The sequence below is a fragment of the Tasmannia lanceolata genome, unplaced genomic scaffold (assembly GCF_043159265.1).
Source record: "Tasmannia lanceolata isolate RefF3 unplaced genomic scaffold, GAP_Taslan_0.1 ptg000037l, whole genome shotgun sequence".
Lineage (NCBI taxonomy): Eukaryota > Viridiplantae > Streptophyta > Magnoliopsida > Canellales > Winteraceae > Tasmannia > Tasmannia lanceolata.
In genome coordinates this window covers 20,494,406-20,638,584 of record NW_027518714.1, presented here as the reverse complement: position 1 = coordinate 20,638,584, position 144,179 = coordinate 20,494,406, and the positions used below count along the sequence as shown (strand labels likewise).

General features: G+C 41.6%; 1 protein-coding gene across 14 annotated transcripts; it reads left to right on the top strand.

Annotated features, from left to right (window-relative positions):
* Window positions 1-35,144: 35,144 nt before the first annotated feature.
* Window positions 35,145-140,480, top strand: LOC143861106 (protein VAC14 homolog). 14 transcript variants are annotated; one of them, XR_013239887.1, is made up of 13 exons: window positions 35,151-35,625; window positions 36,149-36,243; window positions 36,380-36,445; window positions 38,732-38,851; window positions 38,951-38,991; window positions 39,336-39,430; window positions 39,854-39,940; window positions 40,177-40,284; window positions 40,482-40,570; window positions 40,805-40,886; window positions 41,958-42,024; window positions 115,773-116,057; window positions 124,823-125,187. XR_013239887.1 is itself a non-coding variant. In XM_077372006.1 (12 exons), the coding sequence occupies exons 7-12, from the start codon at window positions 39,347-39,349 to the stop codon at window positions 42,180-42,182; spliced, it is 675 nt and encodes a 224-aa protein (XP_077228121.1). In that variant the 5' UTR covers window positions 35,145-35,625; window positions 36,149-36,243; window positions 36,380-36,445; window positions 38,732-38,851; window positions 38,963-38,991; window positions 39,097-39,238; window positions 39,336-39,346; the 3' UTR covers window positions 42,183-43,110. The 14 variants fall into 14 exon arrangements, 12 of the variants coding, with proteins under 12 accessions (XP_077228121.1, XP_077228119.1, XP_077228120.1 ...); XR_013239888.1 differs by lacking the exon at window positions 124,823-125,187 and adding an exon at window positions 124,768-124,808; XM_077372006.1 differs by lacking the exons at window positions 115,773-116,057; window positions 124,823-125,187 and adding an exon at window positions 39,097-39,238 and having other exon boundaries at window positions 35,145-35,625; window positions 38,963-38,991; window positions 41,958-43,110.
* Window positions 140,481-144,179: the final 3,699 nt, after the last annotated feature.

Here is a 144,179-nt window from a genome sequence, read left to right as displayed (position 1 = left end):
CTAAAACATATATTAGGTTATTGTTGGTTAAAGTAAAGCAAAATGTGGGTGTCTACAGATGCCCCTCTTTGGTAGAGACGACGTAGTCATCGAATACCAAAGTTAAAATGACAGAACCATTTTGCGTAACTTTAATCGACAAAGGAACCCCCTAAACACAATGCAACCTAATATAATGCAAGACCTTAGATGAAATCCTAGAATTGGAATGCAATAAAACAAACCCGCTGCGGTGCCGCTGGCAACGAGAGAAATGGGATACCATTTTCAAATGGATTTTCGGAGGGAAAGGAATATCGCTTTTGAACAGCTTCAGAGGAAATGAGACGTCATTTTCAAATGGTCTCAGAGAGAATAATGGATGACTTTTGAAAGATTCTTAATGAAAATGCAGCATCATTTTTGAATGGGCTTGGGCAAGATAAAATACCGTATTTATACGGATTCCAAGGAAATGAGACATCATAGTTGTATGATGTTCAAAGGGTATAAGAGATCATTGTTGTATGGACTTGAAGAGAATGAAATACCGTATTTGTACGGATTCCAAGGAAATGAGACATCATAGTTGTATGATGTTCAAAGGGGATAAGAGACCATAGTTGTATGGACTCGAAGAGAATGAAATACCGTATTTGTACGGATTCCAAGGAAATGAGACATCATAGTTGTATGATGTTCAAAGGGTATAAGAGACCATAGTTGTATGGACTCGAAGAGAATGAAATACCGTATTTGTACGGATTCCAAGGAAATGAGACATCATAGTTGTATGATGTTCAAAGGGTATAAGAGACCATAGTTGTATGGACTCGAAGAGAATGAAATACCGTATTTGTAAGGATTCCAAGGAAATGAGACATCATAGTTGTATGATGTTCAAAGGGGATAAGAGATCAAAGTTGTATGGACTCGAAGAGAATGAAATACCGTATTTGTACGGATTCCAAGGAAATGAGACATCATAGTTGTATGATGTTCAAAGAGGATAAGAGACCATAGTTGTATGGACTTGAAGAGAATGAAATACCGTATTTGTACGGATTCCAAGGAAATGAGACATCATAGTTGTATGATGTTCAAAGGGGATAAGAGACCATAGTTGTATGGACTCGAAGAGAATGAAATACCGTATTTGTACGGATTCCAAGGAAATGAGACATCATAGTTGTATGATGTTCAAAGGGTATAAGAGACCATAGTTGTATGGACTCGAAGAGAATGAAATACCGTATTTGTAAGGATTCCAAGGAAATGAGACATCATAGTTGTATGATGTTCAAAGGGGATAAGAGACCATAGTTGTATGGACTCGAAGAGAATGAAATACCGTATTTGTACGGATTCCAAGAAAATGAGACATCATAGATGTATGATGTTCAAAGGGGATAAGAGACCATAGTTGTATGGACTCGAAGAGAATGAAATACCGTATTTGTACGGATTCCAAGAAAATGAGACATCATAGATGTATGATGTTCAAAGAGGATAAGAGACCATAGTTGTATGGACTCGAAGAAAAGAGGCACCGTTCACAAACGGGCTCAAGGAGAAGACAAGACCATTCACAAATGGACTCGAGAAATGAGGCACCATTCACAAACGGGCTCAAGGAGGACGATACCATTCACAAATGGATTCGAGAAAAGAGGCGCCATTCACAAATGGGCTCAAGGATAAGACAAGACCATTCACAAATGGACTCGAGAAATGAGGCACCATTCACAAACGGGCTCAAGGAGAAGACGAGACCATTCACAAATGGATTCGAGAAATGAGGCACCGTTCACAAACGGGCTCAAGGAGAAGACAAGACCATTCACAAATGGACTCGAGAAATGAGGCACCGTTCACAAACGGGCTCAAAGAGGACACGAGACCATTCACAAATGGACTCAGAAAATGAGGCACCGTTCACAAACGGGCTCAAGGAGAAGATGAGACCATTCACAAATGGACTCAGAGAATGAGACACCGTTCACAAACGGGTTCAAGGAGAAGACGAGACCATTCACAAATGGACTTGAGAAATGAGGCCCCGTTCACAAACGGGCTCGAAGAATTTAGAGATTTTTTATGAACTTGAATTTGACGTAGGATTGGATTTTTTTTATTTTTTTTTTTAATTAAGGATTTGGATTTGATAAATTTTTTTATTTTTGGAAAATGAGGTACCGTCCGCAAACGGGCTCAAGGAGAAGATGAGACCATTCACAAATGGCCTCGAGAACAGAGGCACCGTTCACAAACGGGCTCAAAGAGGACATTAGAGCATTCACAAATGGACTCAGAGAATGAGAAACCTGTTCACAAACGGGTTCAAGGAGAAGACGAGACCATTCACAAATGGACTCGAGAAATGAGGCACCTTTCACAAAAGGGCTCAAAGAGGACATGAGATTTTTCATGAACTTGAATTTGACGTAAGATTGGATTTGTTTGAATCGGGGATTGGATTTGATGAATTTTGGATTTTTTTTTTTTTTTTTTTTTTTTGAACTCAATGAAATTGGGGACATTATAGATCGTGCCCAGTAAAGATATTGGAAACCAAGACTTTGACGAATGATGAGACGACCAACCTTATGAACGAAGAACCATTAGTAACAAGAATGGATTAGGAACACTTTTATGAAACTTCAACAAGATTTTTCTCAATGAGACTGTTGGTCTTGTCTTCTGGGGATTTTGATAACTGAAACCTTGAACAAGATACTTGAAATTGGTAATTTAGAACAACGGCTCTCTAACATGGAAAAGCGGGATCTGTTTTTTGACAGGTGCTTAGATGAACATTTCTTGACCAGGATAGTATTTAACTAACCGGAAGGAAATTCTGAATTTTAATGGTTCATCTTTCTGAGAAATTGGCTCAACCACCATTGCATCTGGGGCTCTTCCAAGCTTAAGGTGCCTTCCTGGGGTATGATCTTTTTACGGAAGCTGGGCTTTCTGATGTTTCTACTTCTGAACTCTTCTGAGTTGATCTTCTTTGAAATGTAGCTGTTTGACTAGATTCTCGAACCCTTTCAGGTATAATTGCAGGGAGCTGCCTAGGCCGGGCCTCCTTCACCAAGACAGTTACATCATTTGGACATAGGAACGACGATTGACTCTTTCTAAAGAGAAAACTTAGATGAAAGGCACTACTCAAAGGATTGAGCAGCCCTGAAGGAGTGAACTTAGAATAACAAAGATTGACTGACTATACTGACAAACACAGTGATGCTTCTGACTTAGTTAATATTTTGTTTGGTAAGTCTATCCTTTCGAGGAATAGTTTTTCAATTGGTAAACACTGGACTTTTTCCTTAAAACAGTAATGCCTCAAGGATTTAATTACGCCCCCTAAGATTGCTTAGCTTCAATGCCCCCAGTTTTGAGGATATCACTTGAATTTGCTTGAACTTCAGTTGATCTTCAGTCTTGATACCAGCTGTAGCCTTCTTATAATGATTCTCTTACCGTGACCAAGTCACCTCTTCGGGGTTTTTAACTTGGCGGACCGCGCTAGCCTTAACTTTTGCCTGAACCACCATTCTAGGTTTTCGATCCAGCAGGCTATCCCCTTAGCTTTTGCCTAAGCCGCCCTTTCGGGTTTTCAACTTAGCAGGGGAATGATCTTAAATTTTGCCTAGACCGCCCTTTCAGGTTTTCAGTCTAGCAGATCTTCAAACTCCGTTCGTTTTCTTATTCATCATTTTTTTTTATTGTGTCTCGGGACCTAGCTCATTAGTTCTGAACACCAGAAGGACTTTATAGGTAGGATAGGGCTTTTCAAAGAATGGCTTAAGGTTCAACAAAGATTTCGACCGAACCTGTGAACAGGTTGCCTACATATCCCAAGGTAGGAATCAGGTCGTGTGTAGGTCAAGGCGAATGCCCCTAGTTTGAAGATCAATTGTTTGAAGGTTAATTGATTTTTTTCCTTTTTTCTTTTCTTTCTGGAACAATTAACTTCTCTTCTTTTGGAACTTGTCCCTCTTTTTTTTCTGGAACGATTGATTTTTCTTTTTCTTTTTTTTTGAATCGACCGAACTCGGTTTAACCGAGCTGCCTACGTACCCCAGTGTAGGGATCAGGTCTCGCGTAGTTCGGGGCGGATGCCCCTAGTTTGATGGGTTTTCAAGAAAATTTGATTCAGGCTCGAAGGGTTTGCAAACCGGTATTCTTTTGACGTTGGGTTCTGATTTTGGGATTTATTCGGCCAAAGGAGGCCTTCCGATGTTCAAATTGGGAATCGATCTAGGTTACTAGGGTCCCTCTGGTACTGATTATTTATTTATTTTTTCTTTTCTTTTTTTTCACAGAATTTGACGGCATTTCCAGGTAAGAGATAATGGATCTTCTTCTTCCAAGATTCTAATACGTGCTTTTGACTTTCATAGAGCGAAACTTGTTCTTTGACATCCTCCATCTATGGATTCGTACTCTCGATATCTGATGATCACTTTTCATTGTTTGCTCTTGAACTTTTCATCTTGAATTTGTTGGCTTTTTGTTATGAATTTGAGAACCAAGGTCATTGATTGGAAATATGAAAGTTGTTTCCACTCTATGCCCCTTGTATAGCATATATCTTCTCACTTTCTTCATTTTCTTTGAGCTTTCCATCTATGTCTTGCCCCTGGTATCGGTTGTAGCTTTTCTAGACAATCTTCTTATTCTTGAAATAATTTTATCAATTCTTCACACTCTTTAGAGGGTAATGTATTTTCAATCGGCATTCACTGAATCAAAGTTTCAGTGCCAGTGTTTATCATTTCAATTTCATCTTTGAAAGGTTGGGATTGGCGCTCCTCCTCTCGTTCAAGTAATTGATGTGACTCAAGTGGAGTTTCGTCAATTTTGTCCTCATTTGAAGAGGGAGTCTTATTTTAAGATCAGAAGCACACTTAAGAACAGACACAAGTGAACTTTTTGGAACTGACTGAAATTTTATTTAAAGAAAAGCTATTACATCAGACGACCTATCCTGAACATGCTCAGGATTCGCAACTCTAAATAAGAAAGGGAAACAGAAGATAACTTGCCTGGACTAGGCATTGACCTTTAACTGTAAGACCGGACTCAACAATTATACTGACCATGATGACTGACTCAACATAAAATAGTAAGTGACTAAAACTTTAACTGCTGCAACTGTTTGGCGTTGAAGGCTCGGCGAAGGCTGGTTCGTTCTGAACATCATCATGGCTGATACTTTCAATTTTGGACAATGATGACTTATTCGCATAGGGAAATGCCCCTAGCTCAAGGATTCTGAGAGTGAACTCTGAAGGACTTAGCAAAATAATCTTGAAAAAGGTAGCCCCTAGAGGAGGAACAGACCAGGGGTACAAGCAAGATTGGATTATCTGGACCAGGCATGATCAGATCATGAGAACGCATAATCGAAAGATTGTGAGATTCTGCATCTGCCAGTTAGGGGATGGCATGAAGATACGATCGAATCGTATGACAGAAGAACGAAAGACGCACGATCAAAAGATTAGATGAGATAGCATAAGATTGCTTTCAACGGATAGATCATGAATGACTAATCCTATGAGATCTTTGGAAATGATGGGATTTATATCCTAACTCAAAGGGAATTTTTTTTTTTTTTTTTTTTTTTCACATTTTATCAGTGTTACCTGAAGGCATCAACCTTAATCCTAATCTATCGGAGTGGAGAGAGAATCTCGACTCATGACTTTGTTCGTGTATATAAGGACCGATCGTGACCATTGGAAGATGGACCACGGCCTAATCTAGATACCAATGGGTAGGATATCCTAAACTAGGCTCACACACGTGATGCACATGTGTTCGTATACTACATGCATGTGTGGGTTAATCTAGGGGTAAGGCCAAGAGTTCCCTTAGCGCGAATCCCTGCTCGATATACTGTACCAGTGTCCGGCGTATCAGTACGTGAACAAGAGATCCGTTTACGTACCATAAAGGTACCAGGCTAAGGGTGGAATGCTTCTCTAGCACAGAGGCACCAGGTGATGAAATCCCAGTCAACCATGCTAGATAACACTCCGGGTTCCTAAAATAGGACGTGTGTGCACGTGAGATGCAAGGGTTTAGATGCAAGTGATGTAAGTGTGTGCAATAAGTTCGCGCGATCTATGATGCCTTCAGGTTTTGTTAGATTAAGTTTGAGTAAAATGTGATGAGAAAATAAAACAAGACAAAATAATCTGACAAGTATACAAGAGATAGAGTTCTTATGAGCCAGTTAAATTAAATTCAAATGAATTATCTTTTGGAATTTTAATGAAGTTAGGTGGTCCCCAGCAGAGTCGCCAGACTGTGGTACCCTGATCCCGCGAGAGGGGTGTGGGGCGCGAGCCGCCGCTCTCTCTCTCTTGGTCTCTCGTATCCACGCGATTGGCGTGTGCATTTTATTATTGATTTGAATTAATCTTTCCTGTGAACTTGGGATCACTAAGGCAATCCGAATTCCACACGAAAGAGACTGACAGAGTCGCCACCTAGATGTGGGATCTAGGACCCGTAATTAACCAGAAATCTAGACTCGCTACCTGGTTACGAGAATGGAAGGTATGGGGAGTTATCCACCACATGCACCATTCTTGCCCGATAATCGGTCTTCGATTCCAAAAGCTAACTCTTTTAAATTTATTTTAAATGGCTCATTCAACTCTATGTTAATGTGCGAACTAAGTGACATGCATCCTATGATCTAATTTCAATGTGAATCCTAAATGTGTATCTTGATTTATTAATTTGTCTGGATTCAATCTAAGTGAAAGTTCTCCTAAAATTCTAATTTCATGGAAAGTCCTAAGTGATTTGATTAAGCATTTACAAGAAAATTAATATACAAAACACCACAATTTGTTTGTGGTGCCGACTCGCGGGTGGTATGCCATCAGACATCCAAGCTGCCTACGTACCCAAGCCTCACTGGGATCAGAGTCGACGTAGTTCGGTGCACCTAAGCTAAGTTACATATGCCTAACTCAACTAAGACACCGACCTAGACGGGATTGACTGTTTCAACAGTTTTAGGAGAAGTTATTTAATTCAAGTTGAAGATTTTATTATCTTAGGATTTCATCTAAGATGCTATATGATTCTCATCTAAATGCAAATGGTCCCTTAGACTAATGCAGGTTTGCCTTACATCCTAGTTTACTAGGCTTGTCCTAGGGAAAGATTGGGTGACTAGTGTAACTAGACCTATGGCACGGTTGCTATACATAGCAAGCGTCCGTGATGAGGCCGGACTCCTAACTCTAGGACTCCCTAAAACTTAGGACACGACACGACACCGGTGTTCCTAAATTGGGCTCTAAGGGTCCTTACGATGGAAACCGTGATCCAACGGTTCTGAAAGACACAAGACAAATCGATTTAAATTCTCGAGGTTAGTGAAAAAAGGGATGGAAGAGATGATGAAATAGTGTGAGGGAATGAGAAAGATAGAGAAAGGTGCGACTGAACTTGGGAGTGCCAAATTGCCTACGTACCCCGCGATGGGGATCAAGCCACACGTAGTTCCGCTGGGGAGGTTGCTTGGATTTTGGAAAACAGGATTGGTATTTGGATCAGGAATCGGGTTTGCATTTGAGCATTGGACTTGAGATTCAGAAACATTGATCTAGCAATGGGATTTTGGAATTGGGAATTTGCATCAAAGAATTGAGCATATAGGAATCATCAAGGGTTTGAATTTTCGGAATTCAAAGTGGGCGGGCTTATGAGATTCGGCCAAATGGATTCAGACATGCGACTCGGATTGTGTTGGGATATTACTTGGTTGGATTGGGTTAATGGTTAGGGTCAAGTGAGTCGGGTCTAAGTTAGGAGCAAACCCGAGACTAGCCATGGTCTAACTAGGAGGAAGCAGGGTACAAACCAGGGTGCGGACCAGGGTGCACCAGGGTGCGAACCAGCAGGGAACCAGGGTGCGAACCAGCAGGGGAACCAGGGTGCAACCAGCAGGGAACCTGGGTGCAACCAGCAGCGAACCTAGGTGCGAACCAGCAGGGAACCAGGGTGCGAACCAGCAGGGGAACCAGGGTGCAACCAGGAGGGAACCTGGGTGCAACCAGCAGCGAACCTGGGTGCAACCAGGGTCTAACCAGAGTGCGAACCAGCAGGGAACCAGGGTGCGAACCAATATCGAACCAGGGTGCGAACCAGTAGGGAACCAGGGTGCAACCAGCAGGGAACCAGGGTGCAACCAGTAGGGAACCAGGGTGCAACCAGTAGGGAACCAGGGTGCGAATCAGTAGGGAACCAGGGTGCAACCAGCATCGAACCTGGGTGCAACCAGCAGCGAACCTGGGTGCAACCAGGGTCTAACCAGAGGCTAACCAGGGGGAAAACGGACCCTACATGCTTCCTAACATGGTTTTTCTTTTAAAGTAAAAGATATGCATGAAAACAGACCCTACATAGAATTGAAATAAATGCCTACCTCTTTGGAAACCCACTTTGTGTTTGATTTTTCTTTGATGTTAATTCCTTGAAGATGATTCATTGCTTGATAATGACTGCTTTTGATATATATCACCCAACGTATAAAATCACCCGATCCGGCAAGGATGGCCGAACCCTTGAAGAGATGAGGGAGAGGGATGAATTTTCTAAGAGAGGGGTTCTTTTTTCTTCTTTTTCTTGGATGGTGGGATGAGAGGGTATTTATAGGAGAATGGGATAGGAGGTTAGGTGAGGTTAGGTGAGGTTAGGTAAGGTTAGGTGAGGTTAGGTGGTTAGGTGAGGTTAGGTGAGGTTAGGTGAGATTTGGATGGTTAGGATGAGAGGAGAGGTTAGGTGAGGTTAGGTGAGGTTTGGATGGTTAGGATGAGAGGAGAGGTTAGGGGGTTTTGGATGGTTAGACCCAGGTCAAGATCTGCCATTGATCTAACGATTTACGGAAATCGGGTCTCGGAATGGAATCAGGGTTCGGGCTATGAAGTGACCCTATCTTATTTTGTCCCGATTGATGATCCGTAAAGTCAGATCAAGATATTAATGACCTAAAACATATATTAGGTTATTGTTGGTTAAAGTAAAGCAAAATGTGGGTGTCTACAGAAAGCATTCAAGTAATTATATCTCACTCAAAGTTACTCAGAAGGTAATGCTATCCGGATTGTGTTCCAAGTATGGAACAATTTTATTTTTCACAAATCAAACGATCTTCTTTTCGCGTAAAATTTTGTACACTAATTTATTAGATCATATAAAAGTGTTTTATGATGTTTCTAATTAAAATCAGGATGGTTGTGTGTTAATCAAAATTAAATTAACCTGGTTTTTGTGCGAATTGATTGCTATTGGTGAAAGATGGCCAAAAAGGAGATTGGACTTCAATTCATGCACGAGATGCATGATCTTTCTATGGATGTTATGTTCTGATATTTTATATTATGATTTGTAATATTATAGTTTGCACTGTAATTTAATAATTTTAGCTTTTAAAGTATCCCTCTAGGCAGTTGAGCGGACGACTAGTTTCCCATGGAGATTGATGATGATGTATAGATTACCTCAGCTAGTGTAGGAAACTGGGGTAGTTTATTTTTATTTGTCCAACACCAATTGAGGGTGAGATCATTCTCTTGGATCTCAATCGATGGATCGTGGATACTGCAATATAGGAATGCTCTAGATTGACTGGTAGATGGAGACGAATTCAATCCAACAAAGAGGGAAGCACTTGCTTATGTGGCTGATGTTGTTATGCTTTATATAATGAGGCAAATTAGATTACACTATTTTGGAAATTCGCTTTGAGGTCAGAGAAGTTCCTCTTGTGCCGTTGCACAAAGTAGCCCATAATTCACCCTCAATTTGGCAATATGGTGTTGTAGGGATTCCCTTATTCAAGTAATGTTGGTGGGAGAATCCCTATGATCCAAGATGCCAAATTGGGTTTCATGGATAGTGTGTGTTTATTTCCGTGGTTTGTTTGTTTTCTTTTCAAGTGATGGATAGCATGGTTTGGTTTGCTATGTATGTTTTTCTTTTATGCAATGGATGCCTAATCAAACATACACAATGATAATTATTACTCCCACATTAAATAACCCTCTTAATAATATTAAGTTGATAAACAGGGTTAAGTCGAAAGGACAAGACCTCGTGACCTTCCATAGCATTCTAACCATTGGCTAATCTAGAAAATAGGACGGTTACATGCCAAAGCAGAAGCTGATCTTGTTTCTTGACTAGAGTAAACCGTTTGATTCCTACTAAGATAATGAGAATGTGCATGATACATTGGTCACATGCCAAAGCAGAAGCCATTGTAGATTGCATAGTTTTTTCAGGCGGTGGGTATAACTTAACCAAGCAGAGGGTATTGACGCCCAAAGGATATACATACTATAATGCTTGGAGGCCGAACATAAATCGGGTCTCGTAGGATTAGATGAATCCACATATTCAAAGTTGTTGAATAAGTTTCTGATGCCCATTGGAGAAATTATACATTTCTCTTGATTCACAAGGTTGAGGGGCCTGTGAATGAGACGTGCATTGGGTGGTTCCATAGTAGATCAAAATCCCAGAACCAATGGATATGTTATGAAATTAACTAAAATTGTAGTTTTGCTAATTATGCCTCTTTCCTTTGCGCGTAGATACAATAGTTTCATTCAACCCATTAGCTAAGATCCTAGATGAAAATAAGTTAACTAGTCCAAATTACCTCGACTGGAAAAGGAACCTAATGCTAGTGCTCACAGCCGCTAAACTTTATTTGGTTCTTACCACTGAGGAGCCTAACCTATATGGTCCTGATGCGCCTCAAGCAGACCACGATAGAAAGTCTAAGTGGCTTGAGGAGATGATGGGCTATCTTAACGAGCTCGACATCTTAGCAGCCATCATGGATGCAGAGACGCAGATCGACTTTGTCTTATCTTCCCTATGTGGGTCATTCAAAGAGTTTATTATGACCGACTACATGAACAAAATAACAATGTCCCTGACAAAGCTGATGAATCAACTTCAAATAACTGAGGATCTGCAAAAGAGAAATAAGAAAAATGCCTTCCTAGCAGAGGGTAATGTACTCTCAGCACCTAAGCCGAAAGGTAAATGAAAAGGAAGAGCAAAGGGCCAAGGCTCTAAGAAGAACATGCCAATGGTAAAGAACAAGAACTTTAAAAAGAAGAAGTCAACCAAAGGCAACGACGGTTGCTTCCATTGTTGAAAGACTGGACATTGGAAGCGGAACTGCAGGAACTATCTAGCTACCAAGCAGGGCAACAAGCCTACCTCAGGTATGTTGCAAGTGTTTGTTTCTGAAACCAATATGATTGCTCCTGTATTTTCCTGGTATGTAGACACATGTGCAACCTCACACATCAGCAATGTTCTGCAGGGGTTCAGGAAAATCAAAAGGTTGACTGAGGGTGAGCTCACCCTACAGGTTGGAGCTGAAGCAACAGTTGTTGTCCAAGCTTTAGGAGATTACGTTTCGACATTTTGAGGCGGTTATTTAATATTAAAGAATTGTCTCTATATACCTTCAATAAGGAGGAATTTAATTTCAGTTTCAAAATTATTTGATAATGGATATTCTACTAGTTTTAATAAAAATTCTGCTTTTATTAAAAAGGGAAATTCCTTAATTGTGGAATGTACAATAAGTCATGGCCCATACTTAATTAACGCCTTAGAGAACGTAAGCATGTAGACACCCCCATTTTGCTATACTTTAAAAAAGCAAAAGATTCGGTAGTTTGTCAAGTTTTAAGTCTGTATTCCACCTAGGATTAGGCATCTGTGCATTTTAGCTTAGATTTCGCCTCGTTGAAGGAATTCTGAAGTTCAATCAATATCCTAAAGGTTTCTAGGGTGTTCCAATGGTATCTAGAAGATGAAAATTCAAGTTTCCAAGCAAGTGAAAAAACCTGTTATTTTTAAAATTTTCGGGGTTTCCCTCATTTTTGCTCATTTTTACACTACAGGGGTATTTTGGTCATTCCCGATGTGTCTCGTCTGACCCCCGAGTTATATTTGAGAAATCTTGAGTGATTTTATAAATTTTGAAAAAACTGCTATTTTTAGAAACTCATTGGGCTTTCATATTTTCATCAGCTTATGTATATTTCAATCATTTCTCATATATCCAAAACCATCTTGAGGGTACGGCTGATGAATTAGGAGTAATTTCGTAAGATTTGGGAAACCTGTTAAATTTAGATCTCTTAAGGTTTTCTCTTAGTCTTGCACTTCGGGGGTATTTTAGACATTTCCAACATGTCATATTTGGTCCCTAAGTTGTGTCTAAGAAATCTTGAGTCCGTTCATAAATTTTTGAAAATCTACTATTTTGGAATTTCTCAGGGTTTTCCCTAGTCTCGCCAAATTTTTGCACCTCGGGATAATTTGGTCTTTTCCTATATAATTCTTTTGATCCCCGAAAGGTGTCTGGGAGATTATGAATGATTTTTTGAATTTTGAAAAACCTGATAAATTTAGAATTTCTCAGGGGTTTCGCTTAACTTGGAAATTCTGAGTGTTGAGGGCATTTTGGGTATTTTCAGGGGATACCAAATGATCATGTTTGATATTGCTCACCGAAAGGACCCAACTTTAAAATTTTATATCTTTGAAGTTTGACCACAAAGACTTTCAATTTTTTTATTTTTCCCTTTAGGGGTGAACCAATTTGAGGGTATTTTGGTTGCATTTGGATGTGTAATGGTCAAATAGGGGCATTTTGGTCTGAAAAGTTATTTTTCCAAAAAAAAGATGGTTCGATTACGTGTTAGGGGTGCACTATAAATATCATATGGGTTGGGTTCATCAATAAAAAATTTGAATTTAAAGGATTTTATTGAATTTTCATTAAAAAAAACCCAAAATACATGTCATAAGGCCTATTGGGCTAAAGCCAACAAGGTAAGGTCCATGTGGACCCACCCATGTGGGTCGGCCACATAAGTGGGCGCCCCACATGAGGAGGCCACATGCAAAAATGTCCAACAAGGGATGAGGTGGTTGGTGACATCATATTTGTTTTAGAAAAATAATAAAGAAATGAAGAGTTATAATTAGAAAGGGCTTGTATGGTCAGGTTACCAAAACTGCCATAATTTTTTACCTTTTCGTCTAAAAAATTTGTAATTATACTTGTTTCGAACGTCTCGAAAAGATTTACAACTTTCTAGTTTATAACGTTTCCTGAATCAGTCTCTAAATAGGTCAAAAATGAGCTCATAAAAGCTAGTTTCCTAAGTGAGAAGGCTTCTAGATTGATCTTGAAGGATCTCCATTGTTTAATTTAGCATTGCTTGGCTTGCAAGAAATCAATACTAGAAGTAAATACAATTTCGAAGGTAAGGGAAAAGCAATTCACAGGTGAGAATTAGAAACTAACTAAAAGTATGAGTCCTCACATTGGAAACTTCCAAATCCAATCTAACCCTAACTTTTTCTATAAAAAAAAGCATGCACAACCTTTGGCCTGGCTCTAGAAAATTCATCCCTCTTTCTCTTCCTCCTTGGAATTCATTACTCTCTTCAAGTGTGTTCGTCTGTCTCTCAAGTGTTCTTTACAAAAGGGGTTCTTGAACTTCTTCTTCTCCAAGGCATCATATAATCAAAGATTATCGAAGTGTTCTTTGGATCTTTTTGAGCGTATAAAATGGTTGGACAAAGTGAATATCTCGGATCACCAACCCTAGAGACAATGATCGCGATCAACGGTAAGGATCTCTCTTCTTTGCGAATTAGAACAAGCATGCTAGGGTTTTATTTTTAAAATATCAAATCAATGAGTTTTCTTTTGAAATTCCAGTATGTTACAGTATAGATTAAAGGCTTTCAAAATCCAAATTTTCAACAAAGAATTAGTTTTCCTCCATATAAATATTAATTTTCTTTCTTTATTCTTCAATATGAGTTTAAATTCAATTTTCAAGGCAAGTGTTTGAAAATAGAATCTTTTTCAAAAAATAAATTTTTTTTAGGTTAATAAAAATTTCAAAACTAATGGAAAGTAAAATCTTGGACCACGGTTTGACCGCCTCGATTTTTGTTTTATTTTTCAAAAGATGGCAAATGGTTATTTCTTGAAGAATAAAATGGAAAACAGATCAATTCAAGTCCAAATTTCATGAATTTTGGTTCCAAACCGTTTTTTGGATTTTCAGTTCACCATAAAAATTTTGGAATTTTTTGAGTTTTTCTAATCCGGTTTTAATCTATTTAAATTTTGGGTTATTTTAAATAAATATCAAACGATTTTAAAAATTGATGAAACTTTCCAGAACTCATATTTAATTATAAATTGAAGATTTCATGGAATAAAATTTTGAAAAAAATATTTTCTTTACTGTTTTCTAATCGATTCTTCGGTTTACGTGCCGTAATTCTTTTTCGTATTAAATTAGTAAATTTTTGAAAATTTTCTTACAAACCAGTAACGTAGGTTACTGGAATGTTAGAAAAAAAATTTCAATTGGTTTTGCAAAGTTTTAATATGGTTTTGTAATTTATTTTAATAAACGAATTTCAATTCCTAGGAAACAAATTCCCCTTTTCTATTTAAAATCGATTTTACAGCAGAGATTTAATTTTTAAGTTTTAAAATTTTGATAGAAAATTTTATAATCTATTATATATCTACTGAAAGTTTTTATTTGATTTTAGGATACAATTAGGTTTGCTTTTTAAATAATTTTTTGGTTTTATTTGATTTTTGTGTGAATTTCAATTGGCATCAAATCGCAATAAAAATCTATGAAAGTCATACCGTAGTTTAACCTCATGCTTATCTTTATACTGTAAGAGGTGAGTCAATTTGAAATTAATATGCTATAGGTTGCTGTGTTAATCTATAATCTGATTTGAATTTTAAAAAATCAGAAATTGATATCAAACCTTAATGATAATTCAGGAACATTTTCCAGTAAGCTATAATCATCTATATATTTATTCTATGAAAGTTTGGATTAATTTGAAATTGATATGCTATAAGTTGCTGTGTTAATCTATGAACTGATTTGAATTTTGAGAAATCAGAAATTGATATCAAATCTTATTGACAATTCATGAAATATTTTCAGTAAGCTATAATCATCTATATCTCTATTCACTGAAAGTTTGGATTAATTTAAAATTGATATGCTATAAGTTACTGTGTTAACCTATGAACTCATTTTGAATATAAAAAAATCGGAGATTGATATCAAATCTTAATAACAATTTATGAAAATTTTCTAGTAAGCCACAATCATCCATATCTTGTTACGGGAAAAATTGTAACTGATTTGGAGTTCGATTGATTAGGGTTTCTGTGTAATCCTAGCAATTTGGTCTGAATGTTAATAAATAATAATTTAATAGCAAATCAACACAAAAGTCAGTAAAAACCTCCAACAAATCTTAACTTTACATTATGAATTTAATCTCCAACTTGTTTGAAACAGAAACTTTATGGTTCATAGATCTCCCATGTAAATTCGTTATACCGCGATAGTCTAACTGCCGAGATCGCAACCACATTCGTATACTAATTGTGATTAATCCTGCATAATTGGAGTGCGTAAATTATAGTATGATATTGGCTCCGTGGTCCACTGTCCACGAAAATCCTGAGAAACATGCCAGGCAATAAGATACTATAACTTACATGCTAAATTATACAAGGGTTGAGAGCACGATTCCCATCCATGGTTGCGATTCGAGGCCGAAACTGGCAAACCATAAAACCTTTGATATCCATTAGATATTTAGGAATCGAAAATCCTTGAAAATAAAAAATCAGTCAAACCATAAGCCGTTGGATTGCGGTCTCCTATCGTAGGAACCTTTTAGGACCCCTTACGAACACTTACGTCATGTTGTGTCCTAGGTTTTAGGGAGTCTTAGAGTTAGGAGTCCAGCCTCATCACGGCCGTTTGCTATAGATAGCAACCGTGCCATATATCTAGTTACACTAGTCACCCTATTTTTGTGGAGAGCCAGGCCTCATTTCTAATAATGAATTGATCCGAACCCGAGAAATGATGGACATGCCTATAACAGTTTCTGGAATGGAAAAAAGGAACATAAGATGTAAGCTTGACGTTCAAGGAGTGCTCTCTACTTGACGACTGAAAGATGATTATGGGTTAAACAAGCAATTGAAATGACAGAATGAATCCTATAATGACTGGGACACGATGATGGCGACACGAATGCACTAGGGGATGCCCCTAGTTTAAAGGTCATGGGAATAGGCTATGAGGGGCTTATCGAAATAATCTTGTAGCAGGTTACCCCTAGAGTGAGAAGAGACCAACGATATAAACAAGATTGGATCATCTGGACCAGGTATGATCAGATCTTGAGATTGTATAATCGAGAGATCGTGAGACTCTGTTCTTGCCAGTTAGGGGATGGTGTGATGATACGATCGAATCGTATGATAGAAGAATGAAAGACACAAGATCAAAAGATTAGATGAGATTGCATAGGATTGTTTTCAACGGGTAAATCAAGAACAACTAATCCTATGAGATCTTTGGAAATGTGGGATCTATATCCTAATCCCAAAGAAAAAGTTTTTTAATATTTTTACATTTTAACAAGGGTTGCCTGAAGGCATCAACCCTAATCTTAATCTAGCGGAGTGGAGAAAGAATCTCCACTCTTGACTTTGTTTGTGTACCTAAGGACCAATCGTAGCCATTGGAAGGTGGACTACTGCCTAATCTAGACAGAAATAGGTAGGATATCCTAAGCTAGGCTCACACACGTGGTGCACGTGTGTTCGTATACTATATGCATGTGTGGGTTAATCTAGGGGTAAGGCCAAGAGTTCCCTTAGCGCGAATCCGTATTCGATATATTGTACTAGTGTCTGGCGTATCAGTACGTGAATCGATGAATCCATTTACGCACCATAAAGGTACTAGGCTAAGGGTGGAATGCTTCTCTAGCACAGAGGCACCAGGTGATGAAATCCCAGTCAATCATGCTAGATAACACTCCGGGTTCTTAAAAGGACGTGTGTGCATGTGAGATGCAGGAGTTTAGATACGAGTGATGTAAGTGTGTGCAATATGTTTGTGCAATCTATGATGCCTTCAGGTTTGCCTATTGACATTTAATCAATTAAAAATTAGCCTGAGTTATTATTTTTTCCAACAGTTATTTAAAACCTATCAACTGAACAAAAGTACTTATCATCCTAAATACAGGTATATAGAACCAACACAATTAACGACATGTCACAAACAAAACACAGGGAATCAATTCAGGGAGAGAAGATATATATTGATTTTCATGACCCCATGGGAGACTTGAATATGGTGTACAATTGAGTGAATGTGGTAATGCTTGATTTCAGTCTTACCTCAACCCATGTCATATAACAACAACTAGAGTATTTCAATTCTGACAAATAATAAAGGGTAAATCAAAATCGAAGAAGAAATTTCAGCCTCTGTTTCTACACTAATTGTTATGAATTAAAATCAGAAAGCTAATTATAGGATTTGATATGTATACATACATATATATACATAAATACATCTATGTACATATATCTATAATCTCTTTCAGAATTAAGGCAACTAACAGAATGATGTACTTATTTTTGTTGTTAATTATGAGTTAAATTTTCAGATTAAAAATCTCATACAAGTGCTGAAAATATGGTCCTTATACACTTGAATTTGTACATTCACAAAACTTTAACCAGAAAAAAAAATCCTTAATTCCAAACATAATACATACGAAAAGGGACAAGGCCCTGACCCATCTTTAAATTATTGTAAATATGTCTATGCTTCAAACGAATTCATTATGATGAGTAGAATAAAATTATTACACTATTCCAAGCATGACAAAGCTCAAAAACACCCAAAAGTAAAGATTAAAAGAACGAGATGGATTTAGAGAACAGTTCTTACTTCGTTTTGTATAGAACCTTGTAATTTCAAGCTAAAAAAATCATCCAAATCTCATAAAAAATTCACAAAAATTATGAACAATGAAAAGAGCAATTACACCCTAGATCAGATACATGATCCAAATATGCAGAAATTTTTTTTCTCTCTGCAACATTTACAATTTTTTTTAAAAAAAAAAAGACAATAACAACATGAGTCTGTTCAAAATCATGTTGTATTTACACTTTTAAACTCATTAAACCGATTAAATTTAACATAACAAATATACCATATGCTTTAACCCATTGTCTAACTAATAAGAAAATCTTTCATCCACACAATTTTTTCCCCCAAAACCTTAAAAACCTATAATATTTTGAAGCACAAGTTAACCTCTACCAACTATGATCCTACAAGCTTTACATAAGCTCTAGGGATAGACCGGGAACACCAGCTAAAAGCATACAAACGACTGCAATGAAATAAAAAAAAAACTAACTTCGTACCAAGACCAGGGCATTCCAATACCTTGTCTCAACCACAATATGAAGGATTCTTAAACAAACTTTGTACAAAAACTGCCTATATAATGCTGAAAGAAAGAATACACAAACAAATTCTACCCTGTGACCAAATCTATGTAGTTTAAAGAAAGAAAAACTAAGCAAAATTCATACTATGGCCAACAATGAGTTATTAAATGAATGAAACCACATAAACTTTATACCATGAATCATCACTATACTTGTTTTTTAAAAAAAAAAACTTCCAACAAAATTTATACAACAGACTTAAAAAAGAATTATACAATTTGAATAAATGAAACCCAAGCTTATGCTGTGACCATTCAAAATTCTCCAAATGAATGAATTCAATAAATGCCTCTTTCAAGACATTTTTAGCATGAGAAGACCTAACAAAGACCTCTTCTGAAAAAATATGGCAGCAAACTACATTTTGATATAGACACTCGTTATGATAGATCTTGAAAAGATGGAAACCCTATGGAATATGACCATTTCACATATTGACACATTCCCATAGAACATGGCAATTAACAATTCTACTAACCAAGACAAACTATGACTTCAATCGCAATTTTTTTTACAGGAGTAAAACCATCAAGTTAAAACCAAATATCGTTGCATTCCGAATCAAGATTATGAGAATAAAAACACATGTTTAAAACAGGATTATCAGGTTAGACTATACATTAGTTTATAGTAATATATTAAAGGTTAAAGCAATGATATCATAATAAAGCTACAGATCATTAAGCTCGAAACATAAGTCATCAGATCCAAATCAATCATTTTTAAAATTGAAATGCAATTTAATAATTCTAATCCTCACATCATCAAGATGGAAACACAATCAGTAGATCCAACCATGCATCAACAAAATGGAGTTCAAATTATGGAACCAAGCCCTATTTCTAAGAAATTTTTCATAACATCACATAGATCCATATAAGAACGTCACAAACATGCTAGAGAACAAATTTATAATACACAAATGATATTTATATAATTTATGACGAAAGTCTACTGATCTTTCTAAGAGCAAAAATCTATAATCAAATTAAGCAATTTCAGATACATATATTTCATTTTAAACATACGATTCAATAATACTCACAAATACTTTATGAGGATAATTACTTGAATCTGATGAAGGAGATCACCTGAAGGTAGAACAATTGTAGCTTGCAGATTTTACGGTACTAAAGATCCTTCCACGTTTTGGTGTCATACCGATATGCTATCCAGTGATAAGATAGATAGCTTCTGTGGACCCCAATCTGAGAGAGACGGCGGGAGAATGAGTCCCCGTCGGTCTTTGGATCATCCACATGAAGGGAGAGCTCTACCAACGAACTCTCGAAATGGGTGCCACCCACATAGTATAGCACGAGTGGCGATATAAATGAGATACCTCTTGATCCGGAGCCAGGGCTCGAAACCAACGTACCTAAAATAACTCAGAGTCGTCATCCATGGATAGGCGATGGAACCAAAAAAAATCCTCTGTGCAATGGATAACCAGAAATATATATGGGTCTGTGCCTGGTTACGGATGAGGAAGGTCCGAAGAGCATCTCAATCCGTCCGAGTGCGAGCACTTGGTCTCTTATGCCATTTATTATTAACTTTGAAGAGTTTTGGGCGAAATCATGTGAAATGAGAACAAATATCCCCGAAAAAAAAATGTCTACCTAAACATGCATGACCCGGGATAATAAGCGCACACAAAATAATAAGATAAGTGTCATCTAAGCATTGTTAGGTTATGAGTGTCATGCCTAATGGGTGTCAAAGTTCCGGTGAACAAACACATGCATGTTATAGCTAAAGGCATAAGGTCTGTACAGGAAAGTAAGAAAACACAACAAAACATACAACACGACTCAATACTACACACGACACAATACAACAAACCTTAAGACTCTAAATGTTTTCGCCCGATTCTTTGGATGGTCTGGTATTATCCAAAGCCGCCTACGTATCCTCGCCTCCACAAGAATCAAAGCAGTGTAGTTCTTCGCGCCTATTCTAAATTATGATGCCTAAGACATATAGACCACTAAACTAGACTCGATCTAAAAGACCGGACTGGTTTTTAAAGCTTCTTAAGCGATATTTAGGTTCAAGTGGATTGTAGATTTTGAGACACCCTATATGTCCTAACTAAATGCAAGTTTTTTAACCCTAAGCTCGTGCAAGTGGTTCATATATCTTATGTGTAACTAGGCTGTATGTCCTACGAAAAATAATAGGCAGACTGATCGCATCCTATTCTAGTCATCAGTCGGCGATGTGGATCGCCAACTGACTGGACGGAGGCGTCATACTCCTAGCTAGGACAAACTCCTAACTCTAAAACATACACAAACAAAGCACACAACATATCAAGGACAAACCCCTAACTCTAAACACCTCTACCTAGTTACAAAATCCTAACTCTAAAGGAAGAACTTTTCAAAAATAGTTTTATGAAATATTTTTTGTATTTTTAAAGAGTTTAAATGATTTATTTACAAAGTTTGGCTGAACTTGGGATAAAGATCCCAAGCTGCCTACGCACCTCATGGAAGAGGATCAAGCCAACGTAGTTCGAAAACAAACTCTCCTACTACGCTCCTAAAACTTTTGATGATTTTGAAGTTTTTCTAATTTTCAAATGTTTTTGAATTTTAAAGTTTTCAAGTGTTTTTAAAATTTTAAAGACGTTCAATGTTTTTTAGACTTTTAAAATGATTTCACCCTTTTGGTCAAAGGCCAAAGGGAACAAACAAAGCAACACCCTAGGGAAAAATCCACAAACAAAGCAACACCCTAGGGCAAAATCCTTTGAGTAAAGGGGAAACCCCAAACAAACAAACTCAGTAAAAGCGAAATGACCTCAAAATGAGTAAACTAGTGTCCCAAAGAAAATGAAAATGATCTAAGATCCAAAGTAAGGAAAGCTCTAATATGACTGAGATAGTCTCTAACAAAAGGGAGTAGTAACCACACTAAAAGATAAAATCCTAACTGATAACACTAAAGAGGGGGTGCAAATAAGTCAAAGACTCTAACGCTACAAAAATGAGAGAGTAAATGAGTTGGAGACTCTCTAATAACGCTACTAAATTAAGGGGCGAATAAGTCAAAGACTCACTAGTAACGTGAAATATGAGACAAAGTATGTCTCCAATGGGGTACATCTAAACTCTAATGAGACAGTGTATGTCTCCAATGGGGTACATCTAAACTCTAATGAGACAGTGTATGTCTCCAATGGGGTACATCTAAACTCTAATGAGATAGTGAATGTCTCCAATGGGGTACATCTAAACTCTAATGAGACAATGTATGTCTCCTATGGGGTACAACTAAACTCTAATGAGACAGTGTATGTCTCCTATGGGATACAAATAAACTCTAATGAGACAGTGTATGTCTCATATGGGGTACAACTAAACTCTAATGAGACTGTGTATATCTCCTATGGGGTACAACTAAACTCTAATGAAACAGTGTATGTCTCTTATGGGGTACAGTTAAACTCTAATGAGACAGTGTATGTCTCCTATGGGGGCTCCAAGTAACATTATCATTGCCCTAGCAATGAATGGGGTTAAGGTTTAAGGGTACCTAAAAGGCTAAGAAGGTTTCTTCCTAAAGAAAGAGGAAAGAAGAGGGAAGAAGGTACTACCATGATCCGGTATGTCCCTCTAAAGATGGGCTTGGGCTAACGCCTTCCTCGCCCTTTACCCTAAAGGGAGCTAAAGTCTAAGGGTGTCTAGAAGACTAAGAAATCTCTATCCAAAAGAAAAGGAAAGAAAGAAATAGGGTGTTACCATGTCCAGGTAAGTCCCTCAAAAGATGGGCTTGGGCTAACACCTTCATCGCCCTTTACCATAAAGGGAGCTAAAGTCTGAGGGTGTCTAAAAGACTAAGAAATCTCTATCCAAAAGAAAAGGAAAGAAAGAAAGAGGGTGTTACCATGTTCAGGTAAGCCCCTCAAAAGATGGGCTTGGGCTAACGCCTTCATCGCCCTAACCCACGAGATTAGATTCCTGAACTTATAATTTCAAGTTTCAGAACATGAGAGTACTGAAGAGGAAGACAAAATAAAAAAAAACAAAGAACTACCATATTGAAATTATCATTTCAAAGTTTTCACAATGGATTGTTAGGTTCATGAGAGTGAATAAGAATATTACATACTAATGTACACCTATTCATATTCTCTTTTTGCCTATTCATCATGCTTACTCCCTAGAATTTTCTATTGACATATTATTGACACAATGACTCATCAAATACAAAGAATGGACTTTCGTTAGGTGGATTAGTACACAAGACAAATCATAGCTGTATTGATATTTTCCTCAAGAAAACACATATCAGAAAATTTGATTCATGAATCCAGACAAGTAAATGACTATGTTCTGAATAATACAGAATGCTATTTGAACTGTAACATACTAGAAGCAAATTGAAGCCCACAAGTCAAATATATCTAATGTTCAGTTACTCACTCAACAGATTAGACAATTTCCCTTTCAAGTAATCCTAACCCCAATTGAATGACTCTTCATATGGGTGAAGAAGTCATTTTACACCCATTCCTCTAATTAATGCTCAATGATTTCCACTATCAACTAATCAAGACCTCTCATCAAGTATATGCTCATGATACTCATTAACAACCTTAATTGCCTCTCTTTTTTATTATTATCTTCTCATGTCCATTCAAATCCATCCATCTCAACCTAGGCATATAATCGAAACACAAAAAAAACATAAAGAAGAGTAAACACATTAAAGGGCGCCTCAACATATTCTTCTTCTTCAGCCCCTGGGCATCCATTTCTACCCCCTTCACCAAAGAGCCTCTTGTTAAACATCATCTTCCTAATCGCATTCCCACTATATTGCCTAACCATAGCCCTTACATTTTATAATTGCACCGGCCTTGGTATGGCGACATTGGTTATAAATGTACCAGGCATCCACACACAATTCCATCATGAAAATCAATCATTCTTACATGGTAAGTGATTTCATGCAACTAAATTGGCTGAACAAGAAAAGCATCATCAAATCAATTAGCCATCTTAAGATTACTACTCATGGATTATCCAGGCGACAACAAGGCATGAAAATCAATCTACAAACATTTGAATATTAGGCAATCAATTTAGGGGAACAACAAATCAATTCGTAAGTCAATACACTACCAATTTCATTTATGCTAACCAAGTATCAAAATAGGAGTCAACTTGTAAGAAATAAGAAACCCTAACTACATTTGAAAATTGAATGCATTCCAACTAAAACAAATCATGATTCAATCAACTTTTTTAGTCTCAAGATATCTAAATTTAAATCAGAGCTTCAGTTAAAACTACTAATTATGATGATAACCTGAAATTCAAGGCTTAGACAAATTGTAATGAAATCAAATCATTTAATCACCACCATTCAAATAACAGCATTAAAACCGGGATCAACAATTAGTCTCAACTCTTAGCATTAGAAATGAATAGGAGTATTACCTGTGTAACTGATGAAAAGAAGATTCAAAGATGTGAACTGATTTCTCACTGCTATTTGCAACAATCGGATCCAGCTAGGTGTGGCCGGAGATGATGACCGGTAAAAATGGAATTTTGCCAGAACAATCGGATTCCGGTGATGAGGTCGAAACAGACGGCGGTCAAGGAGAAAATGCGATCGGATCTAATACTTAGCTAGGTGAAAAGAAAAATGTTTGGATCTAGGATTTTAATGGAGTAGGGTTTGAAGGCTAACAAAAGAGATTTGAGATCTCAAATGAGGACAAAGGAAAGCAAGCAAAGTGACTAGGAAGTGACTAGGAAGAGGATTCGGCCGGAATCAATGGTGTCGGCTGGAGAATGGGTTTTGACCGTGGATCTCTCTAAAATGATGATAGGAAATGAGAAAAAGGAAGGAGATGAAGATGATGACCGGCAAGAGGAAATGTGCGGTTGGATTCCGAGACAATCGCCGGATTCCGGGAAGAAGCCCGTTGGAGAAGATGACTGGCCGGATCTGTGTGTGTGTGTAAATGAAATGAGAGCCTCCCCTTTTTTCAGCCCTTAATCTCCTTTTATAGATGAGAAGATGCATGCTAATGTTAGCACATCCAAGTTTTGATAATTACACCCTCATTTGTCCTTTCTTTCTTTAGTTGTGTAAACACAATAATTGGTATTAGCACCTCTACTTTGGTATCTTCTACCCTCTGATTTTTTTCAACGAGAAAAAGAGAGAGAGAGAGAGAGAGAGCCCCTCAGATCCCCAATTTAAAGGCTTTAAATAATGAAGAGATAAATTCACACCCTCTCCTTTCAATGAACAACCCCTCTTTAATACTTGCTCTTTATCTTGGTTGAGTGGGAGGTGGTCTTGGTAAGAAAAAGTCCTTCCAGGGCAACCCTCTCAAAAACAATTCATCTCCCTTTTACTTCTTTTGATTTAGGGAAAATAATAAAAAAATGATATATTCTACCCCTTCTTCTTCCTGGACAGCCACCCTAGTGTATGAATGACTAATCTTTTGCACAAGGGAGGGCGGCCAGGTAAAACAAACCCAAAGGAAAATGATATATTTGACCCCCCTGTTATCTCACCTGGACAACCCTTTCATAGTGTATTTATGGCTACTCCTTTGCAAAGCAGGGCTGTTTAGGTTAGAAAAGGGAAATGATATATTTTCGCCCCATTTTTGCCTAGGACAGCCCCCATGTAGAATATCTTGTCCTTTTTCATTGCTAAGGGGGTGTCTGGGTAGAAGATCGGACAAATACTCTTCCTTTTTGAAATGCTAATAGCCCCACCATGTTTTGATAAGTGCACCAACTCACCCATCTTTTCATCTCTTTAAGCTTGAAAGGGTACTTTGAGAACAAAATAATCTTTTAATGACTCCTAAAGCAAACCAATAGGCAGGATGGGTTAAAGAAATTATTGAAACAAGATTGTATGGGTAAGCCACGGAGTTTGGGGACCTCAATAGGGGAGTGCCAATACCAATGCTCAGGGGTGTTTTTGTATTTTTATTTTTTTTTTTTGTAAAAATGAAAGAGAAGATTGGGGCAAAATAAATGAAGGGACCTAACGGGCTCAGGGGAATCATTCGGGTTTCAAAAGACGTCAAAATGATCTGCAAATGGGTAATTGTCAGATTTTTCAAGCTCTTTCGTATTTAAGGCTCGGCTTTTTGGAAATTTCGGAACTCGGCTTCGGACACTTTGGGAATCGGTTTCAGGCACTTGAAACTTGACTTTAGGGAATTCTGAATTCGATTTCGCAGCTCGATTTCGGAAACTTTATATTATTTCAGGATTTTAGGGTCCGGTCAAAATGGGGTGTCTACAGTTTCGCTTTCCTTTCTTTGCAATTTGATGACATTTAAGCCATGAATGAGTGACAATAATAGCTCAAGCCTTCTCTGCCTCTTTTAAGGTTACTAAAAAAATTGAGTGTAAAGTAAATTCCATTCTTCTTTCTTTATTCTTCCTCACAAAACATAGAGAACATGGATCTACACTGATCTGTGATCACTACACTTAGATCTATGATAAAAGGAATCGTATCTAACAATTTCTGAAGTAAATAAAGCTAGTTTTTTTTTTTTTTGAATTTCTAAGCTAAGGTTAAAAGTTCTTGGATCTAGGGTTTGAAAGAAAGCTAGGGTTCGAAATAGAATGGATCTAACTAGAAAATATTGAAGGAACGCAAGTATTGAGTATAGCTTGAGATGACATATCACTCGCCGGAGATCCGGTACTCTTGCCGGAGAAGATAAAGGAATAGGGGAAAAAGCTAGGGTTTTGATTTTTCTCTTAGTTTCTCTCTCTCAAACGAGAATAGCAAGAATTCCCTTTACATGAGGCCCTCGCCCCAATTTATAGATCTCTGCAAGAATTTTTTATCCCCTTGAATTACTTTGGACACTTCCCTGCTATTTGTTTTGAGATTGTTTTGTTATATAGATGGGTGGTCTGCAAGAAAATGACTAATGAAAAATTAAGAAGATACATTCCAGCCCTTTCAATTGTCTAAGGATAACCCTCCACCACTAATTACTCTAATTAGTCAACCCCCTAAACCGGATAAACCACTCCCCTCTTTTACATTATACTACACTATACTACGAACTACACTCATCTTATTAGGCAAACTTTGATGGATTTTGACGAAATTTTAAAGGGACCTACTTGGGATCCTAACCTACCCTAGGGCAAAGATGGGGACTCTAATTCACCTATTTAAAAGGTTTTTTATTCAAACAAGGTGCATAAGGGTTCGGTCAAAATGGGGTGTATATAGTCGCCTTCGGACACAATGTCGCCTCGAATACAATGTTGCCTCGAATATAAAGTCGCCTCGATTTTTAACTTATGTCTTGTTGCTGAAGGCAATTCTAGCACCCCTTGACAGATTCGATGGAGTTTTAATGGTCCAAAATTTCCTACCCTTGAGGTATCTTGCTTCAAACCATTGGGCCCATAAGGAATTTCTCCCACTAATCAGATTCCATAGTTGTTTGAATTCACTAGCTTTGCTGACATCTCTGAGCTTCCTTATGCCCAGCCCCCCTTCATGCCTTGGCCTTGTGATAATGTCGCAACTGATAGGATGGAAGATTGTTGAAGAGAAGTCCCAGCCCATATGAAACACCATATATAAACCTCTATGGAGATTATTTTTTGGGAAATGCTTATTTACAATGGGGCTCAACAAATGAACGGACATCATATAACACGTCTACATATCGAGGGTTACAGATCGGAGGGATACATAGGATCATCCTTTAAATCACCCTATAATGACATTTATGCATGGTTTCATCTGTAAACAAATCGAAGGGCTATGTATCATCCTATGGAGATGAGTTTTAGGGCACAACCAATTTACGTTGCGGCCTAACGAATGAATGGTTTGGATCTCCAAACAAAGTGGACCCCACCAACTAAATGGTTTAGATCTTTGAACAATGTGGGCCCCACTTTATTTAAAAAAAATGCATGCACACCTACGTATAAACCTCACATAACACGTATTTATTTGAAACTTTATCGGGGTCCACCTTTTTCAATGATCCAAAACGTTAATTTGTTGAGTCCCAACGCAAATAAGCATCTCCCCACAAATAATCTCCATTGGATGGTCCTAACTCTTCGATCGGTAGAGGTTTAAATATGTTGTTGTCCATATATGGATCAAAGGATTAGGATCATCCTATGGAGAAGATTTTATGGGCAAGCCTATTTATGTTGAAGCTAGCAAATGAACGGTTTGTATCTTTTAACAAAGTGGCCCAAAGTGTATTTTTTTAATAGTTAAACTTTATATGGTGTTGTACATGTGTATGCATTTTTATTTTAAAAAAATACAACGAGGACTACCTTCAAAGATTTAAACCATATTCAATTGTTTGGCCCTACTAAGAGTGTGGAGAGAGAGGGGGAGAGAGAGGTGATGTTGGCGCCACCAAGAGTGAGAGTGTGAGAGGGAGGAGAGGGAGGGAGAGAGACGAGAGAGTGTGTCATATTCATGGTTTTAAATTTCGATTTTCGGATTTCGGTGGAGACCGACACCAAAATCAATAATACCTGAAATGGTATTTTATTTCGTTCGAAATTTCAGAATTTTGGTCGAAATTTCGTTTTTCCCCGAAATTTCACCCAGAAACCTGTTGTTTTTTAATTACAATAATATTTTACTAAAATTTAGGCCAAAATTTTATATCGCATAAAATATTTTTTTCCGGTTTCGCCGGATTTTGGCCGAAATTTCAAAATTTCAGTCTAAATTTCGATTTCAGCAAGTTCAAAACCGGTACCGAAACCGAAATTTAAAAACATGGTCATATTACCCAGTTGAAGGAGAGTAACCATCAGCCCTTGACTCTTTTCTTTAAATGCGAGGTATTTTAGAGGGGAGAATTTATCATGACATTTTCAAAACATATGATATCTGTAGCAGCCGTGTAGGCATTTGACCATTGATGATGAATTTGTTCCCAGTCAAAGATCTTAGTTGGCTTTTCAAGAGCGTTTTCACGAACGGAATTATAAAATTATATAGTAGCATTCGATTAGTCCAGAAAATGAAAACGCTTTTCAAAACAATCATATCCAAGTAGACCATTTTCCATCACACCATATTGGTCATGTGGATCTACGACATTGGCAGAATATTGTACATGTCATTTTTCCCTAAATATACTATCCTGGTTTTCTTTGTTATTTTTTATGAGTATTAAATAGCGATAAATGGTCATGTACCTCATTTTCTGGTTTTCTCCAATATCTCAACTTACGGCCGCCAAGTTCGTTAAACAAGTATAATAATATCTCATGTTAATAATTAGCCAGGTATGTATATAGGTGGAATTTCTGTAATCCAAATTAGGAATGTTACTTGTGTCTATTTGTCTTATATGTAGAAATGTGAAAATAATTCAAATAAGGCAAACTAGCATACTTGAAAAGCTGGTTTCACCTTCGTCGCCCGAAAATCAGGCTAAAGTGATTGGTGGGTTCAACTCAAACCGCTTCAGATTCAAAATCCAAAACAAACCGGGCTTAATTTTGGGACCAATAATCAATTTTGAGCTAAAATCAATTCTCAAAATTCAAAATAAACATAGCCTTAACGTGAAGGGCTAAGAAACAACCTCTAATTGCCTAAAGTTGTAGGTGATAATAGCAGGCCCAACATTATACTAAATTAGGTACATTTTATTATGGAACCTGTTCCCGGCCAATTGCCATATGTGGGGACAGACGAGGCCATCGCCGAGGTAAAAACTAAAAAGATAATTTTCTTAGTACAAACAACTTTGGGTGGAAATGGCTACAAAATGGGTGGAAATGTCATCCACATGTGTGTGTCTAGAAATAACAGTAGACAATTCAGTTATGTAAATTCATTTTTTTTATAGGCAAGGTAGGATTAGGCGGACCCCGACCAGAGTATATTAAAAGTAAACAAGATTACAAACGGTAAAAGCAAGTTCCAATCAAATCTTGCTGGATGAGCTCAATTAGATCAGAGGGAATGGACATAGACTCTATGTCCATCCCTTTACAAGGACAACCAAATTTCAAAAGAAAATCAGCCGGTTGGTTCGCCTCCCTCCATACATGGGACAATTTCCAATTTTCTAGATACGAGAGAGCCTTGGTAATTTTGTTAAGGGTTGCTTTGGCTCTCCAAGGGCAATCCACCTCTCTGTTGATAACCTTGACTGCCACCATTGAATCTGATTCAATCCACGCATCTTTAAATACTCTAGTTCTAGCCAGATCCAACCCATACAATATTGCTTCCATCTCAAGAATGTGGATTGGTTTGGGCTCCATGTTTATAGAGAAAAGACCAACTAGAGTTCCCAGAAGTTTCTAAGAAGACCTCCCACACCAGCCTCGTCAGCAGAATTGGATGCATCCACATTTAACTTAATCATATTCTCATCAGGTTTCACCCAACTACATTCTTTGATCAAATGCTCAACAGGGGAGAAGGGGCATCTGAAGGCCTTTGCAAAGTATAAGCTGCTGGCTGAGGGTTCATACGGAATCTTTAGGAAGAGCATTCTTTCTCTGATGATGCTACTGATTTTCTTGAGGATGGATTGTTTGTGAGTATGGGGATCTCCATGAAGTCTTGCATTTCGTTCTCTTCAGATGGAATAAATTGTTGCACCGAAAGCGATTCGCATGGCACTAGGACATTGCCCCTTTTTTCCTGAAGTGAGATCGAATCCATTCCTCCTCTTTAAGGACAAAATTTTTAAGGTTTCTGCGACAGTTAACCTGCCGCAATATTGATCTCCAAATCTAGCTTGAGTAGCCACATCTGAAAAACAGATGGTCTACACTTTCTCTATCAGAGCCACATAGGAGGCAGGAAGTGTCCCTAGACATTCCTAAGAATAACATTTTGTCCATGGTTGCTAGCCGATTGTGTAATGCCTGCCAAGTCGTAAATCTATGCTTGGGGATATGGCCTTTTCACCAAACAGTGGAGGCCCAATTGACCTTTTGATGTTCCTTACGGGAGGAATTCCAAGCCGATTTAAATTTCAATCTACCACTGGCTTCAGGTTTCCAAACAGGGTAAATCTGGTTATCATCAATCATAGCAGACTCCAACAGATCCTTGAGTTCAGCACGTTCTGATCTCCTGGAATTGTCCTACCCAGATCCCTCCTCTAGGATATGTTTAAGGGTAGTATTGCAAGGAATAGAGATGATACAATCTTCCACAAATACTTTGTTTCTCAGAATTCCCATCGGATGCCAAGGTTGATCCCAAAAGTCAACTCCTTCACCATTACCCAGAGTAGCAGATATTTGTACTTGCTTCTTTCCTGATTTGGAAAGTACCCCTCGCTCCCCAATATACATTATAAGGAGTCTTCACTGCCCAAAGTTCTTTCTTTTAACATATTTCTTTTGAAACCACTTTGTCCAAGGAGACTCCTTACAATTTATGACCCTCCATAAGCTCTTAATAGTAAGAGCTTTGTTGATGTCCCGAATGCTTCGAATCCCCATTCCCTCCTCCTCCTTTGGAGTACAAATTTGCTCCCAGCTGATGGGGTGGTAAGTTCTTTCCAGAGATGACCCGGCCCACACAAAGTTACGGAAGATTCTATCAACGTCGTTTAGAATAACCACCAGAATACTAAAGGCCATAAACCAGTAAATGTTGAAAGCATTTAGAACTGTCTTTACTAGTTCTACTATGCCTGCTCTAGATAGAACTCTGTTTGCCCAGGACGCTATTTTCCCTCTGATCTTAGAGATGAGGGGGATGCAATCTCCTCTGGTAATTCTTGTAGAGGAGAGAGGAAGTCCCAGGTATTTCATCGGAAGCTTCCCTTCCTCCATTTGCAAAATACGACAGATGGAATTTTTTGTTCTTTGGTGGCATCCAGCAAATAAAATTTCAGATTTTCTCACATTAGCCTCTAAACCCGTACAAGCTTTGAATCTATTGAGGCACTGATTATCGTGTTGGCTTTTTGAACAGAAGCATCTACAAACAGCATGACATCGTCAGCATAAAACAGATGAGAGATGGAGAGAATACCCTTAGTGAATGGGGTTGTGAGACGACCCTTTTGCACCTCTTCTTCCAGAATCGTTGAGAGAATTTCCATGATAAAGCAGATCAGGAGGGGAGAGAAAGGATCTCCTTGTCTGATGCCGTTGGTTTCCTTAAAGTAACCATGGGGGCACCCATTAATCATTACTGAATATGAGGGAGTGGTAATACATTGCTTTATCCACTCTCACCATTTGGCCTTGAAACCCATCTTGGACATGAAAGCAAGGATAGCCTCATGAGCCACATTATGATAAGCCTTCCTTAAATCGATTTTGAGGCAAATAGTGGGCTTCGCATTCTTCCTATGGAAGTTATGGATCAAATCCTGAGTCAGCAAGAAGTTATCTTAAATGGATCTGCGTTTAACAAAGGCAAATTGGAAGGGACCAATGATCTTATCCATCACTTTTCGAAGAATTCATTTTTCTTCACTGACCTACAAATACAAAGTTAAGGGCAAAAAAACAAATGAACAAAAATTAAGAAAAAACTAACAAGAGTTTCCTTATTTGATATTAGAGAAAACGGTTCCTACACATGTGTAGAGAGTTCTCTACACACTAGCTTAAAATACAGTGGGGGCCCACATTGTTTGGGTGATCCAAGCCATCCATTTTAAAGGCCCTCACATAGATAGGGTGTCTACAAAAAATCAAATCCATAGGATCATCCCAACCCTACGATTTGTGGAGGTAAAATGGATGTCTTTAAACCTTCACAAATTAGTCCATTTTTTGCCTCCACAGTTCGAATGGTTAGGATGATCCTATGGATCTGATTTTTTATGGACACCCTATCTATGTGAGGGCCTTAAAAATGAATGGTTTAGATCACTCAAATAATGTGGCCCCCACTGTATTTTAAGCTAGTGTGTAGATAACTTATCTACACATATGTGTAGGAACCGTTTTCTCTTGATATTATTTCAGTTTTGTCATAGAGATGAAGGGGGATATGATTGAATTTAATCTGGATGGAACCCTTATGATAATATTTAGTATTCACATTGTAAGATATATGGGGAACAAAAAGAGTAACAAAAATAATATAAAAGGGTTAAAAATAATTCAATGAACTTGAATGCTAGAAAAATCACCTTAATCTCTTTAGTAAAGCTTTCCTAATATCATCCTTTTGTTTGAACTATGCTATCTTCCTCTACAATGACATGTATTTATAAGAAATTCATGAAATCTAACTATCGTTTATCCAATATTTGATCATGTTATCTTGCTTTTATTCTGTTACCGTTATGTTCATGTGAAATTGCTTCAATGGGCTGCATTTCCTCTCGAGTTCATGCATTTCTCATTATATTCTCAGTATTAATTAATGTGATGAAGGCGTGAAGAGAAGGTCGTTTGGCTTTCTAGGTAATCATAAAAGACACTCGGTTTATTCGGCTGTGGATTGTCCAGCGAAGATACACACGATTTGTGTGTAAATTGTTGTTGAAGTAGCCGTACCTTTTGGGTGGTTCACTGCCCCATCTTGTCTTTAGAGAAAGTAGTTTGGTCATTTGTAGCATCGTCTTCATTTCCAAGGGTCCATTTTGAAAGCATTTTCCTTATCTAAGGGGTCTTATGGGTTTCATTTCATGTCTATTGTTTAGGCGTTGATTGGAAGTGGGAGAAGGAACCCAATGAACTATGTTTTCATTTATAGGGTTTTAAGCCTTCAAGCTCAAAGCCCACTCTCACTAGCTTTAGAGAGACAAGAGGGAAGGTCAGAGTATAAGAGTTAGAAAATCAGAGAAGAGGAAGGGAAAAAAAAGATAGGAGGGAAAGGTATTTTGGAAAGGTCTTCTTTCCAAACAAGAAATTTTCCTTTTCATACTCATTAGTGAGGAAAGTCAAACAATGATATATGGCTTGCATTTGGAATAATAAGGATGCATCATAGAACAACTCCAAGATGTGATGCATTTTAAGAGATATTTCCCACGATCTACTTGAGCTGTTATACAATGCCATTGTTCAATTTTCCTCCACGGTAGAGGTTTCTATAATGTGTAGTCCCTCTACCGACCCGAGGGTCAGGATAAATATTATTTACGTTGTGGCCCAATAAATGAACAGTTCGGACTGTACTTTGATGAGGGTCCCCTGCACTTTTGGAAAAATACTCGACTTCACACACATTATATAAAAGGAAGTGACATATCCATCCCTTTTGATTACTTGGGACAGCCAGGGCCAATGTACTTGGCAATCAGCCCATTGAATCCTTCTGACGTGAAGTACATAAGCCCCTCTGCAGTCATTGATACACTGTTGCTGGGTGTCCCAAGTAATCAAAAGTGGCGGATATATCACTTCCCTATATAAAATATACATATTGTCGATACTAGACTTCAATACAGACTAAACTGAAGAGACTCCTTGCAGAAACCCATCCTCAAGGATGCCCCAACTCCCAAGTGGATCCAAGTCATCAGACAATATATAGAAACCCATCCTCAAGGACGCCCCAACTCCCAAGTAGATCCAAGTCATCAAATAGTATTTGTAATGGCACTGAAAATTGCTAAATTAATGACATTCAAATGTTAAACATGTTAAATTGAAGAAATGGGTCGTCGTTGCAACTGATTTTTGCAAGGGCCCTCTTGTAGATCAAGTGGGCCATAGCAACGTTGGGCCACATTAAAACAATTAATGGGCTAGAAAATCCACAAGGGAAATGATATTTTCCCCCTCCGAAGGATAAAATCCCCTCCTTTAACATTATTTGTTAAGTTTTAAAGGCAAAGAAAAATGTTAAAGGGGGTGAATTCATCCTCAAGGAGCGAACCCTTCTCACATAAATCGTTAAAAGGGTGGTTTTATCCGTTTAGGGGAACAGGGGATATCATTTCCCAATCCACAATTGTGTGATCTCATTTAATTGGATGGTTGTTCACTTTTATTTTGAACCTTTTTAAAACCCTCTATTTTGGGGGATGTTAACTGGATTATTAAGATCATTTGACTATTTGAGCATCGTGATTTTGAGTTATGGCCCGTCCTCATGTGGGCCATACATTGTGACACCGTCCACGTCATTCAAATCCAAAAGCTTGGCTTGATCGAGTTCGAGGGCAGGCGTTTGCGGTTAGTCGTATCGCTTTGCCTCAACGGCCTACGATTCAAATAATTTCCCAGATTAAAAGTGCTCTCTGAACGGTGCTCGAAAGTCAACTATTCCCAATCCCTTCCTCCATCAAGGCTTTTGGCTCGCAATAAAGCTAGGGTCCTGATCGAGCAACTAGGGACTCCCTCCTCATTCAAATTCAAAATAGGGAGTCTTCTGTAGTTTAAAATCTCAAAGCTGAAATCCAAGCAGTCAGTATTCCATATGGGAAGTTTCAAATATATCCAAAACGTTTCATTACCCTCGAGAGCCCGCATGGTTTGCAATGGTGCAGGGATATATTCGTCATTCTATTATAGTACAGTGGTATACTGTCAAAAAGTGTAGGGACTCCCTCGTCATTCATCTCCAAAAGAGGGAGTCTTTTGTAACTCAAAGCGGAAATCCAGCCAGTGGGTTCGCCATATTCGAAATTCCAAATCTATCCAAGCCGATTGATACATACCTATTCTGCCATTCAAAACCCCAGAGCCCCTATTGCTTGCAATTCCTAGGAGGGATATCTTCGTCATTCTATTTATAGTGGAGTCGTATTTCTGTAAATTTACTAATTTCGGCTCCTCCAGCTTTAAATGCGGTTGCCGAGACGACCAACGGTGAACGAAGAGGCGTTGAGAGCCCAAAACAGAGAAGAAGGAAAAAAACAAATCCCTCGAACGATTCTTACTCAGTCTGATCCATGTTTCTAAAAACCTAGGGTTAGGGATTCTTCTCCCAGTCCCTCTCTATCTGTTCATAATTTCCGATTTAGCTATGGAGAATGCCGATTAGGGCACGTTAAATCTATTCACGAAGCTCGATCTGAAAGAGATTCGTGAGATGTTCCGATTCGAAGAAGAGAAGAAGTTGTGAAAACGACTCCTGATCCTCGCCCTTTGATTCTTCTCCGGTTCCCAAAATCCATGGCCGAAGCTCTGTCGATAATTTCGGCAGCTGTTCTTCGTAATCTCGCTGACAAGCTCTAAGAGAAGCGGAAGAATGCCGCCCTAGAGGTATGCACCTATCCTTATCTAGGGTTTGAAATGGCTCAGGGCGTTTAAATTGGCCATTTTCCGCCCTAGGGGTATGCACCTATCTTAATCTAGGGTTTGAAATGGCTTAGGTTGTTCAAATTGGCCATTTTCTGCCCTAGAGGTATGCACCTATCTTTATATAGGGTTTGAAATGGCTTAGAGCATTCAAATTGGCCATTCTCTGCCCTAGAGGTATGCTCCTATCTTCATCTAGGCTTTGAAATGGCTTAGAGCGTTCAAATTGTCCTTTTTCTGCCCTAGAGGTATGCTCCTATCTTTATCTAGGGCCTGAAATGGCTTAGGGCGTTCAAATTGGCCATTTTCTGCCCTAGAGGTATGCTCCTATCTTCATCTAGGGTCTGAAATGGCTTAGGGCGTTCAAAATGGCCATTTTCTGCCCTAGAGGTATGCGCCTATCTTTATCTGGGGTTTTAAATGGATTTAGGGCGTTCAAGTTGGCCTCAATCAACTTTTGAATTTGTTTTGTTATTTTGTAATGCAGCTTGCGGCAGCAGGAGATCATGACAAGATAACAGCGGTGATCAATCTCTTAACTACAGAGTTCACATACTCCCCCCTCGAGTGAATCATCGGAAGGTTTGCATTTCTTTTAAATTTCTCTCTCATCTTTTTACAATATATTAATTATTTGTTTTTGCTCGAGGCAGAGAAATTTACCACTTGAATGTTAATTTATTAATGAAAGTGTTTTCTGTTTATTATTTTTTGGTAGGGTGGTTTGATAGGGCTTGCTGCAGCAATGGTTGGTTTGACATCAGGAGCTGCTCAGCATCTTGAGGTAAGGAATTTGAGAAATGAATTATGTTTTTTAGTTTCCCACTTTTTAGTTTTTATTTGCCCTTAGTTTCGTAACTTAGAATTTAATGTAACACAGCTAAGTATAGCTGAAGATCCATTAGTTTCGCAACTTAGAATTTAACGTAACACAGCTAAGTATTGCTGAAGATCCATTAGTTTCGCAACTTAGAATGGCCCACGATCAAATTAGTACTTTTGACTCCATGGGATCTATGGGTTGCGTGCTGAAACCAGCTTTCTAGCGATCCCGTACTTTTCTTGGTCTGTAAAGTTCTACTAGCTAACACCATTCAAAAAGAAAAAAGTTCCACTCTCTAACTTCTAACTATGATGAACGTGCAGCTACTCTTGGTTCTTGGATGCTATAAATCGAGCCCATATCAGCTCATTGACGTTTTTCCAAATTAAAAACTAGAAGCATGTCATGTTGCTGAACTCTTTAGCCTTGTATTCTTAGCTACTCTTGGCTCAATATTATATTCTTTAACCCTAAAATCATCCATGAAACAATTAGACTGTTATTTGGAGGCCCAATAGATGACGTTTTGCATATTTTTTTCATACTTTTGTTTATGAATAGCTCAAGGCTTGCTTTAAAAAAAAAAAAAGAATAGCTCAAGGCTAGTAATCCTCGATATCTTTCTCTTTTGTTATTATTTTTTTTTGTAATTTTTTGCTTTGGTTTGGTTACATATTGGTTTTTTTCCCTTTCCATTTCAAACGCTGACCATTTTGTCTTCTTTTCGTGTGAGACAATTTTAAGGTACTTTTCTCTGTGTCAGTTTTTTTTTTCCTTAGCTTCTTTATTCTCCCCGGGGCCAAAATGTGGGATTTATTCTTGTTGGTAATCCATGATATGCCTTACGTGGTAAGGACTTCCATATCCAAAATCCCATTTTAAAATCAGAGAACAATATCTATCTAGTGATCTCTATGCTTCTAACAGCTCTTTCATTCCTATAGGCAACATCCATTGCCCGGTGCCTTGCCATGTAAATTGCATACAATAGGTCCTGCATCTCAAACTAATCTGTCAGTTCCCATCTCTTGATGGTGGCCTTCCTGTGCAGGGTCTATATCTCTGTTCCTTCATGTTAAACCGCTTGCAACTCTATCCTTGTGTGTTGTGATTGGCTGCAAGTTCAAGCAGTTTAGGATCCACCTAGTTTTGTAGACATCTCTGGGGCATATTGTGTCTGAAAAGGGTTCTTGTCTATTCCCAATGTAGAGTCACAAATCAAAATACACTGGATATAATCTTCAAACTCACTCTGTGCTAACTGCAGTGGATCAGCTCTAATCCACAACTGGCTTAAATAACCCCATGTGGAATAGCTTTTTGAGATGAATTTGAATGGCATACATTGTCCATGCCCTATTGAACTACCTGAAACTGGGGACACAACCCCCCCTGTCTTGTAGGTCTAAACACCTCACTCTAAGTGAGGAACATGGGTTGTACACTGGTTTCTTTCTCTTTCTCATTTTTCTTATTTTCCATGAAACTATTTCATATAATTGTTTAGAACTTGGATTCAGCTGGTTGTGCGTCAATAACTGAACTGATTATTAACTTCTCCGATTCACTTAAAAGAAAAAAAGGGGACTTTATCAATAAGATTTGTTGCCATAAAGAACAAAGAAAAAAGACAAAAAGGGGACGGTGTAAATTTTAGAACTGCTGATGCTTTGCTTGTGCATCTGAATTTCAGATTGGTTGGTTGGTCTTAGATGAACCTGTTGTTTTAATAAAATCCATCTGTTGTAAAAAAGTGTCCTAGATGAGTCTGAGTGGGGTCAATACATGAACTGCATGTGTGGGTAAATCTGACTTGATTGTGCGATCATGATTCGAGCATTTAGGATTTATAGTGTCCATATCGGTTGAAAACCATTTAAAATTGTTATTGCATGGATAAAGCCACAGTAGTATCCAGGCTTTTATGTCTAGGGTTCTTCTAATTTCAATCTTCGCATGTAGTTTTTTTTATGCTAGATTATTATCTTCCTTTCTTTTCCTAGACATTCTTTAAATAATTTATTTCTTTTGGATGTAATCTCTCAACAAATCGTACCACCCGTGCTTAATTCATTTTCTGACCAAGATAGTAGGGTTCGCTATTATGCTTATGAAGCACTGTATAACATAGCAAAGGTAACAGTGAATCAACTGGATTTTATTTTATGCCTTTGATTTTCCTAGATGTTACTAGTGCCGTTTATTTAATATGTATGGGGCCTAACGTATTCTTTACCTGTTGAGCAGGTTGTAAGAGGAGATTTCATTGTATTCTATCATCAGATATTTGATGCACTCTGTACGCTTTCAGCAGACTCAGATTCCAATGTTCAGAATGCTGCTCATCTTCTAGACCGGCTTGTAAAGGTTACCTGTTACCTTGATCTTTTGTTGACTCGTCTGTTGGGTTGTGTCAAATGTCAATCATCATATGAAAATATACATGCAAATTTTAATTGTTTTCAGATTTGATGCCAGGATATTGTGACTGAAAGTGATCAATTCAGGTACCTTTTCTTGCCTCGTTCAATCTTTTTTTAGGTTTAGATGTCAAAATTTTGTATACAAATTATAAAATTGGAAGATATGGTTGGTATGATTTATTTTTTCAGCATCAAAGAATTTATACCTCTGCTAAGGGAGCGCATGAATGTTCTTAATCCTTATGTCCGGCAATTTTTGGTGGGATGGATCACCGTATTGGATAGTGTTCCTGATATTGATATGCTTGGTTTTCTCCAGATTTTCTTGATTGTAAATATGCCCCAATTACAAATTACACCTCCTTGGAGCTACATGGATTTTTGTTTTACTGAAAATACATTCTAGTTTGACAGGGACTCACTTTCAGGTTTATTCAACATGCTAAGAGACTCCAGTCATGAAATACGACAACAGGCTGATTCTGCAGTTTCTGAATTTCTCCAAGAGATAAAGGATTCTCCAGTAAGTCTTTATTCTCTAGGCGTGAAAATGTTTTGGACTCTTTTTTTTTTTGTTTTGAAATGGCACAATATATTAGATTAGAACGGAACCGAGATGGTCCAATTACAAAGAAGCGAATAAAAATAGAGGAAGCAAATAGAAAAACAATATATCTCAAGGCGGAAGATCGTCATGTTTTGGACTCTTTTTACAATGCTGTTTTTGCCCGTTTTCTTCTTCTTTTCCTGGAAGAATATTATCAAACATTCACATCTTTCCCTTGGAATTGCATGATGGATTTATATTTATTTTATAGTTTTGACAAGAAATTGCTGATAATAATTAGTATCTGTTTTGATCAAGTATTTTAAAAAATAGCAAATTTAAAAGTTTATAATGGTTCTTGTCTTTTAATCTTCTGACCAAAGTAGCGGTACTATGAAGTCTGTAGATTATGGTCGCATGGCAGAAATATTGGTACAGAGGGCTGCTTCTTCCACTGAATTGACCCTGCTGACAGCTATCACATGGGTAAGGATATAAGCTTATTGCAACAAGAATCATGAAGCTATTTCTCTCATATTAATGCCTCTTTCTTCAATCCATTCTCCAAGCTCATCAGTGTAAGTGACTTTCTCTTGGAAAAGGATGGGTGATCTCACTGGTTCTAGTGTTCTATTGCTAGTTATTCTAGAAGAGAATGAATATCCATTGGATGTTGTATTTCAGACAGTAACCGAGTACAACTCATTTACTCTATTGTGCAGATAAATGAATTTGTAAAACTTGGGGGAGACCAGCTCGTTCCTTATTATGCTGACATTTTGGGAGCTATTTTACCCTGCATATCTGATAAAGAAGAGAAAATAAGAGTTGTAAGTTCTTTTTTCCTTTTCCCATACGTCCAACCACATGCACATAACCAATCAACCAAAAAAATAAAAAGTAAAAAAGAGGGTGGTAAATTGATTCCTAATTTGTTTATCTCAAATTGTAATCACAATACATGTAATTGCATGCTTTTTTTGGAGCATTGACCGTCCCGCACACTTTATCCTATTTATTTGCTTAGGTTGCCCGTAAAACCAATGAAGAGCTTCGTGCAATTAGGGCTGACCCAGCTGAGGGATTTGATGTGGGAGCCATCCTCTCCATTGCAAGGTGTAGTTTTTGTCACCTGGAAAAACAGCTAGGTTTAAAGGGTACTGATGTCCCCAGAACTTAGTATACCTCTTGCGTGCTTCGAAAAGAGCAACAATAGGAAACTGTAAAAAAGAGGTTCCTTGTTTCATGTTATAATTAGGTGCATGAGACACTGTTCATCCTGGATGAATTAGCAACATTTATAATATGATTAGATGGTGATTATATAGTTGTTGGTTTTTTTTTTGTCAGACAATTATCTAGTGAGATGGAAGCTACTCGAATTGAGGCTTTGCATTTGATTGCTACGCTTTTGGCAAGACATCGTACTGAGGTAATCATTTTTTTTTTTTTCATACCATGTTAATGTATGCACATGTTGTAGCATACATATTGATCTTTCGTGTTAGTTTTCAGAATTAGTCTTTACTATTGTGTTCACTGCTGCTAATATCATTTTTGAGATTTTAGAGTTTATAATGGAACATTGGCAAATGTTTTGGTAGCTAAGAAAAATGTTGTTGCTACGCTTAAAAAAATGAAAAAAAAAGATTATTGCTGATGAGGTTGCTATTGAGGCTGGATGGGTTTGTATATGCTAGCTTTCCCTTTTGTGGGACACAACCCTTTCTTTGTGATGTTCCTTGATCTGTACGTCACTCTACTGATTCATGATTTTCTTTTTCAATTATTATATTTTGAATGGTCAAGAGATTCATTAAGAAAAAAGACCGAGATGGTCAAGATACAAGAACGAATAGGAAATAGAAAATAAAGAACAATGAGGAGAACAAATTATTGCAGTAAGAAGTCAAATTATTCAAAGGACGACAAAAACACTCCTTCCTTGTCTAACTTACCTGCCTCCCCATTAGCCGATTTCCTTATATGGCGAAAGGAGATATTTGAGGAACTTGTAATATCTTGATCGTATATGGTATATGGTATATGGTCACTTGATCGTGAACAATTCGGACTTTATGAACAATTCGAACTTCTTCAGATCGTATATGGTCATCCATCAATATACCACTTAAATTTTCTCAACTGCATGTGGTGACCTCTAGAGAGGGTATTTGCGCATGTGTTACCTTGTTGATCTTTTTCTTCTTGTAATTTGTATCTTGTGCATGGTTCAAATTATATTGATGTACGCTATATTATTCCATTGAAAAATGTATTGCATTTTCACAAAAAATGTTGCTCGAAAATTTCCTAAACACAGTCATTTGGCCAAAGCTCGACTATAAATTCATATTGAGCATTGGTTTTTGAAGAGAGTTCTTCATAATGACCACTAACTATTCTCTATGTTATTGTTGTAATTATTCCTTTCTAAATCTGCTACTGTTTTTTTTTATGTTGAATGTTTTAAAGGTTGTGCTTGTGCTTGTGCTTGGAACAGGTCATATCTTTCTTGGACGACATCTTTGGCACCCTTCTCAAAGCACTATCTGATCCTTCTGATGAGGTAATTCCTTTTCTTAAGTTTTCTTATTTTTTGATAGTTCCATCCATGGTTTTAAATCTCGGACGAAATTCGAAAGTGTGGGGACCAAAACCGAATTTTCCCGAAATTTCGGAATTTCGGTCCGAATTTTTTAGAAAATGTCATTTAAAAAATAAATAAAGAAATGTTACAAAATTTCGGCCGAAATTTTGGAAATTCGGTCCGAAATTTTGGATTTTCGTGAGGTCCGAAATCAGTACCGAAACCGAAATTTAAAACCTTGGTTCCATCACAAACCCTTCTCAGTTTGTCTTTCATTTAATGTATTTTCTTAGCCCTAATAAGCATGATGCTTGCGACTGGCTTCAAAAAATTTGGTTTTCATTATCTAGAATGCTCAATATTACGTAGTTGTTGCCATGTTTTATTGTTTTATCATTTGCAATTTCTGGTAGAAATACTTAAATCTCACCATTCAAAAAAAAAAAAAAAAAACTTAAATCTCAGTGAAGTCTGCCGTTGTTCTTTGTGAGCCTCTTTTATTTTTTGAAAATTCAAGATTGTCTAGTGCTCTGCCAGAAATAACTTCGGTTACTAAAGTGTTCCCTAACTTAACATGTAAAAGAAAATTCAAGATTGTCTAGTGATCGAATTTAAACTCTCCAATGAGGCGGAGGTCCAGCCTTTTAAGGCTGGTATAAGTTATGATTGTTGTGCCCATAAGTTGTTGATTGTAGAAGGTGCTTCTCATAACATGATTGTGGCCTTGCCCTGGAGATTCATAGATGCTCTCTATGAAGTGGCATAATGCATACGAAATGAACGTGTAGTTTTTCTTTTCCTTTTTTTTTTTTGTGAGGCAAAGAGTTATTTTATTAAGAACAAACAACTTATAAAAGGGGTAAAGATTGCCTTGTGAGAGGTTTTGTTACGAAGGAAATCACTATCTTGCTCAAATACTTCGTTTCACGAAGTCTAAGTTGAAGGGGTGGTCGATAAAGTTGTTCAGCTTGTCGTGTTACAAGTTACAAGAAAGATAAGATTCTTGAGAAAATCTGTCTTCTACATAAAAAGAACGGGATGCTCATATATGCGATTTTGAGTTGAGTGGCAGGGAGGCACCCTGATGATAAGAGCAAGTGGTACTAACGTGCTAGGACTGAATGGTTGCAAGATGGGCATAAGAACACTACTTACTTTCAGAACATTGCCACTGCTAGAAGAAGAGCCACTTGAATCCAGGGCATGCTTAGGATCTTGATGTGCTAATCCAGCCTCTATTTATGGTGATGTTTTCTTCTATTAGTCTCTTTATTTGGCAGAGAGAGGCATTAAACCTAAGATGGAGGGGATTTTGTTCGAACTTTGATTTCTTGGATGATAGGAGTACTGAAAATATAGAGAAGCCATTCACCGTTGAGGAAGTCCAGAAGGCTATCTTGGTTGTCTCAAGGGGGGATCGGGCTCTTGGGCCAGATGGTTTCTGCTTGGCTTTCGTTCAGGTGCACGGAGGTGGCCAGTGTTGACGCTTGGCTTAGTTCATGGAGTTCTCTACTGTGGATCATGTTTTGACAGGAGTATCGATGCTTCTGTCGTCATTGTTCCTGAGATTGTTGCTTGAGAGGGTTATATTCAAGCCGTGGAAGAAAAATCCTTGGCGATGCGGTGGAAATCGTGTAAAATCACAAAACTTTAGGGAAATGCATGTAAACAATGGAAATCTATGCTAAAACTGCAGGAAATGTTAGAATAAGCACAAATACACATCACACAAGCAAGACAACTATCAATAACAGTTTAACAAGATCAAACACCTAATTACATGCGTGGTTGTGCATGTCTGGAACCGTTAGAAAAATGTCAGAGGAAGTCACTCCATTCAAGAGAACGCCACTCCATTCATTAATTTCATGAAGTAGGAGTACAATATAATGGTGGAAATTTATAGGATTTTCTAACAAAAAAAAAAAAATTTTTTTTGGAAAAAATCTTACTCCTTTAATCGGTATTTTGGGAAATAATAACTCACATAAAAAATTGGAAGCTAACATGCATATATTTAAAGTTTTTTTTTTTAAATCTAGTTTTTCCTGTATTAAAGGATTTTTAACAAAAATAAGTAAAATAATTATTTTTTAAAACAAAAAATCGGGTCCCATCAATCAGTACATCAGGAAAGAACTCACATTATAATAAAATTAAAAGCTAACATGTTTATGTGATTAGTTTTTATTTGAAAAGATATTTTTTCCAAAGTTCAAAGCCATAAATCCATGAAAAATAAAAATCCGTGCATTAATTCATATCCAAATGCCTGAAATCAACAAATAGTTAATAGATTTGTGTCATAAGTAACAAAACAAGAAAAAACATAAAATAAGTACTTTCCAAGCAAAAATGTGAAACCCAACCTTCTTTATCCACTTTGGTCGAAATTTCAACATTTCAATCGAAGTTCTGTAATCTAAATACTAAAGTGGTAGTGCTTCAGTCGACATGGCCGAAACATTACTAAAATCTACACATGTTAGCCCGAAATTTTTTGCCTTCGGATATAATGTCGCCTCGGATACAATGTAGCCTCGGATACTATTTTGCTTTCGGATAGAAGGTCACTTCGGATATTATGTCGCCTTCGGATGCAATGTCGCCCCGGAGACAATGTTGCCTCGGATATAAAGTTACCTCGGATACAATGTTGCCCTTCAGCTACAATGTTGCTTCGGATATAATGTCGCCTCGAATACATTGTAGCATCGGATACTATTTTGACTACGGATACAAGGTCGCTTCGGATATTATGTTGCCTTTACATATAATGTCGCCTTGGATACAATGTAGCATCAGATACTATTTTGCTTTCGGATACGTCGCTTCGGATACTATGTCTCATTTGGATACAATGTCGCCTCGGATACAATGTTGCCTCAGATATAATGTCGACTTGGATACAATGTAGCCTCACATACTATGTTGCCTTAGGCTACAATGTCGCTTCAGATACTATGTTGCCTTCGGATATAATGTCGCCTCGGATACATGTAGCCTCGGGTACTATTTTGCTTTCGGATACAAGGTCGCTTCAGATACTATATCTCCTTTGGATAGAATGTCGCCTCGGATACAACGTTGCCTCGGATACTATGTTGCCTTTGGGTACAATGTCGCTTCGGATACTATGTTGCCTTGGATACAAAATAGCCTCGTATACTATTTTGCTTTTGGATACAAGGTCGCTTCGGATACTGTCGCCTTCGGATACAATGTCGCCTTCGGATACAATGTTGCCTTGAATATAAAGTCGCCTGGGATACCATGTAGCCTCGGATACAATGTCGCTTCGGATACTATGTTGCCTTCGGATATAATGTCGCGTCGGATACTATTTTGCTTTCGGTTACATGGTCGCTTCAGATACTCTGTTGCCTTCGGATATAATGTCGCCTCGGATATGATGTAGCATCAGATACTATTTTGCTTTCGGATACAAGGTCGCTTCAGATATTATGTCACCTTCGGATACAATGTCGCATCGGATACAATGTTGCCTCGGATATTAAGTCGCATCGAATACAATGTTGCCCTTTGGCTACAATGTCGCTTTGGGTACAATGTCGCCTTCGGTTACCATGTCGCCTCGGATACAATGTTGCCTAGAAATATAAAGTTGGCTCGGATACATTGTAGGCTCAGATACTATGTTGCCTTCGGCTACAATGTCACTTCAGTTACTATATTGCCTTCAGATATAATGTCGCCTCAGATACTATTTTGCTTTCGGATACAAGGTCGCTCAATCTGATGAATTGGATAGGGAAGACAAAGGAAAAGGAATCCTGATAGCAAATGATGAGGATGTGCCTCAGAACCCAGAAGTGGTAGGTTTTAATAATTTCCTAGCTATGGGCGATGTATTGGGGATGTCCTACCATGAGAATCTAGGAAAAAGACGAGAAATGTACTAATCCATTCAATCTCGAGGAGTGAATGAGACAGCAGGGACAATCACAGAGGCCGTGCCAATAACTGAATCGCAAAATTAATGGGGGCCACTCGAAAAGTACAGAGATACTCTCAGTAAAGAAAAATTTGTGTTCGAATTTTTGTATATAATTTTAGGTCAATTAAGCTCTGTTTAGATATGCGGATAGAAGTAGGAGGGAAGGAAATTAATTGCAGAAAGCTAGAAGATGCAAGTACGAAGCTCAATGATTTGTGTATGGTTTAATTTCAGTAGTCGCTTTTAACTGTTGGGGGAACCTGTACAGGGTTCTTGTTTAAGCTGATGGTTTCTATTGGACCCATTAGTCTTGACTCGAGAAGTCTTTTGTCTAGACTCCTCCCCTGTACACTTTTGCCTTGCTATGTTGTCTCTTGAATGTCTTGAAGGCTATAGGTTCTTAGAAATGCAGGTTGGCCTTGGTTAGAAAGACATAGACTAAGGTATTCAAGTAATCCCATTGAACTCGTTAAGAAAGGTTGCCAATGTCAGAAAGAGAGGAGGAGGTGCAGGGGGACGATATTTTGTTTTTATTTGCTGTACTTGCTATCTGGTTTTGGGTATGCCCATGCCAGTCCTAGTTAATATTTTGTATTGCAGACTAGGACTCCTGGTCCCGAATGCTACCTTAATATTAATTAAAAGTCATTTAAAAAAATATATATAAAGTTGCCTCAGATGCTCTGTTGCCTTCTGCTACAATGTAGCAACGAATACTATGTTGCCATAGGATATAATGTCGCCTCGGGTACTATTTCATTCGGATACAAGGTCACTTCGGATACTATTTTGCCTTCGGATACAAGTCGCCTCGGATACAATGTTGCCTTTATATAAAGTCGTCCGGATACTATGTTGCCTTCAGCTAAAATGTTGCTTCGGATACTATGTTGCCTTCGGATATAATGTCGCCTCGAATACAATGATGCCTCAGATACAATGATGCCTTCGGAGATATTACCTTACCTTCGGATATAATGTCACCTAGGATAAAATGTAGCCTTAGATACTATTTTGGTTTCGGATACAATGTCGCCATTGGATACAATGTTGCCTCGGATATAAAGTCGCATAGGAAACGATGTAGCCTCGGGTACTATGCTGCCTCCGGGTACAATGTAGCTTCGGATACTATATTGCCTTCGGATATAATGTTGCCTCGGATACAATGTAGTCTTGTAACTATTTTGCTTTCAGATACAAGGTCGCTTCAGATACTAAGTCGCCTTCGGGTACAATGTCGCTTCGGATAAAATGTCGCCTCAGATATAAAGTCACCTCGGATACAATGTAGTCCTTCGACTACAATGTCGCTTCGGATACTATGTTGGCTTTGGATATAATGTCGCCTCGAAAACGATGTAGTCTCGGATACTATTTTGCTTTCGGATACTAGGTCGCTTCGGATACACTGTCCATCGCATCAGATACAATGTTGCCTTGGATATAAAGTCGCCTTTGATACAATGTAGCCTTGGTTACTATGTTGCCTTCGGCTACAATGTCGCTTCGGATATAATGTCGCCTTAGATACAATGTACCCTCGGATAATATTTTCTTTCGGATAGAAGGTCGCTTCAGAAACAAGGTCGCCTTCGGATATACTGTCGCCTTTGATATAATGTTGCCTCGGATATAAAGTTGTCTCGGATACAATGTAGCGTCAGACACTATGTTGCCTTCGGCTAAAATGTCGCTTCAGATTCTATGTTGCCTTCGGATATAATGTCCCCTCGGATAAATTGTAGCCTCGGATACTATTTTGCTTTCGGATACAAGGTCCGTTCGAATACTATGTTGCCTTCAGGTACAAGGTCCGTTCGGCTATAATGTCGCTTCGAATACTATGTTACCTCTGGATATAATGTCGCCTTGGATACAATGTAGCCTCAGATACTAATTTGTTGTCGGATAGATGGTCGCTTCGGATACAATGTCATCATCGGAGACAATGTCACCTCGGATACAATGTTGTTTCGGATATAAAGTTGCCTCGAATTCAATGTAGCCTCGGGTACTATGTTTCCATCAGCTACAATGTGGCTTCGGATACTATGTTGCCTTCAGATATAATGTCGCCTCGGATACAATGTTGCCTCGAATATAAAGTCGCCTCTGATATAAAGTTGCCTCGGATACAATGTAGCCTCGGATACTATATTGCCTTCGGCTAAAATTTCGCTTCGGATACCATGTTGGCTTCGGATATAATGTCGCCTCGGATACTATTTTGCTTTCGCATACAACGTCGCTTGGGATAGTATGTCCCCTTCGGATATAATGTCGCCTCAGACACAATGTTGCCTCAAATATAAAGTCGCCTCGGATACAATGTTTCCTCGGATACTATGTCGCCTTAGGCTACAATGTCGCTTTGGGTACTATGTTGCCTTTCGGATATTATGTCGCCTCAGATGCAATGTAGCCTTGGATACAATGTAGCTTCGAATACTATTTTGGTTTCGGATACAAGGTCGCGTCGGATACAATGTCACCCACGGGTACAATGTCGCCTCGGATAAGCACACCGCCAATAGCATAGTCTGAGGCATCAGTCTGAACTTCAAATGGCAACGAATGGTTTGGCAGCTGTAGCACTGGCTCCACCATAACAACATCCTTGAGATTCTGAAAGGCAGTATTACATTTTTCGGACCGTGACCACGGGCGATCTTTCTTCAACAAGTCTGTCAAAGGAGCCGCTCGATTTGAGTATCCTGATATGAACCGCCGATAGTAGTTAACAAGCCCGAGGAATGACCGTAGTTCTCCCACCTTGGTTGGAATTTGCCACTCTTGGATGGCACGGACCTTCTCATTGTCCATGCGAATTTCTCCTCCACCCACTTCGTGACCCAAGAACATAATACGCTCCTGAGCAAAAGAGCACTTCTCTAGCTTCACATAGAGTTGGTTGTTTCTGAGTACCCCAAGGACCTTCTTTAAATGATCGCCGTGTTCTTCGAGAGTGTTGCTATATACTACAATGTCATCGAGGTAGACCACTACAAACTTATCTAGAAACTCATGAAACAAACCATTCATCAAAGTACAAAAGGTTGCAGGGGCATTAGTAAGGCCAAATGGCATCACCAAGAATTTAAAGGCACCATACCTTGTTACACAGGTTGTCTTGGCCTCATCTCCTTCTGCAATTCGCACTTGGTAATAGCCGGATCGCAAATCCAGCTTGGAGAAGTATCTGGCTCCTCCCAGTTGGTCAAACAAGTCAGCAATTAGGGGGATAGGATACTTATTCTTCACAGTCAGCTTGTTGAGGGCCCTGTAGTCAATACACAATCGTAGACTCCCATCATGCTTCTTTTGGAATAGAACTGGGGCACCAAAGGGGGCCTTTGAAGGCCTAAGAAATCCTACTTCTAGTAGCTAATTGAGTTGTCTCCTAAGCTCTGTTAACTCTGGAGGGGCCATTCTGTAGGGGGCACGGGCTGGGGGTATGCTGCTAGGCTCTTGCTCAATTTTATGGTCTACTGCCCTCCTTGGCGGCAGCTTCTTGGGTAGCTTCTCAGGCATGACATCTTTAAATTCTTCTATAACATCTTTGATGCTCGGGGGAATGAGGATCTCCCCCACCAGTGCCTCTCCCATTTTTAAGGTTGCCACGAAGGTGGGTTCCCCTTTCTTTAAACCCTTTTTCAGCTGAAGGGTCGTTAAGTGTTCGAGGTCTTTCCTCTCTTGTTTAGTGGCAGGAATCATACAAGGTGCTTTTTCTCCAAACATACATAAGGAGTTTAAGTAGGGCATTGGGACTGCTTTGGCCTGGTTCAAGAATTCTATCCCCAAGATATGAAAATCATCTAAGGGTACTGCCATGAGATTGGTTGTTCCAGACCATGCCCCAATCTTGATTGGTACACTCCTTGCTTTCCCAGTGACGGGGCGGGCCTCTGAGTTTACTGCCTTCATTTTCCAGTCATCTTTTTCGAACTTCAACGCCAAACGTTTTGCCTCTTGTTCCGAGACAAAGTTGTGTGTAGCACCTGTATCGATCATATCCCGAGTCATCTTTCCATTGATGCATGCTTCAATGTACATCAAGCCTTTGGCTGGGACTCCTTTAGAAAGAATTTTCTTGGCACCTTGTCCCTTGATAGCACTGCACAGGCTTAGAGCTGTCATCTTTGGTTCCTCCTCATCTTCTTCCTCTTCGCTCTGAGCGTGGGGTGAGGAAGTTGAACCAAGCAAAGCATTGACAGTCCCCTTTTTCGGGCAAAACCGAGTATAATGTGGACCGGTGCATATGAAGCACGGCCCCTGTGACGCAGAAGTTGGTGCCTCATTGTATTGTCTGGACCCCTCTCTGTGATAGGTTCTCCTATCGCCCCTTGAACCCTGGATTCTTCCTCTTGTGCTACTAAAAGACCGACTAGAGGTATTCATGTTGCTGGGAGGCCTGTTGAAGCTGCTAGATGGCTTGTTGTTGAAGTCTTTCTTTCTGTTTGTTGCGTCATCCCCCACATGATCAAATAACTTCTCTGCCTCGATCATTGCCGTGGCAAGGTTCTGAACCCCTCTTCTTCGGAGCTCTGTCTGAGACCAAGGCTTTAGTCCCTCCATAAATTGAAATAGCTTGTCCTCCTCTGACATGCTCTTTATATCAAGCATGATAGTCGAAAATTTCTTCACATATTCTCGAATCGACCCGGTTTGTTGAAGGCGCCGTAGGTTCTTTCGAGCAATGAACTCCACATTCTCAGGCATGAATTGTGCCTTAAGTTCTCGCTTCATGTCTTCCCAACTGTCAATAATACATCGTCCCGCTTCAATCTCTTCATAACGGGTTCGCCACCACAATTTGGCATCATCACTGAGGTACATGCTGGCCGTAGTGACTTTGGCCTCCTCATCAAGATGTGTGGCACGGAAAAATTGTTCTATATCGAAGAAGAAGTTTTGTAACTCCTTAGCATCACGGGCACCGGCGTAGCATCGTGGTTCAGGCACTCGTACCCTGCTACCCTGTCCATCTCCGTGACCACCTATGCCATTACCGACGGTCCTCATGAGTAAATTCACCTGGCCAGTGAGGGTCTCAACTTGCTTTCGAAGATCCTCCATCGCGGCCTGATTCAATAACTCAGCAAGAGCATGGACTCGCTCTTCCACCTCTTCTATCATGCCCTTGGTCTCCACACCAAGGCCTTCTGTCAATTCGGCAAGATTGAACTGTTGTTGCTCTACCGCTGTCACCCTTTCCTCAACACCAGCAATCCGTTCTCTTGTACTTTGCACCGGTATTGGGTCTTGATCATCACGGACCTGACTAGACTCCAGAGGAAGTGTTTGGGTAGCATTCTTCTTCGCCATTTCTGAATGTAGGTAGGAACTTCGGCTCTGATACCAACTGTCACGGACCTTTGGTTTGGGATTGAGGTCCGTGCGGCACTTGCGTTGCCTCACAACAAGCAAGTAAGCCTAGCAAGGTTATGAGAATCAAACCTACAAAACAAACACAAATGGAGTGCTAAGGTTCCAAACACACACAAAGCAATAGGGCACGCGAGTAGGCAAATGTTAAGCTTTATTGATGATTCAAAAACAAGTTACAATAGGATCATGCCAAAAGGTCTACAACTCCTAAGGGTCCCCGATCACCCGTTGACTAGAATGGAGTCCCTGCTAGGATATGCACTAGCAATGCACCACTCGATGGCCAACCAAGATCTCAGGGTAAAGAGCTTTAGCTACCAACCCCCTTAACCACCAGTGGCGACCAAAGGTGCTATAAACAACGCATTTCCAAGACTCAACGAAACGAGACGAAATGGATTTTAATACCAACCACGTCCTCACTACAACATGTACATAGGCATGAGTCTTACATATTACATTGATAGACCAAGTCACGGGCCATAGGCCATGCGAACAGCGCTGGATGAAATGGCCACGTGACACTAGTGTCACGGGGAAACAGTTCAGGACACAACCGGTATTAAAATCCATCTCGACTTGTCTCGTTGCGTCTTAGAAATGCGTTGTTTATAGCACCTTTGGTCGCCACTCGCCGCTAAGCTGGTTGGTTGGCCAAACTCTATAGGAGGAGTTGACCCCGTGACTTGCTGACTCCTCCCCCGTTAGGCCCAGCAGGTGTGGGCAGGAGCCTTGGTGGCTTGCTCATGGGTTGCAAGAGGACTTACTTGTGCATTTGTTGCACACACTAGGAATTCATTCTTCAACTCGTAGGCGTGCCCTAAGGGAGCTTTTGGTGCGGACTGCGAGCTATCCATAGGGATGCTCCAATTTCTTTGGTCGATGATGGGGGCCAAAGACAGTGTATGTTGGGTTGGGTTCCCACATGCATTGCGTGTACGGACGGGTGCTGGGGGCTACGTATACTGTTTGCCCTTCAGCACCGCGGTACGTCCGGTGGGTAGGCCATTCTCTAGGTCTTCCATCGGTTCGTGCCGGGGCGACTTCGGTTGCCCTCGCGAGGTGTACACCTTGCGGATCAGTCCATGGGGCATCTTGCTCCTTGGATGACCAAGCCCCAGCGCTTGGCGGATTGGTGCGTGGCATCGTCATGCCTCGTACTCGATGGACTTTGCATTAGGCCCCAAGGCCTTATGTTCGATGTACTCGTGATGCAGGCTGATCATGAGTGTGAGTATCTAGAAGCGCATGTCAAGATCTGAGCCAAGTAGCCTGTTGAACAGCTTAGAGTTTGTGTGCACATTCGAAGCATCAAGGGGTGTTGGCGTGTAGGGCCTTTAAAGCCTTGCACGATTGAAGGCTTGCCCTAGCATTTGTGCATGTTGGGGCGCCGCACGGGTTATTCCGTTGCTCAAATATTTGGCCCGTGACACTAGGATACTATGTTGCCATCGGCTACAATATCACTTCGGATACTATGTTGCCATCGGCTACATTGTCGCATCGGGTACAATGTTGCCTCGGATGCTATTCTGCCTTCGGATAAAGGTCGCTTCGGATACTAAGTCGCCTTGGATAAAATGTCGCCTCAGATATAAAGTCGCCTCGGATACAATGTAGCCCTTTGACTACAATGTCGCTTCAGATACTTTGTTGGCTTTGGATATAATATCGCCTCGAAAACTATGTAGCCTCGGATACTATGTTGCTTTCGGATACTAGTTCGCTTCGGATACTCTGTAGCCGTCGCATCGGATACAATGTTGCCTCGGATATAAAGTCGCCTTTGATATAATGTTGCCTCGGACATGAAGTCGCCTTGAATACAATGTAGCGTTGGATACTTTGTTGCCTTTTGCTATAATGTCGCTACGGATTCTATGTTACGTTGGATATAATGTCCCCTCGGATACAATGTAGCCTCTGATACTATTTTGCTTTCGGATACAAGGCCCGTTCGGATACTACGTCGCCTTCGGATACAATCTCGCGTTGGATAAAATGTTGCCTCGCATATATAGTCGACTCGGATACAATGTTCCCCTTCGGCTATAATGTCGCTTCGAATACTATGTTGCCTTCAGATATATTGTCGCCTCGGATACAATGTAGCCTCAGATACTATTTTGCTTTCGGATAGATGGTCGCTTCGAATACAATGTCACCACCGGACAATGTCGCCTCGGATACAATGTTGCTTCGGATATGACGTTTTCTCGAATACAATGTAGCCTCGGGTACTATGTTGCCATTGGGTATAATGTCGCTTCGGATACTATGTAAAGGTCAGGTATAATGTCGCCTGGAATACAATGTTGCCTCGAATATAAAATCGCCTCGGATACAATGTAGCCCAGGGTACTATTTTGCCTTCAGCTAAAATTTTGCTTCGGATACCATGTTGGTTTTTGCATATAATGTCGCTTGGGATGGAATGTAGCATTAGATACTATTTTGCTTTCGGATACGTTGCTTCGGATAGTATGTCGCCTTCGGATATAATGTCGCCTCAGACACAATGTTGCCTCTGATATAAAGTCGCCTCGGATACTATGTTGCCTTTTACTACAATGTCGCTTTGGATACTTTGCTGCCTGCAGATATAATGTCGCCTCAGATTGTAATGTAGCCTTGGATACACAATGTAGCCTCGAATACTAATTTGGTTTCGGATACAAGGTCGCTTTGGAGACTATGTCACCCACGGGTGCAATGTCGCATCGGATACTATGTTGCCTTCGGCTTCAATGTCGCAACGGATACTATGTTGCCATCGGATATAATGTCGCCTTCGATACTATTTCATTCATATATAAGGTCGCCTTCGGATACAATGTCGCCTCGGATACAATGGTTCTTTGGATATAAAGTCGCCTCGGATACTATGTTGCCTTCGGTTACAATTTCGCCTTCGGATACAATGTAGCCTCGGATACTATGTTGTCTTCGGCTAAAACTTCGCTTCAGATATAATGTTGCCTCGGATGCAATGTAGCGTCAGATATAATGTCGCCACGGATACAATCTATCCTTCGATACTATATTTCCATCGGATGGAAGGCCGCTTCGGATACTATGTCGCCTTCGGTTACAGTTTCGTCTCGTATAAAATCTTGCCTCTAATCTAATGTCACCTTCGATACAATATTGCCCTTCGGCTACAATGCAGCTTTGGATACTATGTTGCCTTCAAATATAATGTCATCTCGGATATAATGTAGCCTTCGATACTATTTTGCTTTCGGATACAAATTCGCTTCGGATACAATGTCGCCTCGGTTATAAAGTCGCCTCTTGGTACTATGCTCCCTCTTGGTACTATGCTCCCTCTGGGTAGATTGTCGCTTCGGATACTATGTTGCGTTCGTATATAATGTCTCCTCAGATACAATGTATCATCCAATTCTATTTTTCTTTCGGATACAACGTCGCTTAAGATACTATGTCATCGTCGGATACAAAGTTGCCTCGGATATAAAGTCACCTGATATACAATGTAGCCTCGGATGCTACGTTTCTTTCAGCTGCATTGTCGCTTCGGATACTGTTGCCTTCGGATATATTGTCGCCTCGGATACAATATAGTTTCGGACACAAAGTTGCTTATGATATAATGTCTCCACGAATACAATATAGCCTTGGATACTATATTTCCTTCGGCTATAATGTCGCTCCAGATACTGTGTTGCCTTCGAATATAATGTCGCCTCAGATACAACATTGGCTCGGATACTATGTTGCCTTCGGCTACAATCTCGCATCGGATGCTGTCGCCATCGGCGGATAAAATGTAGCCTCGGATACATGGTCTCTTCGGATACTATGTCGCTTCGGATACATTGTTGCCTTCGGCTACAATGTCGCATCGGATACTATGTTGCCATCGGATATAATGTCACCTCGAATACAATGTAGCCTCGGATACGAGGTTGCTTCGGATACAATGTCGCCTCGGATACACTGTTGTCTCGGATATAAAGTCGCCTCGGTTATAATGTAGCCTCGGATACTAAGTTGCCTTCGGCTACAATGTCGCTTCGGATACTATGTTGCCATCGGCTACATTGTCGCCTCGAGTACAATGTTGCCTCGGATACTATTTTACCTTCGGATATAAGGTCGCTTCGGATACTATGTCGCCTCGGATAAAATGTGGTCTCAGATATAAAGTCACCTCCGCTACAATGTAGCCCTTTGACTACAATGTCGCTTCGGATACTATGTTGTCTTTGGATATAATGTCGCCTTGAAAACGATGTAGCCTCGGATACTAAGTTGCTTTCGGGTACTAGTTCGCTTCGGATACTCTGTAGCCGTCGCATCAGATATAATATTGCCTCGGATATAAAGTCACCTCTGATACAATGTAGCCTTCGGCTACAATGTCGCTTCGGATACTATCTTGCCTTCAGATATAATGTCGTCTCAGATACAATGTAGCCTCGGATACTATTTTCTTTCGGATAGGTCGCTTCAGAAACAATGTCGCCTTCGGATATACTGTCGCCTTTGATATAATGTTGCCTCGGATACAATGTAGCGTTGGATACTTTGTTGCCTTCTGCTACAATGTCGCTTCAGATTCTATGTTGCCTTCGGATATAATGTCCCCTCGGATACAATGTAGCCTCTAATACTATTTTGCTTTCGGATACTATGTCGCCTTCGGATACAATGTCGCGTTTGATAGAATGTTGCCTCGCGTATAAAGTCGGCTCGGATACAATGTTCCCCTTGGGCTATAATGTCGCTTCGAATACTATGTTGCCTTCGTATATAATGTCGCCTTGGATACAATGTAGCCTCAGATACTATGTTGCTTTCGGATAGATGGTCGCTTAGGATACAATGTCACCATCGGATACAATGTCGCCTCGGATACAATGTTGCTTCGGATATAAAGTTCCGTCGAATACAACGTAGCCTCGGGTACTATGTTGCCATTGGCTACAATGTCGCTTCGGATACTATGTTGCCTTCGGATACAATGTTGCCTCGGATACAATATTGCCTCGAATATAAAGTCGCCTCAGATATAAAGTCGTCTCGGATCCAATGTAGCCCAATGTAGCCCAGGATACTATGTTGCCTTCAGCTAAAATTTTGCTTCGGATACTACACTTGATACAACATAGTACCCGATACATGGCCCATCGGGTCAACACTTATCAGTTTAATATCTGATACGTGGCCCATCGGGTCAACACTCAAATTTATTTTTTTTGCTTCGGATACGATGTGGGCTTTTGGATATAATGTCGCCTCGGATGCAATTTAGCGTCGGGTACAACGTCGCTTCGAATAGTATGTCGCCTTCGGATATAATGTCGCTTCAGACACAATATTACCTCAGAGCGGATACAATGTTTCCTCGGATACTATGTTGCCTTTGGTTACAATGTCGCTTTGGATACTTTGTTGCCTTCGGATATAATGTCGCCTTAGATGCAATGTAGCCTTGGATACAATGTAGCCAGGAATACTATTTTGGTTTCGGATATTAGGTCACTTCGGATACTATGTCACCCACGGGTACAATGTCGCCTTGGATACTATGTTGCCTTCGGCTTCAATGTCGCATCGGATACGATGTTGCCCTTGGATATAATATCGCCTCGGATACTATTTCATTCGGATATAAGGTTGCCTTCGGATACAATTTCGCCTCGGATATAAAGTCGCTTCGGATACTCTGTCGTCGTCACATACAATGCCCATCGGATACAATGTTCCCTCAGATACAATGTAGCCTCGGTTACTATAATGCCTTCAGCTAACATGTCGCTTCGGATATTATATTGCCTTCGGCTATAATATCGCCTCGGATACAATATAGCCTTGGATGCTATTTTCTTTCCAATAGGCCGCTTCGGATATAATGTCGCCTTGGATATAATGTTGCCTCGGTTATAAAGTCGTCTCGGAAGCAATGTAGCCTCGGATACTATGTTGCCTTCTACTACAATGTCGCTTCGAATACTATGCTTCCTTAGGATATAATGTTCCCTCGGATACAATGTAGCCTCGAATACTATATTGCTTTCGGATACAAGGTCGGTTTAGATACTATGTCACCTTAGAATACAATGTCGCCTCGGATACAATGTTGCCCTTCGGCTATAATGTCGCATCGGTTACTATGTTACCTTCGGATATAATATAGCGTCGGATACTATTTTCTTTCGGATACAAGGTCGCTTCGGATACTATGTCGCCTTCGGATATAATGTCACCTCTGATACAATGTAGCCTCGGGTACTATGTTGCCTTCGGCTACAATGTCGCTTCGGATACTATATTACCTTAGGATATAATGTCGCTTCGGATACAATGTCACCTCGAATATAAAGTCGTCTCGGATATAAAGTCGCCTCGGATCCTATGTTGACTTCGACTACAATGTCACTTCGGATATAATGCGGCCTCCGATACAATGTAGCCTCAGATACTATTTTGCTTTCCGATACAAGGTCGTTACGGATACTATGTTGCCTTCGGATACAATGTCGCCTTAGATACATTGTTGCCTCGGATATATAGTCGTCTCGGATACTATGTTACCTTCGGGTACAACGTCGCTTTGGATATAATGTCGCCTTGGATATAATGTCGCCACAGATACAATGTAGCTTTGGATACTATTTCTTTCGTATACAAAGTCCCTTCGGATACTATGTCACCTACGGACACAGTGTCGCCTCGCCTACAATGTTGCCTCGAATACTATGTTTCCTTCGGCTACAATGTCGCATCGGATACTATGTTGCATTCGGATGTATTGTCGGCTCGGATATAATGTAGCTTCGGTTTCTATTTCTTTTGGATACAAAGTCGCTTCGGATACTATGTCTCCTACGGACATAATGTCGCCACGGGTACAATGTTGCCTCGTATATAAAGTTGCCTCGGATACTATGTTGCCATCAGATATAATGTCGACTCGGATACAATGTAACATTGGATACTATTTCGTTCGGACAGAAGGTCGCTTCGGATACTATTTCGCCTTCGGATACTAGTCGCCTCGGATACAATGTTTCCTCTATATAAAGTCGCCTCGGATACTATGTTGCCTTGGCGTACAATGTCACTTCGGATATTATATTGCCTTCGGATATAATGTCGCCTTGGATACAATGATGCCTTCGGATACTATGCCCACTCCGGATACAATGTCGCATCGGATAAAATGTTGCCTCGAATATAGTCACCTTGGTACAATGTTGCCCTTTGGCTACAATGTCGCTTCAGATACTTCCTTGCCTTCGGATATAATGTCGCCTCGGATACAATATAGCCTCAGATATTATTTTGGTTTCGGATACAAATTCGCTTCGGATACAATGTCGCCTTGGATACAATGTAGCCTCTGGTACTATGCTGCCTCCGGGTACAATGTGGCTTCAGATACTATGTTACCTTCGGATATAATGTTGCCTTTGATACAATGTAGTCTCGTAACTATTTTGCTTTCGGATATAATATCGCTTCGGATACTATGTCTCCATTCGATACAATGTCGCCTCGGATACATTGTAGCCTCGGGTACTATGCTCCCTCCTGGTACAGTGTAGCCTCGGATATATTGTAGCCTCGGATATAAAGTCGCCTCGGGTACTTCCTCCGATACTATTTTTCTTTTTGATTCAAGGTCGCTTAGGATACTATGTCATCGTCGGATACAATGTCACCTCGGATACAAGGTTGCCTCGGATATAAAGTCGCCTCGGCTACTATGTTTCCGTCGACTTCATTGTCGCTTCGGATACAATATAGCGTCGGATACTATTTTCTTTCGGATCATAAGTCTCCTCGAATACTGTCGCCTTGGATATTGTGTTGCCTTCGAATATAATGTCGCATCGGATAGACTGTTACCTCAGATAGAATGTAGCCTAGGATACTATGTTGCCTTCGGCTACAATGTCGCATCGGATATAATGTCGCCTCAGATACTATATCTTTCGAATAGAAGGTCGTTTCGGATACTATGTCGCCTTAGGAAACAATGTCGTTTCAGATACAATGGTTCCTTAGATATAAAGTTGCCTCGCATACTATGTTGCCTTCGGCTACAATGTCGCATCGGATACTATTTTGCCATCGGATATAATGTCGCCTCGGATACTATTTCATTCAGATACAAGGTCGCTTCAGATACTATTTCGCCTCGAATACAATGGTGCCTCGGATATAAAGTCGCCTCGGATACTATGTTGCCTTCGCCTACAATGTCGCTTCGGATACTATGTTGCTTTCGGCTACAATGTCGCCTCGGATACTATTTTGCCTTCGGATATAAGGTCGCTTCGGATACTATGTCGCCTTCGGATACAACATCGCCTTGGATAAAATGTTGCCTCTAATATAAAGTCACCTGGAATACAATATAGCCCTTCGGCTACAATGTCGCTTCAGATACTACGTTGCTTTCGGATATAATGTCACCTCGTATACAGCGTAGCTTCAGTTACTATTTTGCTTTCAGATACAAATTCGCTTCGGATACAATGTCGCCATCGGATACAATATTGCCTCGGATATAAAGTCGCCTCGGGTACAATGTAGCCTCTGGTACTATGCTCCCTCCGGGTACAATGTAGCTTAGGATACTATGTTGCTTTTGAATCTAATGTTGCGTCGGATACAATGTAGTTTCGTAACTATTTGGCTTTCGTATACAAGGTCGCTTCGGATACTTTGTCGCCTTCGGATACAATGTCGCCTCGGATACAATGTTGCCTCAGATATAAAGTCGCCTCGAAAACAATGTAGCCCTTAGGCTAAAATGTAGCTTCGAATACTACCTTGCCTTCAGGTATAATGTCGCCTCGGATACTATTTTGCTTTCGGACTCTAGTTCGCTTCGGATACTCTGTCTCTGTCGCATTTAATGTCGGATCGGATACAATGTAGCGTCGAATATGAAGTTGCCTCTGATATAATGTAACCTCGGTTACTATGTTGCCTTCAGCTACAACGTCGCTTTAGATACTATGTTGCCTTCGGATATAATGTCACCTCAGATATAATATAGCCTGGGATGCTATTTTCTTTCCTATAGAAGGTCGCTTCGAATACAATGTCGTCTTTGGTATAATGTTGCCTTGGTTATAAAGTCGTCATGATACAATGTAGCCTCGAATACTATGTGGCCTTCGGCTACAATGTCGCTTCGGATACTGTGTTGCCTTCGGATATAATATTCCCTCGGATACTATTTTGGTTTCGGATACAAGGTTGGTTTGGATACTATGTCGCGTTCGGATACAATGTCACTTCGGATAAAATGTTCGCTCGGATATAAAGTTGCCTAGGATTCATTGTTGCCCTTCCGCTATCATGTCGCATCGGATACTATGTTAACTTCGGATATAATGTCGCCTCGGATGCAATGTAGCTTCAGATACTATTTTCTTTCGGATACAAGGTCGCTTCGGTTACTGTCTCCTCGGTACAATGTTGCCTCGGATATAAAGTCGCCTCGAATTATTTGTAGCCTCGCGTACTATGTTGCATTCGGCTACAATGTTGCCTTATGATATAATGTCGCCTCGAATATAATGTCGCCTCGGATATAAAGTTGCCTCGGATACCATGACTTCGGCTATAATGTCGCTTCGGATACTGGCATCGGATATAATGTCGCCTCCGATACAATTTAGGCTCGAATACTAGTTTGCTTTCGGATACAAGGTCGCTACGGATACTATGTCGCCTTCGGATACAATGTTGCGTCAGATACATTGTTGCCTCGGATATAAAGTCGTCTCGGATATAATGTTGCCTCGGATACTATGCCTTCGGGTGCAACGTCGCTTCGGATATAATGTCGCCAAAGATATAATGTAGCCTCGGATACTATTTTGCTTCGGATACACTGTTGCTCGGATACAATGTTGCCTTCGGCTACAATGTCGCATCGGATACTATATTGCCATCAGATATAATGTCGTCTTAGATACAATGTGGCCTCGAATACTATTTCTTTTGGATGCAAACTTGCTGCGGATACTATGTAACCTACGGACACAATATCGCCCGGCTACAACGTTCCCTCGTATACTATGTTGCCTTCGGTTATAATGTCGCATCAAATACTATGTTGTCATCGGATATAATGTCGCCTCGGATACTATTTCTGTTGGATACAAAGTCGCTTCGGATACTATGTCACCTACGGACACAATGTTGCCTCGGCTACAATGTTGCTTCGGCTACACTGTTGCCTCAGATACTATGTTGCCTTCGGCTACAATGTCGCATCGGATACTATGTTGCCATCGGATACTATTTCATTCGGATACTATTTCGCCTTCAGATACAATGTTGCATTTATATAAAGTTGTCCGGATACTATGTTGCCTTCGGCTAAAATGTCGCTTCGGATACTATGTTGTCTTCAGATATATTGTCGCCACGGATACAATGATGCCTTCGGATATAATGTCGCCTCAGATACAATATAGCCTCAGATACTATTTTGGTTTCGGATACAAATTCGCTTCGGATACATTGTCGCCGTTGGATACAATGTCGCCCTGGATACAATGTTGTCTTCGGATATAACGTTTCCTCGAATACAATGTAGCCTCGGGAACTATGTTGCCATTGGGTACAATGTCGCTTCGGATACTATGTTGCCTTCGGATATAATGTCGCTTGGAATACAATGTTGCCTCGAATATAAAGTCGCTTCGGATACAATGTAGCCCAGGATACTATGTTGCCTTCAGCTAAAATTTCGCTTCGGATACGATGTTGGCTTTTGGATATAATGTTGCTTGGGATGGAATGTAGCGTCGGATACTATTTTGCTTTCGGATACGTCGCTTCGGATAGTATGTCGCCTCAGACACAATGTTGCCTCTGATATAAAGTCGCCTCAGATACTATGTTGTCTTCGGCTACAATGTCGCTTTGGATACTTTGCTGCCTGCAGATATAATTTCTCCTCGGATTGTATTGTAGCGTTTGATACAATGTAGCCTCGAATACTATTTTGGTTCCAGATACAAGGTCGCTTCGGATACTATGTCACCCACGGGTGCAATGTCGCCTTAGATACTATGTTGCCTTCGGCTTCAATGTCGCATCGGATACTATGTTGCCATCGGATATAATGTCGCCTCTGATTCTATCTCATTCATATATAAGGTCGCCTTCGGATACAATGTCGCCTCGGATACAATGGTTCTTTGGATATAAAGTCGCCTCGGTTACTATGTTGCCTTCGGTTACAATTTCACCTTCGGATACTATGTTGCCTTCAGCTAAAATTTCACTTCGGATATAATGTCGCCTCGGATGCAATGTAGCGTCAGATATAATGTCGCCACAGATACAATCTATCCTTTGATACTATATTTCCATCGGATAGAAGGCCGCTTCGGATACTATGTCGCCTTCGGATACAGTTTCATCTCGTATAAAATCTTGCCTCTAATCTAATGTCTCCTTCGATACAATATTGCCCTTCGGCTACAATGCAGCTTTGGGTACTATGTTGCCTTTGAATATAATGTCATCTCGGATATAATGTAGCCTCAGATACTATTTTGCTTTCGGATACAAATTCGCTTCGGATACAATGTCGCCTCGGTTATAAAGTCGCCTCTTGGTACTATGCTCCCTCTGGGTACAATGTCGCTTCGGATACTATGTTGCGTTCGGATATAATGTCTCCTCAGATACAATGTATCATCCAATTCTAATTTTCTTTCGGATACAAGGTCGCTTAAGATACTATGTCATCGTCGGATACAATGTTGCCTCGGATATAAAGTCACCTGATATACAATGTAGCCTCGGATGCTATGTTTCTTTCAGCTGCATTGTCGCTTCGGATACTGTTGCCTTCGGATATAATGTCGCCTCGGATACAATATAGTTTCAGATACAAAGTTGCTTCGGATATAATGTCGCCACGAATACAATATAGCCTTGGATACTATATTTCCTTCGGCTATAATGTCGCTTCGGATACTGTGTTGCCTTCGAATATAATGTCGCCTCAGATACACTGTTGGCTCGGATACTATGTTGCCTTCGGCTACAATCTCGCATCGGATGCTATGTCGCCATCGGCGGATATAATGTAGCCTCGGATACATGGTCTCTTCGGATACTCTGTCGCTTCGGTTACATAGTTGCCTCAGATACTATGTTGCCTTCAGCTACAATGTCGCATCGGATACTATGTTGCCATTGGATATAATGTCACCTCGAATACAGTGTAGCCTCGGATACAAGGTTGCTTCGGATACAATGTCGCCTCGGATACACTGTTGTCTCGGATATAAAGTCCCCTCGGTTTATAATGTAGCCTCGGTACTATGTTGCCTTCGGCTACAATGTCGCTTCGGATACTATGTTGCCATCGGCTACATTGTCGCCTCGGGTACAATGTTGCCTCGGATATTATTTTACCTTCGGATACAAGGTCGCTTCGGATACTATGTCGCCTCGGATAAAATGTGGCCTCAGATATAAAGTCACCTCCGATACAATGTAGCGCTTTGACTACAATGTCTCTTCGGATACTATGTTGGCTTTGGATATAATGTCGCCTCGAAAACAATGTAGCCTCGGATACTATGTTGCTTTCGGGTACTAGTTCGCTTCGGATACTCTGTAGCCGTCGCATCGGATATAAAGTCACCTCTGATACATTGTAGCCTTGGTTACCATGTTGCCTTCGGCTACAATGTCGCTTCGGATACTATCTTGCCTTCAGATATAATGTCGCCTCAGATACAATGTAGCCTCGGATACTATTTTCTTTCGGATAGGTCGCTTGGGAAACAATGTCGCCTTCTGATATACTGTCGCCTTTGATATAATGTTGCCTCAGATACAATGTAGCGTTGGATACTTTGTTGCCTTCTGCTACAATGTCACTACGGATTCTATGTTGCCTTCGGATATATTTTCCCCTCGGATACAATGTAGCCTCTAATACTATTTTGCTTTCGAATACTATGTCGCCTTCGGATACAATGTCGCGTTGGATAGAATGTTGCCTCGCATATAAAGGCGGCTCGGATACAATATTTTCCTTCGGCTATAATGTCGCTTCGAATACTATGTTGGCTTCGTATATAATGTCGCCGCCTCGGATACAATGTAGCCTTAGATACTATGTTGCTTTCGGATAGATGGTCGCTTAGGATACAATGTCACCATCGGATACAATGTCGCCTCGGATACAATGTTGCTTCGGATATAAAGTTCCCTCGAATACAATATAGCCTCGGGTACTATGTTGCCATTGGCTACAATGTCGCTTCGGATACTATGTTGCCTTCGAATACAATGTTGCCTCTAATATAAAGTCGCCTCAAATATAAAGTCGCCTCGGATACAATGTAGCCCAGGATACTATGTTGCCTTCAGCTAAAATTTTGCTTCAGATACTACACTTGATACAACATAGTACCCGATACATGGCCCATCGGGTCAACAGTTATCAGTTTAATATCTGATACGTGGCCCATCGGGTCACATGATATTAATCTAATTTTTTTGGGGTAGGGTCCACTACCAGTAGTTTAAAAAGTAATTCTCAAAAAAAAAATTTTGCTTCGGATACGATGTGGGCTTTTGGATATAATGTCGCCTCGGATGGAATGTAGCGTCGGGTACAACGTCGCTTCAAATAGTATGTCGCCTCAGACACAATATTGCCTCGGAGCGGATACAATGTTTCCTCGGATACTATGCTGCCTTCGGTTACAATGGCGCTTTGGATACTTTGCTGCTTTTGGATATGAAGTCGCCCTAGATGCAATGTAGCCTTGGATACAATCTATCCTCCGTTACTGCTTTCCTTCGGATAGAAGGCCCGCTTCGGATACTATATCGCCTTCGGATACAATTTCGTTTCGTATAAAATCTTGCGTCTAATATAATGTCACCTTCGATACAATATTGCCCTTCGGCTACAATGCAGCTTTGGATACTATGTTGCCTTCGGATATAATGTAGCCTCAGATACTGTTTTGCTTTCGGATACAAATTCGCTTCGGATACAATGTCGCCTCGGATACATTGTTGCCTCGGTTATAAAGTCGCCTCGGGTACTATGCTCCCTCTTGGTACTATGCTCCCTCTGGGTACAATGTCGCTTCGGATATTGTGTCGCCTCGGATACAATATAGTTTCGGATATAAAGTCGGCACGAATACAATATAGCCTTGGAAACTATATTTCCTTCGGCTATAATGTCGCTTCGGATATTGTGTTGCCTTCAAATATAATGTCGCCTCGGATACACTGTTGGCTTGGATACTATGTTGCCTTCGGCTACAATGTCGCATCGGATGCTATGTTGCCATCGGCGATAATGTCGCCTCAGATAAAATGTAGCCTCGGATACATGGTCTCTTCGGATACTATGTCGCTTCGGATACAATGTTGCCTCGGATATAAAGTTGCCTCAGATACTATGTTTCCTTCGGCTACAATGTCGCATCGGATACTATGTTGCCATCGGATATAATGTCGCCTTGGGTTCGGATACAATGTCGTCTCGGATACACTGTTGCCTCGGATATAAAGTCTCCTTGGATATAATGTAGCCTCGGATACTATGTTGCATTCGGCTACAATGTCGCTTCGAATACTATGTTGCCACCGGCTACATCGTCGCCTCGGGTACAATGTTGCCTCGGATACTATTTTGCATTCGGATACAAGGTCGCTTCGGATACTATGTCTCCTTCGGATACAATGTCGCCTTCGATAAAATGTTGCCTCGAATATAAAGTCACCTCGGATACAATATTGCCCTTCGACTACAGTGTCGATTCAGATACTAGTTCGCTTCGTATACTCTGTCGTCGTCCCATTCAATGCGCATCGGATACAATGTTCCCTAAGATATGAATTTGCCTCGGATACTATGTTGCCTTCGGCTACAATGTCGCTTCGGATACTATGTTGCCATCTCCTACATTGTCGCATTGGGTACAATGTTGCCTCGGATACTATTGTGCCTTCGGATATAAGGTCGCTTCGGATACTATGTCGCCTTTGGATAAAATGTCGCCTTCGACAAAATGTTGCCTCGAATATAAAGTCCCCTCGGATACAATATTGCCCATCGACTACAATGTCGCTTCAGATACTAGTTCGCTTCGGATGCTCTGTTGCCGTCGCATACAATGCCTATCGGATACAATGTTGCTTTTGATACAATGTAGCCTTGGTTACTATAATGCTTCAGCTACCATGTCGCTTCGGATATTATATTGCCTTCGGCTATAATATCGCCTCAGATACAATATAGCCTGGGATGCTATTTTCTTTACAATAGGTCGCTTCGGATATAATGTCGCCTTGGATATAATGTTGCTTCGATTATAAAGTCATCTCGGATACAATGTAGCCTCGGATACTATGTTGCCTTCTACTACATTGTCGCTTCGAATACTATGGTTCCTTAGGATATAATGTTCCCTCGGATACAATGTAGCGTCGAATACTATATTGCTTTCGGGTACAAGGTCGGTTCAGATACTATGTCGCCTTAGAATACAATGTCGCCTCGGATACAATGTTGCCCTTCGGCTATAATGTCGCATCGGTTACTATGTTACCTTTGGATATAATATAGCGTCGGATACTATTTTCTTTCGGATACAAGGTCGCTTCGGATACTATGTCGCCTTCGGATATAATGTCGCCTCGGATACAATGTAGCCTCGGGTACTATGTTGCCTTCGGCTACAATGTCGCTTCGGATACTATATTGCCTTAGGATATAATGTCATTTCGGATACAATGTCACCTCGAATATAAAGTCGTCTCGGATATAAAGTCGCCTCGGATCCTATGTTGACTTCGGCTACAATGTCACTTCGGATAAAATGCCGCCTCCGATACAATGTAGCCTCAGATACTATTTTGCTTTCGGATACAAGGTCGTTACGGATACTATGTTGCCTTCGGATACAATGGCGCCTTAGCTACATTGTTGCCTCGGATATAAAGTCGTCTCGGATACAATGTTACCTCGGATACTATGTTACCTTCGGGTACAACGTCTCTTTAGATATAATGTCGCCACAGATACAATATAGCTTTGGATACTATTTCTTTCGTGTACAAAGTCGCTTCGGATACTATGTCACCTACGGACACAGTGTCGCCTCGCCTACAATGTTGCCTCGGATACTATGTTTCCTTCGGCTACAATGTCGCATTGGATACTATGTTGCATTCGGATGTATTGTCGCCTCGGTTTCTATTTCTTTTGGATACAAAGTCGCTTTGGATACTATGTTGCCTTCGGATACTGTGTTGCCATCAGATATAATGTCGCCTCGGATACAATGTAACATTGGATACTATTTCGTTCAGACAGAAGGTCGCTTCGGATACTATTTCGCCTTCGGATACTAGTCGCCTCGGATACTATGTTGCCTTGGCCTACAATGTCACTTCGGATACTATGTTGCCTTCGGATATAATGTCGCCTTGGCTACAATGATGCCTTCGGATACTATGCCCCCTCCGGATAGAATGTCGCCTCGGATAAAATGTTGCCTCGAATATAGTCACCTCGGTACAATGTTGCCCTTCGGCTACAATATCGCTTCAGATACTTCCTTGCCTTCAGATATAATGTCGCCTCGGATACAATATACCCTTAGATATTATTTTGGTTTCGGATACAAATTCGCTTCGGATACAATGTCGCCATGGATATAATGTTGCCTCAGATATAAAGTCGCATAAAAAACAATGTAGCCTCTGGTACTATGCTGCCTCTGGGTACAATGTGGCTTCAGATACTATGTTACCTTCGGATATAATGTTGCCTCTGATACAATGTAGTCTCGTAACTATTTTGCTTTCGGATACTATGTCTCCATTGGATACAATGTCGCCTCGGATACATTGTAGCCTCGGGTACTATGCTCCCTCCTGGTACAGTGTATCCTCGGATACATTGTAGCCTCGGATATAAAGTCGCCTCGGGTACTTCCTCCGATACTATTTTTCTTTTTGATTCTTAGGATACTATGTCATCGTCGGATACAATGTCACGTCAGATACAAGGTTGCCTCGGATATAAAGTCGCCTCGGCTACTATGTTTCCGTCGACTTCATTGTCGCTTCGGATACAATATAGCGTCAGATACTATTTTCTTTCGGTTCATTAGTCTCCTCGGATATTGTGTTGCCTTCGAATATAATGTCGCCTCGGATATTGTGTTGCCTTCGAATATAATGTCGCCTCGGATAGACTGTTGCCTCAGATACAATGTAGCCTAGTGTCACGGACCTTTTGTTTGGGATTGAGGTCCGTGCGGCACTTGCGTTGTCTCACAACAATCAAGTAAGCCTAGCAAAGTTATGAGAATCAAACCTACAAAACAAACACAAATGGAGTGCTAAGTTTCCAAACACACACAAAGCAATAGGGCACATGAGTAGGCAAAATGTTTAGCTTTATTGATGATTCAAGAACAAGTTACAATAGGATCATGCCAAAAGGTCTACAACTCCTAAGGGTCCCAGATCACCCGTTGACTAGAATGGAATCCCTGCTAGGATATGCACTAGCAATGCACCACTCGATGGCCAACCAAGATCTCAGGGTAAAGAGCTTTAGCTACCAACCCCCTTAACCACCAGTGGCGACCAAAGGTGCTATAAACAACGACTTTTGAAGACGCAACGAGACAAGTACGTTTTGGATTTTAATACCAACCACGTCCTCACTACAACATGTACATAGGCATGAGTCTTACATATTACATTGATAGACCAAGTCACGGGCCATAGGCTATGCAAACAGCGCTGGACGAAATGGCCACGTGACACTCCCCCACTCAATCATGTCGACGCCCTCGTCGACATTGCGTCCGTGTAGGTACGTATTTCATCTTCAGTGAGGTGGAGCTTTTCCCTTGGTTCCCAGCTAGCTTCTGAGTCTGGTAGGCCTTTCCACTTGATGAGGTATTCTAGTGTCGGTCTTCGAGAAGTTCCTCGCGGCTTGGTGCGTTCAGCCATGATACCCTCAACTTCAGGTGTGAAGGAAGTTGCGTGCAGTTCCTCTCGAACTGATGTGTTTCTGGTGTTGTCTTCCTTATCGACTCGATAGGGCTTCAAACAACTGGCATGAAAGACAGGATGGATTCTGAGCCATGAAGGGAGTTGGACCCGGAAAGAGACGTTACCAACACGCTCAAGGATGGGAAGGGGTCCTTCAGATTTTCGAACCAAGCCTTTATATACTTTGCGGGTAAACTTGAGCTGGCTAGAGTTCAATTTGACTAACACCAAGTCACCAACTTTGAAGTCATCTGGTCTTCTATCCTGATCCGCCCACTTCTTCATCCTCCTTGAAGCTTTCTCCAAATACGCTCTGGCGATGTCTACATTTGTGTGCCACTCTTTTGTCATATGATAAGCAGGGGGGCTATTGCCGATATAACCAGCAGCGATGGAATGGGGGGTGGAAGGTTGCCGGCCAGTCGCTAGCTCGAAGGGGCTTTGATTAGATGCAGAGCTCTTTTGTAAGTTGTAGCAAAACTGCGTTACATCGAGCAGGTGAACCCAATTTCGTTGGTTGGCGCTGACAAAGTGCCTCAAGTATTCTTCAAGTAGGGCATTGACCCTTTCTGTCTGTCCGTCGGCTTGGGGGTGTAGGCTGGAGGAGAAGTTTAACTTTGTGCCCAACAACATAAACACTTCGGTCCACAGGCGGCCTGTGAATCTTGGGTCCCTGTCATTGACAATATTCTGAGGAACGCCCCAATACTTCACAACATGGCGGAAGAATAGTCTGGCTGCCTCCTCTGCACTGCAATATAATGGCGCCGGTATGAAGGTTGCATACTTTGAAAACCTGTCCACGACCATTATGATAGAGCCAAACTCCCCAACTTTGGGTAAGCTCACAATAAAGTTTAGGGAGATACTCTCCCAAGGTCCTTTCGGCACTGGCAACGGGTCTAAGAGTCCCAAGGGCTTGTCCCTTTCCACCTTATCTTGCTGGCAAGTGAGGCACGTCCGAACATACTCTTCCACATCATCGCTCATTCGGGGCCAGTAGTAATTACGTTCGACCAAGGCGAGAGTGCGATGAATCCCAGGGTGCCCTGCCCACAGAGTATCTTGGCATTCTCTCAAAAGTTCCATCCTTAGGTCACCTGATCGCGGAATGTATATCCGACTCCGCTTGGTCAGTAGGAGACCGTTTTGGGCCCAAAAACGTCGTGATTTCCCTGCCTTCACAAGCTGCATGATAGTTTGGGCAAATGGATCTTTCTCAAGCCCTTCACGAATACGGTCTTGTAGGTTGCTCTTTATTTGACACATGAAGGCATCGGCTACTTGGTTCGATCGGCCCTGCTTGTATTCTAGAACCATGTCAAATTCTGCAAGGAAATCTTGCCATCGAGCTTGTTTTGGTGACAACTTCCTCTGGGTTTGGAAATAGCTTGTGGCTACATTATCGGTCTTGACAATAAACTTGGACCAAGAAGGTAATGTCTCCAAACTCGCAAGCAGTGTACTATTGCGGTCATCTCCTTTTCTTGCACGGTGTACTTTCGTTCAGTGTCATTGAGTTTGCGGCTCTCATAAGCAATCGGGTGCCCTTCTTGCATAAGCACACCGCCAATAGCATAGTCTGAGGCATCAGTCTGAACTTCAAATGGCAATGAATGGTTTGGCAGCTGTAGCACTGGCTCCACCATAACAACATCCTTGAGATTCTGAAAGGCAGTATTACATTTTTCGAACCATAACCACGGGCGATCTTTCTTCAACAAGTCTGTCAAAGGAGCCGCTCGATTTGAGTATCCTGATATGAACGGCCGATAGTAGTTAACAATCCCGAGGAATGACCGGAGTTCTCCCACCTTGGTTGGAATTTGCCACTCTTGGATGGCACGGACCTTCTCATTGTCCATGCGAATTTCTCCTCCACCCACTTCGTGACCCAAGAACATAATACGCTCCTGAGCAAATGAACACTTCTCTAGCTTGACATAGAGTTGGTTAGTTCTGAGTACCCCAAGGACCTTCTTTAAATGATCGCCGTGTTCTTCGAGAGTGTTGCTATATACTATAATGTCATCGAGGTAGACCACTACAAACTTATCTAGAAACTCATGAAACAACCCATTCATCAAAGTACAAAAGGTTGCAGGGGCATTAGTAAGGCCAAATGGCATCACCAAGAATTCAAATGCACCATACCTTGTTACGCAGGTTGTCTTGGCCTCATCTCCTTCTGCAATTCGCACTTGGTAATAGCCGGATCGCAAATCCAGCTTGGAGAAGTATCTGGCTCCTCCCAGTTGGTCAAACAAGTCAGCAATTAGGGGGATAGGATACTTATTCTTCACAGTCAGCTTGTTGAGGGCCCTGTAGTCAATACACAATCGTAGACTCCCATCATGCTTCTTTTGGAATAGAACTGGGGCACCAAAGGGGGCCTTTGAAGGTCTAAGAAATCCTGCTTCTAGTAGCTCATTGAGTTGCCTTCTAAGCTCTGCTAACTCTGGAGGGGCCATTCTGTAGGGGGCACAGGCTGGGGGTATGCTGCCAGGCTCTAGCTCGATTTTATGGTCCACTGCCCTCCTTGGCGGCAGCTTCTTGGGTAGCTTCTCAGGCATGACATCTTTAAATTCTTCTATAACATCTTTGATGCTCGGGGGAATGAGGATCTCCCCCACCAGTGCCTCTCCCATCTTTAAGGTTGCCACGAAGGTGGGTTCCCCTTTCTTTAAACCCTTCTTCAGCTGAAGGGCCGTTAATTGTTCGACGTCTTTCCTCTCTTGTCTAGTGGCAGGAATCATACAAGGTGCTTTTTCTCTAAACATACATAAGGAGTTTAAGTAGGGCATTGGAACTGCTTTGGCCTGGTTCAAGAATTCTATCCCTAAGATGACACGAAAATCATCCAAGGGTACTGCCATGAGATTGGTTGTTCCAGACCATGCCTCAATCTTGATTGGTACACTTTTTGCTTTCCCAGCGACGGGGCGGGCCTCTGAGTTTACTGCCTTCATTTTCCAGTCATCTTTTTCGAGTTTCAACGCCAAACGTTTTGCCTCTTGTTCCAAGACAAAGTTGTGTGTAGCACCTGTATCGATCATAGCCCGAGTCATCTTTCCATTGATGCATGCTTCAATGTACATCAAGCCTTTGGATGGGACTCCTTTAGAAAGAATTTTCTTGGCACCTTGTCCCTTGATAGCACTGCACAGGCTTAGAGCTGTCATCTTTGGTTCCTCCTCATCTTCTTCCTCTTCGCTCTGAGCGTGGGGTGAGGAAGTTGAAGCTAGCAAAGCATTGACAGACCCCTTTTTTGGGCAAAACCGAGTGTAATGTGGACCGGTGCATATGAAGCACGGCCCCTGTGACGCAGGAGTTGGGGCCTCATTGTATTGTCTGGACCCTTCACTGGGATAGGTTCTCCTATCACCCCCTAAACCCTGGATTCTTCCTTTTGTGCTACTAAAAGACCGACTAGAGGTATTCATGTTGCTGGGAGGCCTGTTGAAGCTGCTAGATGGCTTGTTGTTGAAGTCTTTCTTCCTGTTTGTTGCGTCATTCCCCACATGATCAAATAACTTTTCTGCTTCGATCATTGCCGTGGCAAGGTTCTGAACTCCTCTTCTTCGGAGCTCTGTCTGGGACCAAGGCTTTAGTCCCTCCATAAATTGAAATAGCTTGTCCTCCTCTGACATGCTCCTTATATCAAGCATGAGAGCCGAAAATTTCTTCACATATTCTCGAATCGACCCGGTTTGTTGAAGGCGCCGTAGGTTCTTTCGGGCAATGAACTCCACATTCTCAGGCATGAATTGTGCCTTAAGTTCTCGCTTCATGTCTTCCCAACTGTCAATAATACATCGTCCCGCTTCAATCTCTTCATAACGGGTTTGCCACCACAATTTGGCATCATCACTGAGGTACATGCTGGCCGTAGTGACTTTGGCCTCCTTGTCAAGATGTGTTGCACGGAAAAATTGTTCTATGTTGAACAAGAAGTTCTGTAACTCCTTAGCATCACGGGCACCGGCGTAGCATCGTGGCTCAGGCACTCGTACCCAGCTACCCTGTCCATCACCGTGACCACCTCTGCCATTACCGATGGTCCTCATGAGTAAATTCACCTGGCCAGTGAGGGTCTCAACTTGCTTTCGAAGATCCTCCACCACGGCCTGATTCAATAACTCAGCAAGAGCATGGACTCGCTCTTCCACCTCTTTTATCATGCCCTTGGTCTCCACACCAAGGCCTTCTGTCAACTCGGCAAGATTGAACTGTTGTTGCTCTATTGCTGTCACCCTTTCCTCAACACCAGCAATCCGTTCTCTTGTACTACGCACCGGTATTGGTTCTTGATCATCACGGACCTGACTAGACTCCGGAGGGAGTGTTTGGGTAGCATTCTTCTTCGCCATTTCTGAATGTAGGTAGGAACTTCGGCTCTGATACCAACTGTCACGGACCTTTTGTTTGGGATTGAGGTCCGTGCGCCACTTGCATTGCCTCACAACAATCAAGTAAGCCTAGCAAAGCTATGAGAATCAAACCTACAAAACAAACACAAATTGAGTGCTAAGTTTCCAAACACACACAAAGCAATAGGGCACACGAGTAGGCAAAATGTTTAGCTTTATTGATGATTCAAGAACAAGTTACAATAGGATCATGCCAAAAGGTCTACAACTCCTAAGGGTCCCCGATCACCCGTTGACTAGAATGGAATCCCTGCTAAGATATGCACTAGCAATGCACCACTCGATGGCCAACCAAGATCTCAGGGTAAAGAGCTTTAGCTACCAACCCCCTTAACCACCAGTGGCGACCAAAGGTGCTATAAACAACGACTTTTGAAGACGCAACGAGACAAGCACGTTTTGGATTTTAATACCAACCACGTCCTCACTACAACATGTACATAGACATGAGTCTTACATATTACATTGATAGACCAAGTCACGGGCCATAGGCCATGCGAACAACGCTGGACGAAATGGCCACGTGACACTAGAATACTATGTTGCCTTCGGCTACAATGTCTCATCGGATATAATGTCACCTCAGATACAATGTTGCCTCAGATACTATATCTTTCGAATACAAGGTCGTTTCAGATACTATGTCGCCTTCGGATACAATGTCGTTTCGGATACAATGGTTCCTCGGATATAAAGTTGCCTCGCATACTTGTTGCCTTCCGCTACAATGTCGCATCGGATACTATTTTGCCATGGAATATAATGTCGCCTCGGATACTATTTCATTCAGATACAGGGTCGCTTCAGATACTATTTCGCCTCGAATACAATGGTGCCTTGGATATAAAGTCGCCTCGGATACTATGTTGCCTTCGCCTACAATGTCGCTTCGGATACTATGTTGCCTTCGGCTACAATGTCGCCTCGGATATAAGGTCGCTTCAGATACTATGTCGCCTTTGGATACAACATCGCCTTGGATAAAATGTTGCCTCTAATATAAAGTCACCTCGAATACAATGTAGCCCTTCGGCTACAATGTCGCTTCAGATACTACGTTGCCTTCGGATTTGATGTCGCCTCGTATACAACGTAGCTTCAGATACTATTTTGCTTTCGGATACAAATTCGCTTCGGATACAATGTCGCCATCGGATACAATATCGCCTCGGATATAAAGTCGCCTCGGGTACAATGTAGCCTCTGGTACTATGCTCCCTCCGGGTACAATGTAGCTTAGGATACTATGTTGCCTTTGGATCTAATGTTGACTCGGATACAATGTAGTTTCGTAACTATTTGGCTTTCGTATACAAGGTCGCTTCGGATACTTTGTCGCCTCGGATACAATGTCGCCTCGGATATAAAGTCGCCTCGGATACAATGTAGCCCTTAGGCTACAATGTAGCTTCGGATACTACGTTGCCTTTGGATATAATGTCGCCTCGGATACAATTTTGCTTTCGGACTCTAGTTCGCTTCGGATACTCTGTCGCTGTCGCATCTGATACAATGTAGCCTCGAATATGAAGTTGCCTCTGATATAATGTAACCTCGGTTACTATGTTGCCTTCAGCTACAACGTCGCTTTGGATACTATGTTGCCTTCGTATATAATGTCACCTCAGATATAATATAGCCTCGGATGCTATTTTCTTTCCGATAGAAGGTCGCTTCGGATACAATGTCGCCTTTGATATAATGTTGCCTCGGTTATAAAGTCGCCATGATACAATGTAGCCTCGAATACTATGTGGCCTTCGGCTACAATGTCGCTTAGGATACTATGTTGCCTTCGGATATAATATTCCCTCGGATACAATGTAGCCTCGGATATTATTTTGGTTTCGGATACAAGGTTGGTTTGGATATTATGTCGCGTTCGGATACAATGTCACGTCGGATAAAATGTTCGCTCGGATGTAAAGTTGCCTAGGATTCATTGTTAACTTCGGATATAATGTCGCCTCGGATGCAATGTAGCTTCAGATACTATTTTCTTTCGGATACAAGGTCGCTTCGGTTACTGTGTTGCCTTGGTACAATGTTGCCTCGGATATAAAGTCGCCTCGAATACTTTGTAGCCTCGCGTACTATCTTGCATTCGGCTACAATGTTGCCTTATGATATAATGTCGCCTCCGATAATGTCGCCTCGAATATAAAGTCGCCTCGGATATAAAGTTGCCTCGGATACTATGTTGACTTCGGCTACAATGTCGCTTCGAATACTGGCATCGGATATAATGTCGCCTCCGATACAATTTAGCCTCGGATACTAATTTGCTTTCGGATCCAAGGTCGCTACGGATACTATGTCGCCTTCGGATACAATGTTGCGTTAGATACATTGTTGCCTCGGATATAAAGTCGTCTCGGATACAATGTTGCCTCGGATACTATGCCTTCGGGTACAACGTCACTTCGGATATATTGTCGCCACAGATATAATGTAGCCTCGTATACTATTTTGCCTCGTATACACTGTTGCGTCGGATACTATGTCGCCTTCGGCTACAATGTCGCATCGGATTCTATGTTGCCATCAGATATAATGTCGTCTCAGATACAATGTGGCCTCGAATACTATTTCTTTCGGATGCAAACTTGCTTCGGATACTATGTCACCTACGGACACAATATCGCCCCGGCTACAACGTTCCCTCGTATCCTATGTTGCCTTCGGTTTTAATGTCGCATTGAATACTATGTTGCCATCGGATATAATGTCGCCTCGGATACTATTTCTGTTGGATACAAAGTCGCTTCGGATACTATGTCACCTACGGACACAATGTCGCCTTGGCTACAATGTTGCCTCATATACTATGTTGCCTTCGGCTACAATGTCGCATCGGATACTATGTTGCCATCGGATACAATGTAGCCTCGGATACTATTTCATTCGAATACTATTTCGCCTTTGGATACATGTCACCTCGGATACAATGTTGCATTTAAATAAAGTCGTCCGGATACTATGTTGCCTTCGGCTAAAATGTCGCTTCGGATACGATGTTGCCTTCAGATATAATGTCGCCACGGATACAATGATGCCTTCGGATATAATGTCGCCTCAGATACAATATAGCCTCACATACTATTTTGGTTTCGGATACAAATTCGCTTCGGATACATTGTCGCCTTGGATACAATGTTGCCTCGGATATAAAGTCGCCTCGGAAACAATGTAGCCTCGGGTACAATGTGGCTTCGGATACTATATTGCCTTTGAAATTAATGTTGCCTCGGATACAATGTAGTCTCGTAACTATTTTGCTTTCGGATAGAAGGTCGCTTCAGATACTAAGTGGCCTTCGGGTACAATGTCGCCTCGAATAAAATATCACCTCAGATATAAAGTCGTCGCCTTGGATACAATGCAGCCCTTCGACTACAATGTCGCTTCGGATACTATGTTGGCTTTGGATATAATGTCGCCTCGAAAATGATGTAGCCTCGGATACTATTTTGCTTTCGGATACTAGTTCGCTTCGAATACTTTGTCGCCGTCATATCGGATACAATGTTGCTTCGGATATAAAATCGCCTCTGATACAATGTAGCCTGGGTTACTATGTTGCCTTCGGCTAGAATGTCACTTCGGATACTATCTTGCCTTCTGATATGTCGCCTCAGATACAATGTAGCCTTGGATACTATTTTTTTTCGGATAGGTCACTTCGGATTTAATGTCGCCTCGGATACAATGTTGCCTTTTGCTACAATGTCGCTTTGGCTTCTATGTTGCCTTCGGAAATAATGTCTCCTCGGATACAATGTAGCCTCGGATACTATTTTGCTTTTGGATATAAGGTCCGCTCGGATAAAATGTTGCCACGGATATAATGTCGCCTCGGATACAATGTTCCCATTCGGCTATAATGTCGCTTCGAATAAGATGTTGCCTTCAGATATAATGTCGCCTCGGATACAATGTAGCCTCAGATACTATTTTGCTTTCGGATAGATGGTCACTTTGGATACAATGTCACCATCGGATTCAATGTCGCCACGAATAGAATGTTGCTTCGGATATAAAGTTGCCTCGAATACAATGTAGCCTCGGATACTATGTTGCCATCGGCTACAATGTCGCTTCGGATACTATGTTGCCTTCGGATATAATGTCGCCTCGGATACAATGTTGCCTCGAATATAAAGTCGCCTTAGATATAAAGTCGCCTCGGATACAATGTAGCCTCGGATACTATGTTGCCTTCGGCTAAAATTTCGCTTCGGATACCATGTTGGCTTTGGATATAATGTCGCCTCGGATGCAATGTAGCGTCGGATACTATTTTGCTTTCGGATACGTCGCTTCGGATAGTATGTCGCCTCAGACAGAATGTTGCCTCCGATATAAAGTCGCCTCGGATACTATGTTGCCTTCAGCTACATTGTCGCTTTGGATACTATGTTGCCTTCGGATATAATATCTCCTTTAGATGCAATGTAGCCTCGAATAATATTTTGGTTTCGGATACAAGGTCGCTTCGGATACTATGTCACCCACGGGTACAATGTCGCCTCGGATGCTATGTTGCCTTCGGGTTCAATGTCGCATCGGATACTATTTCATTCGGATACAAGGTCGCCTCGGATACAATGGTTCTTCGGATATAAAGTCGCCTCGGATACTATGTTGCCTTCGGTTACAATTTCGCTTCGGATACCATGTTGCGTTCGGATATATAATGTCGCCTTGGATACAATGTATCCTCAGATACTATTTTTCCTTAGAATAAAAGGTCACTTCAGTTACTATGTCGCCTCGGATAAATTATTTACTCGAATATAGCGTCACCTCGGATACAATGTTTCCATTCGGCTTCAATGTCGCTTTGAATACTATGTTGCCTTCGGATATAATGTCGTCTCGGATACAATGTAGCCTCAGATATTATTTTGCTTTCGGATACAAATTCGCTTCGGATACAATGTCGCCATCGGATACATTGTTGCGTCAGATACGATGTAGCCTCAGGTACTATGCTGCCTCCTGGTATAATGTCGCTTCGGATACTAGGTTGCCTTCGGATACAATGTAGCCTCAGATACTATTTTGCTTTCGGATAAAAGGTCGCTTTGGATACAATGTCACCATTCGAAACAATGTCTCCACGGATACAATGTTACTTCGGATATACAGTCGCCTTGAATCCAATGTAGCCTCGGTACTATGTTGCCTTCAGCTATAATGTCACTTCGAGTAATATGTTGCCTTCGGATATAATGTGGCCTCGGGTACAACGTAGCCTCAGATACTATTTTGCTTTCGGATAAAATGTCGCTTCGGATACAATGTCACTATCGGATACAATGTAGCCTTGGATATAAAGTCGCATCGAATACAATACAGCCTCGAGTACTATGTTGCCTTCGGCTACAATGTCGCTTCGGATACTATGTTGCCTTCGGATATAATGTCGCATAGAATACAATGTTGCCTGGAATATAAAGTCGCCTCAGATACAATGTATCCTCGGATACTATGTTACCTTCAGCTACAATGTCGCTTCGGATATTATGTTGGCTTTGGATATAATGTCGCCTTGGATACAATGTAACCTCGGATACTATTTTGCTTTCGGATAGATGGTCGCTTCGGATACAATGTCACCATCGGATACATTGTCGCCTTCGGATATAATGTCGCCTCAGACACAATGTTGCCCCAATATAAAGTTGCCTCGGATACAATGTTGCCTCGGATACCATGTTGCCTTCGGCTACAATGTTGCTTTGCATACTATGTTACCTTCGGATATAATATCGCCTCAGATACAATATAGCCTCGGATACTATTTTGTGTTCGGGTACAATGTCGCATCGGATACTATGTCGCCTACTGGTACAATGTCACATCGGATATAATGTTGCCTCGGATACTATGTTGCTTTCGGCTTCAATGTCGCATCTGATACTATGTTGCCAATCGAAAAAAATGTCACCTTGGATACAATGTAGCCTCGGATACTATTTCATTTGGATACAAGGTCGCCTTCGGATGCAATGTCGACTCGCCTCGAATACTTTGTTGCCTTCGGTTACAATGTCGCGTCGGATAGTATGTTGCCTCGGATGCAATCTATCCTCCGATACTATTTCCTTCGGATACAAGGTCGCTTCGGATTGTCGCCTTCGGATACAATTTCGTCTCGTATAAAATGTTGCCTCCAATATAATGTCACCTTCGATACAATGTTGACCTTCGGCTTCAATGCCGCTTTGGATACTATGTTGCCTTCGGATATAATGTCATCTCGGATATAATGTAGCCTCAGATACTATTTTGCTTTCGGATACAAATTAACTTCGGATACATTGTCGCCATCAAATACAATGTCACCTCAGATACAATGTGGCCTTGGGTACTATGCTCCCTCTTGGTACAATGTCGCTTCGGATACTATGTTGCCTTCGGATAAAATGTCTCCTCAGATACAATGTATCCTCCGATTCTTTTTTTCTTTCGGATACAAGGTTGCTTAGGATACTATGTCCTCGTCGGATATAATGTCACCTCGGATATAAAGTCGACGCATATACAATGTAGCCTCGGATGCTATGTTTCCTTCGGCTACATTGTCGCTTCGGATACTATGTTGCCTTCGGATATAATGTCGCCTCGGATACAGTATAGTTTCAGATAATATTTTCTTTCGGATACAAAGTCGCTTCGGATACTATGTAACCTCGGATACAATGTTGCCTCGTATATAAAGTCGCCTCGAATATAATGTAGCCTTGGATACTATATTGCTTTCTGCTATAATGTCGCTTCGGATACTGTGTTGCCTTCGAATATAATGTCGCCTCGGATACACTGTTGGCTCAGAATAAATGTAGCCTTGGATTCTATGTTGCCTTCGGCTACAATGTCGCATCGGATGCTATGTTGCCATCAGATATAATGTCGGTTAGGGGTCGCTTCGGATACTATGTCGCCTACGGATACAATATCGCTTCGGATACAATGTTCCATCGGATATAAAGTTGCCTCGGATACTATGTTGCCTTCGGCTACAATGTCGCATCGGATATTATGTTGCCATCGGATATAATGTCGCCTCGAATACAATGTAGCCTCGGATACTATTTCATTCGAATACAAGGTCGCTTAGGACACTATTTCGTCTTCGGATAGAATGTCGCCTCGCATACTATGTTGCCTTTGGCTAGAATGTCGCTTCGGATACTATGTTGCCATCGGCTACATTGTCGCCTAGGTACAATGTTGCCTCGGATACTATTTTGCCTTCGGATAAAATGTCGCCTTCGATAAAATGCTGCCTCGAATATAAAGTCGCCTCAGATACAATATTGCCCTTCAACTACAATGTCGCTTAAGATATTACGTTGCCTTTGGATATAATGTCGCCTCGGATACAATGTAGCATCAGATACTATTTTGCTTTCGGATACAAATTCGCTTCGGATACATTGTCGCCTTGGATAAATGTTGCCTCAGATATAAAATCGCCTCGGGTACATTGTAGCCTCTGGTTCTATGCTCCCTCCGGGTACAATGTAACTTCGGATATAATGTTGCCTCGGATACAATGTAGTCTCGTAACTATTTTGCTTTCGGATACATGGTCGCTTCGTATACTTTGTCGCCTTTGGATTTAATGTCGCCTCGGATACAATGTAGCCCTTAGGCTACAATGTCGCTTCAGATACTATGTTGCCTTCGGATATAATGTTGCTCGGATACGATGTAGCCTCGGATACTATTTTGCTTTCGAATATTAGTTCGCTTCGGATACTCTATCGTCGTCGCATACAATGCCCATTGGATACAATGTTGCCTCGGATATGAATTCGCCTCTGATACAATGTAGCCTCGGTTACTATGTTGCCTTTAGCTACAATGTCGCTTCGGATATATTGTCGCCTCCGGTACAATATAGCCTGGGATGCTATTTCCTTTCTGATAGGTCGCTTCGGATACAATGTCGTCTTGGATATAATGTTGCCTCGGTTATGGAGTTGCCTCGGATACTATGTTGCCTTCTGCTAGAATGTCGCTTCGAATACTATGTTGCCTTAGGATATAATGTTCCCTCGGATATAGTGTAGCCTCGAATACTACTTTGCTTTCGGATACAAGGTCGGTTCGGATACTATGTTGACTTCAGCTACAATGTCGCTTCGGATACTATGTTGGCTTCGGATATAATGTCGCCTCCGATACAATGTAGCCTCAGATACTATTTTGCTACAGATACAATGTCTCCTTCGGATACAATGTCGCCTCATATACATTGTTGCCTCGGATATAAAGTCGTCTCGGATACATTGTTACCTCAGATACTATGTTGCCTTCGGGTACAACGTCGCTTCGGATATAATGTCGCCACAGATACTATTTTTCCTCTAATACACTGTTTCGTCGGATACTATTTCTTTCAGATACAAAGTCGCTTCGAATACTATGTCACCTATGGACACAGTGTCGCCTCGTATATAAAGTTGCCTCGGATGCTATGTTGCCTTCGGCTACAATGTTGCATCGGATACTATGTTGCTATCGGATATATTGTCGCCTCGGATACAATGTAGCCTCGGTTTCTATTTCTTTCAGATACAAAGTCGCTTCGGATACTATGTCACCTACGGACACAATGTCGCCTCGGCTACAATGTTGCCTCGAATACTATGTTGCCTTCGGCTATAATGTCGCATCAGATACTATGTTTCCATCAGATATACTGTCGCCTCGGATACAATGTAACCTCAGATATTATTTCATTCGGATAGAAGGTCGCTTCGATACAAGTCGCCTCGGATACTATGTTGCCTTGGGTTACAATGTCGCTTCAGATACTATGTTGCCTTCGGATATAATGTCGCCTCGGATGCAATGATGCCTAGGTTATAATGATGCCTTCAGATAGAAGGTCTCTTCGGATACTATGTCGCCTTGGATAAAATGTTGCCTCGAATAGAAAGTCACATCCGTACAATGTTGCCCTTCGGTTACAATGTCGCTTCAGATACTACCTTGCATTCGGATATAATGTCGCCTCGAATATTATTTTGGTTTCGGATATAGATTCGCTTCAGATACAATGTTGCCTTGGATACAATGTTGCCTCGGATATAAAGTCGTCTCGGAAACAATGTAGCCTCAGGTACTATGCTGTCTCCGGGTACAATGTAGCTTCAGATACTATGTTGCCTTCGGATATAATGTTGCCTCTGATACAATGTAGTCTCGTAACTATTGTGCTTTCGGATACAAGGTCGCTTCGGATACTATGTCGCTTCGGATATAATGCCGCCTCAGATATAAAGTCGCCTCGGATACAATGTAGCCCTTCGAATACAATGTCGCTTTGGATACTATGTTGGCTTCGGATATAATGACGCCTCGAAAACGATGTAGCCTAGGATACTATTTTGCTTTCGGATACTAGTTCGCTTCGGATACTCGGTCACCGTCACATCGGATACAATGTTGCCTCGGATGTAAAGTCGCCTCTGATACAATGTAGCCTCGGATACTATGTTGCCTTCGGCTAAAATGTCGCTTCGGATACTATGTTGGCTTCGGATATAATGTTGCCTCGGATGCAATGTAGCCTCGGTTACTATTTTGCTTTCAGATACATGGTCGCTTCAGATGGTATGTCGCTTTCGGATATAATGTCGCCTCAGACATAATGTTGCCTCGGATATAAAGTTGCCTCAGATACAATGTTGCCTTGAATATTATGTTGCCTTCGGCTACAATGTCGCTTTGGATACTATGTCGCCTTCAGATATAATGTCGCCTCAGATACAATGTAGCCTCGGATACAATGTAGCTTCGGATATAAGGTTGCTTCGAATACTATGTCACCCACAGGTAAAATGTCGCCTCAGATACTATGTTGCCTTCGGCTTCAATGTCGCATCGGATACTATGTTGCCAATGGATATAATGTCGCCTCAGATACAATGTAGCCTTAGATACTATTTCATTCGGATACAGTGTCGCCTCAGATACAATGGTTCTTCGGATATAAAGTCGCCTCGGATACTATGTTGCCTTCGGTTATAATTTTGCTTCGGATACTATGTTGCCTTCGGGTTTAATGTCGCCTCGGATACTATTTTTCCTTCGGATACAAGATCGCTTCGGATACTATGTCGCCTTCGGATGTAATTTCTCTTTCGGATAGAATGTTGCCTCGAATATAAAGTCACCTGGATACAATGTTGCCCTTCGGCTACGTTGTCGCTTCGAATACTATGTTGCCTTCGGATATAATGTCGTCTCGGATAAAATGTAGCCTCAGATACTATTTTGCTTTCGGATACAATGTCGCCATCGGATACATTGTTGCCTGGGATACAATGTAGCCTCAGGTACTATGCTGCCTCTTTGTATAATGTCGCTTCGGATACTATGTTGCCTTCGGATATAATGTCTCCTCAGATACAATGTATCCTCCGATACTATTTTTCTTTTAGATACAAGGTCGCTTAGGATACTATGTCGTCGTCGGATAGAATGTTACCTTGGATACAATGTTGCCTAGGATATAAAATCGCCTCTTATACAATGTAGCCTCGGATACTATGTTTCCTTTGGCTACATTGTCGCTTCGGATACTAGGTTGGCTTCGGATATAATGTCTCCTCGGATACAATATAGCCTCGGAAACTATTTTCTTTCGGATACTATGTCGCCTCGGATACAATGTTGCCTCGGATATATTGTCGCCTCGAGTACATTGTAGCCTTGTGTCACGAGAAAACAGTTCAAGACTCAACCGGTATTAAAATCCAAACTTACCTCGTCTCATTGCGTCTTGAGAAGTCGTCATTTACAGCACCTTTGGTTGCCACTGGTGGTTGAGGGGGTTGGTTGGCCAAACTCTATAGGGAGGTTGGCCCTGTGACCTGTTGACTCCTCCCCCGATAGGCCCAGCAGGTGTGGGCAGGAACCTTGGGGGTTTGCTTATGGGTTGCAAGAGGACTTGCTTGTGCATCTGACGCACACAGCATGAAATCATACTTCAACTCGTAGGCGTGCCCTAAGGGAGCTTTGGGTGCGGACTACGAGCTATCCACAGGGATGCTCCAGTTTCTTTGGTCGAGGATGGGGGCCAAAGACAGTGCATGTTGGGTTGGGTTCCCACATGCATTGCGCGTACGGACCGGTGCAAGGGGCTAGCTATACTGTTTGCCTCTTGCACCGCGGTGCATCTTGTGGGCAGGCCAATCTCTGGGCCTTCCATGAATTCGTGCCGGGGCCACCTTGGTTGCTCTCGCGAGGTGTACACCTTGCGGATCAGTCCATGGGGCATCTTGCTCCTTGGATGACCAAGCCCCAACGCTTGGTGGATTGGTGCGTGGCATCGTTATGCCTCGTACACGATGGACTTTGCAATGGGTCCCATGGCCTTATGTTCGATGTACTCTCGGGAATATATGCATGGAGTTCTTACAGGCCTCCAGTATCGAAAGAAAGGCTGCTGAGATATTGCAGGTGGAACACGAGTCCTGCTGGATGGACGAGATCGTCGACTACCTGCATAGTGGGAGACTACCCGAAGCCAAGAGAGAAGCGCGCAAGGTGATCCAAAGAGCGGCCCGTTTTTCACTCGATGGCAAGAACTTGTTCAAAAGATCCTACACCCTCCCCTACTTAAAGTGTCTTCGGCCCAGCGACGCCACGTACGCCCTGCAAGAGACACACGAAGGTATTTGCGGAGAGCATCTGGGGGGCAAGGCCCTGGCGATCAAAGTTCTGCTGAGAGGTCTGTACTGTCCGACATTAAGACAAGACGCACTGACGTTGGTCAAGAGGTGTGAGAAATGCCAAAAGTTCTCCCCCACCATTCATCAGCCCGTTGTATCTATGGCTCCAATCATCAGCCCACTACCCTTTGCAATCTGGGGGATGGATATCTTGGGTCCCTTTCCACCGGCCTCCGGAAGGCGCACCTTCGTAGTGGTGGCCATTAATTAATTTACCAAATGGGTGGAGCCGAACCTCTGGCCCAAATCACCGAGCAGAATCTGCAGAACTTCTTTTGAAAATCAGTGGTCTGCAGATTCGGGATTCCTCGCACTTTGATAACAGACAATGGGAAACAGTTCGATTGCCGAAACTTTCGAAAATTTTGCTCCGACCTGAAAATTGAGCAGAGGTTCACCTCAGTAGTATACCCACAGACCAATGGGCAGACAGAAGTCACAAACCGAATCCTGCTTCAAGGGATAAAGAAAAGATTGGATGAAAAGGCTGGCCGATGGGCAGATGAGCTCTATCATGTCCTATGGGCGTATCGCACCACCCCGCGCACACCAACGGGTAAATCACCGTTCAACCTGTCCTTTGGAACAGAGGCGGTAATACCTGTCGATGTAGGCACCCCGTCCGCTAGAATCACCAACTTCAACGAACAGCTCAACGGTGACGGGCTCCGTGCGAATCTCGACTTATTGGAGGAGGCCAGAGAAGAATCCCTAATAAGAGTCGCTACCTATAAGCAGAAGGTGTCCCGCTACCATGACTCCAAAGTACGCCCCAGAGAATTCCGAATAGGGGATCTGGTCTTAAGGAAAGCTGCTGTCTCCCAGCCTAGGAAGGTCGGAAAACTCTCCCCAACCTGGGAGGGGCCTTACCGAGTAAAAGAGACGGTGCGTCCGGGGAGTTATAAACTGGAAACACTCGATGAACAGCTACTACCCCATGCCTGGAACTCAAAGAACCTTCGTAAATACCATCAGTAGCCGGCTACCCGGGGCAAAAATGACTTTGTAAATATATACTGAATATGAATGAAGGAAGCTCTTTTACAAATCTCTTCGTACTCACCAAATTGGAAACCCAGTTCACTAAAACTAGGGTACTCGATGCTTGGTTCGCCACCGCTCGTCTCCGCGAAGACCGGGAGCCCACTCCTGGTCCGGAACCAGCCCGGATGCAAAAACCAAAGCTCCTTGGAAACCCAGTTCACTAAAACTAGGGTACTCGACGCTTGGTTCGCCACGGCTCGTCTCCGCGAAGACCGGGAGCCCACTCCTGGCCCGGAACCAGCCCGGATACAGAAACCAAGCACATTAGAGTCAACCTAAGCCCATGACGACCGCCTAGAGCAATCGCTACACAGTATACGATCAAACAGTATAAACTAGAAGCAGATAGTAAAAATTTGCTTTCCATTCAGATATGAGGGCCTCTAAAGGGCCATTACAAAAAGAAGTCAAAAAGTCACCAAAAGGGTAGAAGGAGAGCTCAAGACACCTCGTTGCCATCATCCCGTGCTGGATCTGATCCCGGGGGCAACAGTGTGTCCGCAGTGGCCGGCTCGTCGCCGGTAAGCGTCGGTGGGTCAGGCATAACCACCCTGGACAAATCAACACCCGGGTCGGATTCCTTGACCTGCTCGAGGCAGTCATAGAACCCAATCTTGTACCCCCCGCTAGATAGGGCGACGAGTTCATCCTCCTTTCTCTGAACGGCCACTTCTTGCCTCTCTCGGGCTCTGCCCGTCTGGGCGTTGAGGGCTTCCACTGCTTCCTCCTTCTGCGCAGTCAACTGAGCCGCGAAGTCTTCTTTGATCCGCTTGTTTTCTTCTTTCAGCCGCTTGTTTTCCTCAGCCGATTTTTCAGCGGTCTTCTGGAGCTCTTTCACCTCTTGGATCAGCTTGCCGTTCTCCTCCTCGGATTTCGTTATCGCCTCCGAGAACTTCTGACTCTTCTGATTGAGATCATTAAAGTACAACAAAATCTGCAAGCAGATCGACCAGTGTTAAGCACAGAAGAGTGAAGGACTGAGCAAAAATAAATAAACACTTGAAATTCACTTCACCTGGTAGGTTGACGAGAAAATGGCCTCTTCAGCCGCGGCAGGAGGTTCGTGGAGGACCTGCTGCTTGTCACTGCTAAGGAGGACTTTGCTAAGAAGCTCCTTAGCCACCCGGGTCTCACCCAGACCGGTGTCGTTCTTTTGGACAGCCCAGTTGGGCCGGAAAACATTGTCTCTAGTCCTCACCGCAGGAGGACGGGCTCCCGCTGATGTCCCCCCTGACTTAGAAGATTCCAGGCCACGGCTATGGGCGCCCACCAGCTTGACCACTGTCTTGGCCTTGGCAGGCGGTGCCTTAGCAGGCGGCACCGTAGCAGGCGATGTCGTAGCCTGGGAGGGCGCCGGACTCACCATTTCTACGGCCTTCCTTTTCTGGCCCTGTTGGGCCTTCCCAAATGCTCCCTTCCTCATTTTGTCAACTAAAGACTGCTGCTGCATCTCTGAAAGATAGACAAAAACAAAACCAGTCAGAAACAGGAGGAAGAGGAAAGATAAGTTTTAAACGAGACTAGCCACGTACGTGCCCGGGTCGCAGTACTAAGGCCCAACCCAACCAGAACCTCTTGCCCTTGGAAGTTTGAACAATCAATAGGTCCCTCACGATCCAACACCACCCGAAGTAAGGCAAGCGTCCTCGCATCCTCGCCCTCAAGGAGCGGTTTACGACTCATCGCGACTGCATCCGGGGTTCCCCATTTCAAAGGAACCGGCCAGGGTTCACTGGACTCCCTGTCCTCGACATAAAAAAACCTGTTTCTCCACAAATGTATAGAGGAAGGGATGCCGGTAATCATTTTTATCTCCGGGCGCTGGCTAATGTAAATCCAACCCCCGCCCTTGTGCCTCTTCAATTGCGCACACGCGCGGAACAAGGGCACGGACAAGTTCCTCTGAACCCGGCCCTGAATGAGGTATACGAACCCTGTCAGTAGCCTCCATGAGTTAGGCGCTACCTGAGCCGGAGCCAGCCCGTAGTATTGAAGCACCGAGGCAAAGAATGGGTGCATAGGAAATCTGAGTCCGGCTCTCAACGACTCATCATATATGCAAACGTCAGAACTCTCGTTACAAGCCCTATCCCCCTCCGTCGCCTCCCTCAGCCCGAACCTGGATGGAATACAGTATTTATCCCTAACCACCACAAACATGGACTCGTCCAGGTGATTCTCCTCGTTGAGAGCCTGTATGTTGTATTTGGGATTGGCCTCCATCCGGGCACTCGCCACGACCTCAACGGCCCGGCCAGGAATTAACGTTGTGGACGCCTCGCCGGCGTCACTACCAACACTCCCCTCCAATGGGATGTAACTATCTGTCAGAAGCGGAGCGGCGTTCAAGTCCAAAATCACTTCGTCCTCCACTTCCTCATCACTCCATATGACATCCACACTGACATCAGGATTTGCCATTTTCGGGGCTGGTGACCAGGTAGGCCTGTCCTCGGTTCTAATCGACGATCTAGACCCTGAACTACTAGAAGACGACTTCCCCGAACCGGACTCAGAACTAGAGCTACTAGACATGAAAGCAGGAAAAGAAACGAATGAGACGCGCTGAAAAAAATTACCGGTCTAAACTGATCTCAAGGTACCGAACTGGAAGCTTCTGAATCCGTGGCCGTTCACAACTGCAAAACTACACAAGCCGAACTGGCAGAGAAAAGAAGAGAAGGAGAAGGAGAAGTAAAAGTAAAAAATGAGAAGGTAAAAACCTCATTTTATAAGTTTTACCTGAGGCGGTATGCATTTAATGAAGGGCACACACTTCGAGGGCGTCTTACTGGTGCCACGTGTCTTATCATAAATGATGGACATGCGCACCGAGGCGAAGGCGCAAGTAAAGACTCGCATCAGTCCGGTCCAAGCTGTACTCGTAGGTAGTCCGGCCCAAGCTGGACTGGATGTGACGTGTCTCGCAAAACGACAAAAAGCAGTCCGGCCCAAGCCGGACTGGATAGCTAAACGACAAAAAACAGTCCGGCCCAAGCCGGACTGGATATGACGCGTTTTCGCAAAACGACAAAAATCAGTCCGGCATAAGACGGACTGGATCGCTAAACGACAACAAATAGTCCGGCCCAAGCCCGACTGGATATGACGCGTCTCGCAAAACGACAAAAATTAGTCCGGCTCAAGCCCGACTGGATATGACGCGTCTCGCAAAACGACAAAAATCAGTCCGGCCCAAGCCGGACTGGATATGACGTGTCTCGCAAAACGACAAAAAGCAGTCCGGCCCAAGCCGGACTGGATAGCTAAACGACAAAAAACAATCTGGCCCAAGCCGGACTGGATATGACGCGTTTTTCGCAAAACGACAAAAATCAGTCCGGCCCAAGCCGGATTGGATCGCTAAACGACAACAAACAGTCCGGCCCAAGCCGGACTGGATATGACGCGTCTCGCAAAACGTCGAAAAAATAGTCCGGCCCAAGCCGGACTGCTCCAAAATCCGGACTGTTCCAATTTCCGGACTGCTCCAAAATTCGGACTGCTCCAAAATTCGGACTGCTCCAAAATCCGGACTGTTCCAATTTCCAGACTGCTCCAAAATCCGGACTGCTCCAAAAACCGGACTGCTCCAATTTTCGGACTGCTCCAAAATCCGGACTGTTCCAATTTTCGGACTGCCCCACATTCCGGACTGTTCCAGATTCCGGACTGCTCCAATTTCCGGACTGCTCCAAAATCCGGACTGCTCCAAAATTCGGACTGTTCCAATTTCCGGACTACTCCAAAATCCGGACTGCTCCAAAAATCGGACTGCTTCAATTTCCGGACTGCTCCAATTTTCGGACTGCTCCAGATTCTGGACTGCCTCGCAGGCCGGGCCTCGACCATTGCCAATTAGAGATGTACTCTACCACATTTCCCCAAGTCACCGTCATAACTTGGAGAACTGGGGGGCAACTGATGGGGTGTAAAAACAGCAGCCTGTTAGCTGTCGACACGTGTCTTGAGAGGGGCCCACTGCAGACCCTGCGTCAGCAAGGGTAGTTCGGTAATTACCACAGAGTAGGTGAGCCCGAACCTATAGCTGGTGGACACCTGCTTTGGAGCATTAACTCCCCACCTACCCCAAATTTCCTCTATAAAAGGGCTTTCAAAGCTCATAAATCAGGGTATTGAATTCTCACCCACCACTCTTAAAACTCCCTCTTCACTCCGGCTCATACTGACTTGAGTGTCGAAGGGCATGTCCGGAGAACACTCCGGGTCGGTCATTCTGACCTCGTTTGCTTCTGTGCAGAACACAGTTCGTCCAGACTCTATTTCCTTCACTTCAGCACCTTGGGCCCTCCAGTCCGGCTCTTACGTCACTGTCATATCTGTTAACCGATTTCAGGCCTAACAATTCCCATCAGTACAAGGTTTCCATATCATAATGTTGTGGACCCTGGTCAGTGAAGATTGCTTCCTTTAGGATAGCCAATTCTTCAGTAAGAGATGGCTTATTCGGAGTTAGAAGCCACCCCAAGTGATTGTGGAGTTGGGATAAGATTGTTGCAAAGGTAAGAGTGGAATCCGAACGAGCTTTTTGACACCAGGGAGGAAAGAGTTCCCCTTGGATGCCAAGGTTGATGCCAGAGATCAACACTATCCTCATGACCAATGTGATAACAGACAAAATTTCTGGCAATTTCCCTGGCTTGGAAGATACTGCGAACGCCCCAGGATGGTCTTGGGGGGATGGGAATGGTCCAAATGTTCCTGTTGCGGATGTATTTGCTTTTAAGCCACTTATTCCACAACGACTCCTCTCCCTGAAATGAGTTCCAGAATAATTTAAGCTGGAGAGCTTTGCCAGAATCAAGAATCCTTCTCAGCCCAAGGCCTCCTTCCTTCGGCCTACAGATTTCATCCCAACTAGCTGAATGGAGTTTCCGTTTGCCCGGGGTGTCTCCCCAACAGAAGTCCCTGAAAAAAAATTTCAATTGTATTACTAACAGATTTTGGGAGGCAAAAGGCAGAGGACCAGAAAATGTGAAAAGAGTTCAGAACTGATTTTATCAGTTCAACTCTTCCCATTTGGCTAAGATTTTTGTAGCTCCACGCTGAAATTCTTTTGTCAATTTTTGAAATGAGAGGAGTGCAATCTCTGATGCTAAGCCTTGTGGTAATGAGAAGCAAGCCAAGGTACCGAATGGGAAAGCAACCTTCCTTTATATTTATGATTTGGAGGATCTGTCTCTTGGTTGAAGAGTGCACCCCTAAAAAAAATACTTCACTTTTATCGAGATTCCCTTCAAGGCCTGAGATTTGGGAGAACTTATGAAGGCAGTCCAGAATACCATATGAAGATTTGGTTCAGTGGTGAGAAATATCATGAGATCATCTGCAAGTAGGACATGAGAGATGGAAACATTGCCATAACAGAAGGGATATGAGGTTAAGTTGAGATGCAAACTGTTTTCAATGGTAATGGAAAGCATCTCCATGGTTAGGCAGAAAAGAAGAGGGGAGAGAGGGTCCCCTAGTCGAAGACCATTACTAGAGGAGAAGTATCCCTTGGGGGTTCCATTTATGAGGATAGAGAAAGTGGGATTTGTGATGCATGCAGAGATCCAACTGACCCAGGTGTTATTGAATCCAAGTTTCATCATAAAGCAAAGGAGGGCCTGACGATTTACATTGTCGAATGCCTTAGCAAGGTCAATGTTTAGGCACATTGCAGGCTTGGGAGAGGGGGAGTATGGAAGAGGGGGAGTATGGAAGTTGTGGAGGATGTCATGGGTAAGAATGATATTTTCATGAATTTGTCTACCCTTAATGAATGCAGACTAAGCTGGGTTTATCAGGTTTTGGATGACAGTTCTAAGTCTGTCAGCAAGAATCTTGGTGATAATCTTGTAGGTGAAATTGTACAGGGAGATACGACAATATTTCGCAGGGGAGGAGGCATCAGGGCTCTTGGGGATCAAAGCTATAAACGTGGAGTTTACCTCTTTCAGCAGCCTTTGATGTTTAAAGAAGTTTTGCACAGCATTCATGACATCCTCTCCCAGCACATACCAGAATGTTTGGAAGAATTTTGCATTGAACCCGTCGGGACCGGGAGCCTTATCCCCATTAGACTTGAAGACAGCATTTCAGATTTCATCTTTTGTAATGGATCTCGTAAGGTGCCCTGCTTCGGCAATAGACAGCTTCCTATGGGGATCAGGAACCTCTCTTGACTGAACTTTTCCATTATTGAGGATCTTGTGGAAGTGGGCTACGAAAATGGAAGCAAACTCACATGGGTCCGAAGCAATTGAGACATCTGATCTCTGGTTTGCAAGAATACTATTCGTGTTGAGCCGACGTTAGATCGAAGAGTGAAAGAATTTGGAATTTGAGTCTCAATTCCAACCATTGAATGCGCGATTTTTGTCTTTACATCGATTCTTCTTGGATGGATGCAATAATAAGGGCAGATCTGAGGCAATTTTCTTCTTCAATGACGGAGCTGTTAGAGGGGTCAGAGGATAGAGATTGTTGAGTTCCTTCAAGGGATTTCCTTAGGAGGGGGACTTTGATGTCAATGCGGCCAAAGACATCCTTGTTCCAGCATTTGGTTTGATATTTCACTTCTTTGAGTTTCTGGGAGAGAATAAACATGGGGTTACCTCTAACTTCCTTAGACCAGGCTCTTTCAATGATGGGGAAGAGAGAGGAATCTTGAAGCCACATGTTCATGAAGCGGAAGGGTTTATGGCCAGTGAAATTGGTGGGGGTAAGGGAAACAATAATCTGACTGGTCTGAGATACCAGGGGAGTGAAATTCAGCTTGAGAAAGGTGATGAGAAAGGAGCCAATAATCGTTGATGAGCACCCTGTCGATCTTTGCTAGCTTCCTCTGGTTTGATCTGGCTCTGTTGTTCGAGGTTAGCTTATGCCCCGTAGCTTTTAGGTCAGTAAGACAGCAGTTGATGATACAGGAATTGAACTCATCCATGTCATTCAGTGAAGCACCCGACCCCCCTTCCTTTCATCTGAGAAGCGGACAGCATTGAAATCACCAATGAGAATCCAAGGGCCTCGAGTTCTTGAGGCAATCTTCTCCATGTCGGACCAAATAGATCTCCTACACACATTGTAGTTATGGGCATACACAGCAGTGAGGTTGAATTTTTCTTTTGTTTGGAGGATTTGCACTTCAGTATGAATTAGTTGGCTTGATTCCTAAAGGATAGTAATTTCCACCATGGAAGGATTCCAAAGTAACCATATTCTTCCTTTTGTAACAGATGAGTAGTTACCATGAGCTTTCCAGCCAATTTAAATGTTCGTAGAGTAGTCTTTTAGCTTGAGAGATGTGGCCTTTGTTTCCATGAACCAGCATATGTGAAGACTATGCTTTAAAATGAAAGCTGCAACTTCCTTCCGTTTCGGGCTTGAGCATATGCCCCTGATGTTCCATGCTCCGAGAAGCTTCATTTGATTATGATAGGGAGGTTGGAGTTGGGGTGTTGGGTGGATTGTATAGGAGGCAGGGTTGGGTCCTTAGGGAGAAGGCTGGAATTTGATGAATCAGGCAAGTGAGTGAGTGGGATATGGGGTGGTTCAGAGGTGTGAGTTTGTTCAGATGGAACACGGTGTTTTTGAAGTGGGGTAGAATGCACAGTTGTTTTTGGGCTATGTTCCAGCATTATCAGGGGGCATCTTGAGGACGAGATGGACTGACTGACGGAGGAGATTCAGCAGAACCAGAATGGGGGTGTCTCTTGTTAACACCATCGAAATTTTCCATAGATTCTTGGATTTCAAGGGCTTGGAAGGGATTTGTAGAGAGGCTTTCTTCTTGTGAGGGCTTAATTTTCGCCAGGGTGTTTTGGTGGACTTTTGGTTCTTCCAGTTTAGCTGATGTGGCTGGGATGGAGGTTTGATTGAATGGAATGTCCTCCTAGGATTCCGGCATGGGTTTTTTCGGGACCCATTCTTTTCCGGGCTTTTGCCTGGCAAGAGTTTCGCGAGAGAGAGGACATGCTTATGGAGAATGGCCGAAGTCTTTGCATTCTTTGCAAGCCACATGTCACGGGGAAACAGTTCAGGACACAACCGGTATTAAAATCCATCCCGTCTTGTCTCGTTGCGTCTTGGAAATGCGTTGTTTATAGCACCTTTGCTCGCCACTCGCCGCTAAGCTGGTTTGTTGGCCAAACTCTATAGGAGGAGTTGACCCCGTGACTTGCTGACTCATCCCCCGTTAGGCCCAGCAGGTGTGGGCAGGAGCCTTGGTGGCTTGCTCATGGGTTGCAAGAGGACTTACTTGTGCATCTGTTGCACACAGTAGGAAATCATACTTCAACTCGTAGGCGTGCCCTAAGGGAGCTTTGGGTGCGGACTGCGAGCTATCCATAGGGATGCTCCAGTTTCTTTGGTCGAGGATGGGGGCCAAAGACAGTGTATGTTGGGTTGGGTTCCCACATGCTTTGCGTGTACGGACCGGTGCTGGGGGCTACGTATATTGTTTGCCCTTCAGCACCGCGGTACGTCTGGTGGGTAGGCCATTCTCTAGGTCTTCCATCCGTTCGTGCCGGGGCGACTTCGGTTGCCCTCGCGAGGTGTACACCTTGCGGATCAGTCCATGGGGCATCTTGCTCCTTGGATGACCAAGCCCCAGCGCTTGGCGGATTGGTGCGTGGCATCGTCATGCCTCGTACTCGATGGACTTTGCATTAGGCACCAAGGCCTTATGTTCGATGTACTCGTGATGCAGGCTGATCATGAGTGTGGGTATCTAGAAGTGCATGTCAAGATCTGAGCCAAGTAGCTTGTTGAACAGCTTAGAGTTGTGTGCTGATTCGAAGCATCAAGGGGTGTTGGCGTGTAGGGCCTTTAAAGCCTTGCACGATTGAAGGCTTGCCCTAGCATCGGTGCATGTTGGGGCGTCGCACGGGTTATTCTGTTGCTCAAATATTTGGCCCGTGACAGTTGGTATTAGAACCGAATGTCCAAGCTATGTATTCAGAGTGTGCTTTGAGAATTGGTGCCAGATGGTATCTAATGCCAGATCAGAGCATGTTGTGAATCAAGAGTTTTTCAAGGAGCTATGATACAGTTGGTGTCTGTGCTGGCATAGTTGCAGCAAGTGGCAGTGTTTGCGGCTATGACTAGTGCATCTCTAGTGCATGTTGCTTTGTACAAAGGAACGGGAAATGCTTTATGTTGTGGCGGAGTTGAAAGGAGCTTGAATGTTAGCACACCAAGTTGGAAGTGCTAAGTTGCGGATGTCTTTGAATCTAACACTTTAAAACTCCATTAGTCAGCCGAAGAGGAGCTAAAATTGTGTGGGTATGTTCCTTTCGGTGGACTCTCCCTTATTCTACTTAAGTCGCGCAACAGAGGCGCGATGGCTTGGAAAGATTAGTACCATCAGTGTTTGTTCAAGCATTGCTCAATGGATTTGCCTGAAGCTTGATACAGTGTCAGAGCTGCAACCATCAGCGAACAGGTTGGCATCTTTCAGTGAACCACCGATGTGTGAGATCGGAAGTGGCAGTTTGGGAGTTGTGAATGCTCCGTTGCAGTGTTGGCTAAACATTGATGTGTTAGCATATGGCCTTAAGGGCTTGCTTTGACAAAGGGTTGGCTGCTAGCATAAGCCTTCACCTATCAGATGAGGTGTTGAACGTGTCGGCACCAAAGCGCTCATCGAAGTGAATTTGCTTGCTCAGTGTGATGGCATAACCAGCCACTTTGACGAATTAGCAGACATGCTCAGGATGAAGAGCTGGTCAATGACTGAAGTACTATTATGGCAGTTCACAATTATAATCGAGCATGCGTGATGCTCTTCTCAAAAAGACCTTGGAACGAACGCCAAGGCCGCTTAGATCTGATAATGGGTTTGCTGTGCTGATATGTGACAGTGTGGTGAGCTTAGATGGCATATGGGCAGACTGTGTTGGTATGGGTCGACATGCTATGTTTGTGTGTTTCTTGCTGCTTTAGAATCTCTTTGTTTGTCGAAATTGAAAGGACAACTCAATCTGAATGATGGAATATTTGGGTGGTTAGCAGTGTGAGTACTAGCCGCAAGTGCCCAAGGAGACCATTTGTGGCATAAGGGTTGATTGTTCAAATCAAGTTCTATAGTGTTAAACAGAAGCAGGCAAGACTAAGCATCGCGTTGATTGATCCCAACAGGGGATTCTTGGCCTCAGGAGGAGGCGAGACCGATGTGGTGGTCTCTTTGCTTGGGAGTGCTTGTGGACTCCGTGGTTGGCTCGCACTTTGCGGGTGGCAAGTGCTGCACTTGGCCGAAAGTGAGGCAGGTGCTGTGCCAGAAGTGGTGGCACATTCAGGGAGAGACGAAGCGGTGCAAGTTGGCCATTTCGGAAGACCACTCCAGAGGAAGCTCGAGTGTAGCTGAGGAGGAACTTCAGAGTTGCTTGAGGAAATTATTCAAGTTTGGTCGCTCTGCCCTCATGGAGTTTGGTGGAGTGCTCAGAACCATCATCACCGGTTGTAGGTGAGCCAAAACCTTCCGTGCCGACGAAAGTGTTGGCACGTTAACCGGTTGTGGGTGAGCCAAAACCTTCCGTGCCGAAAGTGATGGCACGCTACCCGGTTGTAGGTGAGCCAAAACCTTCCATGCCGAAAGTGATGGCGTGTTATCCGGTTGTAGGTGAGCCAAAACCTTCCGTGCCGAAAGTGATGGCACGTTATCCGGTTGTAGGTGAGCCAAAACCTTCCGTGCCGAAAGTGATGGCACGCTATCCGGTTGTAGGTGAGCCGAAACCTTCCGTGCCGAAAGTGATGGCACGTCATCCGGTTGTAGGTGAGCCAAAACCTTCCGTGCCGAAAGTGATGGCACGTCATCCACAACGTTTGTAGGCACCGTCAGAAAACCTTCGCCTAGTTTGATGGAGTCCGGGAAAACCATCGTTGTTGAAGATAACTCCAGCAGAGCTGTAGAGCAGTGATTGGCAGAACTTGAGGCAGTGTGGTATGAAGTAGAAGTCAGAATGTGCTGATTGTCGAAGTACCAGTGGTAGCTGTTTTTAAGATTGAGAAGTCATTGTTATTGTGGAACTGAGCTTCACAGAGCGTTCAGTGTTGACGAGGGCGTCGACGTTATCAGGTGGGGGAGTGTCACGGGGAAACAGTTCAGGACACAACCGGTATTAAAATCCATCCCGTCTTGTCTCGTTGCGTCTTGGAAATGCGTTGTTTATAGCACCTTTGGTCGCCACTCGCCGCTAAGCTGGTTGGTTGGCCAAACTCTATAGGAGGAGTTGACCCCGTGACTTGCTGACTCCTCCCCCGTTAGGCCCAGCAGGTGTGGGCAGGAGCCTTGGTGGCTTGCTCATGGGTTGCAAGAGGACTTGTGCATCTGTTGCACACAGTAGGAAATCATACTTCAACTCGTAGGCGTGCCCTAAGGGAGCTTTGGGTGCGGACTGCGAGCTATCCATAGAGATGCTCCAGTTTCTTTGGTCGAGGATGGGGGCCAAAGACAGTGTATGTTGGGTTGGGTTCCCACATGCATTGCGCGTACGGACCGGTGCTGGGGGCTACGTATACTGTTTGCCCTTCAGCACCGCGGTACGTCTGGTGGGTAGGCCATTCTCTAGGTCTTCCATCGGTTCGTGCCGGGGCGACTTCGGTTGCCCTCGCGAGGTGTACACTTTGCGGATCAGTCCATGGGGCATCTTGCTCCTTGGATGACCAAGCCCCAGCGCTTGGCGGATTGGTGCGTGAAAATCCAAGGGTGGTCCCGAGTACGGCAACTATGAGGAGAGAATTAAATAGGTTTCTAACAAGTTTTAATCTTTTGAAAACTCAAACCTAAATTGGAAATTAAGAGATCAAAATGAAATTCAATTACACAAGTTAAATCTTCAGTGCAAATGCAAAATAAAGAGCAAAAGTAAGAGAGATTGCACCCGAGATTTAAAGTGGTTCGGTCCTCAAAACGCGAGGCCTACTCCACTCTACCAACCAAACCCGTTGATGGCTTCACTATGTGATCTTCTTAACTTCGGCGAAGATCGGTGCCGATTACAAATTCCAACCGCCTTTAACCTTGGTGGCGATCTTCACCACGGAGAGAGGGCTACGCTTCTCCGAACACTCGCCCAATACAAGTTCTTGAAAAGAAAGAAGGAACAAAAAACAATCCCTTACAAGGGTTTACACAGTGTAGAAGATGTACAAATTGAGCCTATGATCAAAATCCTAATCTTTAGAGGATGAGAGGCATAATTAAGTTTGATTCACTCTATGGATGTTCAAGAAGGTTTTTAGAGTGTTAGGATTGATAATTGTAATGTTTGGAATGCCCATATATATAAGGAAAACCAAAATATGACCGTTCAATGGCATTGTTGTAATTCCTAGAAAAACACCAACGGATATAAATCTAGCCGTTATTAGTGTTCTCGGAGTTCCGAGAATATTTCTCGGAGTTCCGAGAAAAAATCTCGGAGTTCCGGGAATTCAAACAGAAGATGAAAAAATGTCATTGGACCAATTCTCGGAGTTCCGAGAATAATTCTCGGAGTTCCGAGAAGCCTATGAAGAGCAGATTTTCACTTCTGTTTTGGGCTTCCAATTCTCAACCAAGATGGGATTGCTATGAGGGTTCCAAGGTGTTGGAACTCCACAAAGACAATCACTTATATATTTAGGGGTGTGTGAGATTAACTTAATTATGCCTGTCAAAATCCTAAACTAGAATTGGATCTTAATACAATCTAATATAACTTGATCTTCAATGGATTCTTCAAGTCTTCATTTGTCTTGGATTTTGATGTCTTTGGCCTTCATGATGTGGTCCAATGAGATCTTCTTGGCCTCAATCCAAGCAATGTTGTCTTAGCACCAATGTGATCTACAACTTAGACAATCAAACTCATTAGTGATCATTAATCACTTGTGTATTGGAATCATCAAAATAAGATGGGAATGCCAAGGTGGAAACCATTGGGCTTACAATCTCCCCCTTTTTGATGATGACAAGCACAAGAGATTTTCCAATAAAAAGCACATATATTTTTTCTTAATACTAAATTCTCTCCCCCTTTGGCATCAATCAAAAAGATTTGGGTAAAAGAGAAACAAAGGGATGAAATATTCAATTTAATGCTCCCCCTTTTTCAAGGAAAAAGACAAACCTAGAACTCCCCTTATTTAGAATTTTTATTCAATATAAGAGGGGATATTTAATTAACTTTGAAAAAAGATATTCAATTTTAAGCATTAGCCCCTAATCTAAGCACATATGAAGATGATCATATGGGGGCTTTGGGAACCCAAGATTTCTTGGTTCCAACACTATCCCTAATCTTAGATGCACATTGGAATTGGTAATGACCATTTATTCCACAATAATGGCATCTAACATGAGGGTTAGATACGCTAGTCCTATCATATGCATGTTTAGGTCTTTGACTAGTCTTCCTCAAGATTATGTCAATAATTTTATCACCATTTAGGAAACCATGGAGACATAATCTTAATCTTTCATTTTCATTATGAAGATGTGTTATTTGATTTAGAGAATCATTAAATTCATCTTCATAAGATTTGGAAGAGCTTGCCACATCTTGGAGTTTTGCAATTTGGCAAGTTTTCTCATCCAAACAACCCTTAAGGGTTTCAATCTCAAGTTTAAAATTTTCAAGTTGTGCTTGAGATTTGGAAGAAAATTCATTTTTCAAAAAATTAAGTTCATTTTCTAATTTTGAAATTGATTTCTTTTGAACTTTATTTTTAGAAATTTGAGAGTGCAAGGTTGAGCACAATTCATCATATGATATTTTTTCACTATCACTACTAGATGAATAAAATGAAGGGTTAGAGTTTACCTCGTCTTCATGGGTGAGTGCCATGAAGCAAAGATCGTCTTTCTTTTCTTCCCCTTCGCTTGAACTCTTTCCCGAGGTGCTAGTAGCATCCCATCCGGCGGCAAGAGCTTTATGTTTCTTCCATTCCTTCTTTCCCTTGTATTTAGAGGAAGATGTCTTGAGAAGAGGACAATCCGGTCTTTTGTGTGCGGTCTTCTTGCAATTGTAGCACCTTATTCCTCCTTCTACTTCACTTTCTTCTTTCTTCTTCGTTTTTTCCTTTTTATGCTTCTTTCTCCATAAGTTTTTGAATTTTCTCAAAGCTTCTTCTTCATCGCTATCCGCCTCGCTAGAGGATGATGAGTTTGCTTTGAAGGCTTTTAGAGCTAGAGATCGACTCTCTTTCTCTTTCTCTTTCGGCTTCTTCTCCTCTTGTCGGCTAGTGAGGAGCATCTCATGGGTGATGAGAGGTCATACAAGCTCCTCCATGGTTAGCGTCTTGAGATTCTTTGATTCTTGTATAGCGGTTACCTTTGGATCCCAATATGGAGGAAGAGACCTAAGCAACTTACTCACAAGCTCATCAGTAGGATAAGATTTACCAAGATTTGCTAGTTCATTTGAAATTTTAGAAAAACGGGTATACATTTCGGAAATGCTTTCGTTTTGATCCATTCTAAACATTTCATATTTGCTCTTTAACAAGTTTATCTTGGAATCCTTGACTTGTGATGTTCCCTCATGGGTAACGGTAAGTGTATCCCAAATAATCTTGGCGAAATCAAAAAGAGCAACTCTATTAAACTCCTCCGTAGATAAGGCGCAAAACAAAGAGTTTATAGCTTTGTAATTTAAATTTGCATGCCTTTTTTCTACTGTATTCCATTCTTCAAATGGTGTGGAAGGCAAAATGTATCCATTTTCAACAATATGCCAAAGTTCCACATCTATCGAAAGAAGATAGATGCGCATCCTTGTCTTCCAATGTCCATAGTTGGACCCATTAAAGAAGGGAGGTCTAGTTGTGGAATGGCCCTCCGGAAGTCCGGTTCCATTTCTATCCGCCATTTCACAATTAGAAAGTTGCCAAAGATCTTATGATCTTTCCCTTGTTGAACTTTTTAAAGAAAAATTTTCCAAAGATTTATAGAAAAGAAAATCTTTTAAGAGCCTTTGCTTTGATACCAAGTGAAAATCCAACGGTGGTCCCGAGTACGGCAACTATGAGGAGAGAAAATTAAATAGGTTTCTAACAAGTTTTAATCTTTTGAAAACTCAAACCTAAATTGGAAATTAAGAGATCAAAATGAAATTCAATTACACAAGTTAAATCTTCAATGCAAATGCAAAATAAAGAGCAAAAGTAAGAGAGATTGCACCCGAGATTTAAAGTGGTTCGGTCCTCAAAACGCGAGGCCTACTCCACTCCACCAACCAAACATGTTGATGGCTTCACTATGTGATCTTCTTAACTTCGGCAAAGATCGGTGCCGATTACAAATTCCAACCGCCTTTAACCTTGGTGGCGATCTTCACCACGGAGAGAGGGCTACGCTTCTCCGAACACTCGCCCAATACAAGTTCTTGAAAAGAAAGAAGGAACAAAAAACAATCCCTTACAAGGGTTTACACAGTGTAGAAGATGTACAAATTGAGCCTATGATCCAAATCCTAATCTTTAGAGGATGAGAGGCATAATCAAGTTTAATTCACTCTATGGATGTTCAAGAAGGTTTTTAGAGTGTTATGATTGATAATTGTAATGTTTGGAATGCCCATATATATAGGAAAACCAAATATGACCGTTCAATGGCATTGTTGTAATTCCTGAAAAAACACCAACGGATATAAATCTAGCCGTTATTAGTGTTCTCGGAGTTCCGAGAATATTTCTCGGAGTTCCGAGAAAAAATCTCGGAGTTCCGGGAATTCAAACAGAAGATGAAAAAATGTCACTGGACCATTTCTCGGAGTTCCGAGAATAATTCTCGGAGTTCCGAGAATAAATCTCGGAGTTCCGAGAAGCCTATGAAGAGCAGATTTTCACTTCTATTTTGGGCTTGCAATTCTCAACCAAGATGGGATTGCTATGAGGGTTCCAAGGTGTTGGAACTCCACAAAGACAATCACTTATATATTTAGGGGTGTGTGAGATTAACTTAATATGCCTGTCAAAATCCTAAACTAGGATTGGATCTTAATACAATCTAATATAACTTGATCTTCAATGGATTCTTCAAGTCTTCATTTGTCTTGGATTTTGATGTCTTTGGCCTTCATGATGTGGTCCAATGAGATCTTCTTGGCCTCAATCCAAGCAATGTTGTCTTAGCACCAATGTGATCTACAACTTAGACAATCAAACTCATTAGTGATCATTAATCACTTGTGTATTGGAATCATCAAAATAAGATGGGAATGCCAAGGTGGAAACCATTGGGCTTACAGTGCGTGGCATCGTCATGCCTCGTACTCGATGGACTTTGCATTAGGCCCCAAGGCCTTATGTTCGATGTACTCGTGATGCAGGCTGATCATGAGTGTGGGTATCTAGAAGTGCATGTCAAGATCTGAGCCAAGTAGCCTGTTGAACAGCTTAGAGTTGTGTGCTCATTCGAAGCATCAAGGGGTGTTGGCGTGTAGGGCCTTTAAAGCCTTGCACGATTGAAGGCTTGCCCTAGCATCGGTGCATGTTGGGGCGCCGCACGGGTTATTCCGTTGCTCAAATATTTGGCCCGTGACACACAGGTTTCCAGTCATACTCGACTACTTGAATTTCTAGGTCCGTTGGGGTGCGGATTCGGACATGGTCTGGGAGAGAGCTTTCTGAGGAGACTTCAACACAGGCTCGGGCGTAACTTAGCCTTATGGATTCCGCTGTTGGGGTGTCCATGTATAATGGTTGGCCAATAATGCTGTCAACTTTTCCCAGAGCTGTTGGGTTGTCCAAAACTTGAGATCCAGAGCTAGAAACTTTATCCATATTGGGAGGGAGGAGAGAGTTTTCCTCTGTTGCGAGCAACCAGGCGCCCATCGTTGAAGAATCAGGGCTCTTCCCCCATAAGTGGTGGTTGGGGTTCGAGGATGCAGGTACAGTCTTCTTCAAGAAAAAATTTGAACAGGAGGAAACCATTTGGTAGGATGATCCCTTTGGCTTCCACTTCCTTTGAAGATGGTCTTTGAGGGCGGCATAGTGGGGTTTTCTCCCAAGGAAGTAGCCGAATAAACAGTTATTCCATTTGGCTTTGGCATCATCATAATCGTCCATTTCAAAGGTTGCTTCAAATTCCCGGTCCGAGGAGAGAGTGGGCGAGTGGAATTCGATCTTGGTTGGCTTTGTTTCAAGGGGTTTTGCAAAGAGGTTCTTCCATGGGGCGTTTTGGAGGTTAGAGCCAGAGTTTTGGTTTTGGAGAACTAGGTTGGCTTTTAAAATGGGTGGGTGGGAAGGGTCAACAAAAAGCTGAGTTTGGGATGACGTCACCAGAGGGGAATTTTGAATTTCAAAAGATGTGCCACAGTGGATTACCTCAAGGGGTTTTTTTGAATTTTGAACTGGGGGGAATGGCGGGAATCTAGAATCTTTTTGAAAGATCCACCTTGATCTGCATAGGGGGCTTGGCGCCCAATTCCTACTTTTGAAAGGATCTCAAATTTGCCGGCATTCACTAACCTTGGGTTACCATCAGGAGTTAGGTTAAGGTTAGAGTTGGGTGAGTCTGGATTGGTCAAGGGTTTTGTTGGTTCAAGGCCATTAGAGGGAAGGGTTAAGGAAGAAAGGGGAGGCGAATCTTTCGCCATACCCAAAGAGGATGAGCAAGGAAGGAAGAGATCAAGGGTCGGAGGAGGCGGGGGGGGGGGGGATGCATGTGTGCCATTTCCTCTTTACAGGGTGCAAGTTGATGGGCCCACCCTATGACTGATCCAAGGGCTAGGAATGTTTTTTTTCTTTGAAAAGAAGGTGTGATTTCTTGCTTAAAGAAGCTATTAGCACTGTTAAGTGCCTATGTGCCAATGGCACATGCACACTTAAGTGGCATTTCATTTCATTTGGTTAGTAAGACATCTCATTTACATTTCATTTGTAAATGGGGGATCTATAAATACCTTTCCTCCCCTTACTTTTCATTTTAGATCTTGTTTTTTTTTTCATTTGAACTTGGAAGAGAGCTTTTCAGAGAAGAAACTGGTGTGTTTCTTGTGGTGGTTAAATCCTGTGAATAAGGTCTTTGGAGCTGGAACCCTAAGCTTCTTCTTCTTGTTTCTACCTTGATTTGGCAAGGTTTTCTTCATGAAACAGAGTCTGAGCGTCTCTTCGTTCAGATTCATAGCATTCCATTTCAGATCTGCAAGCAATAGAGGTGAAAATTACTAATATGAATAGCACAGATCTAGGGAGTTCTAGACATCATGGGTCTCCTCCCCTATAAAAGCGCACCTACGCACTCAAGCAACGGGATTGAACCTAATCTTTCTCCATCTCACTGGTAACTTATCTTGGCCTTCACTCCTTCTCAATGTCCATTATCTGTGTAGCCCATCTCGGACTTGAGTGTCGAAGTGGCCGCCCGGAGCCACAACCCCAGACCCACTGATGCTTTTTCTGTGAGCGCAGGATCACAGGCTCGACCCAGCTAGTACGTGCAGTCAGATTTTGGGCACCATCAGATTGGTGCCATCCGTGGGACCCGATGCCAAAATTGAAAGCTTCGAAGGCTCCATCTCAAACTCAACCAAACGATTGAATAGCAACGAGAAGCCAGACCAACCTTTAGAAACCGGAGAAATGGTTGTCTCCAGTGATGTTCCAGTCACCATGACGGTGCTCAATCAACTTGCTCAACAATTTGGAGATGTCACTAACTCCTTCCAGCGAGTGTTGCGGAGACTTCCTCCAATGGCAGTTCCACCTCCAACCACCACTCCTCCCAATGTCGACACCCCTTCCCCCAACATTGCAGAAGAGCGTGGGTCATCCGCAATCCCCGGAGCAGGATATTTCACCGTCATCGGCAAGGATCGGCGTCGATCACAAGCCCGCTGTTGAATCTCAGCCAAACAGCCCAAACGAACCATCCCAGAAGACGTGATAAACCGGCGGAACCGATACTTGCGAACTTCGCTCGTCAAGAACAACCTCAAGCTCAGAAAACTCCAACCCGGAATGATCGTCAGATGGAGGGCTCCACCATCGTCGCTGACCTTCAGCACTAGATAAAAGAACTCCAACAGCAGATGAAAACACCATGCGACCCGGACCTCTTGGCTGAGTGGGACAGCGAGGTCGCTTCTCCCTTTGTTCCAAGAATCACCAACGCCACCATCGCCACAAATTTCGATATGCCTTGATTGGATCTATACGATGGGGCGACCGATCCAATGGAATTCCTCTGAACTTACTGACGGGCAATGGTGCTCCGAAACGCAACCGATGCAACGATGGGCAAAGCCTTGTCCGCGTATCTAAAGAAAGATGTGAGCAACTGGTACAGCCGGTTGAAGCCCAACTCCATCGAAACGTTCCATGAACTCGGGAAAGAATTCGCTACCTATTTTGTGAATAGTCGGCTCCGACAGAAACCAGCGGACACCCTCCTGGCTTTAAGACAAGGATGTGATGAAACCCTCCTGATGCTCATCAGCCGGTTCCGCTCAGAACTTCATCAAATCAAGGAACCTAATTTCGACATGGTCAGCCCCGCCCTTCGACACGCCATTCGGGATCGCAATATGAAAGTTTCCTTGAACGTTAATCCCCCGCATGACCTCCAAGAGCTCATGGCCATTGCTGACTGTTACATCAACAACGAAGAATCGTTCGCCATGGAGAGAGAACTGGAAATCGCTCGAGGGGGAGAAAAACAAAAAGACGAATCAAGGTCGGGTCCGAACCACAAGCAAGGACGACATAACGATCGACCGAGTCATCGAGCCCCGGTCCCACCCTTTGAAAGTGTCAACTACACCCCTTTGAATACCATAGTATCCAACATCTTATACGAAATTTGAGACAGAGAGCCGATACAATGGCCTGCAAAGATGAGAAATACAGGGAAAAAGCATAACACCAGCAAGTACTGCCACTACCACCGGGACCATGGTCATACCACCGACAGTTGCTTCCACCTCAAAACAAGATCGAAAGACTCACATGGCTCAGTTGAATCGATCGGTACCTCCAGAATCCACCCAAGAACCACTAGCAACCCAAATCCGAGGTCCACCGATCCTCGGACGAACGTCGCTCCCCCGGTCGACGACGTTGTCCAGAGCACAAGGCAGAAAGCAGCCGCTAAAGATCACCAGATCAGGGGATGGAAGCGCCCAAAATAGCCGGAAACATTGACACCATCTATGGCGGCCTCGCCTTAGGAGGACCAACCGAGGAAGGATGTGCAATCTACGCCGGACAAATCAACTCCGTGGAGACCCCATCAAAGAAACCACGGTCGGAACTAAAAGTTGATCTACCCATCACTTTCACCGCAAAGGATTACGAGGACATCCAACTCCCCCATGACGATGCTGTGGTAGTCCGCCTTGCCATCGCCAATCACAACGTTGGCAGAATCTTAATAGACACCGGAAACTCCGTCAACGTGTTAGACGAAATGCACATTTATAAGGACCGCCTAGAACCAGTCAATTGGTCCATCTTCGGATTCTCTGGAGGAAAAATCAAGATACCGGTGATGTTCGGGACCTACCCCACCCAGAGGACTGTCATGCAGACTTTCTTGGTGGTGCGCGTACCTTCAACCTACAACGCGATCATCGGCAGACCCGCACTGAACGAACTCGGGGCAGTGGTCTCCACTGCCCACCTAAAATTGAAATTTCCAACGAGGCACGGGGTCGGGGAAGTCCGAGGCGACCAAGATAAGGCCCGAGTGTGCTACGCTAGCCTACTGAAAAAGAAGAAATCCGCCAAAGAATCTTTCTCCATAGGTGGGACCAACCCTCGAATCGAGATGACGAGGGGAGAACCAGTAGAAGAACTCTCCAAAATCCCCCTTTTCCCAGAATCAGAAGATCGGACAGTCCAGATTGGGTCCCTCCTATCAAGTAAGGCTAGGACCGACCTTGTGGATTTTTTGAAGGCTAATTCGAATGTTTTTGCCTAATCCGCTTCAGACATGCAGGGAATCCCCTCCGATGTTGCAGTTCACAAATTAAATGTAGATCCGAACTCCAGACCCGTTAAGCAGAAAAAATGCAATTTCGCCACAGAAAGGCAAAAACATATCAAGGAAGTAGACAACCTCCTCAGTGCCGGGTTTATTAGAGAAATCCGATACGGAATGGCTCGCCAACGGCGTAATGGTGAAAAAATCGAGTGGGAAATGGCGAATCTACATCGACTTCCTCAGCAAGGCTTGCCCAAAGTACTGTTATCGGCTCCCCCGGATTGTGGACCTCATCGACGCTACTGCAGGACATGAAATGTTGAGCTTTATGTACGCTTTCTCCGGATACAATCAGATCCAGATGTTCGGTCCCGATATCCCAAAAACCTCATTCGCACTGACCAAGGATTGTTTTGTTATGAGGTCATGCCTTCCGGCCTAAAAAATGCAGGAGCCACGTATCAACGTCTCTTCAACAAGATTTTTACAAATCAAATCAGACGAAACATGGAAGTTTACATCGATGACATGCTCGTGAAAAGCCTTGAAGCCAGGAACCATATTTCTGACCTCGAAGAAGCCTTTGTCGTACTCCGCCGGAACCAAATGAAATTAAACCCCTCAAAATGCGCCTTTGGGGTTACCTCCGGCAAGTTCCTCGACTTCATGGTTAGTCAGCGAGGAATCGAGGCCAACCTAGAAAAGATCAAGGCAATCTTGGAGATGACCCCCCTAGAAGGAGTTAGGGAAGTCCAAAGACTCATAATAGGAAGGATCGCTGCTCTCAGCCGATTCATGTCCAAATCTGTCGAGCGATGTTTACCCTTCTTCAAAACTCTCAGAAGAGTCAAAGATTTCTATTGGACAAGTGACTGTCAAACGGCCTTCAAGCAACTGAAAGCCTACCTTCAAACCCCTCCATTACTCTCCAAGCCAGTACCGGGAGAGAGCCTATACCTCTATCTTGCTATAAGTCAAGCTGCAGTAAGCTCGATGCTTGTCCGACAAGAGTGCAAAACAGAGCAGCCCATCTACTACGTCAATAGAGTACTCCATGACGCAGAGACTCAGTACCAAGAGATAGAAAAGTTTACTTTCGCCGTCGTCATCTTAGCCAGGAAGCTCCGGCCATACTTCCAGGCACACCCGATAACTGTACTTACCGATCAACCTCTCCAAAAGATACTGCAGAAGCCTGACACTTCCGGGAGGCTAATCAACTGGGCGATCAAGTTAGGAGAATTCGATATCCAGGTAAAACCTTGTCCGCCATCAAGTCCCAGGTTCTGGCAGATTTCGTAGCGGAATGCACAGTACCGGTAAAAGAATCTCAAGACCAGAATGAAGAGCCTACCCCGACACGACTGGGGCACCCTTGGATGCCCTAAGTGGATGGCTCGGCCAATGCTGGGGGGAGTGGCTTCGGTCTAGTGTTATCAGGACCCGATAATCTTTTAGTGGAATATGCCTTGACGCTGGATTTTAAGGTGTCCAACAACGAAGCGGAGTACGAAGCTCTCCTCACAGGGATCACCCTTACCATAGAACTGTGTGCCGACCAATTGAGGGCCCACAGTGATTCACAGCTCATCGTTGGACAGGTTAACGGCATCTATGAAGCCAAAGAAACCAGAATGTTGAAGTACTTGGAAAGAGTGTGAAGCGAAATATCCACATTCACAGAATTCCAGATTGTCCAAATTCCTAGGACAATGAACACTCGGGCTGACGCCTTATCCAAGATGGCGTCATCAGGAGCTGTTGAGCCAGCAATGTCTACACTGAAGTTCTTTCTCGACCAAGCATTGAAAGAGAAGTCATCCAGATTGAGGAGGAACCCAGTTGGATGGACCCGATACTCCAATACCTAGAAAACGGTACGCCTCAGGATCGAAATGAAGCTCGCCGCCTAGTCTCCAAATCTGCCCACTACGTTTTGACGGTCGGATGCTCTACAAACATTCCTTCGCATGGCCCCTACTCAAATGCCTCCGACCTACAGCTGCCGACCTAGCAATGAGGGAGGTCCATGAAGGGATTTGCAGAGATCATTCAGGAGGACCTACTTGGCCCGTTCCAGAACTTCACCAGGGGGCATCCGATGATGTACGTAGCCATCGATTATTTCACCAAGTGGGTCGAAGCCAAAGCTGTGAAAAAAATCACCTCGAAGGAAATCATGAACTTCTTCTACCACGACATCATTTGCCGATTCGGGATACCCAGAATCTTAGTCACCGATAACGAGACTCAATTTGCAAGGACAATTTAAAGATTTTTGCGGAAGGCTCAGTAACGAACAAAGATTCACTTCAGTCGGTCATCCCTATGCCAATGGGTAGGTAGAAGTGACCAACCGGATCCTCCTCCAAGGGCTCAAGAAACGTGTGGAAAATGCCCGAGGATTGTGGGCCAAAGAACTGCCGAACGTACTTTGGGCATACTGAAATTCTAATAGGCAACCCAAGAGAGGGGGTGAATTGGTTGTCTTTAAAGATTTTACCCTTTTTAAAACTTTTTCGTTTCACCCCAGTTTTAACTTTTCTCAATCAAGTTAGTTTGATTGATTAAGCTTAATAGCAATGATGTGAACTTTATTCCCTAGTTGATTTTATAACTTTATTAGAATGATGAGAGGCCTAATTAGCAAGAGATGAACATGCAATCTCAATTTAAGTGCTAATTACTATATGAATATGAAAGCACATACAAGAGAGAGTAAGAGAGATGTTTACATATCACCAATCAAGAGAAGGAGGTAGAGAGTCAAAGAGATGAACACAAGGATTTTAAAGTGGTTCGGGGCAAGCCCTACGTCCACTCTTCCAAGTTTGGCTCCTTGGGGATTTTCACTATACGATCATTCTTTCTTACCGGGCCGGATCAATGAACCCTCTTACAATGCGATTCACCTCTCTTAGCGGGCCGAATCGAAGACCCTTTATAAAACACTTGATTCTCCTCTCTTAACGGGCCGAATCGAAGACCCTCGTACAATGTCGAATTCACCTTTCTTCTAGGGCCGAATTGGAGACCCCTTCGCACCAATGCCGAATTCACCTTTCTTACGGGCCGAATCGAAGACCTGTGTTTACAATGATTGAAGAAGATAGAAGCACACTCTTTAGCCTATTGAAGTCTTGATTACATGTAATGACCACACCTTTTAATTTTCCTTTATTATTATTACTATTCTTAATAATAATATTAATTACTAATATTGAAAATTATATCTTTTTAAAATTCTTGTGAACTTTTTTACCGTCAGATTTCAGCATACTATAAATAGTAAATTTCGTTTTTACTATAAATGGTAAATTCCGATTTTTACTATATATAGTAAATTCCGTTTTTACTATATATAGTAAGTTCATTTTTACTATAAATAGTAAAATTCGTTTTTACTATAAATATTAAGTGGGTCCCACATGTTTTAAATAACTTTGAGTGATCTTAGATTGATAACTACACCCTTTTACAATAGTTTAAACAAAGAAGGACTCTTGCTTTATTAGAAGTAGACTATGATTAGGGAACCCAACATGTGGGTTTATAAAAACAACCCACCATGGGTTATTTAAACCCATGGACGCCCCCTTCTCCGCAAAAATGATCTGGAGAGACCGTGAGAGAGAAAGAGAGAAGAATAGAAGAAGAAGAAGAGGTTCGTTCTTCTGTTTGATTTTCATCTTCGAGTAAGTGTCCGAAAAATCCTTTTTTTCATATTCCTTGTTCGAATTGTGTGTGTTTGCTTTTCTTTGTTCTTAATTTTTCAAAACAAAGGTTTTAGTGGTGTTTCTTGATTGATCATGATTCTTTTAGATCAAGAAAAGAGTTTTCAATTTTCTTTTAGGGTTTTTATTGTAGAAATCTTATTTTTCTTATATAAATTATTATTGGGTATGATCTAATGTGTTTGAGAGTTTGGCTTTTTGTTACTTTAATCCATGTGTGTCATGTTCGTGAAGGTTTGTCATTGTTTTTAAAAAAAATCAGCATAAAAACAATAGTTTTATGGGCTGTTTTGAGTAGATGTTTCTACAGATATATTATATAACTTATATAAGTAGTCTTATATGATGTTTATGATATGTATGAGATGTGAATAAGCCCAAAAGTGCTGATTTCCAAGAAAATCAGCAAGAACAAATGGTTTTATGGGGTGTTTTGTGTAAACTTTTCTAAATACTTGTTATATAATTTATATATATTATTGTTCATGAAACATATGGTATATATACTGATGCAGTGCCAACATGGTAGCCATGTCATGCCTAGGTGGTTTTGGTGGAGTTCCAAGGTGCAGTCCATCATTAATGTTGTTGGCCCGTTTTGAACCTGATTTTTGAGCTTCTAAATGGAAGAATTATGGAAAGTGGTAAACTACAAAGTTGTAGGTCTCTTTGAGATCTTTCCAACAAGTATTTGTGTTTGAAAATTGGACAAAAAGGTAGAAAGTTATGGCAGTTTTTGTGGACTGTGTCTGTGGGTTCCCAAAACAGTCAAAGTCAGTGAGTTCCAATGCAATTAATGTTATGTTAGTCCATAAGCTAGCTAGTGGAGGAGCTTGAACGAATTTGCTTTGGTTTTCTTTTATTTAAAGAGTTAGAAACCATCTTTAGAGGGGATTTTTTATGTTGATAAACATGTAATTGATGGAATATCAATTTGGTTGAGCATTGCTCCCATTTTCTTCTTCTTCTCTTGTGATTTTTATTTCTATTTTTCTTTTTCTTCCCTCTTAAGCACCCGCATTATCTGGTATCAAAGCCAACGTTACTCTCTTAGGCTAGCTTCGATTTGATTCTCTTGGCGGCACGAAGAGATAGAGGAAGGCTTGGTAACCAAATGATGGAAGATTTGAGAGATGAACGAGATGATGAACTTCAAGTACTTCGAAGACAAGTTGAGCAACTTACCATACGACTTGAACGCCAAGAAACTCATAGTGAGCGTGGTAGATCAAGCCATGGAGGTTCTAGTGTTGAATCTGATGTAAATCCCTTCGCCAATACTCGTGAAGAGGCTAGGTTGGGAAGGTTCTATCGTGATTTCGACACCATCAAGATTGACTTATGTGGACCCCGATCCGAGAACTGTGGGGGAATGAGTCCCTAACACCCTCTGGATCATCCATGTGTGAAGGAGAGCTCTACCAAGGAACTCTCAAAACGGATGCCACCATCATAGCATAGCACGAGTGGCGATATAAAAAGAAAGCGATATGTCTTGATCCGAAGTCAAGGCTCGAAACCAAGACATACCCAAAATAAACTCAGAGTCGTCATCCATGGATATGCCATGGAACCCTAAAATCAAATCCTCTGTGCAATGGATAACCAGAAATATAAATAGCCTCGTGCGTGGTGACGAATGGAGAAGGTCCGAAGAGCACCCCCAATTCGCCCGAGTGCGAACACTTGGTCTCTTATGCCATTTATTATTAACCTCGAAGAGCTTTGGGCAAAAATCATGTGAAATGAGAACAAATATCCCCGAGTGGACGTCTAACTTATCATGCATGGCTCGGGGATGAAATAATAAGCATACACAACATAAATGAAAGAAGCGTGTCACCTAAACATCGTTAGGTTATGTGTAACATGCCTAATGGCTAAGTTCTGGTGGGCAAACACATGCATGCTATAGCTAAAGGTATAAGGTCTGCGCATGAAAGTAAGGAAACATAGCAAAACACACAACATAACAAAACAACAAATCCTAAGACTCTAAACGATTTAGCCCGAGTCCTCGGATGATCTGATGTTCATCCAAAGAAGCCTACGTATCCCCGCCTCCACGAGAATCAAGGCAACGTAGTTCTTCGCACCTATTCTAAACTATGATGCCTAAGACACCTAGACTTCTATCTTAGACTCGATCTAAAAGACCGGACTAATTCTTAAAGCTTCTTCTACGATTATTTAAATTTCAGTGAATTGTAGATTTTAGTACACCCTATATGCCCTAACTAAATGCAGGTTAGCCCTAAGCTAATGCAGGTGGTTCCTACAACCTATGTGTAACCAGGCTGTATTTTCTAAGGAAAACAAAGGGTTGACTAATGCATCTTATTCTAGTCATCAGTCGGCGATGTGAATCGCCCACTGACCGGACGGAGGCACTCCTATAACTCTAGGACAAACCCCTAACTCTAAAACAAACACAAAGAAGCACACAACAAATCAAAGACGAACTCCTAACTTTAAAACTCTCTATCTAGGACAAACTCCTAACTCTAGAGGAAGATCTTGTTGAAAACAAGGTTTTGAAGAAAAAAGGTTAAAGCATTTATTTACAAAGTTTGGCTGGACTTGGGATGAAGATCCCAAGCTGCACTACGTACCTCGTGGAAGAGGATCAAGCCAACGTAGGTCGAAAAGAAACTTTCCTACTACGCTACAAAACTCAACACTTCAAAAGATTTAAGGCTTTTGATATTTTATTTTTTTATGTTTTTTATGTTTTAAATTTCTAATGTTTTTGAGTTTTATATGTTTTAACATGTTTTTGGATTTTAAAATTTTGATTTCACCCTTTTGGTCAAAGACCGGAGGGAACATACGAAGCAAAACCTTAGGGCCAAACCCTAGGGCAAATAGGGGAAACCCCTAAACAAGGTAAACTAATGATAAAGGATAAAGACAACGATCTAAAATCCCAAAAGGTAAAGCTCTAATGAGACTGTGCTAGTCCCTAACAAACAAGAGTGATGACAACACTAAGGAGAAGCTCTTGAAAACAACTATAGAAAAGGGGGAAATGAATCAAAGACTCTCTAATACCGCTATCAAAGGACGAGTGAACCAAAGACTCTCTAACAATGCCATCCAAAGGACGAGTGAGCCAAAGACTCTTTAATACTACAACTTAAAGGAGGAATGAGTCAAAGACTCTCTAATACTACCACTAAAAAGGAGAAATGAGTCAAAGACTTTGTAACACTCTATAAAGGGGGACAAATAAGACATAGCATGTCTTTTAGCTCAAAAGATAGATAAACCGGGGAGGTTCTATAAATGAAGCACTGTATGCCTCCAATGGGAAAAGGCGGGCTCTAAGCAACGAGGCTTGCTTCCAGAGGAGAGCTGCCTAACGAGACAAAGCGTGTCTCCTAGAATGGAACTCGCAAATAAGACCACAATGGTCTCCTAAATGAGGAAGAGAAACTATTATCTAATGGTTTCTAAAATACTAGAGAAGTCTACTAAATAGAGAGGAGAACACTACTTGGACTAAGTAAGTTCCCTGAGGCTGGGCTAGCTCTATAAAGACATAAATTGTCTCTCTAAAGGGGAGGCTCTGACTATCGCCATCATTGCCCTCGATCCAATAAACACTCACCATTATCAATTAAAACGGAACTAAGATGAAAAGCCCAAACCAAAGCCGATACAACTCAAATGCTATCTCTATCACCTTAAAGGCTAGAAACTTTTAAAAAAATAAAAAATAAATAACACCACACTTAAAGAATAACCTATTTACCAATTCTAAATGGAACAGAAAAATGGGAAACCTGGTAGAATTTATTTATTTTCCAATCCTGCACAATCGTACTGAAATTATTCCTTGTAGAGTAAATGAAATAAAAGGGGGGATGCTACTTATGCACATTGTAAGGATCAACCTCCTCATTACAATCCTATATTTAAAATATGCAAAACCAATGTATATGCCCATCAGCCCCACATCAAAATACAATTTTCAACATGAGCCTAGATACACTCATTTCTTGATCATAACGTAGTGCTTACCTAGCATATAAAACATGCTTCGTGAGAAGTGCTCAAATAAAATATAAAGTGCACACTCAAACCAACAGCTGTTTAGGCAAATGAGCTTTTGAATATTCTTTTTAGAAATATGATTCAAGTAAACACCGAGAGCCATAACCTGTAATTGAGCATCTATAAGTTTTGGAGAATGAATTCAAAGGGTAACCATGAAATTTGAACACCTAACATTTACAACAGTATTACCATACAGAGTGGTCATTCTAGAGTTCACACAGAATATGCAAAAGACTCCGCACAATTACACACATGCATGTACACCCTCACAGCCACATTCGTACATGTATTCACCCACAGCCATATGTATTTTCATAATCACATGTATTCATTCATATGTGCATGAACATGTATACAATAGGGGCTGAAGTGTACCAAACAGGGGCTGATTTGCGGGTTGAAACTGTTCAAAACAGGGGGCTGATTTGCGGGTTAAACCTGTTCAAAACAGGGGTTGATTTGCTCTAGCAGTGACTAAACCATAGGCTCAAAATGTGCACAAAACTGGGGTTAAATCATGGACAGAATTGTGCTGCCAGTGGCTGAACCATGGGCTCACATTGTGCCAAAACAGGGAGCTAACCATGGGCTGAATCCTGCGTGAAATTACAACATATGGTATTTTAAACTGAACTTAAAATACAGAGATCCTTATTAGAATGATGAGGTACGTATATCAGCACACCATAAAACACTTGGACAGTTTTTTTTTTGGTTAAAATTTACCCTACACTATTGTACTCAAATTTCAATTTTCATAACAACTTTTCACATCCACGTACTATTTGAAGCCCAACTCTGAAACGGATTGAAATAATATCATTAGCATTTTTAACTATCATCAACGTTTCAATAGCCAAACTATGCACAAAAGGGACCTATACATAGTATTTTGAAAATGCTACCTTTATTATCAAGTCTCTGTATTCATACTGCTTTATTCTATCCCCTTACACATAACAAAATATGAGAACCTCAATAACTAACTCACACAGATAATCATGAGAGGCTAAAATAAAAGTATCCATAACTTTGAAAACTGTAGAGAGCATTTACAACAAGATTTTCAATCTATACATTTGTGAAATCAAAACAAGGCAGGCAAACGACATCTGTACAATTTCATCTTAGTGGGAACACTCATATAGGCACACACACACACTTATATGTACCTACAGTGTAGCAAACTTGTTAGCAAAGATATTTGGGAAAATCATGATTCAAAACAAACTGTTCATAAAATCTGAGAATCGGATATTCCTTGACGATCTTAATAAGAATCACAAAGATCAATTCCCATCTAATATCACAAAGGGAATTCACAAAATGGTTACATGCATACAAACAAGAGGTGTAAAAGAAAAGTGTTAAAACTCTATTTAAACAGCCATAACCAGAAATTTAATAGCATCCAAATTTAGAGTGTAAATAGAGGTTCTTATGAACGAATGAACTTATCCACACGAGAGGACAACTCATGAGAATCAGCACTTCATATTAACATTTTCCATCTATTCATCCTTCTTTTCATCCACCACAATATCCATCCATGGAAGTATAACATTCTACAGACTTACAAAGTTACCTCTTGACTTATCTAATTATTCTTCCAAAAGATCAAATCAAACAATGGATCATCCATGCAACATTATAATTTTCAGATCTACCAGAAACGCGATGAAAACAATAAAACTTAGAACGGTCAGATGAATTGAAATCATGATTTAGAAAGTAATTAAGCTAAAACATTTTCACAGCCAGTAAACCACAACACTACTAAGATTACAAATCAAGAGGACATCTGATAAACATTTCTTAGCATACCTTTATTATAAACAAAAATAAAAAATAAGATTATCTCCTTTCTTCTTCGAATCTCCTTCTTGTCTTCTATCTCTCTCAGATCTGATTCCTTTCTCAGATCTCTTTCATTTCTCTACCAGATCTCTCCTCTCTCTCTATTTGGAAACGAAAAATGAAAGAAAGACCTAGATCTCGCTCTAATTCAGATCTAGAATTTTTAAACCAGAGGTAGGCCAAGGAAAGAAGAAAATAACCTGTGAAACATGATTTCACCGGAGAAGATGAAGAAAACAAAGCAATAGAATGAGATCAATATAAAAATGAGAGAAGAAATCAACCAAAATAGGGTCGGAATCTATGGCAGATCGGAGAAGAAAAAGATAAAGAGAAAAATTAGAATTAGAACATCCTTCCTCTCACTCTCTCACAAATCTCAGCTATAAGCCACAGATCTAAGCGATAAGGTCATGGATCTAGGGTTTGAGAAGGAGTTAGGGTTCAAGGTTAGGGATAAGAGCAAAGGGAAGAAAAACTAAACGAATGAAAACAAATTCCCGTCGGAAAATTGATCGGATTTTGATCGGGGAAGAACTCCAGAGGATTAGGATTTTATGATTTAAAAAGCTTTTGAAACCAAATTTTGAGATTAAAAGTAAGAATAGAGAAAAAGAAGAACAAAGAAATCGATCGAAGAAAAACCTAATTGCCGGAGCATTGATTGCCGGAGAAAGTGAAGGTCGGCGAGCTCTCTCTCTCTCTCTCTCTCTCTCTCTCTCTCTCTCTCTCTCTCTCTCTCTGATTTTAAAACGGAAATGATTCTCCTCCACTCATTTTCTCTTTCTCGCTATTTTATATTAAAAGAAAAGCTACCGATATCGGCACTACTACAGTTAGTGGGCGCACGAATTTTGCTGGGCGCGCGAATCAGCCGCGTCCTGGACGAGATTATGCACCCCCTTGCTGCGGACACCCCCCCTATTGCGGATAATTCACCCCGCTTCTCACCTGGATATTCTACTCTGCAGATAACTCACCCCCCTTATACATTCATACCACCCCTCTTCCTCGGCTCGTCCTATTTGCCATTTCTCGGCAGATCTTGCCGAAACTTTACAGGGACCTCGATGGCACCCTAAGCTACCTCAGGGTTCAAATTTTGATCTCAATTCACTAATCCGACGAGGATTTGCCCAAACGACGTGAACTTGGGTCCGGTCAAAATGGGGTGTCTACAGATGCCCCTCTTTGGCAGAGCATGCTTGTCACGCGAATGGCAAAGCTGAACAGACGACACATTTTGACTGACCCGAAAGCAAAGCAAATTTTTGGACTTTTGGTTCTAAGAACGGAATTCACAAGGGTAAGACTCTACTAATAATAGAGAGATAGCCTCTCACTGACTCTTAACTCGGCAACTAAGATATCTCAAAGAGATAGTCTCTCTCCAATACTCATGACTCAACTATCTAAACTAGTTAACAAAGATGAACGAACGATTATAAAACACAAACACATTATTTTTTTTATCAGGCTAAGCCAAAGTAAACATAACAATTGCTCAAAGAGCACCAACCAAACAAACAAACCAATCACCTAATCATTCAAAGAATTTTCATTTTTTTTATATCATGCCGATCAGTCTAAAACTTGACCAATTATTAGGGTACTCGAATATTTAAGCTAAACTCAAACTTCCAATACCAAGGCGAAACTAAGTCTCAAGCCAGGCGATAGATATACAGATCATTGCTGAAAATAAATCTGTTTAACTATCCGAGTAACTCTGACTCCTCTCTTTCAAGGTAGCGAATCACTTCAGATTACGCAGTTCTGTTAAATAGTTCCACATAAACCCAAATTCGTATGTCCTGCTAAACAGTCTCATACAAACCTCTTCGCAGATACGCATGACCCCTAACTCGTTAGGAAGTTGCACATTGCGGAACGATGATTAGGTAAGTCACTACTTGACATTACATTACTAATCATCGGGGTACTAAATACCCAGGAGAAGAAAGAAAAGACCAATCCGTGTAACACAGGATTGGAAATATTTTCCTTACTGCAACCCTAAAAAATGATCGAAGGAAATTCCAAACCGTGCAACACAGGTTTGATAATTTTCCCCCTTTTAAAACGAACGAAGAAAAGAACGAACCGTGTAACACAAGTTCAGCGAGTTCCTCCATTAAAAACCTTTCAAAAATACCAAACCGTGTAACACAGGTTCGATAATTTTCATTTCTGTTAAAAATCTTTCAAAAAGACCAAACCGTGTAACACAGGTTTGGTAATTTTCATTTCTGTTAAAAATCTTTCAAAAAGACCAAACCATGTAACACAGGTTCGGTAATTTCTATTTATGTTAAAAATCTTTCAAAAAGACCAAACCGTGTAACAGAGGTTCGGTAATTTCTATTTCTGTTAAAAATCTTTCAAAAAGACCAAACCGTGTAACACAGATTCGGTAATTTCTATTTCTATTAAAAATCTTTCAAAAAGACCAAACCGTGTAACACAGGTTCGGTAACTTCCATTTTTGTTAAAAATCCTTCAAAAAGATCAAATCGTGTAACACAGGTTCGGTAATTTCTATTTCTGCTAAAATCTTTCAAAAAGACCAAACCGTGTAACACAGGTTTGATGAATTTCCTTATTAAAAACCTCTTTCAAAGCGAAGATCGAAAAACAACCAGATAGTGCAACACTAAATCCAGCAATTTCTTAACTTATTAAAACCTTTAAAACAGCAAAAGAAAAGGCTAGACCACGGCATACGGAATCTGCCCATTTATCTTTATTAAAATCTTTCAAAACAACAGGAAACTGAGAAACTCATAATGATATCATTAAAGAACCAGTCATTTTTTCGCAAAGAGAAATTGAAATGCATGATTTTGGTTAAAGACCGGACTCAAGTAAATTGAATGAATTTTAGAGTACCAACCCATTTTCAAAAGATGCAAAGCATTTGACTGAAGTTTAAAAATCGCTAGAGTAGATTCTAGACTCCGCTGGGATAAAGATTTTTCAAAGAAATTCAACTCCAAAGGAGAATAACTTGACTAAAAAGCTCAATACAAAGAGTGTTTGAACTTCTCTAGTCTCTATTTTATGAAAATATTTATCTCAAGTATCAATGATTACTTGGCATCTTTTATGACTTAAGTCATAAAAGATGCCCCTAGTATGATTACTTCCATGACAAAATTCATTAGAGAGCAACAAAAAAGGAATGGGCCAAAGGCTTTTATTACTGAACATTTGATATTACAACAAATTTTTCTGATAAACACTTGGGTTTACAAGGCCTTTCACAGGTACAAGAAACTCGATCTATTCAAAATTTTCTCATCTCTGCCATTTGCTGATACCAGAGCTGAGCTAAAAGCTTATCAACCTCTGAACACTGCTCTACTTTACATTATCCACAGGAACCACAAATTCTCTACTTCTCCGAGTCTCTGAGTTTTTATCACCCCGGCTTTGGGAGGAATACTGACCAAGCAGGACTCTGAAAATTGACTTTGACTCGACAACTGACTAACTTTGATAGACAATGACTAAAGACTTTGACGAGTTTTAAACAAGACTCCAAAAGAGACTGAATCTGCTTCTTAAACTGATAAACATTTTAAAATGGTCAAAGGTTCACCACTCTTAGAGTCTTTTAAATACCATGTTTAAAGATGTTTCAACCTTTTTTTTAAATCTTCGTCATGGTTATTATCCCTTCAGATTGCTTAGTTTCAATCTCCCTAACTCAAAGAGTAACAAAAGAAGCTTTGTTGGCGCTTACTCAGACATTAAAGAAGAGCCAAAGAGAAAATAAAAGTTCGACCGGTTTTCAGAAAGCTCTGTCTTTCATGAAGTCCTTGCCATGACCAAATCGCCCTTTTTGGGTTTTCGATTTAGCGGACCGCATGCCTTAATTTTTACCTGGACTGTCTACCCTTGCAGATTTTCCATCCAGCAGGCTCAATGCCCTGATTTTTGCCTAAACTGCCCTTTCGGGTTTTCAGCTTAGCGGGTCTAAGATTCCATTTTTTTCTTTATTTTTCTGTTTCTCTACAAACTTGGGTCTAAATACACCAGAAGGACTTTCAGGTAGGCTTAGGTTCGAAAAAGGCTAAACCCTAATGTGTTTGCATGTAATTGGACGCCCCATGTTATACATAGTATGCCTCATTGCTCATCGGCTGTTGTAGACAAAAGTACGCCCAATGTCTACGGCTGCAACACCGGCGCATAGCTTGAAAATAGATACAACAGTTCCGTCAGGGTAATGACTTACCAGTCTGGTACGCACTGTATCTATCTTTGTAGACCCAAGAATAATGAAAAACAATGAAAAAGTAAAGAATAGACAATATGATAACATATGATGTGCAGTGTGTGAATCCCTTGTTTTAATTATGCACCTATCTGGTGCCCCTGGATTCTAACGATAGAATTCCCATTTAAAATTATTTTAGCTCAAAATTCTCCAAAGTTAGTAAAAATGGCATTTTTATAGAGTTAGGCAATGTTTCAAGAACTCCCCAACAGAGTCGCCAACCTGTGGACCCCGATCCGAGGACTGTGGGAGAACGAGTCCCTAACACCCTCTCGATCATCCACATGTGAAGGAGAGCTCTACCAAGGAACTCTCAAAACGGATGTCACCCTCATAGCATAGCACGAGTGGCGATATAAAAAGAAAGAGATATGTCTTGATCCGGAGCCAAGGCTCGAAACCAAGACATACCTAAAATAAACTCAGAGTCGTCATCCATGGATATACCATGGAACCCTAAAATCAAATCCTCTGTGCAATGGATAACCAGAAATATAAATAGGCTCGTGCCTGGTGACGAATGGGAAGGTCCGAAGAACACCCCCAATTCGCCCAAGTGCGAAAATATGTGAAATGGGAACAAATATCCCCGAGTGGACGTCTAACTAATCATGCATGACTCGGGGATGAAATAATAAGCATACACAACATAAATGAAAGAAGCGTGTCACCTAAACATCGCTAGGTTATGTGTAACATGCCTAATGGCTAAGTTCTGGTGTGCAAACACATGCATGCTATAGCTAAAGGTATAAGGTCTGCGCATGAAAGTAAGAAAACATAGCAAAACACACAACATAACAAAACTATAAATCCTAAGACTCTAAACGATTTAGCCCGAGTCCTCGGATGGTCTGATGTTCATCCAAAGAAGCCTACGTATCCCCGCCTCCACGAGAATCAAGGCAACGTAGTTCTTCGTACCTATTCTAAACTATGATGCCTAAGACACCTAGACTTCTATCTTAGACTCGATCTAAAAGACCGGACTAGTTCTTAAAGCTTCTTCTACGATTATTTAAATTTCAGTGAATTGTAGATTTTAGGACACCCTATATGCCCTAACTAAATGCAGGTTAGCCCTAAGCTAATGCAGGTGGTTCCTACAACCTATGTGTAACCAGGCTGTATTTCCTAAGGAAAACAAAGGGTTGACTAACTCATCCTATTCTAGTCATCGTCGGCGATGTGAATCGCCCACTGACCGGACGGAGGCGCTCCTATAACTTTAGGACAAACCCCTAACTCTAAAACAAACACAAAGAAGCACACAACAAATCAAAGACGAACTCCTAACTCTAAAACTCTCTATCTAGGACAAACTCCTAACTCTAGAGGAAGATCTTGTTGAAAACAAGGTTTTGAAGAAAAAAGGTTAAAGCATTTATTTACAAAGTTTGGCTACACTTGGGATGAAGATCCCAAGCTGCACTACGTACCTCGTGGAAGAGGATCAAGCCAACGTAGGTCGAAAAGAAACTTTCCTACTACGCTACAAAACTCAACACTTCAAAAGATTTAAGGCTTTTGATATTTTTTTTATGTTTTTTATGTTTTAAATTTCTAATGTTTTTGAGTTTTATATGTTTTAACATGTTTTTGGATTTTAAAATTTTGATTTCACCCTTTTGGTCAAAGACCGGAGGGAACATACGAAGCAAAACCTTAGGGCCAAATCCTAGGGCAAATAGGGGAAACCCCTAACCAAGGTAAACGAATGATCAAGGATAAAGACAACGATCTAAAATCCCAAAAGGTAAAGCTCTAATGAGACTGTGCTAGTCCCTAACAAACAAGAGTGATGACAACACTAAGGAGAAGCTCCTGAAAACAACTATAGAAAAGGGGGAAATGAATCAAAGACTCTCTAATACCGCTATCAAAGGACGAGTGAATCAAAGACTCTCTAACAATGCCATCCAAAGGACGAGTGAGCCAAAGGTTCTTTAATACTACAACTTAAAGGAGGAATGAGTCAAAAACTCTAATACTACCACTAAAAAGGATAAATGAGTCAAAGACTTTCTAACACTCTATAAAGGGGGACAAATAAGACATAGCATGTCTTTTAGCTCAAAAGATAGACAAACCGGGGAGGTTCTATAAATGAAGCACTGTATGCCTCCAATGGGAAAAGGCGGGCTCTAAGCAACGAGGCTTGCTTCCAGAGGAGAGCTGCCTAACGAGACAAAGCGTGTCTCCTAGAATGGAACTCGCTAATAAGACCACAATGGTCTCCTAAATGAAGAAGAGAAACTATCATCTAATGGTTTCTAAAAGACTAGAGAAGTCTACTAAATAGAGAGGAGAACACTACTTGGACTAAGCAAGTTCCCTGAGGCTGGGCTAGCTCTATAGAGACATAAATTGTCTCTCTAAAGGGGAGGCTCTGACTATCGCCATCATTGCCCTCGATCCAATAAACACTCACCATTATCAATTAAAACGGAACTAAGATGAAAAGCCCAAACCAAAGCCGATACAAGTCAAATGCTATCTCTATCACCTTAAAGGCTAGAAACTTTTAAAAAAATAAAAAAATAACACCACACTTAAAGAATAACCTATTTACCAATTCTAAATGGAACAGAAAAATGGGAAACCTGGTAGAATTTATTCATTTTCCAATCCTGCACAATCATACTGAAATTATTCCTTATAGAGTAAATGAAATAAAAGGGGGGATGCTACTTATGCACATTGTAAGGATCAACCTCCTCATTACAATCCTATATTTAAAATATGCAAAACCAATGTATATGCCCATCAGCCCCACATCAAAATACAATTTTCAACATGAGCCTAGATACACTCATTTCTTGATCATAACGTAGTGCTTACCTAGCATATAAAACATGCTTCGTGAGAAGTGCTCAAATAAAATATGAAGTGCACACTCAAACCAACAGCTGTTTAGGCAAATGAGTTTTTGAATATTCTTTTTAGAAATATGATTCAAGTAAACACCGAGAGCCATAACCTGTAATTGAGCATCTATAAGTTTTGGAGAATGAATTCAAAGGGTAACCATGAAATTTTAACACCTAACATTTACAGCAGTATTACCATACAGAGAGGTCATTCCAGAGTTCACACAGAATATGCAAAAGACTCCGCACAATTACACACATGCATGTACACTCTCACAGCCACATTCGTACATGTATTCACCCACAGCCATATGTATTTTCATAATCACATGTATTCATTCATATGTGCATGAACATGTATACAATAGGGGCTGAAGTGTACCAAACAGGGGCTGATTTGCGGGTTGAAACTGTTCAAAACAGGGGGCTGATTTGCGGGTTGAAACTGTTCAAAACAGGGGGCTGATTTGCGCTAGCAGTGACTAAACCATAGGCTCAAAATGTGCACAAAACTGGGGTTAAATCATGGACAGAATTGTGCTGCCAGTGGCTGAACCATGGGCTCACATTGTGCCAAAACAGGGAGCTAACCATGGGCTGAATCCTGTGTGAAATTACAACATATGGTATTTTAAACTGAACTTAAAATACAGAGATCCTTATTAGAATGATGAGGTACGTATATCAGCACACCATAAAACACTTGGACAGTTTTTTTTTTTTTTTTTTGTTAAAATTTACCCTACACTATTGTACTCAAATTTCAATTTTCATAACAACTTTTCACATCCACGTACTATTTGAAGCCCAACTGCTGAAACTGATTGAAATAATATCATTAACATTTTTAACTATCATCAACGTTTCAATAGCCAAACTATGCACAAAAGGGACCTATACATAGTATTTTGAAAATGCTACCTTTATTATCAAGTCTCTGTATTCATACTGATTTATTCTATCCCCTTACACATAACAAAATATGAGAACCTCAATAACTAACTCACACAGATAATCATGGGGCTAAAATAAAAGTATCCATAACTTTGAAAACTGCAGAGAGCATTTACAACAAGATTTTCAATCTATACATTTGTGAAATCAAAACAAGGCAGGCAAACGACATCTGTACAATTTCATCTTAGTGCGAACACTCATATAGGCACACACACACTTATATGTACCTACAGTGTAGCAAACTTGTTAGCAAAGATATTTGGAAAAATCATGATTCAAAACAAACTGTTCATAAAATCTGAGAATCGGATATTCCTTGACGATCTTAATAAGAATCACAAAGATCAATTCCCATCTAATATCACAAAGGGAATTCACAAAATGGTTACATGCGTACAAACCAGAGGTGTAAAAGAAAAGTGTTAAAACTCTATTTAAACAGCCATACCCAGAAATTTAATAGCATCCAAATTTAGAGTGCAAATAGAGGTCCTTATGAAACGAATGAACTTATCCACGCGAGAGGACAACTCATGAGAATCAGCACTTCATATTAACATTTCCCATCTATTCATCCTTCTTTTCATCCAACACAATATCCATCCATGGAAGTATAACATGCTACAGACTTACAAAGTTACCTCTTGACTTATCTAATTATTCTTCCAAAAGATCAAATCAAACAATGGATCATCCATGCAACATTATAATTTTCAGATCTACCAGAAACGCGATGAAAACAATAAAACTTAGAAAGGTCAGATGAATTGAAATCATGATTTAGAAAGTAATTAAGCCAAAACATGTTCACAGCCAGTAAACCACAACACCACTAAGATTACAAATCAAGAGGACATCTGATAAACATTTCTTAGCATACCTTTATTATAAACAAAAATAAAAAATAAGATTACCTCCTTTCTTCTTCGAATCTCCTTCTTGTCTTCTATCTCTCTCAGATCTGATTCCTTTCTCAGATCTCTTTCATTTCTCTACCAGATCTCCTCTCTCTCTATTTGGAAATGAAAAATGAAAGAAAGACCTAGATCTCGCTCTAATTCAGATCTAGAATTTTTAAACCAGAGGTAGGCCAAGGAAAGAAGAAAATAACCTGTGAAACATAATTTCACCGGAGAAGATGAAGAAAACAAAGCAATAGAATGAGATCAATATAAAATTGAGAGAAGAAATCAACCAAAATAGGGTCGGAATCTATGGTAGATCGGAGAAGAAGAAGATGAAGAAGAGAAAAATTAGAATTAGAACATCCTTCCTCTCACTCTCTCACAAATCTCAGCTATAAGCCACAGATCTAAGCGATAAGGTCATGGATCTAGGGTTTGAGAAGGAGTTAGGGTTCAAGGTTAGGGCTAAGAGCAAAGGGAAGAAAAACTAAAGGAATGAAAACAAATTCCCGTTGGAAAATTGATCGGATTTTGATCGGAGAAGAAATCCAGAGGATTAGGGTTTTATGATTTAAAAAGCTTTTGAAACCAAATTTTGAGATTAAAAGTAAGAATAGAGAAAAAGAAGAACAGAGAAATCGATCGAAGAAAAACCTAATTGCCGAATTCCGGCATAGATTGCCGGAGAAAGTGAAGGTCGGCGAGCTCTCTCTCTCTCTCTCTCTCTCTCTCTCTCTCTCTCTCTCTCTCTCTCTCTCTCTCTCTCAGATTTTAAAACGGAAATGATTCTCCTCCACTCATTTTCTCTCTCTCTATTTTATATTAAAAGAAAAGCTACCGATATCGGCACTACTACAGTTAGTGGGCGCACGAATTTTGCTGCGCGCGCGAATCAGCCGCGGCCCAAACGAGATTATGCACCCCCTAGCTTCGGACACCCCCCTATTGCGGATAATTCACCCCGCTTCTCACCTAGATATTCCACTCTGCAGATAACTCACCCCCCTTATACATTCATACCACCCCTCTTCCTCGGCTCGTCCTATTTGCCATTTCTCGGCAGATCTTGCCGAACCTTTACGGGAACCTCGGTGGGACCCTAAACTACCTCAGGGTTCAAATTTTGATCTCAATTCACTAATCTGACGAGGTTTTGCCCAAACGACACGAACTTGGGTCCGGTCAAAATGGGGTGTCTACAACTTGCCGAAGTTCCATGGTCGTCTACAACCCGAAGAGTTTCTTGAATGGCTTAGTGCCATTGAGAAGTTCTTTGATTACAAGGAGACACCTGAAAGCCAACGTGCCATTTTAGCACAGTTTTAGGGTATATAAGAATATATCTAATGTTAAGTAACCCTATGACCCCATAAAACAAGAGTAATGTGGCAAATTAAAGCTCATTATATACTTATCACGAAAGAAATAATGCAATTTCAAGGCATAGCATGACAAGCCCCCTTTTTTTTTAATATGTAGAGAAAGATATGCAGTTTCAGCACAATCAAAGGGTGTTTAATAGTATGAACTTTCTAAACATAATCCTATGAAGCCTATGATCATATAAGATTTGACAGTTAAGCTTCCCCTTAAATTTTGTTATGCGTGGACATAGATCAATCAAAGCATGGCATAACAAGCAAAAAGATTAAGAAGATATGACATTGAAGGTTCTATTATGAAACTATCATGAATATAGGGTAATCAACTTGAGTACAAATGATAGTGACAAACAAAACATAGAGATATAGATTGGCATTTGTCAGGCACTCTTATGTTTAGTCTAGTATAGATTGGACACAAGAAAAGGGTGTCACTGAAATAACTTTATGGCCCATAAAATGAATGATGATATAACATTTCAAGCTCTTCCTAAGGCTTATCATGAAGGATTTAAGAAGCAAAGTTGAGAATAAGGCATGATAAGCTATTTTTTTTTTTTGTCAAGATTTGCAATTTTGAGCACAACTAGTGGGGAATATTGAAATGGACAATGTAAGCATATCATTATGGTCCATATAAACATGAGAATAAGACATTTTGGCTCTGCCCCTAAGTATTTGTCAGTGGCCTTAGGTAAAACAGAGAAGATAAGGCATGACAGGGCAAAATAGCTAAGGATAACTAATATAACCTTTCAAACAACCTAACCTAGGGCAAGCAACTCAATCATTTTAAGACAATTAGTTTTTTTTTTTCAATAACAGCAAACTAGTTATTATCTTATTTGAGGAAATTTCTAAATTCTTAAGTTTATGTTCAATTTACTTTATCCCTCACAAAATATTTCATGATTGTGTTTTGATGGATTTTAAGTTTAAAAGATTAAATTATATCAACAAAATACATTTTAGGTTATATATCTCACTTTTAAGCATAACTTGGGCTATATGAACATAATCTCTTGATTTTAAATGACATTTTCAATTTAAATCAAATGATCTCATGTGATTCAAGTTTGAGTGTTTTAAAGAATTTACGATTTCAACTAACTCAAACTTATATGATATGTAAAGTGATCTATCTTGAAAGTATATCAATATGATATGCATAGATCACATATACATAATAGGCAAAACATATATCAATTCAAATCAAATTCCTTTAATTGAAGGGTTTCAATGATTATTACTATTAATGTTCCCTCTTTAACTTGAAGTTCACTTTTACTTGGGTTTTTCAAGTATAACAATATTTGTGAACTTATCATTGGTCATATGGATACAATAGATGTTCAAATATGAAATACACTCCATAGTGACAATATGTTGGATTCCAATGTGCACACTTATGTAAGATTAACATGATTTTTCATTTTCTAGTGCACCTAAGTTTGTTGTGAAGGGTTTTAGGTGATTAAACACTCTTAGCATTTCCCTTTCTTTAGTAAATTTTCACTTGTTTGCATATTTCAAGTTCACCTTAGAATTCTTCAAAGCGAATGATATCCACTTATAGTTTTCATGTCAAATATACATAATCATATAAGGTTCATAGACATGACTAGTTCAATGAGAGGATAAGATAAATCATATAGATTTCTCATACTGAACCAATATCAATTTCACTTTAGTTTTGAGGGATTATCTCAAAAGCCAAAGATTATCAAGAGATTTTCACTAATGAGAGACATCTTGGGCTAATGAACTCATTTTATAAATCTCTTATGATATATACTATGGATTTAGAAATTCATTACGCTTTGCATGTTGACCCATATTAATTTATCTAAATTTTATAAGAAAGATTATTTTAACCTTTAATTTTCAATTTTTTTTTATCAAGATTAACTTATTTTGGCTCCAAAATCATTAAGCTCTTTTAAAATTTTAAATAGGATTTAATAGGAGCTTAACTTCTACATTTCTCATCTTTGTTTTGGTTTTGCTAGATAATATATGATAGGCTAAGTGAACACTTTAAGATCTTGAAAATACTAGATTTAACCTATTCGGATTCTACACTTGGAAACATATCTTCAACTAACTAGGCAAATCATATGATTCAATGAGGCTACTAAGTGTATGAATGAGACTCAAGTGATATACCAAATACTCAGATTATAGTACATGATCATACCATTGCAAGAGAAGTTAATCTACTATGCCACATGAGTTAATAGAGATCAAATCAATCATAATGAATCATGTCACAAATTATATGAGTTAAAAAGGAGGTGCAAAAAAAATAGAAAAAAGAATAGCAAATCGAAAAATCGCACAACAGAAATCCGGAGAAAATTTCCCACCCACCTAAAGCAGTTTTTCTCTCCACCCATCTAAAAAATCTCGCCATATCACCCTAACGCAATTTTCTCTCCACCCTTCTCTCTCGTTGCTTTTTCATTTTCGAGGGATCAATAATGATGGGGTATAAAAAACAGCAGCCAGTTAGCTGTCGACACGTGGCCCCGAGATGGCCCACCACAAGCCCAACTGTGCACAAGGGCAATCTGGTAATTTCCTAAAGAGTAGGTAAATTTAAACCTATAATAGGTCGACACCTGTCCTGGGGTAGGTAATCCAACCACCCCAGGTTTCCCTCTATAAAAGGCCTTCTAGGGCTCAGAATCGAGGGTAATAACTTCTCACCCACCACTCTTAAACTCGCTTTGCACTCCTGCTCATACTGACTTCAGTGTCGAAGGGCCTGTCCGGAGTACGACTCCGGGTTAGTCTTCTGACCTCGTTTGCTCTTGCGCAGGACTCAGCTTCTTTACTTCGGCTCCTCGAGTCCTCCAGCTCAGCTCTGACGTCACTGCCGTATCTGTTACCGATTTTAGGCTTAACAGATTGGCGTCATCCGTAGGACTACGAACTAAAAGTTGTTCAAATCCCCTTACAAAATGGCAGGACGGAGAAATGCTCGGGCACCAACCGCACGGACTACCCGAGCCGTGCTACCTCGCAGGACCCGGAGTGAGCGAATCGCCTCACAGGTGGTGGCTACTTCTGCTACAGCAGAACAGAGCCCACCTCGTTCGGAACACCTCAATCCCACGCCCACTCCGGATCAAGTTCAAGCTCTCTTTCAACAAATGACGGCTCTTGTCGATCAATACCAGCAGCTACTACAAGCGCCTCCCCAACATCCTCCGGAAGCTCCACGACATGTACAGGAAAGGTCGAATATCCACAGGGGAGAGTCAGCGCGCCACGGTGAAGACCGGACTCACCACTCCACCAGGCGAGTCCATCACTCCAGAACCAGGCATGCCCATACAGAGCCCCACCGCCGCCGGAGGTCACGGTCTCGCTTTGCGCAAAAGCACCGAGCCCATGAAGACCACGCACAGCAAGAAAAATCCTGGCCTCGTCGAAGGAGTCCGGAAAGTCAGTCCGGCTCTGCGGCGAGCCAATCGGTGGAGAGAAACCGGTCACTGGACCTACCAGATCGTAGAGCTGATCTGATGCTACGAAGGATAGAAGAAATGGACCACCGCATAGAAGAGCTGGCAAAAGATCAGAGCCGGCCTGCTCCGCGGGCGTTCTCAAGCAGAACACCGTTCACCAACGATGTTATGAACACCCCAGCGCCCAGGGGGTTTAAAATGCCAACCGTCTCGCAATATGACGCGACCTCTGACCCTGTGGATCATCTGGAAACGTTCAGAACGATGATGCTCCTCCACGGCGCATCCGATGGCTTCCTCTGCAGAGCATTCCCGACCACACTGACTGGTGCGGCCCGGGACTGGTACTCAAGGATCAAACACAACTCCATCAGCAACTTTGAGGACTTTGGGGACGATCTGGTCCGCCATTTCATGAGCAACCGCAGGCCAAGGAAAACAACAGCATCCTTGATGGCCTTGCGGCAGGAGGAAAACAAACCTCTGAAGGTGTTCGTCAGCCGTTTCAACAGGGAGGCACTCCAAGTACCGAATTTGGATCCCTCAGCCGCCATAAACGCGCTCCTCGCAGGCACTAGATCTAACGATCTCCGCCAATCAGTGGCTCACCAAAATCCACACTCACTGGCAGATCTGATGGCCGGGGCGGAGGAATATATAGCAGTGGAAGAGACGCTGGCGGCCCTGGACTCAAATCGGAGGAGAACCTCTGAGGACAAAAACCCTACCAAGCAGCGTAGGGACGATAAGGCCCCCAAAAGAGAGAAGTCCCCCCAGAGGAGGGAAGAGAACTTTACCCCTCTCAATACCTCCCGGAGACACATACTGGCCGCTATCAGAGGAGAAGACTTCGTAAGGTGGCCGACCAGAATGATCTCTAAGAGAAATAAGAGAGACAAGTCGAAGTACTGTCGGTTCCACAGGGACCACGGTCATGACATAGACGAATACTGGCAGCTCAAGGAAGAAATCGAGCTGCTGAATGCCCGGGGCTACTTGAAAAAGTATGTTCGAAGTGATGGCCACACAAGAGAGCGCAGAGAGAAGAGTCCCCAGGACCGAAGCCCTCGACGGTCACAGCCGACCCCTGCCTGGGGTCAATCTCCTCCGCCATCTAGTCCACAACAAGAGGTACACCAATCCCAGCCAAGGAGAGTCATCGGCACAATTATGGGTGGACCGGCCGCTGGGGGCACATCATCTGCTGCTCGAAAAGCATACGCACGTCGAGTCAACGCCGTGCACACATGCAGCAAAAAGATGAAGACAGAGAAGAGATCTCCTTTTCAGATGTGGATCTCGACAACTTGATACTACCACACGATGACGCCCTGGTCCTGACAATGCTCGTCGCGAACTGGGAGCTGAAGAAGATCCTTGTCGACAACGGGAGTTCCGCCGATATCCTTTACTATCATGCTTTCGAGAGAATGATGATCGGAGACGGTCGCGGCAAATTCCGATCTGTTCGGTTTCTCAGGGGAGGTCGTGAAAGTGGCAGGACAGATTAAACTCCCAGTCCTCGTTGGAGAGCCGCCCTGTCAAGCCTTCCCGATGGTCAATTTCCTGGTAGTGAGGGTCACTTCGGTCTATAACGCTATCATGCTGACGAGCTCCGCTGCTACCCGACTCTCACCAAGGCCGGAGTCGTTTTTCTGAACGGCCCAATTGGGCCGAAAAACATTATCCCCAGACCTCGCCGGGGGAGGAAGGGCTCCAGTGGATGCTCCACCCGACTTTGAGGACCCTGCTCCCCGGTCTTAGGCACCGACCAACTTCACTGTAGTCTTGGCTTTGGGGGGCGGCGTGTCCCGGGGCGGAGCAGGACTCGAAATCTCCGCGGTTTTCCTTTTCTGGCCCTGCTGGGCCCTTCCAAAGGCTCCTTGCCTCACTTTCTCTATCTTTGACTGTTTCTGCATCTCTGAAAGACAACATAGACGAATAAAACCAGTCAGAAGCAAAAAAAGAGGAAAAGGATTTTAAAAGCAGGACTAGCCACATACGTGCCGGGGTCGCAGTACTAAGGCCAAGCCCGACCAGAACCGCTTCCCCAGTAAATTACGCACAGTGAATGAGGCTCTCACGGTCCAGCTCCTCACGGACTAGGGCGAATGTTCTCATATCCTTGCCCTCAAGGAGCGGCTTGCAACTTATCGCAATTGTATCTGGGATGTCCCACTTTAGAGGAACTGGCCAGGGCTCGGTGGACTCCCTATCCTCGACGTAGAAGAACCTGTTCTTCCATAAGTGTATGGAAGAGGGAATGCCAGTGATCATTTTCACCTCCGGACGCTGGCTAATGTAGATCCAACCCCTGCCCTTATGCCTCTTCAAATGCGCACACGCACGGAATAACGGCACAGACAAACTCCTTTGAAGCCGGCCCTGGACGAGGTACATGAACCCGATCAGCGTCCTCCAGGAGTTCGGTGCAACCTGAGCCGGAGCCAGCCCGTAATATTGAAGGACCCCGGCAAAAAATGGGTGCAGAGGAAACCTGAGCCCGGCCCTTAACGACTCATCGTATATACAGACGCCGGAGCTCTTGTTGCAAGCCCTATCTCCCTCTATCGCCGTCCTCAGCCCAAACCTTGGGGGAATAATGTACCTATCCCTAATGTCTCCCAGCTTGGACTCATCAAAGATGTTCTCCTCGTAAAGAGCCTGGGTGTTGTACTGGGGATTGGCATTCATCCGGGCCCTAGCTACGACCTCAACGGCCCGGCCCGGGAGGAATGTTGTGGACGCCTTGGCGGCGTCACTACCAACACTCGCCTCTGCTCGGAGATAACTATCCGTTGGAAGCGGGGTGGTGTTCAGATCTAAAATCACCTCGTCCTCAATCACCCCGTCCTCACTATCTACGATTTCTACACTAACATCGGGACTTGCCATATTTGGCCCGGGAGTCCTGGTCGGATTATTTTGGGTCCTCCCTGACGAACTAGACCCTGAGCTACTGGAAGAGGACTCCCCTGAACCGGACTCCAAACCGGACTCAGAGCTAGAGTTACTACAGGACATGAACGCAGGAAAAGAAACGAATAAAAGACGCGCTCAAGAAAATTACCAGACCGAACAGAGAAGAGCTCCTAAATCCGCGGACGATCACAACCTCGAGCTAACCGAGCCGAGCAGGCAGAGCAAGAAAGAAAGAAAAAGGGGAGAGCGAAAGTAAAAGTGAAATGTGAAAGGTAAAAACCCCTCCTTTTATAAGCCTTGGCTAAGGCGGTTCGCATTTATTGTCGGTCAATACCAGCAGCTACTACAAGCGCCTCCCCAACATCCTCCGGAAGCTCCACGATCTGTACAGGAAAGGTTGAATATCAACAAGGGAGAGTCAGCGCGCCACGGTGAAGACCGGACTCACCACTCCACCAGGCGAGTCCATCACTTCAGAACCAGGCATGCCCATACAGAGCCCCACCGCCGCCGGAGGTCACGGTCTCGCTCTGTGCAAAAGCACCGAGTCCATGAAGACCACGCACAGTTCTTGAAGAGGCCTCTGTGGACAAGTAAATCTATCATCGTTAATCTTTTTATTTTAATCAGTTCTTGAAGAAAATCAGCATGATGATAGATCAAGCTGCATCAATATTATTTCCAGCCTTTGGGATTGGGGTTACCCTCAAGATAGGGACAAATAGTAATCTCATAATGTGACAAATTTTTGAGTAGGATGTTATTTTTTTAGTTTTAATTTATAAACATCTTTTTTTGCCATCTTTCTAAGCTCGGGCTGTATTTCCAAATTGCATATTTTGTTTCTAGGCACAGGCTGTAGTTATAAACATCTTAAAGCACACTTTTTTTTGTTACTCACGGGTTTTCCCACTAGTCTCTCTCTCTCTCTCTCTCTCTCTCTCTCTCTCTGTATATATATATATATATATATATATATATATATATATATATATATAAGAAAATGATTTCAACACAAACATGTTTTGATACTTGACGCTCATGTTTCTTGTCCTTTATATTTAAGAGTTGTAAAAGGGTATACTGTACAGAAGATTGAAGTCGTTCAGGATCACTATTGTTAGAATGGTTTTCCTAAACTAGATTATTTTTCTATATTTAAGTATTGCCATATTAGAGTAGGTTTCCTTATTTCCTTTTTCCTTTTCTACTGATTTCTGTTTCCTTATTGCTTCCCCAAATTTCTATATAATGTAGATGCCGTATGGCTTTTGAGCAAGGAATAATCAGATTTAGTGCAGTTAGCATATTGGAGGCCGAGTTTCCTCGAATTAACTCATTGGAGGCCTGAGTTTCCACGAATTAACTCAATCTTTCCCTTTTCTCTATCATCTTCTTCGCCATTTTCTTTTCTGATAGAACGGTGTTCTATTAAGCTGGTATCATAGCACTTTTCTGGTGGATGCCTCTGACGCGTCTTCAAAAGAACGAGCTCGGTATCAGAGATTTGAAGGCTTATTCCATTGCTGCCGGGAAAAAGAATGGTTAGTCATCAGAAGAACAAGCCTTGGAAGCGAAGTTGGATGCAAAGATCGATTCGAGATTCCAAGCTTTCGAAGAGAAAATAATTAAGATGTTTAGAGAATTGGTCTCTTAAATTCTGAATCCTCCTCAAGTGATGACCACGCAAGATAGACCTAATCTTGTGTCTGAATCTAATATTGTGCACAAGGATCAGTCTGAACAAGGCGCTACAAACTTCCGTGATCGTTGAATCAATGAGCGTGATAATCAAGGTGGAGAAACGTATCTTGATCAAGATCAAAAAATTTCTCGGATTAAAATCGAGTTCCCGCGGTGGGTGGTAGCGGTCCGATTGACTGGGTGTCTCAAACGAAGCGATATTTTCGTTTCCATCAGACGGCAGAGGATCCCAGGGTCACAATCTCTTCTATCAATCTCGAGGGAGATGATATTCAATGGTATGATTGGTTTGAAGAAACTTGTCATGGAATTCCTACTTGGAAGGAATTCATAAACTCGTTTTGGTCCATCTTGGTACAAAGATGTCCATGGCGAGCTAGCAAAAATACAGCAAACAACAACTATTTTGGAGTATCAAGGTCACTTCGAACGACTCTCAAATCGAACCAGAGACTGGTTGGAGCACAGGTGGTTGGGACGTTTGTCACAGGACTCCGTCCAGACATTAAGCAGGAAGTCAAGATGTATCGTCCTCGCATGATGACGGCGGCTATCTCTTATGTGTGATTGCACGAGGAAAGACTAAATGAAGATAGTCGACATTTGTATGATGGCTGTACTGGCCGACCCCCTAATCTTCTTCGAGAAGGTCCCTTTGAATTCACGGGTCGTAACATGCATATGAAGCGATTGATGGAAGAGGAACTCAAGGGCTGAACGACTAAGGGATTATGTTGGCACTGTGATGAGGAGTAGCATAAGGGTCATCGTTGCAGACAAAAACGGCCATTGATGATCGAGCCAGCTAGCTATTCCGACAACGATGATGAAGATAATCAACCTTGAGAACAAGGTTGAAATTAAGGGTAGGGGAATGTTAGAATGGTTTCCTAAATTAGATTATTTTTCTTTCTTTAAGTATTGCCATATTAGAGTAGGTTTCCTTAATTCCTTTTCCCTTTTCTGCTAATTTTTGTTTCCTTATTTTGCTTCCTCTAATTTCTATATAATGTAGATGCCGTATGGCTTTTGAGTAGGGAATAATCAGATTTAGTGCAGTTATCATATTGGAGGCCGAGTTTCCTCGAATTCACTCAATCTTTTCCTTTTCTCTATCATCTTCTTCCCTATTTTCTTTTCTGATAGAACGGTGTTCTATCAACTATACTGTACAAAAAAACTATATTGTACAGAATTTATGCAGTTAAAAAAAACTATATTGTACAAAAAGAAGGAATTTAAAAAAAAAAAAAAAAAACCTATGTTGTACAGGGTCAAAAGGGATTCTCCCCCCCCCCCCCTCCCCCCCTTTCAGGATCTGAAACCTAACAAGAAGAATAAGGGGATAAAATCTATAGAAGAAAACCCTAATAAGAAAATCATAATCTCTTCTTCAAGAAGGAGAAGAAGAAGTAGATTGATACGTGCCTAGATGGGTCCCAATTAGAATGGAATAAATTATCTTGTTATTTTAGAGAATGAGATTAGATCTAGTAAAATCTGACATATTTAGTAGCTGGATAGATTATAATATTTATTTAGTTATTTAGGTATTTATTTAGTAGCTGGATAGATTATAATTTAGATTAGGATAATCTTTATTTAGTTATTTTATATTTATCATAAGATCTTTCTAGATCTTTCTATGTTTATCTTGGAGTGCTTTATATAAGCACACATGCTACTGTAATGGAAATCAATGAATGAAGAAATTGTCCTAGAATTGTGTCTTTTTGCATAAAGGAGGATTAATCCTTCCCTCGAAGTGGATCAAGAGGCCGATCTTCCCTCTAAGAAGATCAATCACGTTACGAACCGATTCGGGTTCGTAACATAGATAAAATCGATTTCTTGTTCCGAGAAAAAATCATTCTCTTCTTCTGTAAATTAGGGGCTTTGAAAAAAGAAGTGAAACAGATAAAATACGTAGATGAGAAAAACTAACATACCTCGTTGTCGAAAACTTGCAGATGAAGATCACCCACAAGAGAGAGAGAGAGAGAGAGAGAAAGAGAGAGAGAGATTGCCTAACAAAGGAAAGTAATAGCTTATACTTTCGGAGATTTTATTGGGTATAAGCCCTTACCATCCCGTCTGAAAAAAGTAGAATACGGACTCCATCATAGGATGATCCAAATAGTCCATGTGATGGGCTACAACATAAATAGGTAGTGCCACAAAAATCATTTCGATAGGATGATCCTAGCCGATCGACTGAACTCAACTCAACTCAACAAATCCTTTGTCCCAAACTAGTTGAGGTCGGCTAAATGAATCCTTTAGAAAAATTTCATTAAGAAGGTGAAAGGAATTTATCCGGCTCTAATCTCGGCTCTAGTTGGTTCTTCTAAGTGGATCATTTTCTTCCATTCTATCATATCCAAGGTCATGTTCTCTGTTATGTTCCTAGCTATCAAGTCTTTCCTCACTGTTTCTACCCAAGTTGTTTTCTGTCTGCCCTTACCTCTTTTTACTCCATCAATTTGGCACGAGCTACCTCTTCTCACCAGGAGCATCCAAAGGCCTACGTTGGATATCTCCAGACCATCTTAAGCGGTGCTCTCTCATCGTTTCCTCAATTGGTGCGACCCTCACCTTTTTATGAATGTCTTCATTTTTAATTCTATCTAACCTTGTGTGGCAGCACATCCATCTAAGCATTCACATCTCGGCTACACTCATCTTATACGCATGCTGCTTCTTGGTGGCCCAATATTATGGGGCGTACAACATGGTTGGCCTCACAACATATTACTGAAACCCCTCCGATAGAGGTTTCCATAATATGCAGTTCCTCTATAGATCAGAGGGTTGGGATCATCCTCTTGAAATTTGTTTTTAGGCACAACCTATTTACGTTATGGCCCATCACATGGACGGTTTGGATAATCCTATAGTGCAGAGTCCATGCAGTACTTTTTGAAAAATATGGTAATATAAGGGCTTACACCATATAAAAAAGTTTTATATGGCGTAAGCTATATGTTGCATTCTTTTTCAAAAATTAATGTCCAGCTTTCGCCATAGGATGGAGAAATTATATGCCCAAGGGCCGTGTACACACGTAAAGGTGGTGCGATTAAGGTACCGCCCTTGATATTTGATCCAACAACAGTGTTCATAAGGCCCTTCATCATTTAACTTCTCGGCTTATCTAAACCGTCAGTTTGATGGGCCATATCGTAAATAGGTTGTGCTCGAAAAATCATTTTCATTAGTATGATCCTAGCCCTGCGATCTATTTAGGAAATGCATATCATGGAAACCTCTATAGATAGGAGGAGGGTCAGGATCATCCTATGGAAATGATTTTTGTGGCACAACCTATTTACGTTATGGCCCATCAAATGGATGGTTTGGAACATCCTATGCTGTGGGCCATTCAATACTTTTTCAAAAATAAATGTAAATTAATGGTCGGGTTTTTCCCTTTCAAACCTTAACCAACCCGAGGATGACTCCAGTTTTTCAACATCAAACTGCCAGCCCAAAATCCAGCTTCTTTAAACCAGGCCCAGAGTATTTTCAGGGGATAAAACCCGACTCGAGTTGCAACCTTACCCGGAAGGTTTTTTTGGGTCGTGACCTATCTACGTTCTACGGTTAGGACCACTTCTAGATTGTCCAAATTATAAGCGGTGAGGACATGCTCATGGATTTCCTCAAAATCCTGGAGGGAAGACAAGAGAAGAGGGAGACCGTCCATCATTTTCTGATTTCTCGCCCTTCTTTCCGTCAAGCGAGAGAGTAAGAGATCGTCTAATGTTTCCAGGTTTTAGAAATCTCGGGATGGGGGAGAGATTTCTTAAACCGGGATCTCTTACTTAAAACCCAGGATAATGGATCGTAAATCTAGAATTTTACACTACTTCACATTAAAACCTGGATTCTAAAAATCCACGTATCCAAACAGCTTCCTTGAACCAGTCCTAAAATTGAAAAGGATTGGCTTGATCTGCCAAGGGGGAATTCAGGATTCTAGAGGACGGCCAATGAACAAGCAACTATTGCTAGACATCAATGCATCATGGCGTTTCACCCCAATGCCATTCTTCATTGTCTTGCACAGCATTTGATAGAAATTGAACGGGAAATATAGGGAGATGATAAATTGGCACCCCCTGCAGGATGATTCGCACCTCTGTCGTGTGAATTGACGTCAAAAGCATCACTTTGAGAGGGGTGCGGATCATCCTACAGTGCGTGCGAATTGATCATCTCCCGAAATATAATGTATAACGTGCCCACCTGAGCATGTGTGTGGGCCCGACATTGGATTAACTTGGGTCACCCGCGTCTGGGCCCTACCTGTGATTGGCCATGGCTCATAATCAAGTCTGATCATATGAACCTAATCAATTGATGAACGGGGCATTGTAAGAGTTAATTTTTTTACTTTTTCCTGATATAAGGCACTTGATTTGACGGTTATGATTGCTCGATAAAGATACTGGTTTGATGGGACCCACAAGAATCAATCAAGGTAAGGCACATGTACTGTAACATAGAAGGCCCCATCTCAGATTGATCAGGACCATCCATCTACTAGACCTTATTTTGGATCTTCATTGGCACAAATTGGACAATCTAATATCCAATGACGGGTATTTTGGTCATTGGTTTGACTCTGCGCATTCAACGAACAATGATACAAATTATTATGTAAGGATTGTCGGACTGTATGTTTGGCCCATCGGATGGATGGTTTGGTTGAATTAAAGTTGGGGCTCAGTATGTAACAATATTAAGCCCTAGTGAAGATTCCTATAACTTGAATCCCTCCTTGAAAAATGAAGATAATGCAGAATAAGATGGCTATATTTCCTATGTCCGACAGCCAAGATTTTTTTTTTTTGGGTTTTTTGCAAAAGAAGTCTTCTAGTTTGCTTTATTTGCAAAAAAGGTCTTCTACTTTGACAATCTGCAAATAGAGTCATTATATTTGAGTGAATTTTGCAAATCAGGACATGCCATTTATTTGTGACCAAAGCACCCACGCTGAATTGTTTTTGGACCCATTAAAAAACCAAAACATCCTTATTTGTAAAAAGATGAAAATTACCTAAGAAAAAGACCAAAATACCTGTGATGCTGAATAATATTTTTTGACAGGGTGAGCCCCACAACTCAATTCAAACTCATGCATTGGGTGGGGCCTACCATTTTGCCTCATGCTTTTATGTGTAGGCACCCACACCCATGTATAAGGTAGGGCCCACGAAAATTTACACCACATGTTTTGATGGGCTGGGCCCATTTTTTTACTGCCGTACATAACTTTGGCCAAGAATGCTAGCATATATGGAGATGATATTAGCACACCCTTGAATAAACAGGCCGTCATGTGTATCTTGGTCTTTTTACAAGGTAACTATTGTCTTTTCACATATAAGGGTAAACTAGTCTTGTTGGGAGTAAAACACAATCCACCCTGGGCATTTTGGTCCGGCGAGACTTGATCTGCAAATTTGATTGAAATGTGACGACTCCATTTGCAAATTGTCAAACTAGAAGACCCTTTTTGCAAATAAAGCAAACTAGATGACTTCTTTTGTAAAAATCCCCTTTTTTTTTCATGATAAATTGGTGTCTCCGAGTCGTGAGAGAGGCGTAGGGTGGGCGGGAGAAAGAGGGAAGGGGCACGATTGAGATGAGGATTAGAGACAGGCTACCTTGATTTTTAGCCACTTCACTTTACCTACTCCTCTCAAACGACTTGGAGACACTAGCTTCTCATGAAAAAAAAAATCAAGGTAGCCAACCATGCCCAAATATGTTGAGAGATCATATCCTTCTCCTCATCTTGCTTACCCAAATGGTACTGATGAGAGGAGGGACATTGCTCTTGAAACCATGCCGTATGAAGACATGGTAGCCTGTTGTTACCCACTCCGGGCCCGTACTATCATCAAAATTTTATTCTCCATTATGGCACAGTTTCTCGTGTAAACAAAGAATCAATGTATGTCAGCAAAAAATCTTACAAGCAAAATCAAAAGGGCAATGATTTCAACACAAACATGTTTTGATACAAGAGGCTCATGTTTCTTGTCTTTTAGTATTTAAAGAGGTGTAAAAGGGTTTTTATAGTTCCCAAAAAGCACTTAGGTCACAATTAAATGCTAAAAGACAAGATACATGAGCGCATGTATCAAAACATAGTTGTGCTGAAATCATTTCCCAATCAAAATTGTAATCTCTTCTGTATATTTTTTGAAAAAAACACTTGGGGCCTTTGCCTTTTACAGCATAGGGATTGGGTCGGTAACCGTGTCCCTGTCGGCTTGCTTTGGCAGGATGTCCAAGTCGTTCGAAGATCCGAACATTCACTTATTGGGTCCCAGCATAAATAGGCCATGCCCCAATCATCATCTCCATAGGATGATCCTAATTCTTCAATATGTAGAGATTTATATATTGTGGCGTATGTCTATGGATCAAAACTTAGGATCAGAGAGATGATTTTGGGGCACAACCAATTTAAGTTGGGGCTGACAAGTGAGTGGTTTGGATCTTCGAACAAGGCAGGCTATAGTGGATTTTCAGAAAAGTACTACTCACGGACTCCGTATAATATCTATTGGTCTGTGCTGTATGATAGGTGGACCTTATTGTACTTGGCGTTTGGGCATAGGTGCATATATTTATTTCTAACCAACTGGAGCCCACCTTGTTTGAAGATCCAAATCATTCAATTGTTGGGCCCTAATGTAAATAGACTGTATCCCAAAAATCATCTCCATAGGATGATCCTAACCCTCTAATACTTAGATAACAAAAACCATATAGAGATCTCTACAAAACGAAAGGTTAGGCCACTGAAGACCATATAACAAATATTTATTAGAAAATTTATTGGGGCCCACCTTGTTCGAAGATCCAAACTCTTCATCTGCTGCGGAAAGTCCTACGAACAGGATGGGCCTTAGTGAATTCTCTAACAAATACCTGTTATACGGTGTCAATAGTTGCACGTATTTTTAAAAAAAAGGCGGACTCACCTTGTTCGACAATCTAAAGCATTCAGTTTTTGGGCCCCAACATAAATAGGCTGTACCATGAAAATATTATTCTTCACAGGATGATCCTAACCTTCTGATCGGTAGGTGTTTCTATAGAGTGTAGTTTATCTACATGTTAGAGGGTTAGATTCATCCTATGGGGATTGTTTTATAGGCACCGCCTTTACATTGGGGCGCAACAAGTGAATGATTTGGATCTTCAAACAAGGTGGGCACCATAAACAGTGGAGCCCATCCATCATATCGTACAGACAAGAGATATTATATGGCATCCAGGAGTAGGTGAACATACGTTTTTTTTTTTTTTTTTTTTAAGGCACACTATAACCTACCTTGTTTGAAGATCCAAACCATTCACTTGTTTGGCCTCAATGTTAAAAAACTGTGCCTCAAAAATCATCTCTATTCGATGATCCTAACCATTCGATATGTAGATGGACGAGGCCATAAATAAATCTATATGTATCGAAGAGTTAGGATAATCCTATGGACATAATTTTCATGACAACGCCTATTTACGTTGGGGCCCAACAAATTAACGGTTTGGATCGTCGAACAAAGTGAGCCAAGCAATTTTTTCAGAAAATAAGCAATCTATGATGTTCATGCGTATATGCTTGTATTTATTTATTTTTAAATAGGTTGGGCCTACCTTTTTCAAGGATCTAAACAAGGAAATGATATATTCATTCCCTTTTCTTTCTTGAGTCACCCCTTTTATTGTAAAGAGTGTCACGCCCCAAACCGAGTTTCCGGTCTAGGCACATAACAGTGCCACATATTCATCAACCACGAATATGTAAGACATTCACACTAGAAGCATGCAATAAACAAGGCTACTAAACAATAACTAATTAATTAATTCACTGAGTAATCAATGCGGAACTAAAATCTCTTGTCCAATGGACTACATCAAATAAATCAAATTAAAAAACTAGATGGTCATTCCAACTAAAGCTCCTGTCTGAATAACTGAAAAAAATAAAGCTCCTAAACTGTCACCCTTGCTCACTCCCAAGCCTGCAAAATTAAGCATCCTACTATACATCACATGTAACATAGAATGCGTAGAATGAGCCAACGCCCAGTGAAATAGATATGTCTACACTAATAATATTATATCAATCAATAGAACAGAATAACTGGCAATAAATGTAAAAACTGTAACTGGCATAGCAATCTAGCTAGCAAACTGTATAACTGGCATAAACATGCATAACTGTATCTGTAACTGTGACTGTAACTGTAATTGCACCTAATGCCTAGTGTAGCGAGACTAGTACTGCTAGACTATGTAGCCAACGAAACCTGCCTACTAACTCGTAGGAAACCGAATCCCAACGATCTCGTACGGAATTACAACCCCGGAAATACTGCATAGAGTTAAACTGCGGCTTAATCCGTGACTTTCCTTCGAC

Bases quoted from the DNA above. Each gene is read 5' to 3' on its own strand.
- LOC143861106 (XM_077372006.1), top strand. From the start codon at position 39,347: ATGCTAAGAGACTCCAGTCATGAAATACGACAACAGGCTGATTCTGCA. The intron at 39,431-39,853 runs GTAAGTCTTTAT...GGTACTATGAAG, and splicing joins AAGAGATAAAGGATTCTCCA to TCTGTAGATTATGGTCGCAT. The intron at 39,941-40,176 runs GTAAGGATATAA...TCTATTGTGCAG, and splicing joins TGCTGACAGCTATCACATGG to ATAAATGAATTTGTAAAACT.